At 46.9% G+C, this 144,179-nt stretch overlaps 1 long non-coding RNA gene across 1 annotated transcript; it reads left to right on the top strand.

Annotated features, from left to right (window-relative positions):
- Positions 1-66,601: 66,601 nt before the first annotated feature.
- On the top strand, positions 66,602-135,722 carry LOC146811749 (uncharacterized). Its single transcript, XR_014965832.1, has 3 exons — positions 66,602-67,282; positions 114,648-114,776; positions 132,529-135,722. It is a non-coding gene; the product is annotated as an uncharacterized LOC146811749 (long non-coding RNA).
- Positions 135,723-144,179: the final 8,457 nt, after the last annotated feature.

Genomic DNA, 144,179 nt, shown 5'->3' with positions numbered 1-144,179 from the left:
CATGGAAGGGGGCTTACGGAAAGTGCTGGTTCAAAATAAAGGGAGCAGAGAACGGTTCTATGAACTCATACTTATGGAAAGAGATGAACAAAAACAAAGACAATCCAGCTGTGGTCTATCTACAATCGGCAATAAACTATCTTGTCCTACAAGAGCTCTGGGAGATCAATGGTCCACAGAAAGCCTTTAACCCCTTCGGTGCTCATGACGGAATGGTTCCGTCATGACCCACGGTTGAGCTGTGCTCATGACGGAACCATTCCGTCATGACCACGCCCGCGCAAGATTCCGTCAGCACAGCGGCGGAATCTGCGCAGCATCGAAGGGGTTAAACAATTAGTAAACAAAACAGTGAAGTTATTGCCTTTGGAAGAAGACAAATCTACCCTATCCAAAAGAGCACACGGGTGGTTCGTCATTCAGAATTATACAAGGGCCGCGCCGCAAATCTACTTGGGAACAGGATTCTCAAAGATTGCGAAGGAATCATATCTGAAACTGAGGATGGGTGTTTTACCAGTCAACCAGCACCTCCCCCCTTGGCAAAGGTCAGACACAACTACAAACTGTAATATCTGCGGCGAACCCAAAAACGATATCCTCCATTTGTTGTGCAGCTGCAGAGGCTTAGACAAAGAGCGCAAACTGCTACTAAAACCGGTCTGGAACGTGAGAGGGATCCGAACCCGCAGGCAAGGTTTAAAAGCCTGCTTTGATGGAAGAGACATCCAATTAGCATGTAGATTGGTGAAATTTGTTAAGATTGCAAAAGCTATGTCAAATGCGACTGTAATATAACAGATCAAACACAGAGATCTGGTTTTAAAAGGCAGTAGTTGCAATTCTCAAACTGCAGCTCTAACTGGAAATCATAATTAGATACCAACGGAGCACAAGGCAGGACACTGCACTACGGACATAGACAATAATTATAATAGTTAAATCAGGAGTTTTTTTATCTGCTTTTACCCCAGCCAATTGTTCGATAAAATTTGTGATTTATAACTGACTGTTCTTACTGTAATGTATTTTGAAGTTCTTTTAACATATGTATTGGTATATGTGACCTAATTTAAATGTATTATTTTGCAAAGATTTTAATTAATCATGCAATAAAGATTTTTACCTACCTTTAATCGAGCTGTAGGCAATCAGAGATTATGTGTGGGTTTAAAAGGGTTTTTTGCTTGCGCCAAAAAGAATGTCATAGCATAAGAGAGGTTATCTTAATGGAGTCCCCTAAATATAGCAATCCCATCTCCATATGACAGGCATAAGTGGGCACACTGGTAGATTCAAAAACATATTCTTGCTAGCATGCAAATGCACAGCACTGCAGAATCTCCATACACCTGCACCATAGGTCATAACAGAGCGGCAGTGTGCTTTGCAAATGTTAACCACCACATCTAGGGGTTTGGAGCCTAATTTTTCTGCCAACCTAAAAATTGTTGTTTGCTCAAACTGAGCTTTCCTAACCTTCGATAGATGTACCCAGGTGCATTTACTATCGAAAGGTACACCCAAGTACATGAAAGTTGGGACCCAGAAGTGTATTGCTGTTAATAAAATGTGATTTCAGATACTTTGAAGAATGCCCATTGACCATGGTGTGTGACTTAGCTATATTGATCATTAATTCTAGGTCACTCATAAACAGAAAAAATCTATCCAGTAGCCTCTGGAGACCCACACCAGTTCTTGATAATAGGGTACAGTCATCGCATATAACAATGCAGGGACATTTTGTGTTCCTATCCTGGGTGCATGCGCCTCCCCTAGTGTTAAATATGTATCAAGGTCATTAATATATAGACAGAAAAGAAAGGGAGCCAGCACAGATCCTTGTATCACACCACACTTGTTCTTAATCGGGGTAGTGCATTAACCATTGGAGCCATATCTACAGCACCCAGTCACGTCTTCATATAATTGGGCTAGAAAATGCACTAATTGGGCCTCCACTCCTGTTTTCAACATCTTCCCTCATAGCTTTTCTCTGTTGACACAGTCGAATGCTGAGCTAAGGTCCATAACACCAAATACAGGCAGCCCTTTTTTGCCTGTGTATATTTATTGATGATGAGATGTAGGGTCTGGCATTCATCAACAGTCCCCAGGCCCTACCTGAACCCATACTGGACGGTGGAAAAGGTACCCTTTTCTGCGACCCAATCCTCCAATCGGTCAATTAAAATCCTACTCAGAATCTTTGCTGTTGAATCAATTAAGGAGATAACAGTACCATTGAGGGTCAGCTCTATTACCCTTCTTATACAGTGGAACAGTAGTGAAATTTGGCCAGCACTAGGATGGGCCTATAGAAACTGCACTCCTTAATCCGTTGACAATTACAAGAGCCCATAAGCTTATATTATCTATAAAAAGAGCAATTGGAACCCTGTCGGCCCACGGGCCTTGCTCTTTGCACTCCATTCAATCGCAGATCTAATATTCTCTAAGGTAATGGGTGCCATCTCCAATCCACCCCGCGGGAAGCCAGACATTATAATGTCAGAATAGTCATTTAATTCAATGCTGCTGTCACACACCTTGGAAAAGTGCTCAATCCATGTATGTGGTAGAATAGGTGCATCCAGGACCGGATTATGACTCTCCCCCCCAGAAAGGGGTATTTACTGTTTTCCAGAAGAGACCACTATCATTTTTTACGCCAGCCTTGCTTAGGTGTTCCCTGGCTCCTTGCTTGATTGCTGACTTTCTATTAGTGATGGCCTGTTTATAATTCCATCTGCATAACTTCACTTCCTCCACATCCTACGGTATCCGCTTAAGGGCATGTATTAGACCTCTATGTGCTCTTTCGAACCACTTCTGGTTGTTCTTTGTGAGCCTTAACAACTCCTACACAGTATTACAGATTTCAGAATACTCCCTTGGTCTCCACGAGGGGTCCTTCTCAGCCTCCAACACATCATCATCTTCTCCTAATTTCTGTCTGCTTGTTAAGCTAGTAGGTGTCTGGACTCCACGGTTACCCCTCCCTTTTATTACATATAAGTCACCCCTAAGGTAGGCCCAAGGCAGCTCCATGGGCAGGGTGCACTGTATTTAAAAGGTAGGACATGTAGTGGTGTGCTTTTACATGTCCTAATAGTGAAATACTGTGCATTTCGTTTTTCACTATTGAAAGGCTATCGTTTCCATAGATTACTATGGGATCTGCCTTGAAACATCTTGCAAGTGCAGATTCCCATAGGAAGATGATCGAAGTTTGAGTTTGGAATCTCTGAACTCAGAATTTAAAAAGACATCTTTTAGTGAAGGTGACTTAAATAACATGTTTGAAAATGCCACTACGGTAGAACGTATTTGTAATTAAAATGCTTTAACATCTTTGTGCCAAGTGCGAGCAAATTATGAATAGTGCTGATTTAAAAAAAAAAAGTACCTATTATCTGAAGCGCACCGCACGCACAAAATTTAAAACTTTTCCTAAGCAAGGAAGCTTTAGAATAATGAGACACGCTCCCCTTTTTCTTCCAGAACAATACAAGTCATAAAAGGTCACAAAGAGGATCGTTCTACTCTTCTGCTGTTTCTTCAAATGAACCTTTAATGAACTAAGCCTCGCAAACTAGAAATTTGGGTTCTACCTTGAGGCAAAAGGATTTTTACTCTTCCCAAACTAAAGAAGCAGTGACCTTTCCAGCACAAAAATCTTTTCCTCGCTCTTCAAAGTAAAAATACAATTGAACAAATTATGAATTCCAGAGTGTATGGAGAGTGCTTTTTACAATTCGCTTCCTTCTTTTTTAAGTAAAACACAATTTTTTCCTATTACAGAAATTACACAGCGCTCGTCCTGAGGAGAACCTGTTAAGGAATTAGGATTTGAAACGCGTCGACTACGACTAATGGGGTATCCTTGCACAACTTAGATCAATATGGAGGACTAAAAATTAATTTTCAGTGAAAAAGAAAAACAATCCCAGCAAGTCCATATTAGATAGCTTGGTCCCCCATACTGTATACTAGGAGCGTCTGTTGTCAATTTATCGCTCTGGCTCCCCAAATGTAGGACTGGTTGAACATTGAATTTCACATGCTTTTTCTTGTTTTATTTGTTTATGCTTTAAGATTTGTTTGTTACAATGAACACACAGTTTCTTTAAAAATGTGTACATTTCATAATAGAAAGTTGGTATTTCTCAGTTGCTTGAAAAGCTATTGAAATTTAAAAAGTGATATGAGCATTTGTAAAAAATATCCAGAGGTCATTTTTATGGAGTAAAAATGATCTTCACAAAGATGTAAAATTGTTAAAATGACGCAGCCGCCTATTGTTTTTTTGTGTTTATATTTATAGAGGTCCAAGGTGGTTATTGTAAAGGGCTCAACCCTCCTATGTTGACACAGCTTTTAGAAAGTGGGTATTTTCCTGCTTAACCATTCTGCGCCTGTCTGTGGAATCCACGTCTTTGTAGCCACAGCTGGGGCCTCTTACATACACTCTAGACAGCCACACCAAGGGAGCTTAGGTGTGCCTCACATATCCTGATGACCCATCACCAGGCTGATGGGCCTTCCTGGGCTAAGAGTAGTGGGGGGTGTCACTCACACATGAATAGGGCTGTGTCTGTCCTCTTACAAAGAAGTTTATACCCCCTGGAGAGTGCGTGGGGCGGAGGAGGAAAGAGCAGGACAGAACTGGATTTTTGTGCACAACAAGGGCTTTCTTTGATGTTTGCCAACTTCAAAGGCTAGCACTAGTATAAGTATTTGGGCAAAAACCCCACATCTTCAGAACTCTTTGCGATTAAGGGACCTGCCAAGTAGAAGAGCTGGAAGATCTGCCAGGAGGGGCCCCTTTGCTGTGAGTTTCTTTGTTGGGCTGACCTGCAGTTGCTGTTGGAAGTCTTAGGAGCATCAAAAACTTCAGGTTCATCTGCAAACAGCACTGGGAACTGTGTGTTTTGTGCTGGAACAGAAGAAAAACCACTAGAACCTCGTCACTGAGCCGCTGCTTGCACCATGACCTGTGGCAGAGCACTTCACCTCGCTTAACATTGCCACTCCGGTATCACTGACGCCACCACACCAGTCTGACATCGATGCCGCTGCCTGCATTTTGGCCCGTGGACACCGCTCGTGAGGTACACAAAGCATCACCCTGTGCCACACCACAGCTCTGGTCCACCAACCTTGGTGCCATCGACTCCAGCTTTATCAACCGATGTCGCTGCTTACACTGTGACCTGTGGGCACTGCACGAAGCATTGCCCGGCTTCACATCACAACATTGGGTCTACCGACGACAGCACTTCAGCAACAACGATGATGCTGCCTGCACCTTGACCTGTGGACACCGCACGTCGCATCTCCCTGCTTTGCACTGCAGCCTTGGTCTCACCGACGCCGCTGGACAGCGCCACAGAGCTGCTGCCTGCAGCGTGATTTGTGGGCACTGCACGTTGCATTGTCCCACTTCGCATCGCAGCCCTGACGCCATTGATGCCAGTGCTTCTGACTTCAACCTCACAGAGTTCAATCTACAACACATGTGACTTCAGGGGCCCAACATCTCCTGCACCGACCTCTGGGACCGACGCCTCCTGGTGCTGCCTCTTTGGAGCTCATCGCAAGGTCCCCGACATCCTGCATTTCCAAGGTACTGTTTGCGGGTCTTTCCGACACCGCAGCTGGCCTGCGACCTCACGGTCAGCCTGAACTGTTGGATTTGTTGTCCCAACACCAGGATAGCCCTGGATGGAGCTAGCACCTTCAAGGAACTGTATTTTAAGTCTTGTTTTGCAATATTTGTGTTTTGATTACTGTATGTTGGATTTTTTTCGTTTTGGTCTTGTTTTACACAGATAAATATTGGCTGTTTTCAAAAACTGGTGTTGTGTCCTTTTGTAGTGTTTTCGCTGTATTTCTGTGTGTTATGTGAAAATGCTTTACACGTTGCCTACAAGATAAGCCTGACTGCTCGTGCCAATCTACTAAGGGAGTGAGCAGGGGTTATTTTAGAAGTATAACTCACTTTAAACTGACTAGAAGGAAGGGTCCCCACTTGGGCAGGGTACAAACCTGCCTACTAGAGACACGTATTTCTAACAGGTAGATTGTAGCGAAGTGGGATACATTGGAGTGGGATGCATTGGAGTGATGTAGGGTAGATTGGAGTGGAGTGGGGTAAAGGGTGTTAAGGGGTCTAAAGTGGAGTGGCATAGATTGGAATGGTGTGGAGTCGAGTGGCATGTCGCAGAGGGTCTTAGGGTGAAGGGGCATGGAGTGGAGTGCCGTGTCGTAAAATGGAGTGCCGTGTAGTGTGGAGTATGCATGGAGTAGTAGCACACTGTTATTACAGACAACACATTTTCAATTGAAATAACCATTACATTTGCACCAAAATATGGTTCCACTGCGCACAAACGATAGTGTGCAAATGTCATTACTTAGTGCATTGATGTGTTTTGATCATATTCAGATATTTGTTTCCCCCACACTTCAGAATTACAAAAAAATGTGCTTCATTTGTACTAATTCTGAAATATTCTGAAACATCAGCACAGTTTGTTGTGTGCTAGAAAAAAAACATACTACATCCTCTGCTCTTACATGGATACGTACCAGGATTGTCAGATAAATTCTCTCACTTTGAATTCAGAGAAAGAAAAATAAACACCAAGCTCCCTTGAAAGACAGAGCCTTACATATGACCTATGTCTATGAATGCACAGCAAATGTGACAAGAACAAGATTTAAAGGCCTGTTTACTGAATGCGAGTTTGTGGAAGTATACAGTAAACAAGGTTTGGGTAAGGGGGAGACAGTCTCAATATGGACAGCCTAAAGCAAATAAAGCCAGCAAATAGAAAGCTCGAAAATGTGAGTTACAAACCACAAAGCCAATGGTAAGCAACGGGCGGAATGCATTCCTAGGTCAACTTTCTGAAAGTCCCCAAGATGTCTTTCACAATCTAGACAGCTGGGCTGTCTGGTGGGCTTCAACCTAAAACACAGAGTAATAGAATGAAGACTACCGGAACCAGGAAAGTAAAGCAGTGACTCACACAGGGGGTCATAGTGAAAATGAAGCCGCTCCAATAGATGGTGCAGTAAAGGGATATTGATTAAAAGTGAAGCTCTCAGTTTAAAGAAACTGTATGTAAAAAAGATGGTGAAATATAACCAAAATCAGTGCTTTGAATGGGCTGGTACTCACAGGTACTGAGTACCGGCACTTCTTGTTTTTACCAAGTTGAGTACCGGCACTTCTCCAGTGCCAAGGAGAGTACCGGTACTCGGATTCATAAGGTGAGCACTGGGCCGATGCCTGAGGGCCAGCTGTGGCCCGTTTATGTGGCAGCATTTTGGCCATTTTCGCGTCTGTGACATTCAGCTGAACGGCCTGCTGCAGGGGCAAGGGGACTCTGCTCCTGGATGGAAGCTCTCATTGTCCTCCACCGCCCCCCCTGCCGGGCCTCCATGCTGGGTCCTTGGTGTAGTGCACATTGGCTGCCAGGGGCACAGTGATGTGTGCAGCCTGAATGGGTGGGAGGGAAGAGAGCCTGCATAAGTGACCATGACTTTTTCACCGCTTGGCCTCCCACTGAGACAGACAGAGATGGTAAAGACATCGAGACAGCTATGGAAAGAGTAAGAGAGGCAGGGAGATGGCAGATTAGAAATAGAAAGAGTGATAGTAGAGGATTATAGGATACCTTTGGGGTAAAGAGAGTGGGGCAATGAGAGAAATGGATACAAATGGGAGAGAAGTGAGTGGGGGAGGGATCGAGAGAGTAGAGATGTGAAGATTGACAGAGAGTATTTGACTGCTTGTTTGTGTGCGTTTGCCTGGTTGTGTGTATGTTTGTGAGTGAGGAAGAAACTAAATCAGAGAGGAAGAAAATCAGGACAGCCAGGAGGTATTTGAAAAGCAATGCGTCTAATGGTTGTTATTAATGATGCTTTGTCAGTCTCTCTCGTCCTGGTGCACATAGATTCTTAGCCTGAAAGGGCTAATAGTACTGTTGATGGCTTGGCTGCATTCAGGGTTTAGAAGCTCCTGGCACTGTTTCCAGAAGAACTTCACACCACCCCTCATTAGCATATGTACCTGTTCATCTGCACATATGGAAAGCTTGAGACAACTGTCAAGGGCAATACAAGGGCAAAATGAATACTCAATAGTGGTGTTTTCTATCATCATGTCTCACCCCGCCTCTAACCCCGCCCACTAGCCACGCCCCTAACTAAATTTAATGAGTACCTGCACTTATTTTTTTCCATTTAAAGTACTGACCAAAATACATACTGCTTAAAACATGGACCAACAGAATACAAAGGGATCAGGAAGGAAAAGAAGTGAACTGCGAGTAAGTAATGTGTCATATGAAACAGAAAAGTGTGCGTACAACTGGTGTTTGTTTCAGTTACGGAATGCCTGGGGTGCGTGGTAAGATCGAAAAAAGGAATTGGAGGAGAAGGGCGAAAAGGGGAAAAGAATAGTGCCTGAGTGGAGAATGAAAGCACAGTTTTCAAGTGGGAGAAAACAAAAAGCAGAAAAGTTAAAAACACGGAGGTCAAAACGGGGTTCATAAGGATTGTAAACATACAAGTCAAACACAGGGGTTGTGAGGGAGATCAAACTAAAGCAATGGATCGATGCATAACCTTGTGTTTAAGCAGGCAAAAACAATAACACAGCACACCAATGTGTGCACAATGAAACAGATTTAAAAAGGAAGTACCTAAGCGCAAGGGAATGTGTGTAAATAATACAGGAAATGTAGACAGCAACAAACAAGGCAAGAATATAGTCAAAGGAGCAAAAAGGAAGTAACGGTGCCCAACACAGGCGTGTGGGTGGGAAAAAAAGTAATGTTGCAAAACACTTTTCCAGTGCTCTACTGATTTGTAAATGCCATCTCAGTCATGACCCCCTTCCCCAACCTATTCTCACTGGCCCTAAACTCCTCCCCCCTTAAAATATCTGTACTTCCAGGACAGGCTCTGGGCCCTCGATAGATAACCTCCCGCTGACCCCAGGGCTCTCTGCAAATAGATGTACTTGACTCTGCACCTTTCTGCACCATGGTAACTTACCCATATCAGCATGACACTGCATGTCTGAATTTCCTCATCTCATCTTAGGCTGCTGTGCTTTAAGTAAAGTGACGCATAATGCATTCTTCTGTCCTGTCCCAGAGCCATGACTCTTCTGTCGTGACCCAGGGCCTGGAGTCATCATGGCACGGCACGCTTCTGTCGGCGCACACAGCTTGTCTTTTTCTGTCACACAAGAGAGTATGTTAAATTTTCCTTGACACGTGGCGCATCGCTCTGATGACACAGTAGTATGTCCCTTTTTAGGTCTCGCCTGACCCAGCACATGCGCTGATCTGGCGAGACTTTTAGTAGGTGAGTTTTCAAAGTGCTACTGGCTGGCCTAGCGCTTGTGTTCACGAGAGCGTGCACGCGCGCAGCCGCCATCTGTCTTTCACGGGTCATTAGCACCACGTGGCCGCACGTCTTGGTGCTCCTGCCATGTCTGCTTTTGACTCTCGCGCGCACCACTCGGCCGCACGTCTTGTGGCCCCTGCCATGTCTGCTTTTGACCCTCGCGAGCGCGAACCACTCAGCAGCACGTCTTGTTATACTTTTCTTGTGCTAAAGTCTAGTAGTCCTCTAGTTTTATACATGTGTTGCAGAGCATCAAATTGACAGCACCTTATGTAAATGATATGCAAGACCCCTGCATGAGCGCTTCAAGCAGTACGTTTATTAAGTTTAATATACACTCTTTCACTATGCTGTTCTTTTCAAACTAAACCTTTCACAATACAAAAGTTAAGAGCCATAGCATTTCAAGATACGTTGTAACAGGGCATTAAGTGGAATACAAAATCTAGGGGGTCTCTCAAAGGGGCGTAGACAATGTAATTAAGGCCGTGGCTTAAAAATACACCAGCTAAAAATCTGTGCTTACCATAGTGTGCTGCCCGCCTGGATTTTGCTGCTTCTGTCATTGCATCCAGCTATATAATACAACAAGTAACATTACACCCACAAGTCAGGGCTGTTGGCTTTGCCAATGCTTGTTAGTTGTGTAAGATTAAGCAACAACTATGGCTTTTTTGCACAGAATATTTTAAATTCTTTGATTCTGAAATGAGAGTCTTTGAAGTTACCTCAAAGGCAGTGAAAGGTAGTCTTGCATCAGGTTTCAGATTTTTTTTTACCAGAGGGAAAAAATGCAGAGCCCTATAGAGACCCATCTCAGCACCTGCTTTTTACAGGATCCGGCCCACTTAAAGCCCGGCGTTGTAAAGTATGTGAAATGTAATACTTGTTATATCTTATAAGCTTTTCTAAGGTTAGTGGTCGCATGACCTTTTAATGTTTCCAGGAACATAACATTGTTAATAATGTTTTACAAATCTGTGTCAATCCATTTTAACATTGACTGGTGTCAGTATGGCATAGTAAGTCACTTTTCTTTTTGTAAAATAGTAGTAACCCTCTTTCCTTAGAAACCCTGTTACTGCATCCTAGTTACATACAAGTACAGCGCACTCATGGTATCCAACCTGCAGTCATCTACGAATCCCACGAAGGGAATGTGCATGCTTTCAAGACTGATTTTTGACACACTCGTTGAGCGATCAGTAAATACATGTGAGACCTAGGAAGCACTTGAAACATGGTGTATTACAAGGGATGCGGCATACAGCAGCGTTACCTCTTTCTGCTTTTAGGATGGCGACACTGGGAGCTTTCTCATTTGAAGGGGATGTGGGGCGAGCGCTTGTATTGATATGATGGAAAAATCATGCACGTGTTTACATGCAGTTGGAGAGCAGGAGCTGAGAGGATGAACTGTGCATATATACGGCTCATTAGCATGTATTCAGACTGGTCAAGGTTTGCAGGCAGGCGGTGATTTTCTTCCTATGTGTGCTATACATTGGAGCATTTATTGTAGCCCCTGGGAAGACGAAAGAGAACAATTGCTTTTTTTTGGAATATTCTTCTTATCTGGAATGAGTTCTGGCTTCTTTTATGAAATAGCGTATCCCTGCTGCTAGCTGGATTATTGCAATACACATTTTCTTTTGGTTTGCTGTAAGCACTACTTCTCCTTCCCCAGTGATATAGCGTCCGTCAAGCTCAACTGTCTACAAAATGTGGAGTGAACTAAAGGGTGTCTGTTGTGCCCAGGACCCTAACAAGAATGAGGACATGGGCTATCGCAGCCATTTGACAAGCGTCTTTAAAAACCAAGAACTAGTGTCCACGTGCACCTGGCAAACATCTTTTTCATAAGGTGCCGCTGGGCATAATTTCAGCCCTGAATTTTAACATCTTTTCTGAAAATAAGATCACCTGTTAAATTAATGGAATGCACACTCCCACCAACTTACCTCTCTAAATTGCATACTTTTCTCACTTAGTGTTGTACATTAAACATACTAAAAGAAACTAAACATCTGAGGGCAATGTTTCAGTTTTAGAAAATTTTTGGCTTTCTCTCAGATGGTTCTTTGTCTCCAGGGTCTTATCTTCGTAGTGGATAGCAATGACCGAGAGCGAGTGCAAGAGTCATGTGAGGAGCTCCAGAAGATGGTAAGTACTTCATGCTGATTCTTTGGAAGGTACAGTTCTGCTTGGGTGTGAGAAAGTAATGCGCACATCCATTGATAACTGACATGCATGAGATGAGCAGACATCAGTTTCTGTAAAATTCTCAGCGTCTGTGATTAAAATTATCATCACTCAACACCACCACAGCATCACTCAGCACAACTACAGCAACACTCAGGGCCACCACAGCATCACTCAGGGCCACCAGAGCATCACTCAGCACCACCACAGCATCACTCAGCACCACCACAGCATCACTCAGCACCACCACAGCATCACTCAACACCACCACAACATCACTCAGCACAACTACAGCAACACTCAACACCACCACAACATCACTAAGCACAACTACAGCAACACTCAGCGCCACCACAGCATCACTCAGCACCACCACAACATCACTCAGCACCACCACAGCATCACTCAGGGCCACCACAGCATCACTCAGGGCCACCACAGCATCACTCAGGGCCACCACAGCATCACTCAGCACCACCGCAGCATCACTCATGGCCACTGCAGCATCACTCAGGGCCACCGCAGCATCACTCAGGGCCACCGCAGCATCACTCAGCGCCACCGCAGCATCACTCAGCACCACCGCAACATCACTCAGCACCACCACAGCATCACTCAGGGCCACCACAGCATCACTCAGGGCCACCGCAGCATCACTCAGCACCACCACAGCATCACACAGCACCACCACAGCATCACTCAGCACCACCACAGCATCACTCAGCACCACCACAGCATCACTCAACACAACCACAGCAACACTCAGCACCACCACAGCATCACTCCGCGCCACCACAGCATCACTCAGCGCCACCACAGCATCACTCAGGGCCACCACAGCATCACTCAGCACCACAACAGCAACACTCAACACAACTACAGCAACACTCAGCACCACCACAGCATCGCTCAGCGCCACCACAACATCACTCAGCACCGCCACAGCATCACTCAGCGCCACAACAGCATCACTCACGGCCACCACAGCATCACTCAGGGCCACCACAGCATCACTCAGCACCACCACAGCATCACTCAGGGCCACCACAGCATCACTCAGCACCACCACAACATCACTCAGCACCACCACAACATCACTCAGCAGCACCACAGCATCACTCAGCACCAGCACAGCATCACTCAGGGTCACCACAGCATCCCTCAGCACCACCACAACATCACTAAGCACCACCACAACATCACTCAGCACCACCACATCATCACTCAGCGCCACCACAACATCACTCAGCACCACCACAGCATCACTCAGGGTCACCACAGAATCACTCAGGGCCACCGCAGCATCACTCAGGGCCACCGCAGCATCACTCAGCGCCACCGCAGCATCACTCAGCACCACCGCAACATCACTCAGCACCACCACAGCATCACTCAGGGCCACCACAGCATCACTCAGGGCCACCGCAGCATCACTCAGCACCACCACAGCATCACACAGCACCACCACAGCATCACTCAGCACCACCACAGCATCACTCAGCACCACCACAGCATCACTCAGCACCACCACAGCATCACTCAACACAACCACAGCAACACTCAGCACCACCACAGCATCACTCCGCGCCACCACAGCATCACTCAGCGCCACCACAGCATCACTCAGGGCCACCACAGCATCACTCAGCACCACAACAGCAACACTCAACACAACTACAGCAACACTCAGCACCACCACAGCATCGCTCAGCGCCACCACAACATCACTCAGCACCGCCACAGCATCACTCAGCGCCACAACAGCATCACTCACGGCCACCACAGCATCACTCAGGGCCACCACAGCATCACTCAGCACCACCACAGCATCACTCAGGGCCACCACAGCATCACTCAGCACCACCACAACATCACTCAGCACCACCACAACATCACTCAGCAGCACCACAGCATCACTCAGCACCAGCACAGCATCACTCAGGGTCACCACAGCATCCCTCAGCACCACCACAACATCACTAAGCACCACCACAACATCACTCAGCACCACCACATCATCACTCAGCGCCACCACAACATCACTCAGCACCACCACAGCATCACTCAGGGTCACCACAGAATCACTCAGGGCCACCACAGCATCACTCAGCGCCACCACAGCATCACTCAGCGCCACCACAGCATCGCACTACACCACCACAGCAACACACTGCTTCACCACAGCATCACTCAGCAGCACCACAGCATCACTCAGCACCACCACAACATCACTCAGGGCCACCACAGCATCACTCAGGGCCACCACAGCATCACCCAGCGCCACCATAGCATCGCACTACGCCACCACAGCAACACGCTGCATCACCACAGCATCACTCAGCAGCACCACAGCATCACTCAGCACAACCACAGCATCACTCAGCGCCACCACAGCATCACTCAACGCCACCACAGCATCACTCAACGCCACCACAACATCACTCAGCACCACCACAGCATCACTCAGCAGCACCACAGCATCACTCAGCAGCACCACAGCATCACTCAGCACCACCACAGCATCACTCAGCACCACCACAGCATCACTCAGGGCCAGCACAGCATCACTCAGCAGCACCACAGCATCACTCAGCACCACCACAGCATCACTCAGCACCACCACAACATCACTCAGCGCCACCACAGCATCACTCAGCAACACCACAGCATCACTCAGCACCACCACAGCATCACTCGGGGCCAGCACAGCATCACTCAGGGCCACCACAGCAACACTCAGCACCACCACAGCATCGCTCAGCGCCACCACAACATCACTCAGCGCCACAACAGCATCACTCACGGCCACCACAGCATCACTCAGGGCCACCACAGCATCACTCAGCACCACCACAGCATCACTCAGGGCCACCACAGCATCACTCAGCACCACCACAACATCACTCAGCACCACCACAACATCACTCAGCACCACCACAGCATCACTCAGCACCAGCACAGCATCACTCAGGGCCACCACAGCATCCCTCAGCACCACCACAACATCACTAAGCACCACCACAACATCACTCAGCACCACCACATCATCACTCAGCGCCACCACAACATCACTCAGCACCACCACAGCATCACTCAGGGTCACCACAGAATCACTCAGGGCCACCACAACATCACTCAGCGCCACCACAGCATCACTCAGCGCCACCACAGCATCGCACTACACCACCACAGCAACACACTGCTTCACCACAGCATCACTCAGCAGCACCACAGCATCACTCAGCACCACCACAACATCACTCAGGGCCACCACAGCATCACTCAGGGCCACCACAGCATCACCCAGCGCCACCATAGCATCGCACTACGCCACCACAGCAACACGCTGCATCACCACAGCATCACTCAGCAGCACCACAGCATCACTCAGCACAACCACAGCATCACTCAGCGCCACCACAGCATCACTCAACGCCACCACATCACTCAGCACCAGCACAGCATCACTCAGCAGCACCACAGCATCACTCAGCAGCACCACAGCATCACTCAGCACCACCACAGCATCACTCAGCACCACCACAGCATCACTCAGGGCCAGCACAGCATCACTCAGGGCCAGCACAGCATCACTCAGCAGCACCACAGCATCACTCAGCACCACCACAGCATCACTCAGCACCACCACAACCTCACTCAGCGCCACCACAGCATCACTCAACAACACCACAGCATCACTCAGCACCACCACAGCATCACTCAGCAACACCACAGCATCACTCAGCACCACCACAGCATCACTCAGGGCCAGCAAAGCATCACTCCTGGCCAGCACAGCATCACTCAACGCCACCACAGCATCACTCAGTGCCACCACAACATCACTCAGGGCCAGCGCAGCATCACTCACGGCCAGCACAGCATCACTCAACATCACCACAGCATAACTCAGGACCAGCACAGCATCCCTCAACAACACCACAGCATCACTCAGTGCTTCTTACACTTTTTAATTACAACTTCTCAGCATGCTGCACAGCAGCCACACTTCTCTACAGCACAGCTTAGAAACATTGGCAAACTCAATAGCTCTATCGAAACACTTGTAAGGCCCCCCAATGCATAGCCAATATGTCTCGCCTTTGGGAATTATAAGTGTTTAGTTATCCAGCACAATATCCTTGATTAAACAACATCAAGTGCTGCATGGCTAAACACTTATAAGGTCCCAAAAGCGAGACCTATTGGCTATACCAATGCTTGTTCTATCACGACATACATACAGCGTGGCTTATTTTGTTTGCTACAGAATGCATGTCTATTTGTTCTTTCAGGACAAATCATGTCTCTCAGTAATGAGACAAAGCAAATCGCATTTTCTTTGCCCCTCGCCATGCAGTACGGCTCTTCTGTCGCGATACACAGCACATTCCCCTTCCAGTCACAACACACAGTGTGTGGCTCATTTTCTGTGACACGTTGTAGGTGACAAGTCTTGGTTTCCCCCTCCACCAGCTCTGAGGCAGGTCTAGCAACTTCATGCCACACTCTGGTTTTTCCTCGATAATTTGATGTATAGTCTACGGGGGAAAGTTAGACTAGGGCCTTCTTGGTCAAGTTAAATCTTGCACTTACTAATTAATCAATTTTAGGAGCAAATCTAATAGGGAACTATATATTGGGCAACCATCCAGCCCCCAGTGATCCAGCTACTGGAAGTGCAGCACAGAACCCGGCCACAGTCATTAAGGGGAGTCTTATGAAGACTGCCCTGGGCTGAAGAGCGAGTGCAGCTAGATTGGCCTGGAAAGGGCAGAGGATTCTTTTAGTGCCTCGTGAGCTAGCACTTTTGACACTGTAAACAACATTACATCCCAGATGTAAAAGCCAAACCTGCCTCACCTAACCCCTACAACATAGGAGAGGTGTTTTGATTAAGTGCCAGTATGTTATTTTATACTTGGATGATTCAAAGGCTGTAATTCGGATTAATGCACACTGGAGGGTAACTTCCGTGCAGCAGCACGCTGGCACTCGCATGTACAGTTGTTCACAGGGCCGGCTTTAGCGTTGGTGGCGCCTGGTGCGACAATCAATTTTGGCGCCCCCACACACCATGACGCCTCCTCGGATTCTCTCACTACCACTGGGCAAAAGAGTCCCTCATCTCTGCAATCATAGGCTATTGCTAAACATAGCGCCCCCCCTGAGGTCGGCGCCCCCTCCACAGGTCAGCGCCCAGTGCGGCCGCACCAGTCGCACTGCCCTAAAGCCGGCCCTGGTTGTTCACACCTGCATAAACACCAGCTGCAACTGCTGAATTTCTCCAATGAACTTTCCTAAAAGAGAAACACGTGTCAGGGAACTACTTTTGAATGTGCCAGAACTCTGGGCTTGAGACGGTGCAATGAAAAGGACACACCTGCCGCGCTTCAAGAGGCACACATGAAAAATTAGAGAAGTGGTTTGCTTGAGTGAAACTTCATTACTTTTTGCCTCATTGAAAAAAAAATGGGCAAGTAGTCAGCCGTGCTTGACTCCTTGATGAATTTCGAAATGTGTCAAAAAAGACTGCCCGGGATCTCGCTGCAGCAAGGGGGGTCTTTGTGGACCAGCAGTGTCAATTAAACAGTCCTTCGCCATAAAGTTTTTTTTGTTGCATATTTATATAGCGCGAACTCGACCCGAAGGTATTGGAGCGCTTTACATGAGCACCGGTTACGTTACACTAGGACACATTCAGGCACGGGGAGATTACGTGATTTGCCCAGAATCACAGGATGTGGACGCGACCTCGAGGCTCGAACCCTGGTTTCCTGCACCAAAGTCGTTAGTTTAACCGACGGACCACATGTTTTTCTACGTGATTCTTCGTTTACTCTACTTGTTTTATTGGAAACCACCCTAGGATCTTAAAAGCCCTCCCCAAAGAGCCCTGTTTTACTTCTATATGAAAAAGAGCCGAAAGCGGAGCTCGCAACCTGGGGTGTTTGATGGATCATCACAGCTGGATGCACGTACAATGCAACCATTTTCAGCGCTCCAGGCAAAAGAGCAGTTTGCGTTTGGAGCGCTCCCAGCCACCTAATAAAAAGACCATTCTTCTTGTCGTTGGGCAGAGCTACTTTCCTTTGCCTTATGGAACCTCCGTCCATGCAGAGCTAGGATTGTGGAGGAAACCAAATGCAAGGACGCAATTACAACAAGCATTTGCAATGCAATAGGTTTCGCATTTAAGAGAATTTGAGCTATTTGCATTGTAAATGACAATGCCTTATGTTTATATGTTGTTTTTAAAACTGATAAATAACAGGCATTGTCATTTACAATGCCAACAGCTTAAACTGTTGCAAATGTGAGACCTTTTGCATTGCAAATGCGTTCGGAGCCTGTGCTATATAAACTAAAAAAAAACGTTAGGAGAGAGGGTGTCGACAAAGCTATTTGAGAAAATAGTGCTTAGAGTTGTAATTAAAGCCTAACGAGTAACAACACACGTAATGGGGGTGTCGCCATTGGAGGTTACAAAATGAGACAAAGCGGTACTGAGGAGGGAATTCTAAGCCCATTGACCAATGAACAGCCACAGTTTACAGTGGACAATGACACAAGCCAATGTAAAATACGGGCGGAGAGTAGGCGGAGCTTCAAGTCCCTACCTGAATACAGCATGCCTCGCAGAGCAGCGCATGCGATGCCCAGGCTCGACTTAAAAATCCAGATACACGCTGCAGACTATCTTGGCAAAGAATTATCAGGAAAGGACCACTAAACAGACAAGAACAGACAGCTGAAGCGGTCTGTGAGGAGAACTGAAATGGGCAGCATTCTTAGAATGAACTGCTTCAGAGGCTCCCATCCTTTCTAGGGTGTCTCCTGCTTTTCCCTCCTAAAAGAGTTGATTGCTTTTCTGGCGTCATGCCACTTCCAGCTACCGGGCACACTGCAGAGCTAAAGCATGTCTCTAACTTAAAGCCCGGATGTCAAACATTGCTTTAAGCATGTTAAAAACAGCTGGTAAGTTATGAGCCTTCATATTGAATGATAACAATCCTTTCATGTCCAAAATTCTGTTTTGGAAACATTATATAGATGACGTCATCATGATCTGGAAGGACACTCCAGACAGTCTACAAGATTTCCACAAGTGGACCAACACCAGAGATGAATGTCTCAAATTCACCTACACTGCAGACAACCACAAGTCGGATTTCCTTGACATAACCATCTACATAGAGGACAACATCATCAACACCAAAACGTTCTATAAATCTACTTCCAAGAACAGCTTGCTCTCCTACAACAGTTTCCATCCTCGACCACTTAGAGACAACCTACCATACAGCCAGTGCTTACGCCTGAGGCAGAACTTCAGCAATCTAGGAGAGTACAAACTTCAAGCCAAAGACCTTTGCCAAAAACTTTTGAAGCAAGATTGCCCAATGAAAACAATACAAAGATGCCAAAAAAGAGCAAGGAACCAACCTAGAGAAAGCCTACTGGAGATCATGCCCAAAGAGCCATCAGAAGATGTACTCACCTGGGTCACTACATGTAGTATAGCCACGAACGCAGTGAAAAAATTGTGAACAAAAACTGGAGAATACTCACATCAGGCTCGCTACAATGGCCAAAACCAAGGTTTGCAAACAGGAGAACTAAGAACTTTAAAGATATCCTTGTACACACCCGACCAATACATAAGACCAAGAGAGAAACTATTACCACGTCTAGGAACATGACTCCCATAACTGGACACTACCCTTGTGGTTCATGCTCAGTGTGCAAACTGACTTCAGTTACCAAGGTCATCCAGTTAACACCAGACTTAACATGGACCATACGACATCACACTAACTGCAACTCAACCAAGCATTTGCAATGCAATAGGTCTCGCATTTACGCGAGTTTGAGCTATTGACATTGCAAAAGACAATGCCTTTTATTTTTGTTTTTAAAACATAAATAAAAGGCATTAAAAGGCAATAAAAGGCGGCACACTATCCTAAACAGATTTTTAGCTTACGTGTTTTAAGCCACTCCCCTAATTACATTGGACACGCCCCTATGAGAGACCCCCCCCCCCAGTTGTTTCATCCCACTTAAAGCCCTGGGTGCAACGTAGGGGTGGGGAGGGTGTTAAGTAGCTGAATAAAGATGTTTAGTGAGGCGTTATAGTTTTGTACAGCAAGATTGCCTGGGGAATGAATCCGTTAAAATGTAATGTACACCTGTTCATTGAAGTGCCCTTTCCCACACAATATCGGTTGTCATTGGTCGGTGCTGCTGGCCCTCTCGCTCAATTGGAAACAGAGGAGCTGGAACGGTGTATGTTTTATGCACTTTCTGCAGTGCCCTCTGTGAAAATCAGACTTGCTTAATAAATACCAATGGGGATTTCTAGATCTCTCTTTGGTATGCTAAAGGGCCCGCTTTGACTGTTTCTAGCACTGAAAGATATGTGGGCGCCTCGAGAAATGAAAAACAGAAGCCGTGATCAGTGCCCCATCGGGCGCTCACTCACACGCGAACCGCCATTATAGGACACGAGTGAAATGCGTACAATAATAGAGTCTAGCATTTTAGGGTTGCCTTGGAGAGTTTTTTAAATGTCAACACGATGCCCTTTCATATTTCGTTTGTTTCCATAACTCTGATAGAGCTGGCAGTCGGGTAACAATAGCACCTGTTGTTCACATGCCAAGAGGCAATTTGGCTCGTGGTGTCTACTCTCGGGATCACTTCGGATCGTAGGTGATCCGGGAGGGAGTCATGTGATCTATGTAGAAATTTGAATATCTATTAGACTCTTCTTGGCGGCGGTGCACACTTCTGTGGGAAAAAAAAGATTTCCTCAGCTTTATTTGGTTCGTTTCAGTCTTAATTTCTAAAAGTTTGTTTTAATAATTCCACTTGCATTACATTGCCTACGCGCTTCGAGTTGACATTATTCGTCAGGGAAAATAAATTTGTTTTCACAGGTATTTGATGAAACATAACTCCTAGTAAACGGGTTTATACTGCATCGGAAGCCCCTGATTGGTTGGTAGTGTTGGGTGTAGTTTGGGCTCAGCTGGAGGTGTTGATGGGGTGCAAGAGGTTCCAAGACGTGTTTCACACATGGTGTAGTGAACGTCACAGTGTATAAGCACAACGTATAGTTGAGAGTGTGAACACTAGGTACAGGTGATTCCTAACATGCCTTTTTAATGCGTTTGAAATTTTTGGATGCAAATATTTGCTATTTGCCCTCAAAGTTGGTTCAGCGCGCTCAAAAGCAGAAGAATGGCTCAACCCCCTTCAGAGCCTGGGCGGTCTCCGTACAGTCCACCCAGGGGCACAAAACGGAGCCCTGATTTCGGAGAAAACGCATGAACGCGCGGGTAAAACTAACAATGGTGTTGGACTTTGGGCCAAGCAGCGCCAAGCGGCGCCACTGGGTGCACATATCTGAAAAGTTTGTCTCCTCTCATTAACGACAGAGGGTCGGCGTGTGGGACTGCAGGGGGGGCTGGGGAAGCAGAGTCACTCATCCGAGGGGCACCTTCTGGAAAGCCAAGACGTGGCGGGCTGCAAGATGGCACCCGCAGGCAACGCGGAGCGAAAGTGACGTGGCCGCGAAAGTGATCGCGATTACGATCGCGTGCGTGCTACGAAGGAAAGACACATGGCGCTGCGCGCGTGCACGTTCACGTGCACTGTACCTTTAGGCCACGGCAGCACTTTGAAAAGCCTGTATACAAAATGTCTCGGCCAGATCAGCGCAAGCGCTGGATCAGGCGAGACCTAAACACGTGATCTAAATGATCACATGCCCATGCAGTTTAACCTATATCGGGATGACCTGCCGCAAGATAAAACAAAGAATCTATCTGCGAGCATAGAGCAATATAAAATGTAAGAGAGTGGCAACCAAGGTGAGCAACCATTACATTTAACTCAACCACACGGTTGAAGAACTGAACTGGGTAACCCTTGAGACCCTATCAATAAAGAACCAGGATGTGGAACGAGTCCTCTTTGAAAAGGAGAAAAGATGGGTACACCGCCTTAAGACAAACATCACAGGATTGAATGATAATATCCCATTGTTGAAAACTAAAACAGCGATCTGATTAAGCATTCACTAAAGACATGCATTCCCCTTTCTTAGAACAAGTTTCTCTTCTTATGTTGACTAATGTCTGGACTCCATTTTGTATTGTCGTGTCTCCACGTGCTCTGCACGAGAAGAGTCCTATCTTCGTGTTAGTTGCTCTTGTTATCTGCCTAGTAACAGTCTATAAATAGCTCCTTTGTCCGTCTGGCGCATGCCCAGACTTGACCACATCTGTTATCAGTTAGTCCTTGCTTGACCATGTTTTTGCGGGCTCAGGAAATTGCTTACTCCGCCCGCATATTGGTTCTGTATCGAAAATGTCCATAAAAGGTAATGCTCTTTGCTTCATGTTGTATCCACCCACTTATGAGCCCCTCTGTTGTGTATAAAAGGGGACCGTGTACGCAAGTTCTTTGTGCTACTCTATGCAATACTGAAGAGTGTTGTATGGGTTGTAGGACCACCCTTAAGGGTTAATAAACTTTGTCTTTGTATTTGCAGTTTCCGTGCCAACTTCCTTCTAGTTTTCGTTACAGGAGAGCGAACCCTTGTATTCTGCGGGCCTGGCTGGGGCCTGTACACATCAATTGGCGCCCGTCACGTGGGGCTCATCGGCGACTCGGATGCTCGAAGGATTGGTCGTGACAAAGGTGAGGAATTTGGCCGGGGATGTGATCACTGCTAGCGGCGGTTTTAGCCCTGGCATCCCGAGGTTTTCTTCCTTCCCTTCCGAACTGACCTTCTGGGTGGCGCCGGTCCTCGACTGAGACCTCTTCTGTCGGTTTGCCGCGACAGCCGTTTGGGCGAATTTTGGAACTTGGCAGTTGGAATCTGGATACTCTTGATTGGTAAGAACCGTTGTACGGTACTTGCTCCGAGTTTTGAAGCCTGGGTTGGCTATTTGAGTTTGATTTGTGATGACCGGTCATATTTTGTATTGATTATTGTGAGAATATATGCGTTGCAACACATATAGGCAGGTAATGTGGAGATATTTCTCCGGAGTTGTGTAAATCTGAACGGCGCAAAGTTTAAGTGCCATTTTTGATAATACTGCATATTTTGCATTATTTTTGAGCATGCCTGCTTTTAGCGCACTCCGTAAGTGGTGCTGCTGCTTTGGAAACCGGTTAAATCTCGAGGAATCTGCTCCAGCCCCCCCAGAGGGGACTCCTAATAGGGATATGTATGTGAAGCATGGTCTTTCCTCTATAATGTACAGCACAGTGTGGAGGAAATACACCAAAAAGGATCCTGAGTTACGATGGCCTTTGTATGGATCGTTTGATATGCGTAAGATTGAGTATGTGGAACAGTGTATGTGTAAACGGCGTGCTCGGCAAGACATGTTTGAATGTGTACGGTTATGGGTGAAGGAAGTGCGTGAGTGAGAGAAACGTGAGAAAGCGCTGTTTGATAAAGAGCAACGGAAAAATGATCATGTGAGAGCACAGGAAGCGAAGCGTCGGGAGGAAAGAGAACTGGCGGAGAGACAAGAGAAAGAGCGTAGGTTGCAAGTCTCGGGTCAATATGCTGTCCGCCAGCCGCTTTAGCCTGTCCTTACTAATCTTTTTTTTTTTTTTTTTTTTTAAAACCTTTATTTGACACAGCAGTTATGTACAGTCATGGGCCTACAACCTCCGAGGCCGGCCGCTAGTGTGCAAAAAGGAAAATCAGTACAATGAGCAAATGAGCAACCTGCACGGGGGGGCAGCTAATCTGCCCACAACTGGACTCCATACAACAAGAAGGTTTTGAATTAACATTTTATAAGAAAAAACAACCAAGCAAAACTAAAACCAGGCATGAAAACTATATAAGCAGGGCCTTGCTCTCCCAGGGGGCGGGGGGTGGGGGGGGGGGGCAGCCGCCTCTCAGCGGCACTATAAGGAAAAGCTAGTATTAGGCGAGGCGGGAGGGGGGACAGGGGAGCACACATGCACCGATTACAGGGAGGAACAGGAATATCCGAGCTAAGGGGACAGGGCCACATCGGAGGCGATCACCAGGGGGGGCGTGCATATATCACCACGGTAAGAGTTCCACGGACCCCACATCTTATTCCATTTTTTGGGTTTGCCTCTAGCAACATATACGGTTTTCTCCCGGAACATGCACCAGTCCATGTTTTTCCTCCACTTCGACACCGTAGGAGACCTACCCGAGCCCCACAGCTGCGCGATGTCTCTTTTGGCTATCATATTACCCAGAGTCACCCAGCGCTCCTGGGCTGCGTCACAATCAGTCGGTTCCCACACATTCAACACACAGCGCCGCGCCTCCGGGAGTAGGGCCACACCAGTGACCTCCTCCATTACTGCATGCACCCTAGTCCAGAACCGGACAATCACTGGGCATTCCCACAAAATATGCAGAAAAGTACCAAGCAGGCCACAGCCACGCCTACATAAACCATCACTCGAATATCCCAAGCGAAGCAAGCGGGGACCGGTAACATAGACCCTGTGTAGTATCTTTAACTGCACAAATCCGAGGCGAGCGGGTATGGCCACCTCTCTCGGCGAGGCTACAGCCGCGACCCAGTCCTCGTCATCCAGTTCTAGGCCATCAGCGACCCATGCGTCTCGCAGGTGGGTGAGGAGGTCAGCGCGAGTATTAATATTTTTTTTATAGATCAGGGAAATGGTGCTGTCCGGCAAGTAACCATCAAGTATGCGGTCTTCCAAAGGGGAGGCCTCAGGGATATCAGCCGGGTTTGGAAAGGCAGAAAGCAGGGCGTGGCGGATCTGCGCGTAACGAAAGAATTCCCTATCGCTCAGGCTATATTCGGCCCGAAGGACATGGAACGTTTTAAAAGCGCCCTTCGCCCACAGATCCCCAACGCGGCTAATACCAATCGTGTCCCACTTCTCAAATCCCTTAGTGCGCCACTGCCCGCCCAACTCTTCAGAAGCATACAGCGGAGTCGCCCGAGTCAGGCGACCCTTCCAGCCCATAGCAGCAGTGGCGCCATGCCACGCGCGTACAGCATTGTTCGTGGGGCCCGTGAGTTTAGCGCGTCCCTTCTTGGAATAAAGCATTCGATTGAAATCCCCACCCGGCAACAGTAGCTTATCCATCTCATACGCGGGGTTCAAGGCCGGGCCATACGTCCCATGGTTCACTGCCACCAGCTGGGACGCCCAGTAATACCGTCTGATATCAGGAAGAGCTATGCCACCATCGTACCATGGAAGAGTCAGCTTGGCAAGAGCGATGCGTGGTCTCCCATCCCACACCAGCTGTCGCTGCAGGCTTTCCACCTCCCGAAAATATCGTGCAGGCACCACATCCTGCGTATTCTGTAGGGCGTACAAAAAACGTGGCAGAGACATCATTTTAAATAAGGCCGCCCTGCCCAGCGGCGATAACGGAAGCCGCTGCCACCGGACCACGTCCGCCCGAAGCCGCTGAAGCGGCGGCAGCAGGTTCAGAGAGTAACGATCCGCTGAACTCAGGGAGACGTGGATGCCTAAATATTTGAATCCAGCCTGAGCGATTTGAATCGGACAGCCGCGAGGGAGAAGAGGGGGGTCGCCAACCAACACATATACACAGGACTTAGCCCAATTAATAACAAGCCCAGAATTGCGGCCGAAGGAGGTCAAAACGTCAAACATCACCAGCAATGATTTCCGCGGCGAGGTGAGGTAGAGTAAAATGTCATCAGCGTATAGTGACACACGGTCCTCAAACGTCGGAGTCCACCGGATACCCGCCATAGAGGGTTCCCACCTTAGCCATGCCGCCAGGTGTTCGAGCGCAAGAGCAAAAAGAAGCGGGGACAAGGGGCAACCCTGACGGGTGCCCCTCCCGAGCACAAAGGGGGCAGACACCCTACCATTCACCACCACCTGCGCCAGCGGCTCCACATACAACAGTTTCACCCATTTAATGAATCCGGGTCCAAAACCAAACTTAGCCAGTGCTGCCCAAAGATACGACCATTCCAGCGTATCGAACGCCATTGTGGCGTCCAAAGACGCCAAAACGGTGGGCTCCCGGATACAGTCAACTCTTGCGAGAACTCCATGTAAGCGCCGCAGGTTCAGCGCGGTGTTGCGATGTGGAATAAAACCAGACTGATCCGGATGAACCAGGTCGCCAATTACAGTAACCAGTCGATTTGCCAGGACCTTCGCAAGAATTTTGGGTTCAGCATTCAGGAGCGAGATAGGCCTATAAGACGCACAACCGTCTCGCGGCTTCCCCTCTTTGTGGAGAACCACAATCGTTGCAAGCCGTTGGTCCAGCGAAAGGGAGCCCACCTTAAGCGATGCATTAAACATCTCACGGAGATGAGGCGCCAGCGTATCAGGACGGAGCTTGTATAACTCGATCGGCAGACCATTCGGGCCCAAAGCCTTCCCGGAGCGGAGTGTGCGGATCGCCAGCGCTATCTCATCATTCGTCAATGCCGCGTCCATCAAATCTCTGTCGGAGACGGAGAGGCATGGCAACGTAATATCTCGTAACAATTGACGAGAGTCATCCTCCGGCCTATCCGAAACCGACGTATAGACGTCACGCAGATGATCTGCAAAACAAGTCACTATCTCTCCGGGATCCGTGATACTCACACCGTCAGAACGCACAATCACCGGAACCACTCGATTCACTCTTTCGCTCTTTTCCAGCCACGCAATCAATTTTCCAGCCTTGTCACCCACATCATACAAGCGCCCCTGCTGTTCCCGACTAGCAAGCTTCGCAGCATTCGTAACCAGCGCCCTATAGTCCGACTGCTTAAGGCTAAGGGCGTGAAGTTTCTCCCTCGTGACTCCCCGCCCAAGATCCCCTTCCATACTAGTTATGTCAGACACTAGGTGCACTACCTCTTCGTGTTTACGCTTTTTAGCAAGGGAGATCAGGGCAAGCCTGCCCACGGATCACCACCTTGAAGGCCTCCCACAATGTCAAAGCTGACGCGACGGAACCCTGGTTTTCCGCGAAAAAACGGTCCAGGGACTTCACCAGTTGGGCACGAACTGTGGGGTCACGGAGATACCAGGGGTTAATCGGTGCCACCCTCCCCCCAGCCCCCAAGGCAATATCCAAGTGTAGCAGCACCGGGGGATGATCCGAGATTCCACGAGCAAGATGTTTAACTTCCCCAATCATTGGGGCTTGGGCGGCCGGCATCAGTACATAATCCAATCTAGACAGGGAGCCGTGGGCCCCAGAGTGAAACGTAAACTGAGCCAGCCCCGGGTGCATCGTTCTCCAACAGTCAACCAGTCCCATAGTGTCAATAAAACCACCTAACCAAGAGTGCGCCCCAGGGAGGTCTCTGGGCGGGTGTCGATCCTCTCTACCAGACACAACAGAGTTAAAATCCCCACCAACCAGCAACAGGCCCTCAGGGAGCCCAAGCAATAGACCTCCCAGATCAGCGAAGGTGGTAGTCTGCAACCCAGGGGGGACGTAAACTGAAACCAAACATAAAGTTCTACCCTCCCACCGGCCAACCAGCCCTACGTAACGCCCCCGGTCATCGTGCTTCACCTCATCAATTTCCAGCGGGAGAGAGGCTCGGATCATGATGCCCACCCCTCTGGACCCAGTGGTAAAGCCGGAATGGGCCACCAAACGGTAGCCCCGTCTATTCAATGCCTGACAGGAGTTGCCCACCAAATGCGTCTCTTGCAAGAAGACGATGTCAGGAGAGAGACGCTTCAGATATTGTAGCACCACCCCTCGCTTCACACGATCCCCCAAGCTATTGACATTCCATGTTAAAATATGCAACCCCCTACCCCCCATCCCAACCACAGCAATCGTCCCACCCACTACGAGAGCAAAAAACAGAACATCGATCGCCTGGTGTAAAACTAACCTGAAACAACAACAACACCCCCACCACCACCCCCCCCAACTCCCATGACACACCCCCCCACCCTGCACCCCTGCACTAGAACATCTAGCCACCCCAACTTGCAGTGTGCCTGTCGCCCCGACATAAACCTAGTCTACGAAAAGAAAGAAAACTCCCCCGGAGGAGGAAGAGTCTCACCAGATACCCCGCAGCCCCCCAACACAAGGAAGGGCAATGCAGTCCCATGTGCTAGGTCACCCCTGACCAAAGTCTGAGTTCAACACGCGACTAGCCAGGAACAATAGTTCAGTAGTTCACGGGTGCTCCGCCGAGCCACCCCCGTCGTCCTCGGTCCGCTCATCACCCCCGCGCCGACGATGCAATGTATCAAGCCAGTCCTCCACCGCATCAGGCCGGTCGAAGAAGTGGGTTTGGTCCTCCAGTTCAACACGAAGCTTAGCCGGGAAAAGCATGGCGTACTTCAGGCCCATGTCTCTTAAACGCCGTTTCACAGTCAGAAACCCCATGCGCTGTTTTTGGACTGTCTGAGTAAAGTCAGGATAAAAGCTAACGTCCACATTCTCGTACTTCAGCGGGTCATTTACACGGGAGGTCTGTAGGATGGCATCGCGGTCCCTAAAGTTGAAGATCCTGGCAATGATGGGACGCGGTGGGGCCCCCGGCTTCGGTCGACCCCCCGGGACTCTGTGGGCCCGCTCCACCATGAAGTATTTGCTGAGGCTCTTCGGCACGAGGTGATTCAGGATCAATTCCTCCACAAAAAGATCCACCGACCCATCCTCGGACCTCTCTGGCACACCTACAATGCGCACGTTGTTTCGTCGTGCCCGGCCTTCAAAATCCTCCAACCGCTTGACCGAGAGGTCGGTGAGGGCCCTCAGACTGTGAAGCTCCGTCTGCAGGTCAGTAACATCTTTCGTGAGGCCCGAGGTCGTGAGAGCAAGTGAATTGACCCTGTCGCTGGTTTTCGAAAGGTCCGCTCTGAGTAGGTTAACATCAATTGACACGGTGTCCAGCTTGTGGGCCAGAGAGTCAAACCGCTGGCCAACCGATTCTTTCATGGCGTCGATGGCACCCATGACATCGTTAAGTGTCAGCTCCGCCGAGGATGACGGTCCCTCTCGAGCCCCCTCTGCAGGCCCACTCGGACCAGGAGACCCCTTCTGATGGGCATACCGATCCATATTATTCGTCTGCACATAACCACCTCTCCGGGTAGCCTTGGGCCTGAGCTTGTCCCCGTCTATTCGGGCCGCCATCACACGGCAGGGGAAGCCCAACCACCGGATGCCCGTGTGTTGCAGTGGGTCCCTGGGGGGGCACACCGCAATCAGTGGTAGACAGCTCCCGCTACCGATCTCGCCCGCCGGCCTCCGGGCTGCTCAGATGTGGAGCCTTCACAGGCACACGCTCTCCACGTCACTGAGGAGAGTCAAAAGCGAAAGTGAAACCCGGGGTGCACGGGCCAGCCTGACGCTCCGGATCCGTTGTTGTTCAATTGGGACACGGGGATGATGCCAACCCGAGCCCGGGGCAGCGCCGCGGAGCATGCCTCTTTCCCTAAGACCGAAGAAGTAAAGTTCCCAGAGTCCGATTTGAGTTTTGAGAACAGGGGTGTCCTCAGCGTAGGTTCACCCGTAGTATTCCTTCAAAAGATCAGGATGAAGTCCAGGATAATCGTGGGAGGCTGCGTGAGTCTCGGGAACCCTGTGCCTACGCGTCCATCATGGTTGCGCGCTAGGAGTCCTTACTAATCTTGAAGATGATTTTTATTTATTAGATCGTTCTCCGCCCCCTTATGTTGGCGCGTCTGCTCCGAGGTCACAGGATTCTGGATCGGTTTCGGATAAGGTAGACACGCGGTCCATGTTATCAACTGAGCGTATGGGTGAGCTTCGGAAAATTTCTCTTCGTGCGCTTAAGGACAAGCTACCTCTTTCTGAATTATTGGAATCTTTGGAACATTGGCGGGATAAAGAGCAGCTGTATTTTCTTGAAACTTTTTCTCATGACGTGATTGCTGCCTTTCGGAAATATTCAGATGTTTTCGAGCCTGATGCTGTAGTATCAGATGCTAAAGCATTACGTAACGGTGTTTTTTCTCCCTCTAAGGTACCCGATGCGGTCCGACGGCTGTTTGCATTGCGGGACGCGGCGTTTGAACTTAAAGAGAGAGCGCGCCTGCAGGCAGGGGAGAAGGAGCAATTGGATTCACATATCGGCGGCGACCAATCATCTACCTCCCATTCAGATAAGAGTGAACTAGTGCATGTTAAACCGATGCGAGAGGCGGCACCTTTGTATGTTCCTCCTAAAGGAGCGGGAAATAATTCAGATATCTCTTCCCCCGATGCTAAGGGATATTTTGTGTATAATTGGGTTTATACTCCCTGGCATAGGGCTGATGTTATGGCATTAAAGAATGCATTGCCTGACCCCCGCAAGAATCCAGCGGCCTTTTACGAAGAGGTCGAAGGGGCTTTGAATTCTTGCACTATGACTCTAGCAGATATAGATTTGTTCTTTGGGCTCATTTTACCACCGGATATGTGGAGATCTGTGAGGAAGGTGGATGATGTTCCCGCTTTTAAGGCTAGGTGGTCCGAGATTGAGGATGAGGATAGGGAGAGAAAACCCGCGCAAAAACCACCGCGGATTACTTTAGATCTTCCTGCTGCTATCTTGACTAAATTGAAAACAATCATTCCCCCTAAAAAGATTGACTGGAATATGTTAGCCTCATGTAAACAGAAGGTCGATGAATCAGTTTCGGATTTCTTTACACGCTTTGAGGAGACATTCCATGATTTCAGCGGTCAGTCGCTTACGGATGATACGGGTCGACATCTTTTTGTTGATAAATATGTGGCGAATTTATTACCGGGAATAGCAGCTCGATTGAAAGCGAGTGAAAGTTCTTGGACCACCTCGTCTCCGGCATCCCTCCAGACTATGGCTCAGTATTATGAGCGTCAGGAACAAGAAGCGAAGGGGAATGAGGAGAAGAGATCGAAAGATTTGAAAACCAAGGTGATGCTAGCACAAGTGTATGGTCCGCCTCGTCGGGGTGTAGAAAGAGGTAGAGGAGGATTCTATGGTCCCCCTTCGGGTCGGTCGGATGTTAATAGAAATCAATGTGCGTATTGTAAACAGTCGGGTCATTGGGCTAGAGATTGTCCAGTATTATATGCATCTCGTCAGGGACGTGGTCAGGGACCACCGAGAGGTAGAGGGGGTTTTTCGAATTTTAGAGGGAACTCTAATGATCGTGCTCGATTTGAGCCTAACGTACAGCAACGGGATAGACCTAATGTATTTGATCGGCAACATCAGTATCAAATGTCTGGGAACGACCGTTCTGGGTACTATGACTCACAGCATGCGTAGGATTGCGTTGGATGGGGGTTAGAATCAGTTGAAGTGCCGGTTGATCAGAAGGGTCCTTATGTTTCAGCAAATGTTTTGGGTTCTACTGATCGGTTCCTAGTTGATACAGGAGCTACTCGCAGTGCACTGTCCAAACGATTGGTTCCGAGGGCTCCCCCATCTGGCTTAATGGTTACATCGGTAGGGTTTGATGGTACACTCTCTCGAAGCCCTCTTTCCCGACCCCTTGCATTCCATGTTGACCACTTTTCTGCACCCTGTCCGTTTTTGCTTGCCCCGAACACGCCTGACAACATTATGGGTCTTGATATGCTTAAGCACTTCAGAGCTACGATCCGCTGCTCCCCTACTGGAGTACGTGTGATATTAAACGATAATCACCCCATGACAGAACGGATGTGTGTGGTTGCGGAGGATACTGTATTGGCTTCCCTCCCTCATTCTTTGTGGGCCACTTCGGATACTGATGTGGGACAGATGGTGATTCCACCAGTCCACATTAGTGTCCAGGAGGGTGCGGTGTTACCGCGCCTCCCTCAGTATCGTATTTCCCAGGAGGGGGAGGAGGCACTCATACAGATTGTGCAGGATTTGATTAAGGTGGGAGTAGTGGAGGAAGTTCCCTATAATGTCTGCAATAGTCCTATTTTACCCATTTTGAAGAAAGATACCGATACCAGGGTTTATCGTTTTATCATTGACTTAAGGGAAGTGAATAAGATAGTGATACCTCAGTATCCAGTGGTTTCTGATATCACGACGTTACTTACTCTGGTCCCGCCAACGGCGACCACGTTTTCAGTTATTGATTTGAAAAATGCTTTCTTTTCGATTCCTATTCACCCTGATAGCCGATACCTTTTCGGCTTCACTTTGAATAATAGGTCTTATAGATTTTGTAGAGTCCCTCAGGGTTATACAGAGAGCCCTAGTATTTACAGTCAAGCATTGAAAAGGCAATTGGATTCCTTTGTTCTGCCTGAGGGTGTTGCCCTTATACAATATGTCGATGACATCTTGTTGGCGGCTGACACTCCTGAACTGTGTGAGAAGTGTACGTTACCTTTGCTTTCCTTTTTGGCATCGCACAATCACAAAGTGTCGAGGAAGAAATTGCAATTTTGTAGACCAAAGGTGACTTATTTGGGTCACCTTTTGTCTAAGGAGGGGCGTGCACTCACACCAGATCGTATTCAAGCAATTTTGGACACGCCAGTGCCTGCCACACAGAAGGATGTGCGTGCATTTTTGGGTCTTGCTTCTTTCTGTAGGCAATGGATATTGGGGTTTTCACACATAGCTAAACCATTGTTAGCGCTTTTGACAAAAGACACACCGATTCCTCTTCCCTGGTCAAATGAGTGTGAAATTGCTTTCCAGCAATTACGACAAGCCCTTTGTTCAGCACCAGTGTTAGGTACCCCTGATTATACGAAGCCCTTTTCACTGTATGTGCATGAGAAAGATGGATGTGCATTATCAGTTTTAGTGCAGATGCATGGCGACAAGCAGCGTCCTTGTGCATATTTTTCGGCTGTACTTGATCCTGTTGCCCGAGCATTACCAGGTTGTTTTCGCTCGGTTGCGGCGACAGCTGTGTCAATACGCCAAAGTGAGGGAATTGTGTTATCTCACAAACTGTTGGTATTAGTCCCCCATGCTGTTGATGCCCTGCTTAATCAAACAAAGACGCAGCATTTGACCAGTGCTCGTTTAACGGGATATGAGTTGACGCTTTTGGCTCCTCATATTACGTTAAAGAGATGTGCAACGTTAAATCCAGCCACATTGTTGCCGTTCCCGGAAACTCAGTCTGAAGCACGGAAAGCACATGATTGTATTCTTGTGACTGAGGAACAGACAAAGGGTCGTATTGATCTCCAGGATACGCCCTTTACAGATGTAAAGTGGGTGGACGGATCATGCCTGAAGCTACCAGATGGTACGACTTCAGCAGCGTATGCAATTACCACATTACAAACAATAGTGGAGACTGCACGCATACCGCAGAAATCAGCTCAAGCAGCGGAACTGATAGCATTAACACGAGCATGTGAGCTCAGTACAGGATTGTGTGTGAATGTTTATACAGATAGCCGCTATGCCTTCGGAGTAGCGCACGATTTTGGCCTACTCTGGAAGGAGAGAGGGTTTCTAACGTCACATGGAACACAGATAATGTATGGGGAGTTAGTTCACAATCTTTTGACTGCATTAACATATCCAAAGAAGATTGCTATAGTTAAATGTAGTGCCCATAAAAAGGTGGTTGATAAAGTTGGAGAAGGGAATGCTTTAGCAGATCGGGTGGCACGAGAGACTGCGATGCAGCCTGGTGCTACTGCAATGTATGTTGTGAAGTCGCAGGCAGAAAGATGGCACGATGCTAGGAGAGAAGTGCTGGAAATACAGAGGACCGCTTCCGATAAGGAACAGGAGCAATGGTCCAATGATGGAGAATTAGATGATGAAGGGTGTTGGAGAAGTAAGCAGATGGATAAATGGAAGTTACCCACAGCCTTCGTACAACCTATGGTTCAGATGGCACATGGACTAGCGCATGTCGGAGCTTCCGCAATTGTCAAATTACTCACACGAGTTTGGGAGCATCCGGAGATCGCTAGTACGGCAAAGAGGGTAGTGCAGACCTGCATGATTTGCCTGAGGTACAACCCAGGAAAAGGTACACGAACTCCAGCAGGAGGATTTGCAACACCCACTGCACCCTTTGAGGTTTTGCAGATGGATTACATCCAGCTTGAGCGCTGTAACAATCTGAAGTATGTTCTAGTAGTGGTTTGCGCCTTCAGTAAATGGGTTGAGGCATACCCTACGAAAGACAATACTGCAATGACTACAGCCAAGATGCTATTGAAGGAGTTCTTCCCTCGATATGGTGTTTGTAGATTGTTGTGGAGTGATAACGGACCTCATTTTATAGCAGACGTTATCAAGTATGTCCTGAAAGGCCTGGGAATTACCCAAAAATTTCATGCAGTGTTTCACCCTCAGTCTGCGGGATTGGTTGAGAAATATAACGGTACTTTGAAGCTTAAGATCGCGAAGATCCAAGCTTCGACTTCTTTGACTTGGCCAGATGCTTTACCGCTGGCATTATTGTCAATTAGATCGATACCGCATTCTCGGACCGGTCTCACACCTTACGAGATTGTGTTCGGACGCCCAATGAATATTTGGGGTCCACCAAAACCAAAGTCAGTGTATGATGTACCTTGTGTAATGATGAATGATTATCTGGCACAGTTAACGGATAATTTGGTTTCTATTCATCAACATGTTCGAGAGGCGCTCCCTGATCGGTCCACCGGTGAAGGCCATAATCTCCGACCTGGCGATCAGGTTATGATAAAGGTGTTCGAAAGGACGAACAGTCTGGAGCCGAGATGGATTGGTCCTGAGCAAGTCTTGCTCGCAACGAGGACAGCTGTGCGAGTTTCCAATCGGAAGAACTGGATCCACTCTTTGCACTGTCGTAAAGTGCCGCCTGGATTGGTGGAGCCTGCTGTGTTGACCGACCATCGAGAGATCCTGACTGCGGAGAAAGGCCGTGCTGTGGAACCGAACGACACTGAGGAGCTCTTCCCGGACCAAGTGATTCCTGGAGGAAGAAGATATCACCTCAGACCGAGGAAGTGATTTTCTTTTTGTATCCAAACGTTGTCAGAACGGCCCTTAGGTTAGTGAAACGGAGAGCCAATGAGGCAAGGGGGGGGATCAGCCCTGCATTAGTGTAGTGACACCCGTCTTGGCCCGCTGGTGAAGAAATCAACGGCTGCCTAAGGGGAAGAGTTCTGACAACCTTTTAGTTTCAGGAAGATATTGACTTATTACTACAAGATGGAGAAGAAGAAGATTCTCTGTGCGACAAGTTTTATTATCATTGTGACTATTGTTGGTATAACCACATGGTTTGTTGAGGATGTGACTCCTGCCCGTGAGTTGCTTGTTTTGACCACTCCAGTGCCTGAGGAGCACTACTTTTATACCCTTCCGTATCAAGAATTGAAGCATCGTCAGTCTTATTTGAATAACACTTTCATCCAGATGTTGCATCATACCCATGTTGCCACAAATGCTACGAACTGTTGGATATGTGGTATGATGCCAGCTCATCAGAAGAAAGGAGGAACGCCATTCATACCTCTTCCTTTCTCTCATAATGGCTCTTGTAGAGCATGGTATACTTTGCTTTTTGCCACACGGAAACCTACAGTGGGACGATTACTTTTCAGACTTAATAGGGAATGTCATCAAGATAAAGATGGCTATCCACAAGCGAATGGGACAATATGGGAATGGGAAGAATATCGACCAGACAATGAATCGATCCCCTACATTTTCACGAATACTAGAGACACTGTAGGGAAGGAACAATTTGTGATCCAAGTGGCACAAGCTCAAGCGGACCTGTGTGTCCAGAGTGTGGGTTATATTCCTGTTGGTGTTAGCGATTGTATTATTGTTCTTTCTTAGCCTCCCATAACACATACTTCGTATGTGGGAATAAGGGCTATTATCGCTTACCAGCCGGCTGGTCCGGAGTAAGTTATGTAGCGTTCTTATTACCCCCTGTATTTTTAGCACCTGCATCTTATCATAAAGATTTGAAGTTGTTGAATAATGTGACTGTAAATAGGTATAAACGTACTCTATCCATTGATGATGTTGATGTAAATTTATAGGTATTTATATAGCGCCGATCACCACTACGGGTATCTCAGCGCTGTACTCATACCGCTGAAGGAACCCTTCCTGGCTTTCCATGTGAGGTGTCCACTCCTGGGCACCCCCATGGTGAGGCCAGGCATCCCAGCGCTGTTGGGGCCGTTGTGGAGATTAAGCAAGCTATTGCTCAGAGTTGCAGCGTGGGACCCATGATTAGAATAGGCACTGAGGTGAGAATATCCGGTCCGCGGAATTTATAGCCCAAGACCCTGCCGCGACGGGAATCGAACCCTGGTCCCGGACCAGTGCTCTGCATCAAGGTCTACCACTCTAACCATTGAGCCACACTTCTCCACAAGATCAAACTGATACTAGCCTACAGCAATATATTGATTTTAACTTAGGATTGTTTTTCTTTGTTGGAGCTGCCCTAAATAGTAGGAAGGTTCGAAGATTAACGAGAGTTGTAGAGGCTGTGACGAATCAAACCGCTGCTGCTCTTGGGAATCTTACAGAAGAATTACAAATTACTAGAATCGTTGCATTGCAGAATCGTATGGTATTAGATGTTATGTTAGCTGATAGAGGTGGAGCATGTAAAATTATCGGAAGTAGTTGTTGTGTGTTTATTCCTGACCATACGCCATCAGTTTATAACGCTATTAATAAATTGCATAAAATCGCAGCTGAGATTCATACAGAAAATGTCACTTGGACCTTTTCTGGATGGTTTTGGGCATTGATCACTGCATGGGGATGGAAGGTTTTAACTGGTCTCTGTATTATTGTGGCAGTTCTGTTTTCCTGCTGCATCTGTGTCCAGTGTGGTCCTTTACTCTGTTCTCTATGTGTGTCATTCTGTATTCCTGATAAAAAAGCTATTTCCAATGTCACCTATCAGAAACATTTAACCAAAGAGGTCTTACCTTGTTGTTGGCCATCATAAACTCTCGCCAGGATTCATGAGCAGCGCCCGTGTCAGCGCACAAGCAGCCCAGCAGCCCACCGCCACCGCCTGCACTATCCAACTACGCGGACGCCGGTGAGGGGACTTCAATCCCCAGGGTGCATAGCGCCAAAAGCGGAAGCAGCCGGGACCAGAAACGCGCCAGGACGCGCTACAAAAACCAGCAGAGCCCCGGTGGAGCGGGGGTCTTACCTTGTTGTTGGCCATCATAAACTCTCGCCAGGATTCATGAGCAGCGCCCGTGTCAGCGCACAAGCAGCCCAGCAGCCCACCGCCGCCGCCTGCACTATCCAACTATGCGGACGCCGGTGAGGGGACTTCAATCCCCAGGGTGCATAGCGCCAAAAGCGGAAGCAGCCGGGACCAGAAACGTGCCAGGATGCGCTACAAAAACCAGCAGAGCCCCGGTGGAGCGGGGGTCTTACCTCGTTGTTGGCCATCATAAACTCTCGCCAGGATTCATGAGCAGCGCCCGTGTCAGCGCACAAGCAGCCCAGCAGCCCACCGCAGCCGCCTGCACTATCCAACTACGCGGACGCCGGTGAGGGAACTTCAATCCCCAGGGTGCATAGCGCCAAAAGCGGAAGCAGCCGGGACCAGAAACGCGCCAGGACGCGCTACAAAAACCAGCAGAGCCCCGGTGGAGCGGGGGTCTTACCTTGTTGTTGGCCATCATAAACTCTCGCCAGGATTCATGAGCAGCGCCCGTGTCAGCGCACAAGCAGCCCAGCAGCCTACCGCCGCCGCCTGCACTATCCAACTACGCGGACGCCGGTGAGGGGACTTCAATCCCCAGGGTGCATAGCGCCAAAAGCGGAAGCAGCCGGGACCAGAAACGCGCCAGGACGCGCTACAAAAACCAGCAGAGCCCCGGTGGAGCGGGGGTCTTACCTTGTTGTTGGCCATCATAAACTCTCGCCAGGATTCATGAGCAGCGCCCGTGTCAGCGCACAAGCAGCCCACCGCCGCCGCCTGCACTATCCAACTACGCGGACGCCGGTGAGGGGACTTCAATCCCCAGGGTGCATAGCGCCAAAAGCGGAAGCCGCCGGGACCAGAAACGCGCCAGGACGCGCTACAAAAACCAGCAGAGCCCCCGCGTCGCGGGAAGCGCGCGGGTAGCGCCGGGAGAAGCCCGGGACAAGGGCGGGACCGTCTGTGGCCGTCAGGGGCAGACAGAGGCAGGGCTGGGCCACCCCCTTTGTCTGTAACGCACTGTAGCACCTGTGCTGGAGGTAAGAGCTGCTACTCATCAGAGTACATTTGTTTGTCACGCTTTTCCGCCATGGGCAAATATGACTCTATTCACCCCCGACCTAACACCAGACATAACAAAACATCCACCAACCCTCTCCCAAGTCTAACAGCAATTGACAGAATGCTGCAAAAGACTATAGGGGTAGTTGCTTCGGCTATAGAATCTACTGAAAGACGTCTTTCACTTCCAATTGGATCAGTCCTGCCTATTTTACCTGAGAATGCATCTACAACTTTGGGCAATTCTTATGACTCTATGTTAATGATTTCCTATGCTGGTTTACCTGAACTTCCAGGATCTAATACCAACCAGGAGTTAATTAACCCTAATCATTCTTTGACTTTGGATCACACCCCTCCAGCAAGCAGACTGTCCATCACTCCTGTACTTCAGAAGCAGGTTTCGAATGAGGAGGAGCTTTTGACCAACGATATTATTGATGTTGATGGTAACAGTGCCACTGGGAGACCTATTGTTACTGTACAATCCCCTGTTATTATTTCACCAGTCAAAACAAGAGGACAAAAGGCTAAAAATAAACAAAAACAAAATAATAAAGAGCAGAAGGCATCTAAACCCAAGGGTAAAGGTAATGGTCGCCATTCCAAAGCGGTACCAAATCTACCTGTAGTAGAGCCATGTGTAGATCAGTCTGATGTTACTAATGCCCAGCCAAATAGAATCAACAAAGAGGCCAGTTCTGATGGCTTTTGGGAAAGATTGGACGTACTTGTATCAACCTTTCTAGGGCCTATTAACGAGAATATCCGGGCCCTTGAAGCTAGGGTTAATTCTATTGATCAACATGTACAGTCAATCCTACACTCAATTAAGTCGATTTCAACCCAATTAGTTGTCCCTATACCTGACACTAACCAGAATAGGATCACGCCCTCACTTATCCCTGTCCCTGTCCCGTGTGTATCTGAGGGCACAAAGGCAAAGACAAAGGCAAGACCAAGGGGGGTTGATAAACAACTAAGTGCCCCAAGTACTTTACCTGTAAGTGCAGGTAACAGCAACAGTCGCCCTCCTGACACAGGGATTAGTGAAGGTAAAGATAAAGCTTCGACGGAAAAGGGTGTAACATCTAGGGAAGACACTGGGAAACATGGGTCTCAAATACCAGACCAATCGAAGAGTTCATTCCATCTTGTTGATTATAAAAGTGATAATGTACCATCAGTAATGAATCTACCCCCAGAATGCGGTCCTTTGTAATGTCCCCAGGCTACGGGAGGGGCAATTTGAGACCAATGAGACCCTGAAAAACAAAACTCTTCATTGGTTAACTAATAATTGTGGTTTACCAACCTTATATGCAGAACAGATCTTACTCACCCAGAGAGTAGGATGGATAGGCCCCACAACCAAGAACTTTAATGGGGACTGTATTATTATTAGTTTTAGATCACCATTCTGGGCACATAAAGTCCTACGCAGAGCCCCTCCCCCTTCTCACTGGGAATTTAATACTACTTTGTTGCCACTCACCTATTTTTATAGACATCCATTGGTTAACAATCATGTCATGAAACCCATTTCCCATTATGTGAGTAACAATTGGCCGCCAATGGATTCGGCAACTCATCAGTTATTACCACCACTACCATTATACAATAGGTTTCAATGTCTGACCTCAATGGAGGACACTGATTGACATACAAAATCTGTAGAGATTTTAGATGGGGGGGGGGGGAATGGGACACCAAACCTGACTCCTATACAAAGGGAGAATAGTGAAGGATTGTGTATGGATCCATTTTCGATAATTAAGTTATCGGGGGTAAATGGTGACAATGAGCCTGTTGCTCAAATAGTTGATACTTCTGTTAAGTCTATTTTGAGTACGGATGCGTCTATAATATTGACTAATGAGGAAGGTACATTAACTCAAAAGGGATACACATTGACTTCCTGGAATATTGCAGGTCTCAGAAATAAATTAGGGACGCCCTTTTGGCAAGACTTGATTACTTGTGGCACCGATGTCATGTGCTTACAAGAAACATGGAGTACAGAATCTATCTCAATAGAGGGTTATACCTCATACTGTGTAAATGCAACCCCCTCCTTAATGGGTAGAGCGAAGGGTGGCCTAATGTTGCTAATTTCTACAAAATTGATTGGTTGTAAAGTTTTAACTTATTTACCTATTGACAATTATAGTCAAGTTTTACGATTATCTTTTCCGCAAGGTAAAGACTTGGTGCTAATAAATTTTTACAATAATAATTTTCAGAATAATAGAGGAGCTTGTTTAGTGCCATTGGAAAAGGAGTTGGACAGGCTTCTAAACACTTTCAATAAATTGGCTACAGTCTTGTGGGCTGGTGATTTTAACATCCAAGCATGCTCCTCTACACTCACTAATTCTTGTGGTTATTTGAAAACCTATTCAACCACTGATGGGACTAAGGATGACATGTTGCATTTCCCCCATTGCGAATATGGTCTAACCCTCAATACTTTAATGGCTAAATTCGATCTTGAGCTGTTGGGTTGTACTATAAATGAGGCTAATCTTAAATGTCCCACATTCACTGGTAGGGAAGCTAGTAGCAACATAGATCATATCTTATTCTCTAAGAACTGCCCTTATATGAATCTTTGGATATCCGAACAGGTGGTTAGTGATCACAATAGTATTTCCATAGTTTTGTTAGCTTGGGGAAATAGAATTACTAGCACTACCCATACAATTAATGATATCCTCCCCGTTAGACCGAATGGTAGGAGATTAAAGTGGACTGGTCTGGACCCACAAAAGATTCAACGGGACGTGATTGGTAAATGCAGAGATAGCATTAATTACTGCCTCAGCGAGGAGGTTACCCCTCGAAAGCTTTGTATGGAATTCGCTAATATTAATAATGTGATAAGAAATATCTTAACCAGGAATACCATAGGTTCTAGACAGGATGGTAAGAAGTGGTTTGACTCTGAATGCGCCAAGATTTTATCTAACCTAAAACTAGCATTAAGGACTAAACCCCGCAATCAATCTCTTGTCTGTAAACTACGTAAAGATTACAAACAAGCTATTTTAGCACAAAAAAAGGCGTTGAGATTAGACGCCTGGGACAAACTAACCATGGCCAGTGAGTTGAACAATATTAAACTTTTTGGGGAAATTGTAAACAGCCCCTTCCTAAAGGAGGACTGTATCCCTGAGTTGATGTCTCATGTTAATTGCACTGAATGGACTGAGCACTTTTCAATTTTTTTTAATCCAGAACAGATTGTTTTAACTTCTCCTCTTTTAACAAATAATTTTACATGGCCTTTATTACCATTAACAATTAGCGTTGAGGAGGTGCGTGAGGGACTGTTAAATAGCAAAGGGGGAAAGGCTCCCGGCCCGGATGGTGTTCCGATCGATCTTTATAAGGATGAAATGGATCTCTGGGCACCAATCCTTGCAAGAATTTTTAATGCTGCTGCCACAGGAAATTTTCCATTATCATGGGCCGAATCTCTAATTGTTCCACTTTACAAAAAGGGTTCGCGCTCTGAAGCATGCAACTATCGCCCTATTTCACTGCTTGATTCTTCAATAAAAGTGCTAAGTAGGGTGCTTCTAAAAAGATTGGAAATATGGGCCGAAGAATCCAATGTATTGACTCCAGTCCAATACGGTTTTAGGAAAGGCATTGGGACTATTGAACAATGTGTTAATTTGGAATTACTTATCAATAAATATACAGTGGTAAAAGGGGGAAATTTGTTTCTATGTTTCGCTGACTTGAGCAGTGCGTTCGACTTAGTGGACCATTCGCTCCTCTGGTCAGTATTACTTGAATCTGGGGCTCCAAAGGAGATTGTGTTTTTCCTAGCCAGGATATATGAGAAACTGTCTTGTAGTGTACGTTATGGACCTAAGGGCGAGCGAACTCCCTTTTTTACTGTGCGAAGGGGCATTAGACAAGGGTGTGTATTGGCTCCCCTTTTATTTTCTCTTTTTATAAATCAAATGCCGAGATTTTAAATAATACTCCTGCTGATGCCCCCAAAATAGATAATACTGTTGTGCCCATTTTGTTATATGCGGACGATGCCGTCCTAATTTCACGCACCCCTCTGGGTTTACAACGTTTAATTGATACTTTTACTGGTTTTATTAATGACAGGAAATTGCTGATTAATAAATTAAAAACTTTTACCATGATTTGTGGGCGAAAACCTAAATCATCGCGGTCCTTTTTTCTTGAAGGCTCGAAGATACAAGCAGTTGACACCTTTTGTTATTTAGGCATCAGTTTTGAGGCTAATGGCAAATGGTCTAACGAGCAAGGAAATATTGTTCACAAAATGACTAGAAATTCTAATGGCATTTTCCGTTTTGCCTCAAAAATAGGGGAGTACAGAATAAAAGATATGATAACCATATATAACGCAAGATGCGTTTCTTCGGCTTTATATGGAGCAGGTTTATGGGGCCATTCTCCAATGGTCCAATTGCAAATTAACGAAAATACTTTCCTTAAACGTCTGTTATGTGTCCCAGTTGCAGCCTCATCTGATTTAATTCACCAAGAAACAGGCCTTAATTATTTATCAGATTTGGCCGCTTTACGCCCTTTATTATTATGGCGTTCAATATGGAACAAAAAGGAAACTGAGTTCACACAGTCCGTAATTAAGGACTGTCTTAAGTTGGACTTCCATCTCCGTATTCAATGGCTGAATTATATTATTTACTGGTATAATATCCTATTTGGAATTAAGATTTCTAAAGATTCTGTTTGTGATATATTACCCTCTAAGAAGGAAATTAAAGACACATTCCTCCTTTATAAAACAGAAGAAAGGAATAAGTTGATTATGACACACAAGACTTCTGTGTTTTAGAGGCAGCTTAATCTAAAAAAAGGCCTTCAGTCATATTTGGTGGAAGTGACCAGGAAATCACACCGATTTGTTCTTGTACGTTTAAGGTTGGGTATCGTACACCATCTTGTATCCTTCCCTGTGATTGGGGCTGGTTCTAGCGAAGAATGCCCGTGTGACAACATTTCCAAACAAAGTTGTTGCCATTTCCTGTTATTTTGTAAATTTTACATATTCTTGAGGAAATTTTATCTGAAACCGATTCTTTTAAAATATAACATCCGTTTAACAGCAGATGCCATGAACCTACTCTGTTCCCTTCAGAGCTGGGATATTTGTTTCCATGTAGCATTATACATTTTAGAATGTAGAGCTGCTAGGAAATCTATAACTATCTGTTAATGATAAATGTTAACTGTGCCTTGCTTTGATGTTATAGTTATGTATAAGTCATTTTATGGAAATAACTTATTTTATGCTTAAGTCACTTTATTATCATGAGTTGAACTCATTTTGTTATACTCAAGTCACTTTATGTTAGCCACCCATTTTCTCCACCTATATGGTGATAGCTACTGACAAAGATTTTAATGACTCAATATTACAATGTCTTATCTATTTTTAAATATGTATATATATGGATGTATTAATTATGTCTCCCCATTCAATGCAAGTTAAGTTAGGGCTTGTATAGGAATAACTATCTGTCCATGATGTTGTTGGATTATATGTCATGTTATTTTATTTTATGTATTTTTTTATTTGTTCAGCTTATATGGTTGTATTTATACAAACCGAATTAAAGCTTATTTGACTTGACTTGACTTCAAAGAGGTGGAAGAGATGATGAAAATTGATATATATGATGATTATCCCAATAAGCCGAATGTCTTCAGTAAATGCTGAAAGGGTCGTCTGTTGAAAACTAAAACAGCGATCTGATTAAGCATTCACTAAAGACATGAATTCCCCTTTCTTAGAACAAGTTTCTCTTCTTATGTTGACTAATGTCTGGACTCCATTTTGTATTGTCGTGTCTCCACGTGCTCTGCACGAGAAGAGTCCTATCTTCGTGTTAGTTGCTCTTGTAATCTGCCTAGTAACAGTCTATAAATAGCTCCTTTGTCCGTCTGGCGCATGCCCAGACTTGACCACATCTGTTATCAGTTAGTCCTTGCTTGACCATGTTTTCGCGGGCTCAGGAAATTGCTTACTCCGCCCACATATTGGTTCTGTATCGAAAATGTCCATAAAAGGTAATGCTCTTTGCTTCATGTTGTATCCACCCACTTATGAGCCCCTCTGTTGTGTATAAAAGGGGACCGTGTACGCAAGTTCTTTGTGCTACTCTATGCAATACTGAAGAGTGTTGTATGGGTTGTAGGACCACCCTTAAGGGTTAATAAACTTTGTCTTTGTATTTGCAGTTTCTGTGCCAACTTCCTTCTAGTTTTCGTTACAGGAGAGCGAACCCTTGTATTCTGCGGGCCTGGCTGGGGCCTGTACACATCACCATGGCATAGCCTGGCATAACACAAAATGAATACAAGATCTAACCGCCAAGAAAGACACCTTAGAATGTTCCGATTGCAAAACATTTACAGCACTTTTAAGGGTGACCAATATGAACAATAAAACATTCACCATCTCACCCCCTCCGCAATCACCAATGGCCAAAATGAAACTGCATGTGTAATAATTGTAAGGGATAACATCCCATAATAACATATGAACATTATTGATGTCATACATGAAAGATCGTTATAGAGAGGACAACTTCCTCCTCAAAAACCGGAACCAGCCCGTCACAAGATTCCATTTACCATCAATACCCTTAAAGATATGATTACGCAATGGACAGTATTACCAATAATTAATTAAAATTCTTAAGTGAAAGGCAAAAAAATTGTGGAAGAAACCCGTATTTTGATTTAAATTACCGCAACCACTCTGGAATTCATCTATAACCATTATTTGGCTTATTAGATTTCTCCGATAATAGAGAAGTCTTTTCACTATGGCCACCACGAAAAGACTAGATAACGGCCGCTCTGTACGTGCCCGCGTCACCTGGGGCACCGCTTCTAGAGCGAGCACCAGTTGCTGAAACCAGCACCGCCAGGTACCCACGAGCACGGAGCCGTATTGCAGACGAAGATACCATCTAAAGGTATTGTATTACCTTCTCTTTTCTTTTTTTCATCTACTTACTCCTAGCAGGTTACTATGCCCGCTGGCCCCCCGAGGAAGCTGGTATTTAAACTCACGCATGCATAGCGGTCACCAGCTCTAATGTGACCCTGCTCGCCACACTCCCTCTTTGTTCACTTGGGGCACTATTAAAAGCCGGTACGCTGTATGAGATCCAGAAGTAGGCTTTATTGTAGCAACCACCAACATTAACCAACTCCTCTTCCCAGCGTCTGTCAGTCTGAATGCCCATCTCACCACCCACCAGAACATTCTCATTCTATCACCCAGACAACAAGGATTCCACAACCCAACAATAAGTAAATTACAACACATCCCCTTTACAATACATCAAAAACAAAATGATAATAAATAAAGATAACAATTATTTGGTGCAAAATATGAAGATTAACATATGCTTAATACATAACATAATCTTTAAACTTGGCTGGTACATGCCTGAGCCTGGCGGAACCATTACAATTCCCATTCCCATTCACAGGAACAAAAAGCCAGTTGTTGTCTGAACGCAACTTTACATCAACAAACTTGACCAGCCTTGACATGCTCCAGGTACAGCCATTATCTAAAGTCACAACATTTTTCCTTATCGCCGTGATAACAAAAGGACCCAGAAAGTTAGACAGACCCTTATGACCATACCTGGTTCTCTTGACCCAAACACGATCACCAAGGTTCCACTTCCTTTCTTTCACAGACATCTTGTCATCATAGCGCTGTTTGTATCTCGACTGATAATCAGCCAATTTCCTCTTCCTCACATCCTCACTGACCTCATTCCCTTTCCACACAGGGAGCCACCCTGGATTCAGCTTAGACATTGCCAACCTTCCCCTCAAAGCTTCAAAAGGTGATTTCTGAGAAATAGCATTAAGAACAGTGCGGTGTGCCCACCATGTTTCCCTCAGCATACAGCTGAAAGAAACCCCAGTATCAAGTGCCCTTTGAGCACAACTTTTTACCACCCTATTCATTCTCTCAGTGAGACCATTAGCTTGTGGCGAGTATAGTGCAGTTTTCAAATGAATTATACCAACACTCTCTAGGAAATGTTGCATTTCTTGGGAGATAAACTGCACCCCATTATCTGTAACTAGATATTTTGGGACACCCTCAGAAGTAAAAACGTCCTTTAAGAATTCAATGATGGACCTGGAATTGACCACACCCATACACTTGGTAACCACCCACTTCGAGGTGTAATCCACCAAGAGAACAAACCTTTCCTGGGCAGGCATAAGTTCAAAAGGACCCATAATGTCCAACCCCAACTTGGTCCAAACCACATCCGGCACCTCCACAGGCGAAAGAGGAGCTGTCGTACTTTGCAATTTGGGACCGTGTAGGAGGCAGGGCCCTACCCCTGTCCATCCCGGTATTAGTGAACCGCGAATGGTCAATGCGGTGTGTACAAGTGCTTTGTATAACGTTTTAGCTATGAATGCACTGTGTATACGTTATTATACATCACTGCGTGGGTTCCATCTTGGAGCGGTGGCCATCTTATGGTTGCCCTCACATAGGGTACATATCATGAAGCAAATACGGGCCTTTTAGAGCACATGTGCCTTCCTTTGACTTCTCTGTGACCTGGGCAGCTGGCTCCGCTGCCCCAGGTCAGTCCGGTCTTACGAGCTCCCCGTCCTCTGGCCACCTGTGATTAGCATCAGGGCTTGACACACCATAAAACCTTTTCATCCTACACGAGCCTCCAGCTAATCTCTTTCACACCTGACTGTTCCTGCTTTATGGCTTGTTTTCCAAACAGGAGATGCTCATGTTTATTGGGGCCTATCGATATCTGATGTGGGATCTGAGCCTTGCTGGGTAAATAATTGCGGGCTGGCTTAACTGGAATGTGGGATGGTCATCATGACTCTGCCTTTTCGTTTGAAATGTATACATGTATATGGCCATATCGTAAAACCAAGGAATGTGTGCCTGAAGCATGATATTTTGTATTTAAGGAGAAGCCCGTTTCTGTAACTTTTAGCAGTCTCCTAAGAACATACACGCTGTTGTACTTCTTGGATACCTGTAATTGGTCTGCAGCCAATAAACTGATCTCTGACTTCACCCAGAAGACTCTGTGTTTCTGTAGGTCTGAAACAGGAAGAACCCGAAGTCATAGGGTGTGTTCCCCTGCACCGCTGGGCTTAAAATACCCAGTACTTCAGTTGGCACCCAACTCGGCGCGATTTCAGCGGTACCGGTCCAAGCCAGAGGTTCGTGAGGAGCTTCGTGTAGAAATTCTGGAGGAAGGCCGCCACTTCATCGACCCCTGCATGTCGACGTGGTCCGAAAGTCTTTTCTGCGAGGTTCTCCACGTCCCGACGGCTACGAAGGACTGCTGCCCTGATTAATCGCCCTGTTTTGGACCCTTGACGATTTTGGTAGAGCGAAACAACCGAGAGAGTCTTCTGGTGAGGCCATCGATCATCTATATTCAGTTAAGTATAAGTGGAGCGTCTCCCAGTTTGAATCTGGTATCCTTCGGGATTATTTTGATTTGAAGTTTGCAAACCCCAAAGCCAGAGGACTCGTGTATTCACGAGACTATCGTAATCGATAATCCTTTGAAGTTTGGAACTAGACTAGTGAGCAAAGATGCCTGGTGCTAGTGTATTTGGAAGATTGTTTTGTTTGAGTTGTGGAAGGGATTTCCAGTTAGAGGATTCATGTCCGGTTCCTCCAATTGGAACTCCAACTTATGAGCTTTATGTAAAACATGGCGTGGGCCCCATTGCATATAATGAAGTATGGATCCGATACACCAGAAAGGACGGTGTTTTAAAATGGCCCCAAAATGGTAGTTTCGATACAGATATCTTAGATAATTTGGAAGTGAAATTGTTTAAAAAGAGAGCCCGGCCGGCGATGTTTGATTCTTTCCGCCTATGGCGAAAGGAAGCCAAACAGAAGGAAATTAAGCTAGCGAAAAGAAATAAGAGAGAAAAAGGTATGTCAGTGATGCAAGCAGCTGTGCAATTTAAAGATAATGAGGAGGAACAAATGAATGAGCAATTGCACAGACAGCGCCAACTTGGGATTGATAAATGTTACCCTGTTTTGTCACCCCTTTTGCAAGATGAGACAAAAGAGAAAGAGAAAGATTCCCTAATGTCCCATTTGCTAAGTTCGCCACCCCCATATGCGCAAAATGCCACAGCACCTCCACAGCTTGTAAATGTTCAGCCTCCAGTAAATATGCCGCAAGCCTTCCCGCAGCCGCCAGCTCCTCCTCAGCTGGCTCCTATCCCTGCAGTGTAGCCCTCTCAAGGGCCGCCAGTTTTGCTACCTGTTGCCCCTGCGCTTCCTGCGACTTTGCCTGGCACGCCAGCGGCTTCCCCTGGCGCTCCTTCTTACACTACCCAGGTACCTGTATCTGAATCTGTTTTTCTTCCCTCTGTCTATCCCCCCGTTTTCGCCTCAACTTCTCCTTCAGCACGACAGCGACTAGCTAATGTAGTTACTAGTTTAATGTCACCTCTCTTTGGGTCATCCAGTGCGACTCCTGGCTTACAGCGTAAGCAATTACGCAGTCAGCTGCCTGGTCCCGACGAGAAAGAGGTGTTAGATCATCTGGTGCGTAGGTGGATTGGTTTCCCTTCACTCTATGATTTGGAATCAGTTGTTAACGTTTTTCACCAATGGGATGCCCCAAAGCAGAGGTATGTCTTTGATAAGATGTGTGAATTCCTCTGTGAGGAATTGGAGGATAATGGTGCAAACCCACAGGAATTGTGTCGAGTGCGATTTGATTTTGAAACAGGTATAATTGTGGGCCCCAATGTAGATAAAGCAGTTGCGACTTTAACTGTCCCTCAGAAATGGTGATTGCCAGCAATCATTGTTCGAACAGGAACTCAATGTGGGGAAAAAGGTAAAAGCGCGCCAATATCCGATGCGTGAGGTTCCCCCAGTTTGGAGACCTGCTGATCCAAATGCTAATCCACCTGTCTTAGCACATTTTCAGCGTGTTTGGGTGCATGTCCCTTGGAAGCGTTCTGAGGTCTTAGCGCTTAAACAGACATTGCCTGACCCCCGTAAAAACCCTACAGGTTATTATAAGGAGTTATCCCAAACTGCAGAATCATGTGTCATGAATTTGGCTGACATAGATATGTTATTCGGGAATGTTGTTCCACAGCCTTTATGGGGATCCATCCGTAATACGGATCATGCTGCAGAGCTAGGGGGTACATGGGCTAATATCGTTGCTGCAGCTGCTAGACAGGTTGGTGGCGCGAAACCTGACCCTTTAGTAGTAGAACTCCCTGGTAGAATTATCACATACATGAAAACTATAATGCCAGCGATGCGCGTAAATTGGGATAAACTATCCGCATGTAAGCAGAAGAAAGATGAGACAGTGTCTGATTTCTTTACCAGGTTTGAAGAAACGTTTATCGACCACAGTGGTCAAGATATGAGCACTGAAGGTGGCCAACGGTTATTTGTTGATAAATTTGTGCAGAATCTACTTCCCGAGTTGTGTAAAAAATTAAAAGACTCAGAAAGTTCCTGGGCTGTTTCCTCTTCAGCGCAAATACTGGCTACTGCACATTATTATGAGAATAGAGACAAAGATGAGAAGGATAGAACAGATAAGAAAACGAAAGAACTGAAGACAAAGGTCCTCTTACAACAGGCTTACCCGCCACGTGGAGGACAGAATAATTATAGGCAAACACAAGGTATCTATCAGCAGCCCCAACAATTTCAGAATAGTCAGCAAATTAATGGGTATTATCAACCACGAATCCCTGTAGGTCCCAACCAATGTTCATATTGCAAAGAGGAAGGTCATTTTAAATATAGTTGCCCTAAATTAATGCAGCGTAACAGTAATGCGCACGGCACAAGAGGTAGAGGTGGTCAGCAAGCTCCTAGAGGCAGAGGGCGTGGAAATGTTCCCCAGAACGCGCGTCCTCTTCCGCCTCAAAATACCATAAATAGCTTTGATCAGCAAGCCAACGCGACTGGTAATACAGCTCAGTACTACAATAATGATTATTATGCAGAAGATGACAATGTAGAAGATAATGATTACTAGGACAGCCATAGACAGAGAGAGGGAGTTGTTTCAGTGCCAGTGGATCAGAGTGGACCCTATGTTAAAGTAACTACAGCAAATGTAACGGAGCCCTTTTTGCTGGATACTGGTGCTGCAAAGAGTTCAATCATGCATTCAAAACTCCCTGGCGTGCCTTTGTCTGGCGAAATGAATGTCTCAGTAGGTTTTTCTGGCGCCCCAGTTAGGAACCCGATTTCTAATCCTATGTCACTTTCTGTTGGACCTTGTGAGCTAAAAGCACCCCTCATTCTAACAACAGGTTGTGGTGAAAATTTGCTAGGATTAGATTTGCTAAAAAGATTGCATGCAACACTATATTGTTCTCCCTCAGGAGTACAACTTACATTAGGCAAGAAAGTGATTTCCCCGATGTATTTGTCTAAAAATGCAATGCCACCTGAATTGTCATCCCTTCCGGATGTCCTTTGGGCTACTGGTCCCAATGATGTGGGTCTTTTGGAAATACCGCCATATGTGGTAACTTTAAAAGCCAATGTCAGATTGCCACGTATTCCCCAGTACAAGATCTCCAATGAAGGTCAGAAAGCATTGTTAGCAATTGTCAGTGATTTGATTAAAAAGGGTGTAATTGAAGAGACAAGAGGCAACGTTTGCAATAGTCCTGTTTTACCTGTCTTAAAACGAACGGACCCTTCACAGCCACCTGTTTACAGATTTGTGATTGATCTTAGAGAGGTTAATAAGATTGTTGTACCACAGTTTCCAGTTGTCCCTGATATAACTGCCTTGTTAACCATGATTCCAGCCTCTGCTGCATGGTTCTCAGTGATCGATTTAAAGAATGCCTTCTTTAGCATCCCAATTGCACAGAAGAGCAGAGACATTTTTGGCTTCAGTTTAGGAGGCCGAAGCTTCCGCTTTAAACGCGCTCCCCAGGGCTACTGTGAAAGTCCATCAATATACAGTCAAGCTTTAAAAGTGCAGCTTGATGCACTGGTTTTACCCAGTGGCGCTATTCTTATTCAGTACGTTGACGATTTACTAATCGCCGCGGATACTGAAAAGATTTGCAAAAACGCTACCTTGTCATTGTTGCGTCATTTGTCTGCCTTCCATCACAAAGTGTCTCTCTCAAAGCTGCAATATTGTCGACAAGAAGTGACCTACTTAGGTCATCTCTTATCGGAGGAGGGAAGGAAACTGACCCCAGAAAGAATTCAAGCCATTGCACAGTTGAGTGTGCCAAGAACACAGAGAGAAGTACGTGCTTTCTTGGGCATTACTTCATACTGTAGGCATTGGATTCCCAATTTTTCCTTGTTGGCAAAACCTTTGTTAGCATTAACATGCAAAGACACACCGAATCCTATTCCATGGTCTGAAGAGTGTCAGAAAAGTTTTGTGGAATTGCGTAATGCGTTATGTTCAGCTCCTGTGTTGGGTACCCCTGACTACAGCAAGCCTTTTACATTGTATGTTCATGAGAAAGATGGTTGCGCATTATCAGTGTTAACACAGCCTTTAGGCGACAGACCGCGTCCATGCGCGTATTTTTCGTCAACCTTGGACCCGGTAGCGAGGGCATTGCCAAGTTGTCTGAGAACCACAGCCGCTGCAGCTATGTCTATTCGACAGTCTGCTAGCCTAGTAATGGATAATACATTGATTGTTATAGTTCCACATGCTGTGGACACATTGTTAAACAGGACCAAGACACAGCACTTAACTAGTGCGCGATTATCCGGATATGAGCTGACACTGTTAGCAAACCATATACACATAAAGAGATGCAACACGTTGAATCCAGCTACACTATTACCAATCCCAGCAGACCTAGATGAGATTGAGCAACATGATTGTCTGTTCAGAACAGAAGAAGAGACGAAAGGGAGAGTAGATCTTAAAGATACTCCCTGACTGAGTGTGATGGTACTTTATGGGTGGATGGTTCGTGTTTTAAGCTTCCAAATGGTGATACGACTGCTGCATATGCTATCACGACTTTGCACACGATTGTGGAAACTGCGCGTGTACCACAAAATTCGGCTCAAGCAGCAGAATTGATTGCCCTTATGAGAGCATGCGTGTTGTCTGAAGGAATGAAAGTGAATATATATACGGATAGCCAGTACGCCTTTGGCGTGGCTCATAGTTTTGGGCGATTGTGGAAAGAGCGTGGGTTCCTGACTTTGCATGGAGCTAAGATTCAGAATGGCAAGTTGGTGAATGATCTCCTTGAGTCGCTGACCCTACCGTCACAAGTTGCGATTATGAAATGCAGTGCGCACAAGAAAATCACTGATGATGTTGGTCGTGGTAACGCGTTTGCTGATGAAGTCGCGAAAGAAACAGCAAAAGATGTGAAGACTCGAATGTATGTTGCAGGCCCTGCCAGATGGGTTGGTGATGTTGGAATGTGTGAAAACACAATAGAAAGTGTAAAATCCCTTCAAGCTGAAGCCACAGAGAAAGAGTTGAGCAAGTGGAGAGAAAGTATGGGTAAGTTGGATGAGAATGGGTGTTGGGTCGATTTGTCAGAACATAGGCGATGGTTGTTACCTGATGCATATGTGCTTCCAGTGGTTACTATGGCACATAGAATGGCACATATCAGTATGAAAGGAATCTGTAAGTTGTTGGCTCCAGTATGGCAGAATGCTGGAATTCCCAAGTGTGCAGAGAATGTGGTCAAGAATTGTATGGTATGCTTGAAGTACAACCCTGGTAGGGGAACCCCAACTCCAGCTGGTCATTTTGCGCCTCCATCATATCCATTTGAAGTTTTGCAGCTAGATTTTATCCATATGGAAAGATGCAACAACCTGAAATGTGTATTGGTGGTTGTTTGCGCTTTCTCAAAATGGATAGAGGCCTATCCCCTAAAAGACAACACTGCTCTATCCACAGCCAAAGCCCTTGTGAAGGAACTTTTCCCTAGGTTTGGAATGCCAAGAATGGTGTGGAGTGATAATGGGAGTGAATTTGTGGGTCAAGTGATGAAGAATGTGGGTGAGGGAGTAGGGATAAAGCAGAAATTCCACGCTGCAAATCACCCCCAATCAGCTGGATTAGTAGAGCGCTACAATGGCGCTCTAAAACTCAAGCTGGCCAAAATCCAAGCGAGCTCAGGTCTTAAATGGCCTGACGCTCTGCCTCTAGCACTCCTGTCCACCAGAATGACCGTACACTCACGAGTGGGACTTAGCCCATATGAGATTATTTTTGGCCGCCCGGCTAATGTATGGGGTGTACCAAGACCGACGAAATTCAGTGAAATCGAACATCCAGTACTGCTTGATTACTTGTATGAATTGGCGGCTAAATTGCGTGTTTTACACCAACAGGTGCACGATACTCTTTCCCAGGCCTCTGAGGCACCAGGACACCCTATCGACCCTGGCACGTGGGTTTTGGTAAAAAATTTCCAGCGCAAAAGCAACGATGAGCCTCGTTGGATCGGCCCTCATCTCGTACTTCTGTCTACAAGATCAGCTGTTCGAGTAAAGGGGAAGAAGAACTGGATCCACGGCGCCCACGTGAAAAGGATCCCTTTGCCTCTGCCGTATGACCAGTGGGTCCAGGAGGGTATCGCTGACTCTGAAACAGACACTGTACCTCGTTTTGTGCCGTTCAGTGATGCACGCATAAAAGGCACAACTTCAGCACAACAGAGTGACGATATTTTGCAAGAAGCTGTGCCACCGTCAATTCGATTGGACACCACAGAGCCTGAACTCTTGTTTCAAGATCAGACAGTACCTGGCCGTTTTCATTATAATCTAAGACCAAGGCCTATGGACAAATAAATATTTTTTTTCCTTACCCTTTTGTTTTTGATACCAGAGCTCTCCCATCTGAAGGACTTTCTTGATTTTTGTTTTTCGAACCACCATCCGGGTTCAGCCGCAGGGTCGCGGTGCCAAGACTTTGGGGTACAGGCCGAAGACGTTAGGTCAACGGTTCTGGTTGGTCTAGGGAGTTCCCTGGACTGACAGGCGTACTCCTCAGCAGAAGATACTCACCCGCCGCGAGCGGCACGATTAGAGGATGGAGTTTTTCAAGATGGAGAGACTCGCTGAGGAAATGAACTTTAAATCAGGAATATGTAAAATAATGAAGAGCAAACGTTTTGTATTTTTATGTTTCTTTATATTATGTAGTATGGTAGTGTTTACTGTAGGATTTGTATTCTTCTCCTCTCAAGAGCCCATTGCACCCACTGTACAGCCTATACCTCCTCCTACTGTCTCCTCACACTCTTTTCACCCTCTGCCTGAACACGAACAAGCTAGACGGTCTGAGTTTGTAAACAACTCGTTTATTCAGCTCCTGCACCAGCACCAACTAGTCATGAATACAACCAATTGCTGGGTGTGTGGTTTAATGCCACAAACCATTAATAAGGGTATTCCCTAACTAGTGCTGCCGTTTAGTTACAATGGATCGTCATGGGCATTCCAGACCATGTTTCTCTTTGCACTAGATACCTACTCCCCGCGACAACCGCGTTCCACCAGACCTAGCACCAATAATAAAGCTTTAATGAAAGGAGTTGCCGATATGAGGAGAGATATCGACGCATACTCATCTATACCCAAGGAAGAATTGAGAGCTTATGTAGGGTGGAACGCGATGGGGTATAGTATTAGTCTGGGTGAAAGACAGCGAAAAATCTCATCCCCAATCTGGGTTGTACCCCACATAGGTCGGTTCTGTTTGCAAGGTAATGGTCAGAATCCTAGAGCTCAACTGGGAAGAAGTGACTGTACTGAAAAGTACACTTTTCCGTCACAGTTTTCCCCTGCGTTTTTGGCTGCCAAGGGTACATATTTTATCTGCAATGACCGAGCATATACATGGTTGCCCCCTGACTTCTCGGGCACATGTTATATTGCAAATTTGCTACCGCCAACATTTACTGCCGCCTCTGACTATTACAAGACCAGAGTTGTGAGAGGCGTGATAAGTAAGGAGGATACTGCCGGTCAGGAAGCGGGAGACTTCTTTTTGGGTTTCCTGCCATTTTGGGGACCTATGGTCAATAGTAGGAACCTGAGACAACTGACTCGTGTGGTTGAATCCACTGTTAATGTAACGGCTGGTGCCCTTGGTAATTTGACAGCTGAGCTCCAAGCGGATCGCCTCATGACTTTGCAGAACCGCATGGTTCTAGACGTCATACTTGCAGACCGCGGTGGGGTATGTAAGGTTATCCAATCTAGTTATTGCATTTTCATACCAGACAACGCTCCAACAGTTTATCAAGCCATCTCCAAACTACATAAAATATCTGAGTCCATACACGTGGATAAAGGAGATTGGTCACTGGTGGGGTGGTTCTGGGAACTGATATCTGCCTGGGGTTGGAAAGTTCTGATGGTCATTGGAATGATCTTAGCCATCCTTTTCCTGTTCTGTCTGTGCATACAGTGTGCTCCTGCGATATGTGGCCTCTGTGCTACATTATGTGTAAGGAAACCTGTATCGAGGGACGAGCTAAGTAATAGGATGATGCTACAGCAACATCTCCATGACTTCGTGAATATTGACCTAGACTCGGATTGAAATAAGTATAGTTATTGCCTATGTAAGTGCAAAAGGAGGGTCTGTCGTACTTTGCAATTTGGGACCGCGTAGGAGGCAGGGCCCTACCCCTGTCCATCCCGGTATTAGTGAACCACGAATGGTCAATGCGGTATGTACAAGTGCTTTGTATAACGTTTTAGCTATGAATGCACTGTGTATACGTTATTATACATCACTACGTGGGTTCCATCTTGGAGCGGTGGCCATCTTATGGTTGCCCTCACATAGGCTACATATCATGAAGCAAATACGGGCCTTTTAGAGCACATGTGCCTTCCTTTGACTTCTCTGTGACCTGGGCAGCTGGCTCCGCTGCCCCAGGTCAGTCCGGTCTCACGAGCTCCCCGTCCTCTGGCCACCTGTGATTAGCATCAGGGCTTGACACACCATAAAACCTTTTCATCCTACATGAGCCTCCAGCTAATCTCTTTTACACCTGACTGTTCCTGCTTTATGGCTTGTTTTTCAAACAGGAGATGCTCATGTTTATTGGGGCCTATCGATATCTGATGTGGGATCTGAGCCTTGCTGGGTAAATAATTGCGGGCTGGCTTAACTGGAATGTGGGATGGTCATCATGACTCTGCCTTTTCGTTTGAAATGTATACATGTATATGGCCATATCGTAAAACCAAGGAATGTGTGCCTGAAGCATGATATTTTGTATTTAAGGAGAAGCCTGTTTCTGTAACTTTTAGCAGTCTCCTAAGAACATACACGCTGTTGTACTTCTTGGATACCTGTAATTGGTCTGCAGCCAATAAACTGATCTCTGACTTCACCCAGAAGACTCTGTGTTTCTGTAGGTCTGAAACAGGAAGAACCCGAAGTCATAGGGTGTGTTCCCCTGCACTGCTGGGCTTAAAATACCCAGTACTTCAGAGCATGACTAGTCACATGAGACTTATCATTGATGGCACACAGGTGACAATCTTTCACAACACTCTCCACCATCCGATCCATCCCGGGCCACCAGTACCTTTCTCTGACACGCGCTTTCGTAAGACTTCTACCAAGATGTCCTTCATGAGCCAAATTGACTACTTTCTCCTTGAGAACATCAGGTGGAATCAATCTTTCTCCTCTCATAAGCTTACCCCCACAAAAAGTTAATTCATCCTTTACACACCAAAATGACTTCACAGCCGGGTCAAGATCCTTGCAACTCATCCATCCTTTAGATATCAAATCCTTCAACACAACAAAAGTAGTATCCTTAACCGCACAAGATAACCACTCCTCTTCCAACAACGGGTTTTCCATTACCCAATTCACACACTCAATCTCATCACTCTCCTCCCCAGAACACGCTGGCAACCTAGACAAACAGTCAGCAGACTTATTATCCAACCCAGAAATGTAATGTACACGGAAGTTAAACTCTTGCAGACCCTCACTCCATCTTTTAAGCCTAGGAGTCATGCGCTCACTGTGACGATCTGAATAAATTTGCACAAGGGGGCGATGATCAGATTTTACCATAAAAGGAATTCCCCACAGGTAAAATTTAAAATGTTGTATCGCCCAATACACACTTAAGGCCTCCCTTTCAATGCAAGAATAATTAATTTCCGCATCCCTAAGGTCCCTAGAAGCAAAAGCTACTACCTTTTCTTCTCCATTAACAACCTGAGAAAGTACAGCCCCCAGACCCTTGAGACTGGCATCAGTTGTGAGAACAGTTTTTAATCTGGTGTCAAAATGACCTAGCGTTGGCATCCTCCCAATCTCAGACTTAACCAAATTAAAAGCCCTCTCACAATCTGGCGTCCAAACAAACCGTGATCCTTTTTTCAACAGCACTCTGATCGGCTCCACCACTCCAGCAAACCCTTTTACAAATTTGGAATAAAATTCGGCCATTCCTAGAAAAGACCTAACTTGTTCCTTGTCCTGAGGCGCTGGAGCATTAATTATACTCTCTGCAAGCTGCACCTTGGGCTGTATACCCTTCCCCGAAATGACATGTCCTAGATAGGTTACAGACTCCAATCCAATACGGCATTTGTCCTTTCTAAGAGTGAGACCTCTCTCCCTCAATTTACTCAGGACAGATCTTAAAACTGTCTCATGCTCACCCTCACCCTCACCCTTCCCATATACCAATATATCATCTTGAAAAAACAAGATATTGGGAAGATCCCCAAGCACCGTCTTCATAATCCTTTGGAAACAAGCTGCGGCCGAAGCCAATCCAAACGGCATCCTTAAAAATCGATACGCCCCCAAAGGAGTGACAAATGACGTCAAATGTCTGGAGTCCTTGTGAAATCTCACCTGATGATAAGCGGACGATAAGTCCAGAACACTAAATATTTTAGCCCCCTTCAATAAACTTATACATTCTGAAATATTAGGAAGAGGTTGGTGATCCACCCAAATCCATTCATTCAACCCACGCAAGTCAACACACATCCTCACCGCCAATCCTCCATCCTTGGGTGCTAAAACCACCGGAGACAACCACTCCGAAGCCTCTATCTCCTCAATCACTCCTAGTTTGAGCAACTTCTCAAGTTCATGCTTTAACGGTTCAACCATTAAATTTGGCACCCACCGCACCTTATGCACACACGGCTTGGCTGAATCCTTCAGGATAATCCGATGCTCAAACCCCTTAAGACAACCAAGAGAATCAGTAAATACCTCCGGATAATCTTCAATATACCTTTCCACACTCATCCCATCTACAGCTAATATCTTACCAGGTGAGCTCACACTTATCTCATCCATCAACATAACTTGGTCTTCTGGGTTGGTAGTACTAGGATTAAGAATTATGCCTAAATCACGCTGGTGTCTCCAACCCAGCAAATTATCTCCTCTCACAGCCACATAAACCTTTCCTATGGTCTCTTTCTGTTTAAACACAATTCTTGCCGTTATGTATCCCAGAATATCCACCCGGGCCTCTCCATAACTGAAAGGTGAAATGTCTGGAGATTGAAGCTTTACATTCTCCAATCCAACTACCTCATCCCATATCTTATTTCCAATCAACGTGAAAGGAGAACCAGAGTCAGCCAAAACGGTAAATTCGTCACTATTCACCATAATGTTACAAAATGGCATGGTAATCTTGTCTGAATCCACCTTATTTCCTTCTTCAGAAATGCTTGAAATGACCACTGTATGAATATTGTCCGAGGAATTTCCCATGTTGCGATCCTTTTTTGCCGACTTGCAAACCCTAGCATAATGTCCCTTTACTCCACAATTCATACACACACATTCCCTTGCATAACAATTTGGAAAATTTGATGAATGAGAGAAACTTCCACATCTGTAGCATCTCATTTTCTGTTTGTCACTGTTATTTTTTTCACGGTCAAAAGAACGTTGTTGTCGAGGATCTCGTTCACTAGATTGTTGAGCATCTTTGTTAAAAACCATACGAGATTGAGTGTTCTTTGCAACAGCTTTAACTCTTGACCCTGAGGACACTTTGGCAATACTTTCAGATAATTCATCCTCAACATCACGCTCCAACATGGAATGGACGCTTTCTTGGTTTTTCTTTATACCTTCACCATTCCCTTGATCACCATCTTCGCGATTCTTCCTTATCTCTTTCACCCATGAAGAGGTATTTTCGACACCCTCAACAATCGCAATAGCCTCTGTTAACGATGGATTCTTGGACAATAGTTTCCCTTGTACCCTTGAACTATTCGTACATCTGACTAATTGGTCCCTCACAAGAGAGTCAGACAACTCCCCAAATTCGCACGTACGTGCTAATGTTTTCAGTGAAGCAATATAAGTTCTAACACGTTCTGTTTGACCTTGAACTCTGGTGAAAAACCTGTGACGTTCTAAAACAACATTAATCCGTGGACCAAAATAACGCTCAAGCATGGTCATGGACATCTGTAGGTTCACCATCACCACTACCAATGGTGATGGGGTCCATGCTATCGTAAGTGTTCCTGCCTTCAACTCCTAAATTGTGTAACAATATAGCTTGTTTCCTTGTTGCGGAAAACTTCTCGCCCCCAATAGCTACCAAATAGGAATCAAACAAATTCCTCCACCTCTTCCAAGGAAGGATAGGTTCTCCTTTTTCTGACAGAAAAGCAGGAGGTTGTGACATACTGGAAGCAGTTGCCATGATGTTAAAATTATCAATGTCTCAAGGCAGTCTTAAATGCAATGTTGAGAAAAAAAAAAAACAACTTTGTTCCCCCTTCTTTTTTTAAAACGAGAGAGAAAACAAAAAAATAAAATAAGGATTCCTCACCATGAACCAGTAGTTAAAGTCTTCAAAACCAAGAGTCACGCGTCGCTATCACCGAAAGATCAACAGCAAGGTAAATGGCTCAAAACTGAAACACGAGTGCTCGTTCTCGTATCCCAAAGCAAAATGGCCGCCGCGTAGGATGACGCGATGCGTGTGACACGCTGCGTGTGATGTCACAAGCAGTCGCACAGCTTCCAAGAAACCCAGGATTCGGCTCTTCGCGAGGACAGCAGAGCGTGCAGGGTCCCGTTTAAAAGTAAGCGTAACCGTTACTCCTTCACCTTACTTTGTCCGCGACACGACAAAAGAGTTTATTTTTGTCACCACTGTATATCCGGGTGTCCGGGAATCCCAAAATCCAAGTCCAATTCTGCTAGATTTTCACAATCTCAGAGCCGTAGTTCCATTAGTAAAATCCATCCAATCATGCGGGTTCGCAGGGGAATTGATGGTTGCCGCTTGTCCCCAATCAAGCACAACTCGTCCCCAGTATTAAAAGCCGGTACGCTGTATGAGATCCAGAAGTAGGCTTTATTGTAGCAACCACCAACATTAACCAACTCCTCTTCCCAGCGTCTCTCAGTCCGAATGCCCATCTCACCACCCACCAGAACATTCTCATTCTATCACCCAGACAACAAGGATTCCACAACCCAACAATAAGTAAATTACAACAGGCACATTACGAGAGAATATGCTTACCATTGAAGTGTACCACCACATGTAATCTATGTTATAAAAAAACACACCCCTGTGTCTCTTATACACCATCAAGCCATACATTAAGGCTAACTTCCCACTATGCACATTGATAAAAGGGCGTTTTCTCCATAACATCCCACGCAGTGCACAAGTATCAATGGGGTTAGAGATTTGTCATTTTTGACATTGCTTATTGATCGGGCAGAAAATCAGCATCTCATTGCACATGGTGCACATTGTTCTGCTATAAATTCTGTGTAGCTATGATGTATTCATTTAAAAAATTCTTTCTTTGTATAGCACATAAGTAATGATTATTTTTAACTTCACTTTTTTAATACTACGGCAGGCATCATTACGAGAGCTGTCATCACATGAGTATCACTAGATGCATTAATCAAATGTACCACAACGACTTCTCTCTGTTCTCTCTCAACAGTTATAGGTACTATATGACCCATAACGAATAAACAAGTCAATGACATATCTACTTATGCTGTTAAATTAAGCAAGCCCACACAACCATAGGCCCCATAGGCCCTGAAGAAAGCCCCCCGACCCGGCTCGGCACATATATGGGGCTGAAACATGTAACCACTCACATGGACAAATGAGTGCGTTAGATTGGTAACTTGTCTTTCTACACACCACACTGTTTTTACTTTCCTACATTCCGAACTGAATAAAAAAAATTACGTTTGGCAATGCAGATAATTTTAACTCACCTCACTTGAGCACCACTGATCACTGATCACTACTGTATTACCAGTGGGTCTACCTCAAGGTGCAGGATAGCATACCAAAAACAAAAACAATGATGATGCTGTCACGCTTATAATTAGGCGGACAATCAAGATATACCGCCGATCACCTTTGTACGTGAATGAGGGTTTTTAAGACGGCCAGAATACTTGACCCTGGTTACACAGGTACAAGTGATCCATTCTCAATTGATAATTAAGTTATGAGCATTGCCAGGGGCCACTGTCGAGCATATTTTTCGTTTTTTGCGACATAGCCAGCCGAAACATTGCTTCGGTCAGATATTAATGTTAAACCCCTCCCCCCCTCCCCCGGTCTTACCCCTCCAGCAACCAAAAACTACCAAAGCCATCTCCAATCATATCTGTGGATGTGGGCATTTATAAAAATATGTATAAATGGCTGCCTTTTTCTGCAGAACTCGCCACTGATGCTGATGTAGCATGAAAACTGGGGCGGCTGAATACTGAGATGGCCTAGTGTTGATTCCACCTCATGCCTCTTTCTTCCCCCCTACACTTCCTGTCTCTTTATCTCACTCCTGCTGGCTCTTTCATTCCTGCTTTCACCCTTTACCTCTGTTTTCCTAGCTTTATCTCCATCCCTCATTCTTCCAATCTGCATTTTGCTCAGGGTAATTTGAAACACATTTAATCTTTATTCTATCTGTGTGGCCAAGAGCTCCACATGCGGACAGCTAAGAATGCACAATATATTCCCGCTAATTCACTTTTAACATTTTAGTGAGCTTACTGGCGCACATGTTTGTTTCAGTTATTTTAACAGTTAGCATCCCTGCCCAAAAGGACAATTGGCTAACTTTCAACCTCTTAGACTCATAGGGAGGGTAGTAAATCACACTCTACATTCTTTCCCCCTTGTTTTATCACTTGATCAAAATGTGTGATCCAAGGCAAATCATTTTGACTTTGTATATCCCATCTGCCAAAAAACTGGGTGTATCTAGAGAAGAGTCGGTGCACACTGTGTGCTATACAGTCAATTATTCTATAGAATATATATGACTGGGCTTCTATTCTTCTAACATTTCTCTACAACTTCTATAGAATAACACTGAACCACCTGATCTTGCTTATAATCTAATCCTGATCCCATTGAAAGGATGCTCACCCCACATTCCTCAGGCCAGTGCCTCTGAAAGGTGGGTAGTAACTTTATTAGCCTTACTCACCGGCCACTGGCAACTTGTTTTGGTTTTCCTTGTTGATGGCTACCCATGCCTAGTTTAATATTTCTGCTCAGGCTGGTGCCTTTAGAAGGACTGAGCTCACAACTAACTGTTCAGAAGCACAGGCCTCTGGGAATATTCCTTGCTTTCCTTCCATTCATTCCTCATTTATCCTGCCGAAGTCTCTCTTTCACAGGGCGCATCAGGGCGCGTCTCTAAAAAACTGGTACAGGAACCAGCACTAGAGTTTGCACTGCCCTAAAAAATGCCCTGTCACGCCTCCATTTTTTTGTTGTTGCAGTTTTATGTAGCGCAAACTCCAACCAAACACTTTACATGAGCACCAGTTACATTATACAACGTCACATTTATTTTTCAGGCCATGGGAGATGAAGTGATCTGCCCAGAATCACAGGATGTTGAGCCACGCCAGGACTCAAACCAGGTTTCCCAGTTCCAGTGAGGGCCGCTCTGGTCATCACGTTGTTTAGCCAAAATATCCACTTACAAAATATAGTGTGGAAAAAATATTGTGTCAAGAATATTGAAGAAACAAATATTGTGAAGGTAAGTTTCTATAGGAAAGCAGAGTTTTACTATACTTAACACCACATATGTGTACCTTGACGATATATATCATCATGGTACGTAAATGTGGAGTCCGTGGTTTCCTAGGCTCAGCACCGGCACTTAATCATCAACACTGGTGCATAAGCACCACTTAAGGACACGTTCATTTTTGTAATGCACATTAAGTGATTCGCCCAGAATCACAGGATGTTGAGCTGATACCAAGGGGCATATGTATCATCATCTCCATTTGCGATTCTCAAATAGCGATTTTTTGAGAATCGCTATTTGAGAATTGCAAAACGGGATGTATTTAAAAAATCACACAAATTTTGCGATTTCTTAAAGTTCCTTAATTGCGATTAGCAAATTGCGAAATCGCAATTAAGGAATACCTTCCCATTCATTCCTATGGGCCAGGAGGCCCATAGCAATGAATGGGAAGTCCTTCTCAATTTGCGATTCGCTATTTGCTAATTGCAAATTGAGAATATTTTCAAAGGTGCAAGGATGTCATGATGACACCCTGATGCACCCCTGAAATCTGCATGTGTGCACATGTGGCGCACATACATGCCCTAAGGGCATGTATGTGCACCACATGGCACTTTGAAATATGCAAAAAAGTGCATATTTCAAAGAAATCGCAACTTACCACCAACTTGAAGTTGGTGGTAATTTGCGATTTCTTAAGGAGAAATCGCACAACTTGGGTGCGTGTTACACTGCATTTAAGAAATCGCTATTTGCGATTTCTTAAATGCTTACGCAAACTTAAGAAATCGCAAATTTAGCGATTCCTTAAGATTGCGAGGCTGAAATGCCTCATACATCTCCTTTTGCGATTTTGTATTCGCAAACGCTGTTTTTTTTGCGATTCGCAGCGTTTGCGAATACAAAATCCTTTGATACATATGCCCTCAAGTCTCGAACATGGTTCCACAGCTTTTTGCTGTGTTATATAGCCGAACTCGACACGGAGGTATTGGATCGCTTTACATAACACCAATTACACTTCACAAGGGCGCATTTGTGTTTTTTTTGGTAGGCACAAGGAGATTACATGATTTTCCTAGAATCACAGGATGTTGAGCAGAAGCCAAGACTCGAACCTAGTTCCCTGGTGGGCATCCTTCGCCTCCTGTTACTTGCTCTATGCATCAGCATCTTACCCAACTATTAGTCCTCACCTGCGATCAGCCTCTTTGCACTCCTGCAGTCCCAGCACCCAGTGCATGCCTCCTTACATCGTCTGCCTATCCCGGGGCTGCATTGCCACACCTGTTTATTGCTGCAACACAAAAAGATGATGGACGGAATGATGAACATTGTCAAACATTCACCCCCAGTCACAGATCTGGGTTTAATCCATTGTTATTTTCCTCGCCACACCATTCCGGGGGTGAGTGGTTGAAAAGTTTCAGCACTCTATCTATTATCTCCTTGTGTTTGCTTTGTTCGCCCTAAGTTTGCAGGGTATGCCCAGAGTGGGTCCCTTGCTCGCTGTGCAAATGGATTCAAGCCAGCCTGGCTGATGAGTGAAACCCTGAATCCGGTTCCAGGATGCTTGTTTCTGGTCCGGGGAGGACCTGGCTGGGCAGTTCGGGCTGGACTGTTCCCATGAGCAACAGGGTCAAGACCGATTTGCATATGGCTGGGTCCAAACTGGGGTAGAATCAGGCGTGCAACACCCATTGGACTCAAAGGGCTTCAGCCCCCCCCCCAGACAGCTTCCCGGGGACACACACACAGCCGCGCCCGAGCACTTCACAGGTCTTTAAAAAGACCATTTGCATGTTAATGAGGCCTCGCTGTTGTTTCACCCCTTCTAAGAGCCCCTGCAGCTCCACTCTGCCTAGATTCAGCCCCCCCAACCCACTCTGCTTACTGTTTAAAGATTCAGCCCCCCCCGAAATTTTTGCTTTGCCCCCCCCCCCCCCCCCCCGAAATTTGGCTCTAGTTGCGCCTCTGGGTAGAATGGTGAGCAAAAGAAAGATCTGTGTCTAGGGGTGAGTGGTTGAACAGTTTTAGCACTCCGTCTATCATCTTGTTGTGTTTGACCTGTTTATTGCTGCCCACGGCTCAAAGGCTTTGCCCGTATTCCCACATCTATCTGCGCAACGCCTTTCACGCAGTGCCACATATTATGTTAACCGTGATTTGCATAGCGCTGTATTGCCATTATTATGCCTCGCAGAGCTGTCAGAATCCTGTATCTTCTCTCCTTCGGCTCGAACATTCCGTTGGAGACCAGCGTCTGTTTTCTGTTTGAGTAAGACAATTAGTATTGTTTGTTAAGAAAATAGCAATATGCATTTTCAGGGGCATGTCAGAGGCTGTTGTTGAATGTGGATTCTCCGTGGTCACCAGGAGGGCAGCTCCTGGTGCACAATTCGCTGCTTATCATGTACATCAAATATTGGGCCTAGCTTCCTTCTCACGTAGAACTGCTGCCCTCTAGTGGCAAGAATGGGCGTGACTCCACCACAGATCTTTTCTCCAACTGTGACGGCAGGCTATGCCTGAAAGATACCTATGAGGCCCAAATATACAATGCTAAAAGCCCAACTTTAAAGTTAGCGTGTTTTTGAGCCGTCTTTTTAAAGTATTCCGGCGCCAGTGGCTGCTCCATCCCATCCAATTTACCTGACACTTTTCTGCAGTCAGAGTACGCTTTATGACGGCCAAGAAGATACTGCTCTAGAAAGGAGGCAATTATTGAACTATTCACAAATGACATAGCTGGAGCTCAACTTGTCAAAGCGCCATTCCAATATGATTTTGCAGCCAAGTGCATTGGGTTGCGTGCACGGCAGGAACTTGTACTATTAACTGGAAATGATACTAAAATCGTGTTTTTGGTCTTGCAACCCAAGGCTAGATAAGCGTTATCAGGCTGTTAACGAACATACATCATTTCCTGGTGTTAAAGAAGAAGTCGAGAGTCCCGCAAGAAGGCCATCGTCTTTGTGTTCAAAATAAGTATTTTTTAAAGTTCAAACCGTGCGAATAACAAAATAAGAAACAAGTAAAGAACTGGGCCGACATGCCTTTTGTTCCACTGGGCATTTCCCCGGTAGGATGGAGCAATTGAGGGTGGGTTTGAAAGCCTGGAGAGCTCTGGGTGCCTCGGACACTTTCCCAGAACTCCCCGAATTTAAATGGAGCAGGCGCTGAGAGATTTCACGAGAAGGAGGGAGGGGGAGTAGAGAGAAATCGATCAGGCAGGAGAAGAGAGAAAGGACAGCTACCGGACCTTTGGCGGTGTCTAACGCGGCGGGAGCAAGTTTTGTTTCATCGCCGGATTCTGACTGTGAGCTGTCGTGATTAGGCACCCGAGAGCCGCGATCAGTAAATGGCGAGCGGGCATCGACGGTGCTGAGAGCTAACGGCCGTGGGTCACAGGTGGAACTCTATCTGTTTGGTGTGGTCGTCTGTTGTGGCTGCGGCCTCCAGCGGCCTTCAGTGGGCTCCAGTGGCCTCTAGTGACTTGCCAGCGACTTGGCAGCAGTGCATTAAAAAAAAAAACAGCCTGAGCTGCAGAGAGCAGAGTGCCGAAAGAACGGGTGCTGGTTCCCCGGCTAGTGGACTAGTGGACTAGCGGACTTGGGTGTGAAGAGACTGGGAGCCCACAGGGAGATGTGATGTGGATCCAAGACTGGACATTGGGGACCCCCCTTGAAAGAATATATTGAACATATGAGAATACGGAGCACGGAATGCCAGAGTGAGTCGACTCAGTTCCGGGGGTATCAGAAAAGCTAGAGAGAGAGACCGAAACCTCAGCGGAGGAGCCCAGAGTACATCTCTGCCGCCCTATGGGAGGTGGACGCTGAGGGGTACTCCGATTGCCGCCGAGGCTGCTGAGCAGGAGACTTGCCGGTGTGCCCTCCGTCGCATTGCGGGAGGGACGTGGCAACAGGCAAGTCTCCTTTTTCACTCTCTTAGGGGAGACGCACCGAGTCATCTGTGGGGGCAGCGGAGCGCTGAGGACAGTGCACTACATGCCCCGGGAGCCTGAGGGGCTGCGCCAGCGGACACGCCCCCTGACACCGGGGCCTTAGACTCTACCTCCACGGGAGACGCACTGAGATATCTGTGGGGGCAGTGGAGCGCTGAGGACAGTGCACTACACGCCCAGGAGCCTGAGGGGCCCTTGACACCAAGTGCTTCATCGATAGGTGGGACGCAGGAGTGCGCCTGGCTAAGCCCGGGTAAAGGGCAGGCTGTCTGTGGCCGTCCGGGGACGGAGGAGGACGGATCGGGCCCGGTCACTAACTACTGTGGATTGGGAAACACCTGTAAACGCCATTGGACAAGCATTGGGTCAGTACATGGCATAATGTTCTTTATTTAAGTAAAGGGCGATCCTGTAAGCCACCACTGGGACTAGAGACGCTTTGGAGTGATAGTGAGCAGCTGAAATTGTTTGGACATCTAATTTAAGTCTAGTGTTTTCAACTCGGGGTAACCACTTAGTGGTATCACTTGGCGAATTGGATTAAGCATACAGACATGGCAAATGCAGTCCAAACTAGGTCGTCAAAACTCACTAAGTGTATAGCGCCGGATAAATTAAAAAGCAGTAAATTAAAAGGAATGCCCAATTTGAACCGTGAAAAACCAACCGCCATCGACAGAATGCTAGATAAAGTATTAGGGGAAGTAGCATCTGCGATTGAGCGCACGGAGAGACGACTCTCACTAACCCCCCAACCTGTTTCATCAAACCAGGAGCAAGACTTAGATGCCCAAATATTCGCATTGGCATCCCCTGACTGCGGGACATTTGATATCCCATGTGCTCAAGGGGGGACCTTACTGGCACAGGACATAACATCAAGGGGGGGATCACCACCAAAGGGTAAGATTAGAAATACTAACAGAAAAAAGTCTAGACGCAAGAGGGTTAACACAAACAAGGGCGTACTAGACACCTGCTCTACAGAAGCAAGGTCTCCTGGAGAGGACGATTTAAATACACAATCACGCCCAATGTGGGTATCCCAAATAATATCTAACCTACAGATCCATCTTGAGCAACTTGTTGCTAACCAAACCAAAGTGATCCTCAGTAGGTTGGATAAAATAATAACTCTGGTTAAGACAAAGGGGTCGGTTGGCAGTAGCAACCCCCCCTCCCTGGGTAATAATGCAATGGGGGAGGGTATTAGCAGTGGCATAGAAACATCAACCACAAATAGGACCCGAAATGATCAAACCAACACAACCACACATCCCTTGACCCCATCGAACACACAATCTGTAGGCTTGACACAGGCCCCCCGAGTTTGCCCATCATTAGCAGGGAAGCTCCCCAGGGAGTACCAAAAGGCATACACAGGGTGATGGTCCATAGAGAAGTTTCATCCCCCCCGCTAGTCGGGGACAATTAGAGAATTGCGTCACGAAGGGGGACTTAAACACGTCAGTAACTCTCAATCTACCCCTTGACGCAGCCCCATATGTGATTATACTTAAAGGAGTCCCAGTGCTGAGACGAGACCAGTTGGAGACCTATGATGAGCTCAAAAACAAAACTATGTTTTGGTTAAATAAGCATAGGCCCCTAGTAGGCATGGAACAAGGGGAAATATTAATTGTTAGAAGGGTGAATTGGGTGGGAACTAGGCCCAAGGATAACATCGGGGATTGTGTGGTTGTGAATTTTAGAAATATGCAGATTGTTGACCAGATATTAAGGTGGGGCCCAACCACGGATTCCAGTAACATTTGGTCCATGCCCCTTAGCTTTTTTTACCCGAAGGGGGCCTACAACGGGGGGCATGCTACGGATGGTCTAAGAGGCAGGGAGTGGAACCTGGTTGGGCACATTCGTAGACCTCTCTCTGTAGCCATGAGGAACCAGGATGGGATTAATCTTCAGAATAGATTTGAACCCCTGACGAATTTAGAAGAACAGGATTGACTAGGGACAGATATAAACCCCAGGCAGAACCAAGATAGGGACAAGAGTCCAGAACAGAATAAGGTACCCCCGATGGAAACATCGAGACATGATTTAAGTCAGAGAGGGGAAGATAAGGGGGTAACTATTGCAGAGAGATTACAACCATCCATTATAGTAGAGATCGAGATAATGGGGCCTGATAGTGGTGCTTTAGACACCCAATCAAAACACCTACATACTTAAGCCTACCAAAATGAAACTTTTATAATGGAGGGAAATGTGGGTACTCACCCCCCCATGGCTGGGGCAAGAAATCCTGTCAAGCAGGACGGATTAAAACTAGTATCCTGGAACGTAGCAGGACTTGCTGCCAAATATGAGGATCGGGAATGGAGGCAATACAACACCAGGTTTCATGTTATATGTCTTCAGGAGACCTGGTTGATTGATTGTAACCGTTTCTCCCTGGAGGGGTTCAAGTGCTTCTCAGTCCCCGCACAAAGGTCAGCTTCAGGGAGAGCCACGGGAGGGTTGATTATATATGTAGATCTTCTTATCGAAGGGGTTTGGTCTAACCTAAATTGGGCATCATACAACATGCAGGCTGTAGGTCTCCGCTCAAAAGTGGTAAACATTACCCTAGTTAACTGGTATAATGCGGTGGAAGCAAATGGGAAGGAAAGTATAACAAAAGAATTGGACTCTCGCCTAAATGCCCAGTTGTCGGTTGTGAAGTCGGGAGCAGTTCCATCTGTAGTTCTCGTAGGTGATTTCAATTGTCATCTGTGCGCGAACCTAAGACCACTTACGAAGGACAGGTCACGGTGCACAGTGGAGAAAGGGCCACACTTTTTGCATTCACCGGACGGGGCGCATTTAGATAAGGTGTTGAAAGGCCACAATCTGGTCCATACCATGGACCTGGTAGGAATGGGCAGAGGTGGGGAGCCTAATCCCAACTTTAAGGGTAGAGGATGTCGATCTTATATCGACTACATTATGGTTTCACCCATACTTAAAACCTGGGTCAGTAGGGCAGACATAGAAAGGAGCATTTTCAGTGAACACAACCCTCTGGTGTTAGAGCTAAAAGGACCAATCATTAAATAAGTATCACAAGGGGTAGGTGCCGTGGAGACGATATCAGACCAAGGGAGGAGGCTTAGATGGTCTAAAATAGACGGAGATAGCTTTTACAAAAGCTTAATAACCAGAGGGGAAGACGCATTTCATGTATGCCTCGACCCCAACATTGAGGGGGCCGCGGTAGTAACCACTTTCGAAAAGATGGCGCACCTCATTGATGGATTATTAAAGACCACCAAGACTAGGACATTAACTACCACACCCAGATGGTTTGATAGAGATTGCTCAAAAGCATATAAAGAGCTTAAGTCTAGCCTAAAACTTCTGCCCAGGGATAATTCGTACATAGCCCAATGTAGGCTGATATATAAAAAGGCACAAAAAAAACGTAAGACTAGTCTCCAAATGCAAGCCTGGGAGGACTTAAGGGAGGCGGCGGATAGAAGAGACTTGACTGAGTTCTGGAAAATTATAAACACACCATGTTTTCAGGACTCCAATGCCCCACAGATTTTAAATATTATTTTGCTGGAGCAGTGGCATTCCCAATTCAACAATCTATATAATCACACTGGTGAAATTAATAACGATGAGGGGCAGAGGTTAAAACTGACTGCAAGGCCTGATATCACCGTGGTAGAAGTGGAACGGGCCATCCTGGGCCTAACAAAAAATAAGGCGCCTGGCCCGGATGGGATTCCTCCAGACCTTTATCTCGGAAAAGTGGAGTTGTGGGCACCCATTCTCACGAGGGTCCTGAACGCGGCAGTGGCGGCAGGTCTGTCGCGTTCTTGGTCCTCGGCAACAATAGTTCCAATATTTTAAAAAGGAAATAGGGATGACCCACAATGTTATCGCCCGATATCCTTGATCGATGTTACGACGAAGGTGCTGGGTCGTGTTGTCCTAAATCGTCTAACGGATTGGACAGACACCCACCAGTTAATAACGGACACCCAATATGGGTTTAGAGAAGGAAGGTCAACCACGGACCAATGCCTGAACCTCTATTTGCTGGTCGCCAAGTACACTATAGCCAGTAAGGAGGCGGTTTATTTGGGGTTCATGGACCTTTCCGCGGCCTTTGATCACGTGAATAGGGAAAATCTATGGGCCCTGATGACAGGTCTTGGGGCGGACCAGGACCTAGTCAATATTCTCAAGGCACTGCACTGGAATACAACTGCGTCTGTTCGTTTTAATCAAGACGGAAGCAAGACTCCATCATTCCCATGCACTAGTGGAGTGCGGCAGGGCTGCATCCTAGCTCCCTTTGTGTTTTCACTTTACATAAATAACTTAGATAGAGAACTGTGTAAACTCGGAGTGGATTCTCCTCAGGTAGGCACTCGCCCAGTCCCTGTCCTGCTCTATGCGGACGACGCGGTGCTCCTAGCACGGACTCCGCGGGGATTACAGAGGCTGATTGATGGATTTGTAACTTTTATGTCCTCACTTGATCTATCAGCAAACCTAGATAAATCGTATATCATGCTTGCGGGGGCCAGACCAGACAACATTTTTTTTAATAAGATAGGAACTCACAAAATTGGTCGGGTCCAGTCCTTCTCCTACCTAGGAGTATTGTTTGACGGGCTTCTAAAGTTTAGACCTTTAGTGGACAAACACTGCTCAAAATTGGTGGCCTCATCTGGGGCTATAATGGGTTATGGGAGAAGGCTGGGAAGATGGTCCCCCGAGCAAGTGATGAATTTGTATAGATCAATATGCTGCGCTAAGGCAGTTTATGGGACTGAAGTTTGGGGCTTTGTGAATATACATCAGGTCCAGATAGAGGAAAATAAATTTTTTAGAAGGATACTGAAAGTCCCGCACAGTACATCAGCCTACATGATACATGAAGAACTGGAAGAACCGTATATTGAAGATCAAATCAAGGTCAGGCCGCTTCTGGCCTGGGTGAGGATTTGGTCTAACCCAGAGGCAGGCCTCAGTAGACAAATTATTATAGATTGTCTGAATCGAGACAAAGGGAGCTCTATCCCATGGCTAAACTATGTAAAGTGTACTTTGGAGGCCATTGGTTGTAAGAACCTCTTCACTGACCCTGAAGCCCTCATTGCCCAGAATAAAACGTTAGTTAAGAAAAAGTTTGGGGAATGGACAACTGCAAGCAGGGCGGCCACTGAGGAGTGTAAATCTACAGTTGTGGCCTATAGATTACTGAAATGGGAGAGTGGAAGGGAGCCTTATCTTTCACTGATTCATAATGCACAAGACAGATTTTATATGACCCGCTTTAGGTTCAACCTCTTGCATCATTTATTATCTGATCCTCTTGGTTTTACCTTAACGGTGGAGCAGAAGGGTACCTGCGGTTGCGACAATAAGTCTCCGCAGGATACCCTTCATTTTGTTTTGTTATGCTCATTTTATACATCACCTAGGCGTAAGTTCCTGGTGGGAATTTTGAAAAGAGCTACGTTTAGACATGCCAAGATTGCCTTATTGTTTTTGCAAAAGGCCAATGATGCATATACCTTGTCCTGTATTATGAGTTTTATTAAGATGGCGGTAAGGATAAGGAACTCGAGAGAGATGGGTTGATTGCAATGCCCTGTATATAGAGATCTGGGAAAATGAAAAGAAATGCCATGATTTGAACTGTCTTTTTAATGTTTTTTAATGCATTTTAACTGTTTTATGAACTTTTATGGTATCTTTATAAGTGCAGAATAAAGAAATATATTGATTGATTGATTGAGAGAAAGGACAGAAGGAGAGAGAGAGAAGGTATTGATGGAAAGAAAGATTGCTCCAGGACATTAGGGAAGTGGGACTGGTTTGAGCATTTTTAGTAGGGGTAATTTTGGCTCCTCAAGTCTGCTACTGGTGAAGTAAGATTCCATACAGAGGACGGTTTGTGTGACTGTCACTGTAGTAACGAGGCAAGACACACTGAGTCAAGCGACGTGTCTCAGTGCAGGATTATTTTTTAAGTTACAATGATCATAGAAAGAAGAAGGAGGCAGCAACCGTTATCCTAGCGCCACGTCCGTTTCTCCCGTCTTTAGAACCATGGAGGCCCGGCACTTCTCATTTAAACATGGAGTGACAGAGACATCTCATCACAGAAATACACCATTGCATAGATATAACACACCTCCCTTTCTTCAACAATAAAAATAATCATTACACAAATTTAAAAAAAAAAGAAATTACATAGGCAGAAAAAAATATCCCTAATATTTGTAAGCATATTTGAAAAATGCAATAAATTACAAAAACAGAAAACACATCCTAAATATCAGAAAGCATATAAGGAAAGAACCAATGTAGTAACACTTTCCTGTTATAACAAAAAGAACCATACCCATTAGTCCATGACAAAATCCTCACATTTTTTCAGAATCCTATGTAAGTGTTTAGCACATAGATTTTGTGCATCTGCCGTCATGACTGAAATTTTCTTGAATACTTTTGTCATTGAACAGATCATGTTCAACCCCATTATCATACCCAGGAAAACCAATGTCTTGATCACACTCAGAAACTTTCTGTACTTTCTCCTCTGAGAGGGACATTCCACCAGTCACCATTAAACAGTTTCACAGCACAACCATCCTCACTTCTTCAACCTGGTGAGGAATGCCAAATTTCACATTGCCTCTAATCACTTTGGAAATAGGTAATTTGACACAAACCCAATCTCTATTTACAATAAGTTGAAATTTAGATCCTTTAACCACAATAAACCTCCTTTAACTCTTCCTTTGACTCACATGAATATTGGACAAACTTTTTTCCATATCACAATTAACCTTATCACTGAGTTTGGGCAACCTACTTAACCACAAAGGCGTGAGAATGTCACGTGCTGTCCTTTCCATTAAAGCTACAAATGGCGTAACACCTGTCACACTATGTGGAGGATTATTATATGACCATAACATTGTTCAAACAGCATCTTCAGCATCCACACCCTCAATCACTGCACCCCTGATGAATTCAGATACCAACCTGTTTGCTCATTCCACCTGACCATTGTTCTGGGGCGATACAAATGGCACCTTTTGTGAGTTATGCCCGCACTCTGCAGAAATTCCCTCACCTTAGTGGACATAAACTGCACACCGTTATCCAAAACAATTTCAGAGGGGAAACACTCCCTAGCAAAAACATCTGTGAGAAAAGTGATAACTGCCTTGATGCTAGTCTCATGCACATACTTCACCTCCAACCAGTACAACAGGTGGTTAACTAGCACAATAACAACATTTGAAGAATGTGGAAAATCTAAAATATCCCCAAAAAATCAAGACTAACTTTGTCCCAAACCCTTTCTTGACTACCATCCTCAGTCATCTGTGGTGTAAGACGTTATAAATTCTTGTCAACTTGAGAACAAGTGGAACACCTCGCCACCACACTCTCCACATCTTTATCCCTACCTGGCTACCAATAAACTTTTCAAAGTCCCTTCTTGTTAAGAGTCATACCCAAATGGCCCTCATGACATATACACAATACATTATCTCGGACAGCAGTGGGAGGTTCTAATTAGTCAGTCTAAAACAACAACCCCGATTTACAGACAATTCTGTCTGAACCTTAGTATATGACTGCAAATCCACTGAAAAATGTCTGTCTTTAGGCCACCCATTCTTCATGTAATCCATCACCTTCCCTAAAACAACACCATCTACAAGTGCCTTCCTCCATGCCTGCTCACCAGCACACTTACCTTCATTCCAGACCACACTAGCAACTAAACAAACAACATCCTGTTTATCATCAAATATATCCCCTGTCCCACCGAACATGCTGGGAGCTGCCCTGGCACCCACTAACCACGCACGCAATCTTGGGTCCATCCTGGACTCCACGCTCTATATGACCCAGCAAGTCAACGCTGTTTCCTCCTCCTGCTTCAACACCCTCCGCATGCTCCGCAAGATCTACAGATGGATCCCCACCAAAACAAGGAGAACGGTTACCCAAGCACTCGTCAGCAGCAGGCTGGACTACGGCAACACCCTCTACGCAGGAACCACGGCTACACTCCAGAAGAGACTCCAGTGCATACAAAACGCCTCCGCACGCCTTATCCTTGGACCCCCTTGCCACAGCCACATCACCACCCGCCTTAGAGATCTGCACTGGCTCCCGGTCAACAAGAGGATCACCTTCAAACTTTTCACCCACACTCACAAAGCTCTCCACAAGGCCGGACCAGCATACCTCAATGAACGACTGTCCTTCTACACCGCGAACCGCCAGCTTTGCTACGCCGACCTTGCCCTCGCCACCGTCCCACGCATCCGCCGAACGACCACAGGTGGAAGATCATTCTCCTACCTCGCCGCAAAGACTTGGAACACCCTCCCCACCCACCTGCGTCAGACCCAGGACCTGCTGACCTTCAGGAGACTTCTCAAGACCTGGCTGTTCGACCGGTAGCTGCCACCCCCCTCCACCCCTCAGCGCCTTGAGTCCCTCACAGGTGAGTAGTGTGCTTTACAAATGCTTGATTGATTGACTGATTGATCATTTGAACAGGAAGGCAGAAAAATACAATCCGCCTTCCTATTCTTGACACCAGGTATGTACTCAACCAAAAATGATACTCCAAATGCTTTACACTTAACCTGACCAATCTAGTAGTAGCTTTTGTTGAATGAACATTAGAACCACTAATGATGGGCACTGATGGCTTGTGATCGGTATGAAACAAACATTTTGCTACCCAAGCATAAGCTCTGAAAAGTTCAACTGTCCATGTGCAAGCGAGAATTTCACGTTCAATTACTGAATAAAACCTCTCCTGAGGTCCCAAAAGTGTGCAAGGTAAATGCAAGAACATAATTAGACTCACCCTTACCTTGAATAAAGCAGCCCCAAGACCAACACTGTTTGCGTCAACTGTGATCACCAAAGGTTCACCCAGTTGGTAAGGGCTGAGAAGTGGGGCATTGGACAGTTCTTTCTTTGCTTCATGAAAAGCTGCATCTTGAATTCGACCCAGCACAAACTCAGCATTTTTGTTTAATAAGACTAGAAGGGGCTTAAGTTTGATAGCAATATTTTGAATACATTTGTAGTAGTACTCACACATACCCAAGAAGGCTTAGATTTGTTCTCTATTCCTTGGGTAGCTACATATTTGATTGCTTTAATTAAACCTAGACTTAGACCAGTGCCCTTCGCAGAGATGACATGCCAGAGATATTCCACTTCCTGTACACCAAATACACACGTATCTTTTCTCAGTCTCAAACTCTTCTTACTCAATCCATCCAGTAGAGCATTCAAGCACACCTTAATTTGAGTTTGACAGGCGCACAATGTTCCTTAAGTCCACATTTGATACAGTCCTTCCCAAGAGTAGGATATTGCTTGGATGAAGCAATGTGAAACTTATATCCACAACAATAACAATTGATTATGTCCGCCATTAAAGTTTCTTCTTTCAGCAGACATTGATTTACTTGGAGGGTTCTTGTTCCTTTTAAATACTAGAACATTTTCATCTACGCTCTTGTTCAGTTCTTTAGCAATAGTTTTGGAGTCATGAAAACTATTGGGGCTATCCAATGCTTCTTCAAGGGAAGGATTTTTGCAGGTCAGTAACCTTCCCTAATTTATAAGCTGGTCAGTAAACACTCCAAATTCACCTTTGGCAGCTAAGTCTCGCACTGAAGCAACATACATATTTATTGACTCTGTAGAAAATGGCTCCATTGAAAAAAAAATGGCTTCTCCTAACTACCAGGTTAGGTGGTTTACAGAATTGTATCTCTGACCTCTTGACTGCTTCAACACACTCATCAAGTTCTTCCCCTTCATCTTCAGGTACACATGGAGGTAAATGTGCAAACATCTCTTGGCCCTCCAGACCTAGTGAATGCTCTAACAATCTTTCTTTCTTTCAGGTGTGAGCCTTAAGCCATTGATAACTCCCAGAAAAACATTAAGGTGCGGTAAAAAATTTCCCCGTGCGACTCGTATCCGGTCTTTTTACCGTACGAATCGTACAAGTGCCGTACGAACTGGCAATCACAATTCGCATGGTAAAAAGTCCATACGAACCGCATTGGGAATCATTCCCCACACGTCCTCGGGTCGGAAAATGTGTCCGACACGTCCTCGTACGATTAACCGTACAAATGTGAAAGGTGAAGTCCGACCGAGGAATCACGATCCATCCCGTGCGTCCGAGGTTACAACCGGATGGAAAAAACACCGTCCGCACCGAACTCCCATAGCAACCATGGAGACGTGCCCGCATACGTGCCGACCCCCCCCCAGCCCCCGTACGTACGCGCCGACCCCCCCCCAGCCCCCGTACGTACGCGCCGACCCCCCCCAGCCCCCGTACGTACGCGCCGACCCCCCCCAGCCCCCGTACGTATGCGCCGACCCCCCCCCAGCCCCCGTACGTACGCGCCGACCCCCCCCAGCCCCCGTACATACGCGCCGACCCCCCCCAGCCCCCGTACGTACGCGCCGACCCCCCCAGCCCCCGTACGTACGCGCTGAACCCCCCTGTATGTACACCCGTGTACGTGTCGAACCCCCCCGTGTACGTTCGAGTCGAACCCCCCGTGTACGTTCGAGTCGAACCCCCACCCGTGTATGTACGGTGCGTACCCCCCGTGTACGTTCGAGTCGTACCCCCACCCGTGTATGTACGGTGCGTACCCCCCGTGTACGTTCGAGTCGAACCCCCCCCGTGTACGTTCGAGTCGAACCCCCCCGTGTACGTTCGAGTCGAACCCCCCGTGTACGTTCGAGTCGAACCCCCCCGTGTATGTTCGAGTCGTACCCCCACCCGTGTATGTACGGTGCGTACCCCCAGCGCGTAGCGCTGGGGGTACGCACCGTACATACACGGGTGGGGGTACGACTCGAACATACACGGGGGGTTCGACTCGAACGTACACGGGGGTTCGACTTGAACGTACATGGGGGTTCGACTCGAACGTACACGGGGGGGTTCGACTCGAACGTACACAGGGGGGTTCGACTCGAACGTACACGGGGGGGTTCGACTCGAACGTACACGGGGGGGTTCGACTCGAACGTACACGGGGGGTACGCACCGTACATACACGGGTGGGGGTACGACTCGAACGTACACGGGGGTACGCACCGTACATACACGGGTGGGGGTTCGACTCGAACGTACACGGGGGGGTTCAACTCGAACGGACACGGGGGGGTTCGACTCGAACGTACATGGGGGTACGCACCGTACATACACGGGTGGGGGTACGACTCGAACGGACACGGGGGGTACGCACCGTACATACACGGGTGGGGGTTCGACTCGAACGTACACGGGGGGTTCGACTCGAACGTACACGGGGGTTCGGCGCGTACGTACGGGGCTGGGGGGGGTCGGCGCGTATGTACGGGGGCTGGGGGGGGGTCGGCGCGTACGTACGGGGGCTGGGGGGGTACGGTGCGTACCGGGCCACCTACTCTGGTCGATTCGCGCCGTACTTCGCTTTTCCGGCACTTTTTGGGTGCCGTGAAAATATTGCCGTCCGGACTGCTGTCGGTTCGAATCGTAATTCCTGGGTCGTGAAACACTGCCTGAAAGCGTACCGACGTCACGTCGCAGCATTCCTGGATCACATTCGTATGTATATTTTCGTCGGTCGGTGTTTTTTACGATTCGTACGGAAATGGTGTTTCCGTGCGAATCGTAATTCCATGTTTGTAAAGTTTTACGACCGGGTACGAGTCGGACGGGGAAAACGCTCCGACCGACGGTTCGTACCCGGTTTTTACCGGATCGTAATCGGCACCTAAGTGCTCTGAGCTGCTCTTTCCAGGTGATTGATGGTTTACCCTGTGGCTGCAGAAATGAAGAATGAGGACTAATCACCTGCATGTTAAGATGAAAAATGACACACACATACTGCCAAATGAAAGGGATCTTAAGCCGAGCACTTTAAATTATCACAGTATTTAAATGCCCAGTGAAAAAGGAATTATAAAAGCAATGGGGTGACCCTGTGTCCCTCAGAACCTGGGTAGAATTATTACAAAAAACAATGGTTCTGTCGGGTATTAAATAAAACAATCGCTTTGTTATACAAATAAATCAAGAGATGACCACACAAACTAAGAGTACAAATCACACTGATGCTGGATTTGGAGGGTGTGATGTCGTTTTTTATATAAATTTCAGCATTTATATAGGAACCCCCATATTACTTGTAACGCAAGGTTACCAATGAAATAAACTTTAACGTGAAGTAGTGAATCAGTGACAAGGTGACAAGAGTGACAATTATGTGCACAATATTTACAAAATGCAAAAGAAACATTCTATGTACATCATATACGAAGGAAACATTCTATGTACATCATATACAGGAGGGCCAGTATTAGGGAAAACAATGACGCTGTTTCATGAGTGAATCAAATTGTATTCGAAAGACAGGTCTTGAACTGGTCCTAGCACTTTATCGTCGACGTTTCAACCCAGATTATGCGAAATTAAATCGTCATGCAGGGTCTTCATCAGGACATTAAGAAGGTCATGGCAACCTGCAAGTGCAAGTAAAGTATGCATCAATATCGTCAAATGCTAATGTTTGTTGTGTGGTCTAGAAGGGGATACCCGAGACTCACCTAGCAAATGGTGTAGGATGGCCTGGTAATCCGTTTAATGCGTTTCAAAAGGAAGAGTGCCTCATCTAATGTGGTCTCTGTGAATGAAAAGGGGGGACTTCACTGGTTTGAAGTAATGGCAACTCCGAGGTCATGGTTCAACAAAGCACAGGATGTGATAATCAATGATGATTGAACCCCATGAGAAGGAATCATAGTTCATATGAATACGACCCGGGCGTGTATTAACCCTATTAGTCAAAAGGAAAAAAGAAATTATGTAGACAAGAAGAGTTTGTTTAAGGAACTTAATTGCCCCTGTTGTGGAGGTGGGCTAGACAAACACGGTTGGTGAGGTGCCGAGATAGACGTTGGGAGCGTGCCTGTGCAGCATGCATGTACAATTGACTTCTAATGTGAAGAGTTCAAAAAGCCAATGTCGGCAAACATGCTTTGAAAGAAACTGTCAATGAAAGGGGGGAGGACGGCTCACCTAGGCGGGCGAACCGCGTCCGATTAGTGGGATACGTCTGGTATTCAAACAGAGTTCTGTAATGAAAACATTCGTTCAGGGCACAATCATAAACGGGTGCTTAATCCTCAGAGGCACAGTGAGGGGATTCGGTGCTTACTTGAAATAGAAGGCAAGCGATAATGACTCACGCTGCAGCAGCTCCTCTCACAGTCAGAGGAAGCCGCAACTGACAGGACGAGTGCTAAATGTCAGGAGTTCGAGGCCGTGCGGTCTGACGTCGACAGTGTTACGTGTCAAGACCGTTGCCTGGCAACCAAGGCGTTTCCGAGTGCCGAAGCAGCTGGGACCGAAACGGAATGGATCACATGGCGGGCTTACGTCGGAAGCTGTGTCAGAGTATGTGATTAGCTCATTGACAGGCGTGAAAACACTTTACAGTGGGAGAAAGGGTCTTGTGATTAATGCAGCGTGAAGCGTGAACACGCTCGCGCTGTGAAACTAGTTAATGTAGAGTCTAATTAGGTCCGTGAAAATAACTCATCTGGAAGATTTGTTATGTGTCGACAGTTAAATTACTTATAAGGCCAGACGCAGCAGGTAACATAGTTAATCAAAACCGGTGTAACATGAAAGAATAATGCAGGGATAAAAAGCATCAGTTTAACTGGCTTATACACCGCATGAATGAAAATCATGTAGAAACCGTTAATAGGAAAAACATGCGTCAATGTTCATAAAACAAGCAAACAAAGCACCAGCAAATTAAAGGCCAATTGAAGGCATACTGCCTGTCACAGATTCACAACAGAAGGTGTCATTTCCATAAACAATTATTCAGTAGAAGATATGATTGAGCGGGGCTCATGATGACAAGATCATATATACAGATTACAAATTAGAGAAGGAAAGTATCACAGTTGACCCATCTCTCTAGATGTTTCCTCAAGACTGTTGAGCCCTTGCTGGACAGTATTAAGAGAATGAATCCATCTGCATTCTTTTCTTTTTAGGTTCATGACCATTGACCCACCTCTAGGTGCCAGGTTCGCCTTCTCTAATACCCACCAATTCATATCTTCGGGCAGGTGGTGCGCTGCCAGAAAGTGATCTACCATTGGAGCTCCCTGAACCTTGCATCTAATGCGACTCATATGTTGTAATATCCTTGCTTTCACCTTCTGTGTGGTTTGTCCCACATATATGGATTCACAAGGGCATTTTATCGCATAAACGAGATTGGAGCTGTTGCAGTTCGTAAAAGTAGATAAGTTATATGTTCTGGTGTTATGGGTGAATGAAGAGCCCTCTATTGTCAAAGGGCAGGCTTTACATTGGCCACATTTGTGATGGCCAACGAGGGGAGGTAGGCCCAACTGCTCCCTGAGGCCCCGTGGTTTAGGTGGTTCAAGGTATGCCTTGACAACACTGTCTTTCACATTCTTGCCCCGCTTGAACGCGAAGATAGGTTCTTCAATATTCGGAAGCTCACTTGCCACCAAATTCCAGTATTTCTTAATGATTTTCTTCATGCCATTGCTCTTTGTGTTGAAGGATGTAACACATACGAGATTTTCTTTCTTTGGTCTGTCTCCCTTGACCTGCAAGAGTTCCTCTCTCGGGCAGTACCACGCGCGTTTGCGTGCTCTTTTTAATAGACCCAATGGATAGCCACGTTCTCTTAATCGGTTGGTCAGGATCTCCGTTTCTTCAAAGAAGTCAGCTCTGCGGGTACAATTCCTCCTAAGCCTGAGGTACTGACCAAACGGAAGGTTGTCTCTCAAGCTTCGTGGATGGTGAGAGTCATACTTAAGGAGGGTGTTCCGTTCCGTTGGCTTCCGAAAGAGGTCACAGACTAGTTGTCCATCATCGACCGCAAAGGTGAGATCCAGAAAGTCGATGGTACTATTATCCTCCGTCATAGTGAACTGGATATCTTTCGATCTCGCATTAAGCCAGCCGTGGAACAGATTGAGTTCGTTCCTTGTACCAGACCAGATCATGATGACATCGTCTATGTAGCGTTTCCAAACGGTAATATGGTCTAGGAAAGGATTTTGATGACTGTAGAGGTGTTCTTCTTCATACGCGTCCATGAAAATATTGGCCAAGCTCGGCGCATAGGTAGCCCCCATCGCCACGCCTTTACATTGGTAATAGAATTGCTTCATGAAGATAAAGAAATTATGTTGCATAGCAATTCTCAGTAGGCCCAGCAAGAAGTCAGTCGGTATCCAGTGAGGTCTTGGTCTTTTGTCCAGAGTTTCTTTGATCACTTCAAGCGCCTTTGTTTGGGGGATGGAAGTGTAAAGTGAGGATACATCAAGTGTCACCAGTAGCTGGGTTTGGGTGTCAAATGGTTGACCCTCCAAAAGTTGGATAATATGCATCGTATCACGGACATAAGATTTGGTCAATGGTATCAATGGTTGGAGGAAATGGTCTATGAATTGGTTAAGGGGTTCCAGTATCGATCCACAACCTGATACGATTGGCCTTCCTGGCGGCTTTTCCAGGCGCTTATGGATCTTCGGAAGGGTGTATATGGTGGGAATCCTAGCCTCACGTTTATTTAGGAAGTCAGATTCCGCCTGACTCAAGAAACCTCGTGTCACTCCATCCGTGGTGATATTTTCAATCAGTGTCTTTATTTCAGGTGTCGGGTCTCTTGGAATGGGGCAGTAACTGTCTTTGCATCCCAATTGTAATTCGATCTCTGCGACATAGTCCTGCGTGTTCTGCAGGACGACTGCTCCACCCTTATCTGCAGCTTTAATCACAATCGCCTCATTAGTTCCCAGGGTAGATAGAGCCAGTTTTTCTTGCTTACTGATGTTATATTTTATATATTCCTTCTTCTCTAGTAACTCCATGATTTCTTCAAGCACAATCTTTTCAAAGGCAAGTATTTTTTCGCTCATCATGTAAGTACTTGGTGTAAATGTTGAGGCAGGTCTGAAAGGTGTGGCTGTGGCCGTCGGGGTGTAGATGTTTTTAGAAAAATGATATTTCAGCCGGATTTTCCTGAAGAAACGTTGTAATTCCACCTTTACATTAAAGGAATCAGGAATGGATGTGGGCACAAATGATAGTCCTTTTGCTAGGACCTTCCTTTCTTCATCGGTTAATGTGTAGTCTGAAAGATTGATTATAGGATCCAGAGTGTCAGAGGGCAAAGGATCAGTAATTGCCTGGCTTACTCCAAAATTGACGTTAGCTTGATGGATTCTTATGGGATGGGAGGAATCATTACCAAGATCGTCAGTAGTAGTCTGCTCCAACTGTAAGGTTGCTGTCAATGTCTCCACATGATGTTCCAATATAGTCTCAGATGTTGGAATAACTCCGCCTTGCTGTGGGGGTAGTGGCATATTAGGAAGTCGCAGTGGATCTATCGGGTTTGCCTCCAGGTAGTGGGTATTTACCAGCGGTATGTTTGTCTGCGTGTCGAGATTTCCCCGTGGACTTCTGGCTGGTAAAAACGGACTCGTGAGTTGGTACGTCGATTGTTCCCTCCTCTGCGGTTGTTCCATCCTCTTTGGCGACCCCAGAAGGGGTCCTGTCCTCCACCCCTGTTCGGTTGCCGATGGCCTTCCCCTAAAAAAAGGGGACAGTTGGTTATCCTGGTTGCTGGTAGAGGGTCTATCCAGATCTGGATCTGAACCACTCCCAACTGTAGAGTCAGAGAAGGTCTTAAATCTTCTGGGGCCCTGTCTGCTCTTGTTAGAGAAGAAACCCTGGCTATCCTGTTGATAGTAGTCGTCCGCCAGGTATGGATATGTAGACTTTTTGTCGTAGTTTCTGATGTCCTTAGACAACTTATCCAATTTCTTATTCAACGTTGTTGTGTTGAACTCCAATAGAGTTTTCTCAGCCCTTTCCAGAGCCTCCTTGGCGTTTGTTAATGCACTATCCCCCAAGATTTCTCTCTTGAGGTCCAAAATCTCCTGTGTGAGTTTCTTCACGTATTCAATGGCAGTCTCTATTCCAAGCACCATCCAGTGCCTGGAACAATTATTCGCCACAAAACTGAAACCTTCCCTGAATTTGGGTACATCTATGAATATCGCAGGCTCATTTCGAACCTGTAGCCCCTTGGGAATTATATTTGATTCAAGGTACTTGGTCAGGACGTGGCCATGCAATCTTGACCGCACTAATTTCTTCTCTAAGCGCTCTAGTTTTGCCAATTTCTCATTAAGACCCACATCCAATGACAATCTGTCTGGGCCTAAGAGGAAGCCAGAGCTCCCCTGTTCTTTTATTAGGTTGGCTATATACTCTTCAGTATAAGTCAGTGTCTCTCTTTCAGACATAATACACTGAGAGATATTCTACAAGAACAGATATTAATATTGAAAAGATTTCAACAAATTTATAAAGGACAGAAAAATGAGAGAACAATACCCTCGCAGGTCAGCACCTGCACGAAATATATTATAAAAGCAATGGGGTGACCCTGTGTCCCTCAGAACCTGGGTAGAATTATTACAAAAAACAATGGTTCTGTCGGGTATTAAATAAAACAATCGCTTTGTTATACAAATAAATCAAGAGATGACCACACAAACTAAGAGTACAAATCACACTGATGCTGGATTTGGAGGGTGTGATGTCGTTTTTTATATAAATTTCAGCATTTATATAGGAACCCCCATATTACTTGTAACGCAAGGTTACCAATGAAATAAACTTTAACGTGAAGTAGTGAATCAGTGACAAGGTGACAAGAGTGACAATTATGTGCACAATATTTACAAAATGCAAAAGAAACATTCTATGTACATCATATACGAAGGAAACATTCTATGTACATCATATACAGGAGGGCCAGTATTAGGGAAAACAATGACGCTGTTTCATGAGTGAATCAAATTGTATTCGAAAGACAGGTCTTGAACTGGTCCTAGCACTTTATCGTCGACGTTTCAACCCAGATTATGCGAAATTAAATCGTCATGCAGGGTCTTCATCAGGACATTAAGAAGGTCATGGCAACCTGCAAGTGCAAGTAAAGTATGCATCAATATCGTCAAATGCTAATGTTTGTTGTGTGGTCTAGAAGGGGATACCCGAGACTCACCTAGCAAATGGTGTAGGATGGCCTGGTAATCCGTTTAATGCGTTTCAAAAGGAAGAGTGCCTCATCTAATGTGGTCTCTGTGAATGAAAAGGGGGGACTTCACTGGTTTGAAGTAATGGCAACTCCGAGGTCATGGTTCAACAAAGCACAGGATGTGATAATCAATGATGATTGAACCCCATGAGAAGGAATCATAGTTCATATGAATACGACCCGGGCGTGTATTAACCCTATTAGTCAAAAGGAAAAAAGAAATTATGTAGACAAGAAGAGTTTGTTTAAGGAACTTAATTGCCCCTGTTGTGGAGGTGGGCTAGACAAACACGGTTGGTGAGGTGCCGAGATAGACGTTGGGAGCGTGCCTGTGCAGCATGCATGTACAATTGACTTCTAATGTGAAGAGTTCAAAAAGCCAATGTCGGCAAACATGCTTTGAAAGAAACTGTCAATGAAAGGGGGGAGGACGGCTCACCTAGGCGGGCGAACCGCGTCCGATTAGTGGGATACGTCTGGTATTCAAACAGAGTTCTGTAATGAAAACATTCGTTCAGGGCACAATCATAAACGGGTGCTTAATCCTCAGAGGCACAGTGAGGGGATTCGGTGCTTACTTGAAATAGAAGGCAAGCGATAATGACTCACGCTGCAGCAGCTCCTCTCACAGTCAGAGGAAGCCGCAACTGACAGGACGAGTGCTAAATGTCAGGAGTTCGAGGCCGTACGGTCTGACGTCGACAGTGTTACGTGTCAAGACCGTTGCCTGGCAACCAAGGCGTTTCCGAGTGCCGAAGCAGCTGGGACCGAAACGGAATGGATCACATGGCGGGCTTACGTCGGAAGCTGTGTCAGAGTATGTGATTAGCTCATTGACAGGCGTGAAAACACTTTACAGTGGGAGAAAGGGTCTTGTGATTAATGCAGCGTGAAGCGTGAACACGCTCGCGCTGTGAAACTAGTTAATGTAGAGTCTAATTAGGTCCGTGAAAATAACTCATCTGGAAGATTTGTTATGTGTCGACAGTTAAATTACTTATAAGGCCAGACGCAGCAGGTAACATAGTTAATCAAAACCGGTGTAACATGAAAGAATAATGCAGGGATAAAAAGCATCAGTTTAACTGGCTTATACACCGCATGAATGAAAATCATGTAGAAACCGTTAATAGGAAAAACATGCGTCAATGTTCATAAAACAAGCAAACAAAGCACCAGCAAATTAAAGGCCAATTGAAGGCATACTGCCTGTCACAGATTCACAACAGAAGGTGTCATTTCCATAAACAATTATTCAGTAGAAGATATGATTGAGCGGGGCTCATGATGACAAGATCATATATACAGATTACAAATTAGAGAAGGAAAGTATCACAGTTGACCCATCTCTCTAGATGTTTCCTCAAGACTGTTGAGCCCTTGCTGGACAGTATTAAGAGAATGAATCCATCTGCATTCTTTTCTTTTTAGGTTCATGACCATTGACCCACCTCTAGGTGCCAGGTTCGCCTTCTCTAATACCCACCAATTCATATCTTCGGGCAGGTGGTGCGCTGCCAGAAAGTGATCTACCATTGGAGCTCCCTGAACCTTGCATCTAATGCGACTCATATGTTGTAATATCCTTGCTTTCACCTTCTGTGTGGTTTGTCCCACATATATGGATTCACAAGGGCATTTTATCGCATAAACGAGATTGGAGCTGTTGCAGTTCGTAAAAGTAGATAAGTTATATGTTCTGGTGTTATGGGTGAATGAAGAGCCCTCTATTGTCAAAGGGCAGGCTTTACATTGGCCACATTTGTGATGGCCAACGAGGGGAGGTAGGCCCAACTGCTCCCTGAGGCCCCGTGGTTTAGGTGGTTCAAGGTATGCCTTGACAACACTGTCTTTCACATTCTTGCCCCGCTTGAACGCGAAGATAGGTTCTTCAATATTCGGAAGCTCACTTGCCACCAAATTCCAGTATTTCTTAATGATTTTCTTCATGCCATTGCTCTTTGTGTTGAAGGATGTAACACATACGAGATTTTCTTTCTTTGGTCTGTCTCCCTTGACCTGCAAGAGTTCCTCTCTCGGGCAGTACCACGCGCGTTTGCGTGCTCTTTTTAATAGACCCAATGGATAGCCACGTTCTCTTAATCGGTTGGTCAGGATCTCCGTTTCTTCAAAGAAGTCAGCTCTGCGGGTACAATTCCTCCTAAGCCTGAGGTACTGACCAAACGGAAGGTTGTCTCTCAAGCTTCGTGGATGGTGAGAGTCATACTTAAGGAGGGTGTTCCGTTCCGTTGGCTTCCGAAAGAGGTCACAGACTAGTTGTCCATCATCGACCGCAAAGGTGAGATTCAGAAAGTCGATGGTACTATTATCCTCCGTCATAGTGAACTGGATATCTTTCGATCTCGCATTAAGCCAGCCGTGGAACAGATTGAGTTCGTTCCTTGTACCAGACCAGATCATGATGACATCGTCTATGTAGCGTTTCCAAACGGTAATATGGTCTAGGAAAGGATTTTGATGACTGTAGAGGTGTTCTTCTTCATACGCGTCCATGAAAATATTGGCCAAGCTCGGCGCATAGGTAGCCCCCATCGCCACGCCTTTACATTGGTAATAGAATTGCTTCATGAAGATAAAGAAATTATGTTGCATAGCAATTCTCAGTAGGCCCAGCAAGAAGTCAGTCGGTATCCAGTGAGGTCTTGGTCTTTTGTCCAGAGTTTCTTTGATCACTTCAAGCGCCTTTGTTTGGGGGATGGAAGTGTAAAGTGAGGATACATCAAGTGTCACCAGTAGCTGGGTTTGGGTGTCAAATGGTTGACCCTCCAAAAGTTGGATAATATGCATCGTATCACGGACATAAGATTTGGTCAATGGTATCAATGGTTGGAGGAAATGGTCTATGAATTGGTTAAGGGGTTCCAGTATCGATCCACAACCTGATACGATTGGCCTTCCTGGCGGCTTTTCCAGGCGCTTATGGATCTTCGGAAGGGTGTATATGGTGGGAATCCTAGCCTCACGTTTATTTAGGAAGTCAGATTCCGCCTGACTCAAGAAACCTCGTGTCACTCCATCCGTGGTGATATTTTCAATCAGTGTCTTTATTTCAGGTGTCGGGTCTCTTGGAATGGGGCAGTAACTGTCTTTGCATCCCAATTGTAATTCGATCTCTGCGACATAGTCCTGCGTGTTCTGCAGGACGACTGCTCCACCCTTATCTGCAGCTTTAATCACAATCGCCTCATTAGTTCCCAGGGTAGATAGAGCCAGTTTTTCTTGCTTACTGATGTTATATTTTATATATTCCTTCTTCTCTAGTAACTCCATGATTTCTTCAAGCACAATCTTTTCAAAGGCAAGTATTTTTTCGCTCATCATGTAAGTACTTGGTGTAAATGTTGAGGCAGGTCTGAAAGGTGTGGCTGTGGCCGTCGGGGTGTAGATGTTTTTAGAAAAATGATATTTCAGCCGGATTTTCCTGAAGAAACGTTGTAATTCCACCTTTACATTAAAGGAATCAGGAATGGATGTGGGCACAAATGATAGTCCTTTTGCTAGGACCTTCCTTTCTTCATCGGTTAATGTGTAGTCTGAAAGATTGATTATAGGATCCAGAGTGTCAGAGGGCAAAGGATCAGTAATTGCCTGGCTTACTCCAAAATTGACGTTAGCTTGATGGATTCTTATGGGATGGGAGGAATCATTACCAAGATTCACGCTGCATTAATCACAAGACCCTTTCTCCCACTGTAAAGTGTTTTCACGCCTGTCAATGAGCTAATCACATACTCTGACACAGCTTCCGACGTAAGCCCGCCATGTGATCCATTCCGTTTCGGTCCCAGCTGCTTCGGCACTCGGAAACGCCTTGGTTGCCAGGCAACGGTCTTGACACGTAACACTGTCGACGTCAGACCGTACGGCCTCGAACTCCTGACATTTAGCACTCGTCCTGTCAGTTGCGGCTTCCTCTGACTGTGAGAGGAGCTGCTGCAGCGTGAGTCATTATCGCTTGCCTTCTATTTCAAGTAAGCACCGAATCCCCTCACTGTGCCTCTGAGGATTAAGCACCCGTTTATGATTGTGCCCTGAACGAATGTTTTCATTACAGAACTCTGTTTGAATACCAGACGTATCCCACTAATCGGACGCGGTTCGCCCGCCTAGGTGAGCCGTCCTCCCCCCTTTCATTGACAGTTTCTTTCAAAGCATGTTTGCCGACATTGGCTTTTTGAACTCTTCACATTAGAAGTCAATTGTACATGCATGCTGCACAGGCACGCTCCCAACGTCTATCTCGGCACCTCACCAACCGTGTTTGTCTAGCCCACCTCCACAACAGGGGCAATTAAGTTCCTTAAACAAACTCTTCTTGTCTACATAATTTCTTTTTTCCTTTTGACTAATAGGGTTAATACACGCCCGGGTCGTATTCATATGAACTATGATTCCTTCTCATGGGGTTCAATCATCATTGATTATCACATCCTGTGCTTTGTTGAACCATGACCTCGGAGTTGCCATTACTTCAAACCAGTGAAGTCCCCCCTTTTCATTCACAGAGACCACATTAGATGAGGCACTCTTCCTTTTGAAACGCATTAAACGGATTACCAGGCCATCCTACACCATTTGCTAGGTGAGTCTCGGGTATCCCCTTCTAGACCACACAACAAACATTAGCATTTGACGATATTGATGCATACTTTACTTGCACTTGCAGGTTGCCATGACCTTCTTAATGTCCTGATGAAGACCCTGCATGACGATTTAATTTCGCATAATCTGGGTTGAAACGTCGACGATAAAGTGCTAGGACCAGTTCAAGACCTGTCTTTCGAATACAATTTGATTCACTCATGAAACAGCGTCATTGTTTTCCCTAATACTGGCCCTCCTGTATATGATGTACATAGAATGTTTCCTTCGTATATGATGTACATAGAATGTTTCTTTTGCATTTTGTAAATATTGTGCACATAATTGTCACTCTTGTCACCTTGTCACTGATTCACTACTTCACGTTAAAGTTTATTTCATTGGTAACCTTGCGTTACAAGTAATATGGGGGTTCCTATATAAATGCTGAAATTTATATAAAAAACGACATCACACCCTCCAAATCCAGCATCAGTGTGATTTGTACTCTTAGTTTGTGTGGTCATCTCTTGATTTATTTGTATAACAAAGCGATTGTTTTATTTAATACCCGACAGAACCATTGTTTTTTGTAACAGTGAAAAAGGAAGGCAAAAGAAGGCACCTATCCACACCCTGGTTGGGTGATACCATCAGGGCGGGCTCAACCAAAAGGATGGGAGTTCTTATATAATGCTTCTCTAGATTATACAGGGTCCAGATAGGAGAAAGAGAACTAAAAATACCTCACAGTAGGTTATCCAGAGGTGTCTAGGTGCTGTTACGATACAGAGAAATGCAAGCCCAACTAATTGTTAAAAAGCCATGTCTTCAGAACCTTTCTGAAGGAAAGAAGATCAGGCATAGATTTCCTAAGTTTCAATTCCTCTAATACAAAACTCCTACCACCCCACGAGGAGCGCTTGAATTTTGAGACGACGATGTTCTTGGCGGTCTTTGAGCGGATAAGCATGTCTGGGGAATACCACAAAAACATTGTTGCTCGGATATGAATTTACCTTAAATAAATGAAAATAGAAGAGGCGTTTGACAAAACAGGAACACGTTGATTTAATTAATCACTGCAGCTGGGAGAGCCTGGACAGAATGCATCTGCTCAGAATCTCTCAATTTACAAGGTTTTGGCCGTCAATTTATACAGTTCATGAGGTACAATAAAATGTTCTCTACATTCCAAAAGAGTATGTTAGTCATAAATCAATCACATGTGTGCATCTGATAAGGACACAGGTGGCTCTCGACCTCAGGTAAAGCTTAATGTGGGCCGGTGTGTATTTATCCAGATGTCCAGTGTGGGGGCCACTACGTGTGGTGTGCATGTTGTGTCCTGATTGGTTGACTGTACCTATCTACATGTGGTATCAAGCTTGTGGTATTTCTGAGGAACGCAAGCCTTTTGGCCAAACGAGTTTTATTGGGGACAATTATCTCAAGCTTGTTTGTGGTGGCACTGTATATCTGTGGAATCGATCAGGGTTTTCCCTGGGTGCATGTTTACTTGTTATTTATGGGGGACCCCACCTGTCACTTTGTTACTCAATAAGCGTGGGCCTTGGTCACAGGACCCACCTGACCACGTATCTCTGACTTTGGGTTGATGGGCAGGACACCATGGGTGAATCTGACAGTAATGATATGAGTTCATCGGAAAGCCTAAATATAATATGGCAGCCCCTGTTATCATTTTAATCAACATTATTAGCATCACGTTTATTGTGGTCATCTTGTGCATTGTTATAGTTCGTACTGGGCTTAACAAGATTACATTTGCTCTCATCTGAACATGCATTGACATTGGTCTTTTTAGCAACAACAATATTATCCTACGAGCATGGATTGTTGCACACATTGGTATCACTGTTGCTGATATCGGCGCTGCTGTGCGGGCACAAGTTACGGTATACATTTGCATTGACGGGCATAGTGCAGGCACGAGCTATGGCATGCGTTCACATTGCATTTACTGATATTGTCGTTATTGGGTCTGCACATATTATGACATTCACTGACATCATTTTCAACCATCCTAACATTCCTTCCCCTCTAGTTGAATCATCAACTATTCTGTCCTCTTCCTATGTTATAATAATTATGTTATTTGAAAGTGTGGGTGTGTGCGTGTAGTGTTGGTTGCTTTTTCCCTAACTAAGTGCATACTACCCATTTTGAGGACAGCTTTTTTACAGCAAGACACCCCCACTTGCAGGAAACCACATAACAGAAGTACAACAAGGAGAATAGGCATCACAGATGTCAATAACTTGTACACCTATAAGGGCATCCTCGATGAAACACTATGTAACCAGTCCTGCTCCGAGGCCTCTCCCTCCTTCTTCATATCGGCCAGTAGACTGTGCAGATCTTGGATGGCATGGACTAATGTCCCATTGTTCATATCATTTCCGGGGATAAAAGTACAACAGGGAGCACCAATCTTGGCACACACCCCACCCTCCATCGCAATCATCAAGTCCAAAACGTACCGATGTCGAAAGACCATAAGGCGGATGGCTCGCAGTTCTTCCTTGATAGCGTATACGATGAGCTCAGTATTATTAATCATTTGCATCAATTCCCACCTGGTTATCTGTAACCAGTGGTTGATTGCTTTTGTTTGTATGGTGAAAAAGGGAATTGTTCGTCCGGTGTTTACTTGAGTTTCTGTGAACAGTCTGAATTCTTCTGGAATGTCTTTGTACTGAGCCCAGCCAAAGTAATCAACAGTTCTTCTTCTTCGAACCTGATGCAACAGAGTTGTTTTCTTCTGTAATGGATGTTGAGACAACTCGGACAGATCTTCTCCAAGGATGACCAAGGTTGGGGAGTGTATGGTCACAAGGGCGCAGAGACCCGCCATCCAGGGATGAGCTGGGTATAGGCAAGGTCACAGCATTGCAGTAGATATCTATCAGCTTGGAGTTGCCCCATTGAAGGTCCAGAACGGGAAGTTTCTTGTCACAGTTTTTGTTGCTGCCCAATGGTATGGTTCCTTTGCCTCTGAAACATAAAGAGCACAACGTAAGTTTCCGTGCAATTAGGGGTTGCCCCTTCCCCTCCAACCAGTTGTACCTATTGTTCTTGCTATCACAGATTTCCTGGTATGGGTTCTATGCTGGTATCCGACCCCCTCCATGGGACTTATTTCCCACAGCGTGGTTTATATAGGTGGCCCTGCACTGGAATTCCATGTCCAGGGTCTATTGATGTCGGTCATCCGGGCCTGTCTTTGGCTGTTCACTGTCTGTGCTCTGGTGATGGGTTAGCTGTTGTCTATGCTTTGCTGTCTGATGTTTGTTGTCTGGGTGCCCAGGGGTGTTCGTCATCTTGATGCAGTCCCGAAAGAATGTCTCTTAAAAATGAAGTCACAAAATCAATTGATAGTGATGGTACTTGAGCAACTGGTCTTTTGAAATTCTTTTGAGAGTGCTGATTAAAGGAATGCCAAGTTACGGCACTGTTTGTGCACTTACAGTTCTTTCACGGACCTGTTGGGTAAGAGCTGTGGGTTGTAGGTTAACTGGGAAAAACACATTTGTGAGGCATTTATTGGAACATTGCTGTTTCATCTATTAAATGGTCCTGCTATACGATTTTACTGGGAGTGGATTTTTCTATCAGAATTGGACGGAGGTAATAGACTTTTCAACGGTATTGATGAGGTTTTATAACTAATTTACAAATTTTAGTGAGCGTTAAAATTTTAGGGACGTCTGGGGATTTTTAAACACATTTTTTTATACGTTTAGAATTTTGGGTTTCTCCCTCTTCTCCTCACAGTATTTTCTTTGCAGGCTATTCTCTTGAGAGTGCGATGTTTTAGAAAGTGCTGAGGTGCCCTTTTGCCCTATCTAGGCTGCGTGCAATTGTGAGAAGAGGCTGATGTTTACTTTTTAGGTTTTCATTTCCCATTGACATGTGCATGCCCCTTAGTTCTTTGCACGTGTCGTGGAATGAGGTGTCTTTAATTTGGCCAAATTTCTCGGTCCTGCCCTTCTTCTGAAAGGGTCGAGAACATTTGGGCTCTTTCGTATGGGTCCTGGTGGGCTGTTCTATATTCTTGGGCATTGCCACTTCTAACAAAGGATACTGGAAGTGGTTGGGGGATCGTGTGTGGACCACTTGTTGGTGACCTACAGTCTAAAAAATGGCTGTGAATATGTTTGCTTGCAGTGTCTTCTCTGCGTGAGTCAGGGGTCCCGCTGGGACTTAGGTGTCCGGCTTGATGGAGGTGGCATAAATGAACTTGATGGGGTCCGCAAGCTGGGCTTGTTTTTCGTGGCTGTGAGGATCTGTCGCTGGGACTCTGTTCTATGGACCAAGTGGCTGGAACGCGGCCATGGCTGGCATCAGGCCATCTACTTCTTTGGAAGATGCCTCTTGGGCCCCATTGAGTGTTAGTTTGCCCAGCTATGCAAGGTTGACGTGTCCATCTCCATACCATGGACAAGGGCTGAAAAGGTTATCTGTGGAGACCCTCTACCTCCCGCCGCTACCCTCTCCCCTGGATCCTGGATGTTCAGGATCTATTGCTTCAGGCAAGGTGTGATCCAATGAGTCAACTTCAGAAGGTTTTGGAAACGCTTTGGGGGAGAGGAGGTAGGAGCTGAATGCCCTGCCCCCAGCGGGGAGTCCGGTGTGCAGTTGGGGACTTATTGCGTGGTGAGTACGCAAACTGAAACGCCTGCTCACTGGCGGATTTATCTACTGACTCAGTGCTGGAGTAGGGTGAGACCCGTGGAGCTCTAGTTTTCTTTTCGAATCCCCTTCCCCAAACCGCCTGAAAGTTCTGACTTCCACCACCAGAGCATTCGCCCAGTTTTGGAACTATAGGTGGGCCTCCATTTGGAGGCGGTCTGAAAGACATTGGAGAGAGGGGTTCTTTTGAACTGTGGCACACACTACTGGTGTAGGCATGAAGATCTGGGTGCCTGCTTTCATGCACTGGTGGGAGCCGCCCTACTCCCTCGCCAGCCTGTCTTCTCCCTGGGGCACAGTCAGCTAACCCGCCTCAGGAGATCAACAGCAGAGAGGGCCCTGAGCCTCCTGTGGGCACTCAGATGGAGAAATCTAGTGGGAATTCCCCATCAACATAGCATGGTTGTCCTGAGGTTTTCCTGTGTGACTTTAAGCGTTTGAAATAAAGGTTTTGAGTTATTATTACTGTTGTGGTAAAGTAAAGGTTTTGAGTTATCCTTACTGTTGTGATGTTGCTTTTTTTTATTTGTGGTGAGTTTCCAGAAGCGAGTGTGTAATGGGCGTTGGTGCTGAGGCTCTGGATTCACTGCTTGTTTTGGGGGTTATGGGATTTGAACTGTATGTGGGGATTCTGCTGTAGTATCCCTGATGACAGTCTGTTCTGTTTGTGGTATACCTTGAGGCGGCAATGGGCAGCCTTGTGGTTTCTTCGGTGTCTTTAGTCGTGGCACTCTATGATGGTTTTAGGCCACCCACCTTTTGGCTTTCTGGTGCTAGCCCTCAGTTGTATTCCCCTGGGGTCCCCTGGCTGAGTTCTTTCCCTATCAGCCACACCTTTGGGAGTGCTTTCACCAGTTTCTTGGTCACTCCAGCACAACTACAGGGAGGGGAGTGTAGGAAATAGCCTGTCCCTTCCCGACCCAGGAATTTCTCCCATGTGACCGACAGGGATAATTCCCTGATGTTGTATGCTGATGGTCGGACATGTCGCCTTCCTTGTTATGGTTATTTGTTCCGGCCCAGCATCAGGAATCTCGGAGGGGGCTCTTAGTGCAGAAAATTCACCCCTTGGCTAGGTGTGGATTTGTCTGGGCTGCTTCCTCCTTTGAGGAGGCACCAGTGTGGTGGCAGAGGCTGAATTAGGTAGCCCTGAGCCAGCCTTCCCCTAGCCTCGGGGGATGCAATGGACCTGAACTTGTTGTGATCTGGGATCCCTGATTCCCTGCATTCCCTATATGCTACTGCTTTGGCAGATTCTACGAAGCAATGGTGTCTGGGGTTGCTCTGGCTAGTATCCCCAAGGAGTGGGCGGATGTTGTTGGTCCGCACTCTAGGGGGGAGAGTCCAGAGGAGGAGCAGGCTATATTTCTGTTCTGAGTGAACTAGATGGACATGCTCAATTTGGAAATAGGTCCCAACCTAATATATTGATCAGGGAGGACGGCTTATACAGCAACTGTTCCCTGATCCTACTTCCACCTATTTCCAGGTCGATGGGTTCAGTGAGATGGACTTTGACCATGAACCCTGAAATCCACTGTCTTGTGGCAGTAGTATTTGATAGAGGGGCGGCTCCTTCCCGTATGCATAACCTAGCCGCCCCGGTGTCCACCAGAAACTGGTACGGCTTTTTGCTTATGAGCACTGTGAATACAGGGCCCTCCACAAGGCTGTCTGGGGCTGCCTGGGGGTTGAGCATGTTCTTATGTGCCTGGGTGGTGTTTGGTGAGCGCTTCTTATCTACCTCCTGGCTGGGCAGGCCGCATTCTAGGCTTTCGCCCCCACTGTCGGACTCGGAGAAGCTGGAGCCGTCCTCTTCCCTGCTGCTAGCTCTGTGATAGTGTATGGTACATGTTGGGGCCGTCCCTCTGTCGGCCCACATCCTTAACAGGGTCATTTGTTGTTCTCTCTCTTGACCCTTGTGTCTGGTCTGAATGAAAGTTTTGGTTCATTCTATGGTATTGGTGTTGACTGTGACCCCCTTAGGCCATAGAAATGTGCGTGTCTTAGTATTGGCATGCCACTCATGGCAGTGTCTCTCTAGCCTCCAAGCCTTGCTCACATGTGGTCTAACAGCATCTCCATGAAGGATTGGGAAATTTGTCTGTTTTAAAGGTTTGCTAACTTTTGGTTATCTCGAGATTTGCTTTAAAATTAATGACCAATTATACTCTTGTTTGGGGTACCTGTGTACACAGGAGTGGTATTAGAAACTCAATCTACTACTTGTGAGCTCAAAAAACAACCTGATGCTTCAACAAAAAATTGGCTAACATAAAAATAGAGACATCAATGCATTGAAGTAATAACCTGTAACAAAAGAACAATTGTTAGTTCAGGGTAATGCGGATTGTTTTGGCAGCAGAAAACTGGCAATCATGAACTTCTGATTTGAGAAAGACAGTTATTATTACCTAAAAGCATACACTTATTAATAAAACATTTAAATATGTAGCATGAGTTTGCAAAATTTCAACATGTGTCATGCCATATTTGATATTTTGCTGACATGGTCGTATATTTTTCTAAAAAACAATTGTATTTGTTACCATTACACTGACACTATTTCATGTTGAATGTTAAACTGCCGCAAATGCCTTTCGACTCTTGTGGTCACGCCCGATACATCAATCTCGCCTGTTTTCCTCCCTATGTTCATTGTGCCATTCTCATTAAAATTGCTTTCTTCTAATTCGCATTTTTTCATAACCCGAAATCGGGGGCCTCGCTCATGTAATCCCAAATTTTAACTAATGAACGTGCCACCCTGATACATTTGATCCCTTTTCTCATCATGATCACTGCTATCTCCGATAACCAATATTTTCTCTTTTTAATATTGTTTATTTTCTATGCCTCTTTATTCAAATTTAACATTGTTGCTAATTTTGTTTTGAATGTGCATGCATTTGTTACATCTACTTGTATCTTTCAATCAATTATTTCCTACATTTGATTTGCTCGGATACGTAACCATATGATACAAATGTCATTTTCTCCACATGCTTCCTGCCACTCTCACCTGCTTCCACTGTCCTTCTATTCTTCTACTTCCCCGTTCCTTTTATTCCAAACTGACCTTGCATATCTCCACTCCTACCTGGGTGTTTTCCAATCCTGGTTCTACTATCCTTGTATATTTATATTCACCTATTCCGTCTATAAACTGAAATATTCTGGTTGATCACTCTTTCTTATTTTATGAGTAAACTACCCTACCTCACTGCCCATTAAATGATACGTCTCTCCCGTTGTGCTCTTCTCGCGTTCCTCCCCCTCTTTATTCTCGGCCCGCATCCCCATCTTTCTAACGCTCCAAAACTAACAAATTCCCTTTCCCCCTCTCTCTTTCTTTCTCCCTTCCCACTAATTGTGTTACCATCCCTTCCTCTTTTTTCATGGGGATAAACACCACTTCCCCCTTCTTGCAATTTTTTAATGTATGTACAGCCCTGAGGAAGCCCCAAGCCGGATGGCCATGTAAAGGGGTGAAACACGTGTTGGCTGTTCTTTCACTAACTATCACGGATTGAGTGACAACACCAATTTAAAAAAGCTACAAAATGAACAAATGTGTGATTGGAATTTTTCCATATAAAAATAGGAAACGTATCTTGCCCTGTTTGAACCTTATTTACATTAGGGGGTTAGGGGTTTCCCCCTGTCAAGGGCAAGCATCGAAGAAGGGACCTTTTTCTCAATATACGGCCAGTAAGGGATCGGGACCTTTTACCCCTTATCCTCAATAAGAGGACTAAAGGCACAAGCTCATCGCAGAAGTACATCATGGCATAGATATAACAGTAACAAGTGCCGACTTGCAGTAATATTGACGATCAATATTTATTTGCATAAGTATGATCCTTGGTATATACATAAGTTCAGAAAGAACATTAGTACAACTGTGAAGCTCTGCAAGTGTAGGAAGAATAGAGAAAAATGGGAGAACATGACTTTTTATTGCTATATTAATATTGCACACTGTATTATAACAGCACTGGAAAGACCAGGAAGCTCCTCAGCTAGAAATATGGATTAATAAAATGAAAAACATTAACAGAAAAGAACAAATGTGTTTTAAAAGAATGAGTTTGTAACATAGATAGGATACAGGGGCTCATAGGCTGTCAGTCAGGGTGTATATGTAGGTTAGTGGATGACCATCAGACTGTGCTTCGGGTTGTGGGCCTAGTCAGGGGAAGGCAGGTCACAAAAACAAAAAAAAAAATCAATGGGGAGGGAAGGAGAAGCTGTGGTCCATTCGGCTTCCATTCATAGATGCAAAGAATCAATAGAGAGTGGACCACTTGTCCTGTGTAGCCAGGGTCTATTTGCTCTTGGTTCCGTCAAAAAAGAACCCTCACAACTGTACACAGGCGCGAAGGCGGTATATACTGGGTCACCGCTAATGTGTACTAGTACAGCATCATCATAGGGTCTTTTTTAGTATGTATGCTGTCCTCCGCCAGGAGGAAGACCAACTGGTAAAACAGTAGCGTCCAGACATGAATATGAGGGAGGGAAGGTGTGAGAAGTGCTCTTGATAAAGTGAGATAAAATTCTCTTAATCACTTTTTCTAATAGGGCTTTATTGAGAGAATGTTGAAAAAGAGAAAAATAAAAAGGTGAAGTAAGGGTGTAGACCGAGTTACTGGTCTGCCGTACTTTCAAGTATCAAGGATCAGGGTCAACATGTTTCAGCCTTCTGTAAAAGTCTAAAGGCTTTCGTCAGGACCAATCAGAAGGAAGGCGCGTTGTGGCTCCTTGGGTAGTGAATATTATTCACTGATTACAAGTAAAAGGGGTCAGATCCATAGTATCTGTACCTAATAGAAAAAAGGAAAGGCAACAGCATTGGGTATTGCTAGGGATACAAAATAGAAATCGTATTGTATTACAATAGTTTTGTGGACAGCTACTGTCCTGTTAGGAAAGGAGAGGTTAGTGGCTAAGTGAACCATTAAAAGATTTCGGGCAAGTAGCGAGAAGGGCGGCTATTCAGAATAGTAAATAGGTTAAAATAACATCTTTTGGTTGTGGTGACGCGTGGTTGCCTGTAGAAGGCGCATCTATTAGAGTGCTAGATATTATGCTCTTATGAACTTCAAGTATGTTTGTAAGACAAGCGAGTTAAGCTGTGCGTGACGCGGTGCAGAAAGAAAGTAAATATTGAAGTCTGCGAATACGTTTAGCAGGCAGTGCCCCTCGTGTCTATACGCGTGTAATGGTCACGTACTGCTCAGAGTGTAACAGACATCATACACAAACATCCTAACCCACATTGTAACGATAATCTCAATATTACCTCATACGGGTGCAAATTGCACTTCTTGGTGGTACCCGAGAGGCATTCATGGAACTATCTTCTAAAATGAAAAAGAACGTGAAGGAAAGGGTTAGATGCGTCTTACTTTTTGTTGCGCGTTCAGGCATGTGTGGTGGCCATCCGTGCTTACCGATTCCATGAAGTCAAGGACTTGTTCTGCCTCTGTTCGCGGTATCCCCGGTGACGCGGGCCCGCTCAAAGTTCCGGTTTAAGTAGAGTAAAAGCATGGAGATGGGAAAAAGACTAATATGTATAATTCCCATAAGTCCATTGACGTTAAGACAAAAACAGAAATCGAATAAAGGTTTAAGTTACGTCGTAGTTAATACAAATAGTCGATGTGATTACACTATGAATCTATGGTCGTGTTTTAACTGGTGGGTGTAGAAAAAGCATTCATTTGGCTAATGTAGTGATCTTATGACGCCAGAACTTAGTGAATGATGGTCGTGGTCAGATCATGAAATTCATCGTCATGCCAGTGTGTACCACGGGATATTATCGTTCAGGCCCCGTTGGTCTGTGGCCAAGCGATCGATCCAACGTTGTTCTTTTTCAAAAAGGACACGTTCAGCATTGTTGCTTACAGTTCTTAAGCTTTCCAAAACCACCCATTTTAGCTCGTTGCTGGAGTGATTATTTTCTATGTAATGTCTGCTCATTTTGGTGGTCAGTCTTTTACAATTGACATTGCTTTTATGTTCAGTGATCCTTAATTTGACTTTTCGGCATGTCATGCCGATGTACCTCATGTCGCAAGAACAACGTTGGATCGATCGCTTGGCCACAGACCAACGGGGCCTGAACGATAATATCCCGTGGTACACACTGGCATGACGATGAATTTCATGATCTGACCACGACCATCATTCACTAAGTTCTGGCGTCATAAGATCACTACATTAGCCAAATGAATGCTTTTTCTACACCCACCAGTTAAAACACGACCATAGATTCATAGTGTAATCACATCGACTATTTGTATTAACTACGACGTAACTTAAACCTTTATTCGATTTCTGTTTTTGTCTTAACGTCAATGGACTTATGGGAATTATACATATTAGTCTTTTTCCCATCTCCATGCTTTTACTCTACTTAAACCGGAACTTTGAGCGGGCCCGCGTCACCGGGGATACCGCGAACAGAGGCAGAACAAGTCCTTGACTTCATGGAATCGGTAAGCACGGATGGCCACCACACATGCCTGAACGCGCAACAAAAAGTAAGACGCATCTAACCCTTTCCTTCACGTTCTTTTTCATTTTAGAAGATAGTTCCATGAATGCCTCTCGGGTACCACCAAGAAGTGCAATTTGCACCCGTATGAGGTAATATTGAGATTATCGTTACAATGTGGGTTAGGATGTTTGTGTATGATGTCTGTTACACTCTGAGCAGTACGTGACCATTACACGCGTATAGACACGAGGGGCACTGCCTGCTAAACGTATTCGCAGACTTCAATATTTACTTTCTTTCTGCACCGCGTCACGCACAGCTTAACTCGCTTGTCTTACAAACATACTTGAAGTTCATAAGAGCATAATATCTAGCACTCTAATAGATGCGCCTTCTACAGGCAACCACGCGTCACCACAACCAAAAGATGTTATTTTAACCTATTTACTATTCTGAATAGCCGCCCTTCTCGCTACTTGCCCGAAATCTTTTAATGGTTCACTTAGCCACTAACCTCTCCTTTCCTAACAGGACAGTAGCTGTCCACAAAACTATTGTAATACAATACGATTTCTATTTTGTATCCCTAGCAATACCCAATGCTGTTGCCTTTCCTTTTTTCTATTAGGTACAGATACTATGGATCTGACCCCTTTTACTTGTAATCAGTGAATAATATTCACTACCCAAGGAGCCACAACGCGCCTTCCTTCTGATTGGTCCTGACGAAAGCCTTTAGACTTTTACAGAAGGCTGAAACATGTTGACCCTGATCCTTGATACTTGAAAGTACGGCAGACCAGTAACTCGGTCTACACCCTTACTTCACCTTTTTATTTTTCTCTTTTTCAACATTCTCTCAATAAAGCCCTATTAGAAAAAGTGATTAAGAGAATTTTATCTCACTTTATCAAGAGCACTTCTCACACCTTCCCTCCCTCATATTCATGTCTGGACGCTACTGTTTTACCAGTTGGTCTTCCTCCTGGCGGAGGACAGCATACATACTAAAAAAGACCCTATGATGATGCTGTACTAGTACACATTAGCGGTGACCCAGTATATACCGCCTTCGCGCCTGTGTACAGTTGTGAGGGTTCTTTTTTGACGGAACCAAGAGCAAATAGACCCTGGCTACACAGGACAAGTGGTCCACTCTCTATTGATTCTTTAGGTCACAAAAACAACATGAACGTCCTAATGTAGCATAACAAAAGCAATAATAATTACTACATGTATATAGTGCACTCCTGCATCTGGCTGGTCTCTAGGCGCTAGGGTTGCCACCATTCCAGAGAAAAATACTAGCCATTAGTTCACGTTTTAGCATTCTGCAAAGGCCGGGACATGATTCTTAAGTAAACCTTTATATGAAATCATCTGTACTCATTTTTTTTTAACAGATTTTATTTGCCAAAATATCACATATGACGCAGATCTCTGAACCCCAGAAACACCTGCCGCATGCAAAATACAATTGAGTTTGACCATTTTTTATAAAGATGAGGAGAAAATGAAACGCAATGCAAATGAAATCAAGCCCTTAAAACAACAATCCCCCCACCCCCACACACTGCCATCCATTCCAGAGCAACATATCTCTTAACCAAACAGCCATTGTACAATATAAGACATCATCAGCCAGGAACAATTGTCCTGCCCAAGGGCCATAAAGGAATCCCAAATCAAAACAACACAATAAAAATCTGTACTCATTTTATTTTTAAATGTGTTTATTGAGCTGCAAATCATCTTCCAAAAACACATTTACAAGCTGGGATGGCGTCAACATTCAGCCAGCACAGAGCTTTTGCAACTTTTAACAACCCCAAAGCCCTCTTGGCCTCCCCCACCCTGTGCTCCCCCACCCCCCTAGCGTGCCTTCTAAATTTGCGGTGTGTCCTATAGAAAGCTTCTGTGTCACGCATGTCGATGGGGCTATGATTCCGGGGAATCTGTCAATCTAAGTAGCTTGAGACATCTAGGGCATGTGATCTTGGTCAATTCCTGTGAGAGAAGTGCTATGAATGGGCGCAATGCCCCTCAAAATGTGTCTCCCTTTGGGTCAAGTGACATCAACAGCCTCTCCATCCCCAGCAGGTCCCGTATATGGTGGAGCCAGGTTAGTCTGGTTGGAATCTTATCAGTACCCTATAATGCCAAGATCGCTTGATGTGCTGCTCGAAGGGCCATTGTGATATGTGTTTACCTTGTTTTGAGCCCAGCGGTACGTGAGTGGGTTAGGTAGTCCCATGATGGTGTAGGCGGGAAACCGTGGGTGCTGGGTGTCAAAATGAGTGTCAATTTCTGTTAGAATAGCAACCTAGAAACAAGACAGGCTGGGACATTCCCAAAGGACATGAACCAGGGTCCCAGGGGAATTTGACATCTCCAGCACTTATTCTCCCTCTTTGGGTTGAATCAGTGTAACCTTTCTGGAGTCCAGTAAGAGTATGTGGTGATCTTAACTGTGGTCTCCGTACTGGATGTGTTGGGGGTTGTGTGACAGGCCTTGTAGTAAATGTCGCGCCACTCATTGTGTGTGTGCTGTCGCCCCAGTTCTCCTTCCCATCTCTGTTGGGTGGGAGATGCTGGTGCAGGTTTAGGGCCCAGGAGGAATTTGTATAGGTCAAAAACAATTTATTAGTCTGTCTCCTTCCCGAAAAGCCATCTTTTGAACTTGGTCAGATGTCGTTGTGCCCCCTCCCGAATCCCGGGGCCGAGGACCCAGTGTCTGATTTGTGTATAACGGAACCTCTTCTTTTTGGGGATGTCAAGGTCTGATTTTAGTGTTTCAAATGCTACTGGCCCTTCCATGTCCACTAAATGTCCCACCGATCGGCACTCCAGGCTCTGCCAGGCTGCAAATGCTTTGCAGTCTAACCCTGGTTGGAAATCTCGGTTCTCTACTATTGGGGTCAGCGGTGAAGGGAAGGATGTGAGACCTTTTGCCGTTCCCACTTAGTCCCATGTCCTAAGCAGCGGCACTGTAACTGCTGAAGGTCTAAGATGGGAGGCCGGCCCACCTTTCTCATGAAGAGGATCTTCCATAGGGATGTTCCTGCCAAGGCCCTATCCATGAACAGCTACGTTTTTCCAGATTCTGCCCTGGACAATTCAACTATGTATCTTAGCTGAGCAGCCTGAAAGTAAGTTTGTAAGGAAGGGATGCCCAGTCCCCCTCCCCAGGGCAGTGCCAGCTCAAGTTTTGTTGCATCCATGGTTGACAATTTGCCCAGATGAAGCTCTGAAAAACTTTCTACATAGTTTGGACTGCTCCCTGGGGGGGCCAAAGAGGCAAAGTTAAAAACACGTACAAATTCCCTGGGAGAACTGTCATTTTCAGGGCGGCTACTCACCCCAGCCAGGATAGCGGGTAGTGCTGCCAACGGAGAAGGTCCGACCTGACTCTGTCTGCTAGTTTTTTGTCATTGAATGTGACCGTCTCTTGAATCGTAGGGAAAAGCTCGATGTCAAGGTAGTGGATGCTTGGGTTCCAATTGATGGAGAGGGTCACGTGAGAGGTGTTCCCTTGTGGCGCGAGGCACCATCAGACTCATAGCTTGCGATTTGGAGATGTTAATTCGGAGGCCTGATACTGCGCCAAAGCTCTCCACCTCTCGGGGGAAACTCGGAAGGGAAGAGAGGGAGTCGACCAAGGAGATGATCACATCATCTGTGTAGAGGGTTATCAAGTGTTCGTCCCCGCGGCGTATTGGGAAGATCTCCAAGTTCCAGGCATTGACACTTACCAACACCCAGGGCCTCTCATATCCACTAGATATGCAAGATTGATACCTCGTTCACGTCCCAAAACAAACCAAGACCTGCTTTAGATAGGACCAGTGTACCCCTTCAAATGCTTTCTCAGCATCTATGGAGACAAGCATAATCTCTGGCTGAGTCCGCGAGGCCTTATCTATAAGGTGGAGCCGTCGCTTAGTATTATGAGCACACTGTCTGGTGGGTATAAAGCCGCATTGGTTGGGCTCAATCAGCCCAGCCATCAATGGGTTCAGTCGCGTGACTAGTATCCCCGTAAATCATTTTGGGTTGACGTTTAATAGGTAGATTGGTCTATAGGACCCACATAGCTTCTTATCTTTGCCCGGCTTCACGATTACTGTGATAGAGGCCTCCATAAATGTGGGGGGGAGGGTCGAGGCATCTGTGATGGCATTGAACACCCTCATAAGAAGGGGGGCCAGCAGGTTTCAAAATGTTTTATAAAAGATAGCTGAAAAGCCATCGGGGCCCAGGGACTTATTGGTTTGAAGCCTGGCAATCGCCGAAATCACTTCTTCTGAGCTGATGGCCGCGTCTAACTCTGTTGCCTGCTCTGCTGAGAGTTTGGTGACGTTAGCCCCCTCCAGGTACTCCCAAATGGGCCCTGCCGGTAGGTCTTGTGCCTCATTTAGGGTCGTGTAGAATCTGCCAACTTGATCTGTCACCGCTCTGTCCCCACTATCTCCTCCCATTTCTAAAGTCAGCATCCCCACTGCGTTGGCCTGATGTTGCCCCTTTAGTTTATTGGCTAGCATATTCCCGCACTTGTTACCCCCAGTATAAAATGCGTGCTTGAGTCGTAGGAGTGCAAATTCTGCCCGGTCCAGGTCTAGGGCCGCCAATTGCTTTTGGGCTGCCTCTAACTGTCTCCATACCCTCGGGCCCCAGTGCGGTGGTGGATTCGCTCTAGTTCCTGCTCCTGCAGCTGTGCCCTGGCTGCGCCTCTGGTCTTATTCTCTGCCCCTGATATGGCGATCAACTCACCCCTAATAACTGCCTTCAAGGCGTCCCATACCATCGCAGGGGAGGATTCAGGGGTATTGTTTGTTGCCAGGTACTCCTTTATTTCTTTCTCTACTTGCTCCACTGCGTCAGGGCTGTGCAGCATGGTCGCCCTAAACCTCCAGGTTCTGAGCATTCGGGCCTGGGGTGGAAGCCTCAGGTCCATCACAACCGCGGAGTGGTCCGACAGGGCTTGAAGATCGCTCTCAACCAAGATCAGCGCCTCCTTTACCTCCCTGGAACCCAAGAAGCAGTCCAGCCGTGCGCATGGTTTGTGGGCGTGGGAGTATTATGTGTACCCCCTCAAAGTAGGGTGCCATTCTCTCCATAGGTCTTGCAGCCCCATGTCCCGTAACCCAGTCCTGCCCTCCCTCGCTAAGAGCTCCCTCTTCGCCATGGCGTTGGGAAGATCTGTCTAGGTCATTACGGAACACCATGTTTAAGTCCACGCCCACTATCACCCATCCGTCTGAATTTGCCATCATGTCCCTGATTGCCTTGTGAAGGAATTGCTCCTGTCTTTCATTTGGGGCCTTTTTTGGACCCTAGGACTATGGATTGTGAGCCCATGTGTATGTGATATCCTAGGAGACGGCCCTTAATCTCAGCGACCTTCATGCCCACTTTTCCCTGAAAGGTACGGGAGAACAGGATACCCACTGTAGGAAAGTGGCTTTATATATACTGTTCCCAAATAGGTACAGTGTGTATAGAGTCCACAGTCCCCAGAGGTTTGGCAGAGGCTAAAGTTAGATATGACCTTACTCTCTAAAGTGGTAGCTTGGTCGAGCAGTAAGGCAGTATCAGAGGACAGTGTGAAGCATTTGTTGTACACACTCAGTCAGCAAATGGTCTCACACGCTCAAGAACTGAACTCTAGGCCAATGGTTTGTATAAACAATATATGGTTGTTTTTATTTTAGATACAACAATAGGTATCAAAATATACTTTCTCAGAATGAGATGCTTTAGTTATATACTTTACAAAAGACAATTGACTTGGAATGCAATAGTTACAGTTTGTTGCAATAGGCAACACAATTTCAAACACAATAATAGATTGAGCTCAATGGGAATTTTAAGTTATATGCAATTGATTACTCTCAGGATTACTTTTCTAACTCCAGGACTGGATCCTAGATTCAGCCCTGGGCAGTTCTTGGAAACAAGTGAATAAATACTTTTCAGTTACTGTTGTGATTTTTAAGCAATATTTTGCTATTTTAAAAGTTGTCACTTGGATACTTTTTCTGATCAAATTACCAATGTTATCCTATGGAAGGAAATCCACTTAGCAGGGAAGTGGGGTTATGGTTACTTTTTCTAGGTCAGTGTTGGATCCTGGATCCAGCTCTAGTGTATCACCTGTAAGCAGTTGAGAAACTGCGTTTAAGTTATACAGGTGATTTTTAAGGAATATTTATAAGTTTGCAAAATCGACCGAAGAAATTTTACAGAAAAACAGTCAATGGTTTCCTATGGAAGAAAATTTGAGTTACGGGTAAAGTATGTTCTCGTTACTTTTGTAATCCATTGCTGGGCTCCTAGGCTCAGTACTGGGACATCTATCTAAAACAGGTAAGTAATTACGTTTTCACAGTTGGTACGATTTTTAAAGAATATTTGTAGTTTGCAAAAATCGACACTTAGAAGAAATTTCACAGAAAAACAGTCAATGGTTTTCTATGGGAGAAAATTGAGTTAGTGGTAAGTACGGTTGGGAGTACTTTTCAGGGTCAGTGCTGGGCACCAAGATCCAGCACTGGGATCTCTCCTAATAGTAGGTGAGTATTTCCGTTTTCGTTACTCGGTTGATTTTAGTTGAATATTTTAAAATTTAGAAACTCAACACTTAGAAGAAATTTCAGAAGCCAGTCAATGTTACCCTATGGAAGAAAAGTGAGTTATCAGCTTTTGGGTAAGTACTCGACTGGCAGAGTTAAGGTCCTGGGCACAGACTCAGGGGTCTCCCAGGGTCAGGTAAGTACAGTCGTTATACCCTCAGCGGCACAGGGGCAGCCGGGTGCAGAATGAGTTAGGCCCAATGTTATCCTATGGGAGGCAAGGGGGCCTTGGTTGGTGGCTGCTGACTAGCAGGCCACGCGGCTGTGGGAGCTGGGCTCCTGGTCACTTGCTCAGGGCAAATGGGTAAGTAGGTAGGAGTAGAAGTTGCACTGCCAGGGCCACTCGGGCGGCTGGGTGCAGGGTGCTTTTGAGCCTTCAGGCGCTCAATGGATTTCAATGGGAAAGCTCAAGGACGAACAAAGGCTGCTAGCTCGGAGACGGAGATTCTTGAGGTGTGCCCACCACTTCGAGAGGTAAGTTGGGTAGTTGGAGGATAAGTAGGTACCCAGGAGTCGGGCACAGGGGGCTGCAGGGTGCCGGGTGCAGGGGTATCTTTTGGTGTCGGAAAATCTTACCCTCTGTTGATCGCAGTAGGGGGGGTCCCTGGTTCTGAGGCTGCAGGCGTCATCAGGAGCGTCGAGGTGGGTCCTTTGGTGCCGGATTCGGGGTCACAGTCACCGGGGGGACGTCCTCGGGGTCTTTGTCCACTCCATCACAGGCCAGGCTTGGCGGGTGCAGTGTGTGCAGGGTTCGCGGTTCCGGGCTGGTGCAAGGGGTTAGATACTTGCTTTGAGCAGAGCCACTGCTCGTGGAAGACCCAGGTGCTCAGAGTCACAAGGTAGCCAGTTCCTCCGGGGTCTGTGAGGTTGCTGGCCACAGGAGGTGCCGGGTATTAGCAGGAGCAGGTTCGAGGGTCGACAGGCAGGTAGGGCTGGGGCCATAGCAGTTGGTGTCTTCTTCTTAGCAGCTGTACGGCAGGTCTTCTTTCTTGTTGATCTTCTTTGCTGTTTTAGAATCTGGAATCTGAGGAAGGAAGGTTCAGGGTGCCCCTAAATACTAAATTTAGGGGTGTTACAGGAAGGCAAAGGGCAGGGACCACTGGGTCCCTGTCCTGGGGTGGGTACACCCCCTATCCTGCCACTCTCCTGTGGGAGGGAGGCAGTGGCCTAGTCCTGATTGGGTAGGGCTCCCCATCTTCAAGATGGCGAGGGCCCGGAGATGTGCTTCACCTCGCCTCCCCCACCTGAGGGGAGGGGTTGGCAAGGCTGGCACATCCCCTGTCCTTACTTAGAGTTTCTGACCAGTCTTCCCACCAGAGTGGGGGTCAGAACCGGTGGGGGCCAGTTGCTGAGTACAGCAAGTGGCCTGGAGAAGCTCACATGTCTTTGAAGCTTCCCCCTGCCCATCCTGGGGGAGGAGACCTAGCACCTCGCCCAGGATGTGCATTGTTGCAGGCCCAGGAGAGCGTAGGCTCTCCACCCAGGGGTCCAGCAACATGTCCGCTGTGTGGCAGCCTAGGCAGCCTCTCAGACAAGACTTGGATTGTAGGTTAGGTTTCAAGGGGCATCTCTAGGATGCCCTCTGTAGTGCATTGTACATTAAATCCCACACTGGCATCAGTGCGGGTTTAATGTCCTGAGAAGTTTGATACCAAACTTCTCAGTCTTCAGTGTTGCCATCATGGTGCTGTGGAGTTCATGTTTGACGAGCTCCCAGCACCATATACTCTTAAATGGCAGCACTGCACTTACAGTACCCAGGAATGGACCTTGGTACTGTAGGGGCACAGGGCTCATGCTCCTGTACCCACACCACTGGCATGGCGGACCCTGCTAGAGGGGTGGCTGATGTATGCCAGGGCAGTGTAGATTGTGGGCATGGCACACAGGGATGTGTGCCATGTCGACTCTTGGTTTTGCCTTGTACCCAGACATTCACCTGCAAGGGCAGTGTGGTTGTGTTAGGGTACAGGGCCTCTAAGGGTGGCACAATAAGTGCTGCAGCCCTTAGAGGCCTTCCCTGGTCACAAGGCCATGGGTACCTAGGGTACCATTTACCAGGGGCTGACATGTAGCCAGGGTTTGCCAATTTGGGTTTTAGGTTTTAGGGAAGGAACATAGGCCCTGGGCACCTGATTGGCAGGAGTCCAGGGCACACTCAGTCAAAGTACATTCAGCAATTCAGCAAAAAATGGGGGCATACCTTGCAAGAAAGATGGCACTTTCTCACACCCACCACCGCCCTCTTGGTCATAGTGTATGAAAAGAATTGTTGCGGGAAGGATCGGGACCTTAGTCTATTCCAGTCCTTGCGTAGGAGGTGTCTCTCCTCTATTAAGCATACTTCTGCCTGCGTAGTCTCTAGGTAAGCTATTATTGCTTTCCTCTTGGCTGGGTTATTGAGACCCTTTAGGTTGAGGGTCACCACCCTCAGATTCCCGGGACCTGACATCAACCCCTAGGGCCCGTGCAGACTCTCAGTGCTCGGATCCCTTCTCATCCTCTCAGCCCCCCCTCGGGTCCCCATGGGTCACTATATGATCTAAGGATTCTAATAAAAAGTGAGTTGACAGTAGGCACTCTTGAAACCACCCGAACAATAACAAAGAAGAAAGAAAGTCCCTGGTAAGAAGATGTGGCAAAGTGCTCCATCTGTGTTCCCGTGGATGAAGTCTGATGTGGGGTTCGTGCCGCTACCAAGTTAGGTTGCGCTCCCTTGTTGTCCCGTGGTCATCGCCCCCCGCTGCCGCCGCCACTGCTACATGGACTGAGTCCTCATTCCAGTGGCCCGGTCGTACTGCCCTCCAATAGCCTATCTAGCACTGCTTTCCTTACCGCAGCCATGGCCTCTTTGCCTGGGGCCGATCCCCTGATTCAGTCTGGTGGCCTGTGTCCAGGGTCGCTGTGTCTCAGATTGTTCCAGCTGAAGTAATTCACAGGCCTCAGTGATAGAGCGAATATGCCGGAGTTGGCCCTGCCATCGGAACACTAGGCGAAAGGGGTGGTCCGAAGAGTAGGCCACCTTTTCGTCCCGCAGGAATGTGGTGACAGGCCTGAATTCTCAAATGTTTTGAAGCATGGTGGCCGCAAGGTCGTTGAACAGATGGATTGTCTGGCCTTGTAATTCTATGCCTTGTGTCTCCCGCAAATTCCTTTGTATAAGCTCTTTGAGTAGTAGTAGTAGTAGTAGTACGTTTATTGTACATCATTAATTAAAACCTTTACAATAATAAAACAATATTAAAATTCATTTAAGCAACTTCTTAAAAATTACACAGTTCAAATGATAATCATCAGTAGATAATAAAGTGCAAATGCATCAAGGTCAGACAGATAATTAGAAGTTGTTCTTAATCGAGTGGATTGCTAAGTACTTGTACTTCTAGATCGGTAAACAGTATTTGATTGACCTAGTCTGGGCAGCAGCTTTACAGAATCAGGGTGAAATTAACAGGCCTTCCTTAAGCATTGTATAAGATTACACTATTCGGTACCGAGATCGTCAATAGATCATAAAGTGCTGGTGTCTCATGACCCAAGAAGTTAGAAATAGTTCCTTAGGTGGACTAGTCTTTAAAGTGCTTGTGCTTCTCTATCTAAATCCTAGTCGTGGATGTCCTAAACCTCGCTCTTTCAAATTGTTTTCAATTGTACTAATCAGGTGAAGAATCTTAATGTTTTTGGGAGTCTTCCCAAGGTGGAGTTAGTGCTGATGTTGTTGGTCAAAAGGCAGGCTGTTCTTTTTCACATTATGCCATTATTACTTAGACGCCGGAAGTCCATATATGTGACTTCGGGTGTTTCAAGCTGCCCTCGGGCAATGCCCTGTTAGGTTATGTTTTGTTGATCCCCGCACTGCATGCTCTTGTGCCTTTTTGTTACTAAGTCGAAGAACTTTGTGAACCAGCAGTTTAGTTTTGTTTCGACTAGATTAAAGCACAGTTTAACTGCCTGTCTGCAGGTTCGAATACCGTACTGCATGAAAGATGGGCGTAACAGGCTATGCCTGATATCCTTTAGGTTAGGGCAAATGCAAACAACATGAAAAATGTCTTCCATGCCGATTTCACATAGACGGCAGAACTGCGGGCTGTCTTTCCTTTCCCAAGGTGGCAGATGAGGGGTGATCGCGATTACTCCGAGGCGTAGCTTTAAAAACTTTTCTTTCGTCTTTATTTTGACACCGGTTTTAAGGTAAGATTGTGTTTGCAAAATTCCGTAGTCGCTAAGCGTTATTCAGCCATGTGCTCTTTTGGCGAGTGCCTCCTTGTCCTCGATAGCGGATATAATTTGCGCTGATCTTTTCACAATTTTTTTAAAAGACGAAAGGTCGGTAGGGGTGCCACAAAGATCTGACAGTACCAATACTTTAAGCATGTTTAACAAGTAGTCCCTGGCTGAGGATTTTCTGTGGCGGAGTAGCTCTTCCCAGAGATTGGGGCTTAAGGATTCAACCTCCGTGCTGCGAATCTTGTGCCAGCTGGTTACGTACGCGTCCCTTCTTTCCAGCGTTTGTTTTAGAAGGCCAAATTCCAGCCATATTTGCACTGGGGAAACGTATTTTGGCAGGTTGAAAATTGCTCTGTACGAGTTGGCTATCACTGTGTCCAGTATTACAGCATCCTTTCCTTGAAGGGATTCACTCCCGTACGTAAGAGTCGACTGCAGCTTTGCACGCAGTACCTGTAGCAAGGGGTCAAGTGTTAAGTCAGGCAGTTTGTCCTTTATTGATTTTATCGCCAGATATGTTGCAGTTCCCTTCCCCTGCAGGGACTCCAATTGGGGTTTGAACGTGTTTTTGTGGTCCATAAGTATTCCCAAGTATTTATAGTTGATTACCAAGTCCAACCCTAGTCCGTTTAGATGCCAGTTGATCTTTTTCTTTTTTTAAGTAATTTACTGCCATGATCTTAGTTTCTTAAAATTTATTTGCAGGAAATTCCTTTCTGAGAAGGTAAAGTTTACGTTCAAAAGATGTTGAAGGCCGATAGGGGTCCGGCTTATCAATACCAAATCATCCGCGTACAGCAAGTTTGACAGCAGTATTTTCCCCAGTTTTGGTGCATGGGAGGGACATTTGTTGAGTTCTCCTGGCAGGTCAGCAAGGAAAAGATTGAATAAAAGCGGGGCTAGAACGCTGCCCTGCTTTAGCCCTTTTGTAGTCAGAATTTGTTTAGAAAGGTGCGTTCCAGCTCCTAGTTTGACCTTAATCCAGGTGTTTGTGTGCAGTGGTTTTATCTGGTCCAGAAGCAATTTCGGTATTCCCCACTTTTCCAATTTTCACCAGAGCTTGAGACGGTCAATGTGATCGAAGGAAGCAGTGTAATCGATGAAACAGAGGAATAGGGGGGATTTGGCCTCTTTTGCTGCATCCATTGATAATGTCAGTGCCATGATGATTGTTGTGGTCCCTTGGCCTCGGCAAAGCTTGTTTGGTTGATTGGGAGGATGGAGTTTTCGGAAGCCCATGATGTTAACTCCTCCAGTATGGTTCCTGCAAAATACTTTCCCCCACATCAATGAGGGCAATAAGCCGGTAGTTGTTTGGGTGTTTCCTGTTGCCCTGTTTGAAAATTGGGCTTATTATTGATCCTAACCAGGACTCCGGTAATAATGTAGTGTCCTTTATGTCTTTAAAGGCCAGTGTTAATGCTGCACTCTAAAATTCTGCAAGGCTTTATACAGCATTGGTGGAATGCCGTTTGGACCAGGGGAACCTGCTGGTCTGCCTCTGGCTATTTGCCTCTTATTATCAGTTGGTGTAGGGTGATGATGTTCAGATTTGGCAGGGGGAGAAGAATTTAAGCCTGGCACCAGTTCACCCTCCCTGGAGGGTATCGCAGTTCCGTCTGGGTCTGGGTCGTGCGGCATGGTTGTTGTGTAGCTGTTGCCTGTTTTTTCCCTGTTGGTGTCGCCGCTGCGCTCCGTCATGTTCCCTGTTTCCTTGATGATCTTATCTTTATCGGCAACTATACTATTAAAACGTCTGAAAAGGTATTCTGCCCATGCTTCCTGCGTTATATTGGAGTTTATACCAGGGTGGTTTGGATTCTTGATTCTTTTAATTATTTGCCAGAACCTGGCGCTGTTTTTTTGTTTAACTTCATGGAGCAGCTTGGCCCATAATTCATCGTTTTTTGATTTTTTCTTTTCCCATTTCTTCCTCTTTAACAGTGCCTTTGCTTTCCAGAGAGTGACTTGCAGGTCCTGATATATTGGATTTTTATGTATCTGTCTCAATGTTCGATTCATGGTTTGTTTTAGTTTTTTCGATTCAGGACTAGCTGGTAATCTTATCGATGCTCCCTCTAGTTGGCTCAGCCCTTCCAATAATTTGTCACCAACAGTCTCTCTGAAGCTTTGCCATGCATCAACTTGTTTTGTTTTAAGACCTGCCCCTTGGGTATATAGTGTTTTAGCCGCGAGGGATACTGCATTAATATTGCTAGGGTTGCACAGCTTAAGGATATTAACTCCTGCGTATGGCTCGATCTTGAGGAGTGAATTGGCTTTTATTATCACTTCTTGAGGCAAGTGGTCGCTGTGTACCTTAGTCCCTATCCTGAAGCTTTCTACTTTGCCAAGCATATTTAGCGATGTAAATGTAAAGTCAAGGTGGGAAGATTGCTTTGTTGAATGCAACGTTGCAGCAGGTGGATTGTCCTCCTGAAAGCTCCCGTTCAAAGCTCTTAAGTTAAGATGTTCAAGTTGCCATAGCAGGTATTTTGTAGGTTTTTTAATTTTTGGAGAGCACTGATTTGGTACTTCCAATGCAGCGCTAAGATCGTGGTCAAGGGCTTCGTCTAGTCCGGAGCCGATAAGATGCATATTAAAGTCGCCTGCAAGGATAATATAATCAGTATCCTCCTCATCCATTATCTTTTTGTTGCTTCTATCAATTCCTTGGCAGCTTTCATTTTTCGTTTGGGGTGAATGTAGGCATTAATTACTATAACTTCTTTGCATACATTATTGAGTTCAAGTGCTATCTTTGCCGCCTGTATAATGCTCGTAAATGCTATTTGAGCCTCTATTGGTATGATTTCTCCTATTGTTGTTATAGATGCCAAGATCATGAAGCCCCCCCAATCGATGGCCAAAGTCGGAGCCCTTTGTTGCTGGGACGCAGCGGGAAGTGTAACCTTGAAGCTCAAAGGCCTTATCCTCCCAGATCTCTTGGAGCAATATCAAGGTGAATGGTTTTAAATATTGCAGAAACTCTGGGTCCTCACTTTTGCTGGCTAGACCATTGATGTTCCAGATGCATGTACTGATTTCCCTGGTCTCAACCAGTGCAGATCGTGAGCTGCTCCCCCTTTGTCAGTTTGTTTGGTCCATGATGACTGTGCACTGAATTTGCCTGCAGTTCTACGACGTAACTGACGAGGCATGACGTGATACCCTTGGATCTAAGTTCGAGGGAGATGTATCTGAGGCTTGTGCTCTGGGGGTACTGCTCCTGGCTCCCTTTAATACTGAGATTGTGTTTTTCATGGAGCAATCCTACTGGAGAGTAGAAAAGGTGTCGGATAGGGAGGTTTGTATTCGACTTCCAGTTTTATCCCCCATTGTTTAAACGTGGTTTCTTCTATCATGATTTTCCTAACTACCTCACTAGAGTTCCAAGTTGCTTTAGTTGCTTCTGGGCATTGCGGGTTGTTAGTTGGTTGAAACTCCATTTGGAGATCAGTGGAGTTAATACTGTCGAGGCTTGTGATGGAATGTAGAAACCGCAGTATGTTTCCTCTATTCAGTATGTCATCTCTGCCCGAGATGCATATTTGGGGGTAAAAATAATGGTGGTCGAGCTTTTCCCATGTTGCGCCTCCATTTGCTTTGTAAGGGATCCCTCGTTTTCAAAGGGTCTGGGTTGAATAAGATGACTTGTGATGACCCCTGGATTGTCGCTTGTGGGGTGAGTTTGTTGTTTATCACTTTGCTGCCTTGCGTTCCCTAAGCCCCATGTTGTATTTATGATCCCTCCTACTAACTGTTGCGATGACTCCCGTGTTGTTAATCTGGGTGTCATCGCGGAGTCGTACACTTGGAGGTTGTTCCATTTTAATAATCTTTGTACAATCTGGTTTTGATGGGATTTGTCCTGTTCTTACTTGAGATAACCCCTGCTTATTATCCTTAAGGGTAGGCCCAAGTCCATTGGTGAGGCGGCGTTGGATCCCGTAAAGGAGCACTCGGGGTCATCGACCGGGAAAGAAATGGGAGACTGATTTGCGTTCGTAGAAACTGGTCCATGGGTGGTTACGGTTAGATGTGGCTGGAATTTTATCCGTAGACCTTCGACAATTAAATTCCTATTTCTTCCCTTCCTTTGTTTCTTCCTGCGAGCTTTCCGTGGTGTCTGGGCATTGACTACTATGCAATCGGCTGTTGTTACTGTTGCCTCACAGGCTTCTGGCGGGTGATGTCTGGTTTTGATTACTGCGCTCTCTGTTGGTGTTGTTAGTGCTTCCCTGCCTGCCTGGAGGGGGTTACTGGTTAGTGCCCGCTCTGCTTTTGGGTGCTCTAATGCCGTTGTTGGTGTTCCTGGCAATTCCCTACCCTGGAGGGGGTTCAATAAGACAGTTGTTTTTAAATCAGATATTAGGTCCCCTATCATAGATTGTAGTGTTTGTAGCTTATCTTACAATCGGTGCACAGGAGCATGCTAATGGCGGTGTTTGAAACACATGAGCCGCTTCCTGTCCTCCCTTTATGAGGCCGTTAAGCTCTGATATCTTCCAATCAATCCCTGAGATGGAATCAGCCATAGTTTGAAGAACCGCAAGCTGCAGATCCATTTTGTGGGATTGTAATTGTAATGCTGCAGCTGAGTTTTGCAGTGTGCTTAAAATTGTTATCCAGATGGATTCCGGGATCAAGCTTCCAGTGTTGTTACTTTTCTCCAGCCGTGGGAGGTTATTTACTTCTTTAGGTGAATGAGGATGGATGGGTTTTAGATTGTAGGAGGCGACTAATTCCTCCCACTCCTGTGTAGCTGTGAAAGTCATGTCAGCGTACGTCGAGTGGGAGTCATCATAAGGTAGCAGTGTACGACGCACTGGAGGTGTGTTTGCTATTGAGTTGTTGTACGCTGCTAGGTACTCCCAGGCATCTGCTTGAGTTGTTTGCGTTTGAATGGGAGAGCTGTTTTTTGGTTGAGGAGGTAAGTCTCGTGCTTTTTTGTCTTGTTGATCCTGTCCCATGGTTGCAGCTGGTGGATCTGTACGGACCCTAAGGTCTGCCAAGTCGCCCGTGTCTACTTGACTTGAATTTGTCACGGCACGACTGAATGAGTGGCAGTGTGTGTCCGGTTCAGGGGGTCTGCCCGCCTTCAGACGACCCGGCGACCTGTTTTTTGCACTACAGGGCGAGCCAGGTGATAATTTGTTGCCCGATCTACCAATTCTAGCCCCACTTAGGCTGTCAGCCCCACCGCTTGCCAGGTTGGCTGTGTCTCACGTTCACGTTGATGTTTTTTTCCCCCGAGAAGATGTTGGGGGCTGGTCCTTACACATGATGAAGACTCGGCTGGATTGATGTTATTCAAAGGCTGTGATCAAGTTTGCTTGGTAGAAGTGGTGTTTGCAGCCCCTTTATATTCTCAGTACTAGAGTAGATAGCTGTTCCAAAATCTTCTTTCAGAAAAGAAGATTTTGTATAGATCTTGGGCTGGTAGGTGCACAGCTTTTTTTTCTCTGGGCCATCCCTTCGATGTTTATAAGATCTTCTGGATCTTGATCCCTTGATGGTGCTGATAATGATGGGAGAGGGGGCAGTGGTCGTGTACAGTCAGCTGGAATTAGAATGATAGTTAACGCTGTGCTGTGGGCCTTATACGTTCGCTTCTCCGCAGATGAACTTTTGAGAACGCCCCTTCTAGGGAACATGAGATCATTTGAGTTATACTTGTACTTGTGCTTGCCTTGTCACGGTCATGGTCATGGTCATGATCTTTGTCATGGATCATCTCTAGTCGCAAGGCTACTTTAAGATCACTTTTCCTCTTTTTTGACAAGCTTTGGCTCTAAAAATGATTGCCTAACTCTGTCAGATCTCATAGTTCCCCCTTGTTGTTTTGATGTTGCCAATACTTAATCAGGGCCCCAGCAAGGGGACACAGTCAGTTCACAGTTGGCTCCTGGTTGGCTCCTGGCTCCTGGCTTGAACACTGTTGGATACTGCTGGTGCAGGTCCACTAAGGGCGCGCTTGGAAAAAGGCCCTCCGTGGGCCTTCAATGTCACTCAATATGCCTCAAGTGCCCTCAATATGCCCCTCGGTATTCTCAGCTTACACAGGAGCAATCCCACGGTTGGCAACGAGAAGCAGAAGCAGGGTAAGAGTGTAATGCTGATCCCCCAGTTAGCGAGTTGGCAAGCTAAAGTTGAAGTTTAAGTAATGAGAGGCAGATGAGGGGTGAATGAGATGATCGACAATGTAATCACTCAGTGGCCATACAAAGGGGTACTAATGAAAAAGGAGGACTCCGTCGTGCTAGTGTTTCTTTATTAGGGAGTTTTCACCTCAAATTGAAAGGAAATAAATACAGTCCGCAGACAAGGGAAGCAGTCTTCCTCTGTAAACGTTCTCTCTCTCAGGGCTAGGTTCCTTCTCCCTTCCTCCCAATGGGCTGTCGCGGGGGCTTGGTGATATGCTTTGATTTTCCCTCAATGAAAGCAAACAAAAAAAAACCCATAAGGTTAGGAGAAGGGCTAGGGGATTCCGGGTTAGACCTCCACCTAAACACCCAAGTGGCTGTGTGCTCTAAAGGTGCTTCAGGGCATGCAGTGCTCTGGTGCTGCTTTACAGCTCCCACCACTTCCCAGTTGCAAAATAACGGAGTGGTACTTGCCTCTGGCCACGGCCCTCCTGGGTCGTGGCAGAAGGAGTCCAGATGTCCTCCTCTCTCTCAAGATGGTTGGACCGGTAAGTGTTGCCACTGGGCTCACCCCTGCAGTCTGCCTCTTTTTCCTGGGTCTTTCTCGTGGGCTCCTCTCTCCTGGGCTCCTCTCTCCTGGGCTCTGCTCTCCTGGGATCCGCATCTGTCGTTCCTGTCCCCTCTGACAGCGCGTCTTCCTCCAACAGCGCGTCTCCCTCTGACAGTATGTCTCCCTCTCTTTCAGCGTTCTGCGCTCTCCGTGCTTTGATCGCAGCGTCGGTCACGTGATCAGCGTTCCGCGCTGCTGACACGAGAACTGGCTTGCCCTCCTGGTGCGTGATGGCAGCCATCTTGGGTGTCCCGGTCGCGGAAACACCAGACAGATGACAGATAGACAAATGAAGGAGCAGCCTCCGGTGAAAACAACAAAAACCGCACTTGCCGCACCGCACCAGTCCGGGTCTCGCCACGCTTCCCCCGCACAGGTCCTGCACAGTGTGACCTCTTACTGGCGGTAAGGGCGGCAGGGACAAAAATGCTGGCAGCAGGCTGCTGGTTTTAGACTTCTGGCCTCTGAATTGAGCCGGAGTGAGAGGCAAGCTGAACGTCCCGAGGCTCGCAAGCTCACAGTGGCCGGCCGTACGAATCTGCATGGGTTTGCAGGCTCCTCTCCATCGGCACCCACTGATCAAGCCAGTAGGAGATGCAAGAGAGCAGTGGCTGTGGCTGTGGTTTTCGCGGCTTCAAGAGGCCCCCCCCTTGGAGCATAGCGGAGGGAACCTGGCCACTATATAGTGCACGTGTAACGCCCTGAACGTCTCAGGATCGTTTAACAGACACGATAATGAGAACGCAACCACTTGTGAAGGTTTAGTTATTTTAATGAAGGCAAAAATAATACAAGGAATAAACAAAGGTTATAGTCACTGGAATCCTCCAGGCTAAGTACGTTACCAGCCCACAGCACGGATGGTCCTAACCGTCCTCTGCATATACGCCGATCCCGGCGTATGCCAACAGAGGGCAGAAATGAAATGGCCGACAATGCCAATCGGTAGGCTGTGAGGGGCACGAAGAGTGTTGGGGAGAATCGAGGAGTCAGGGAAACACCCAGCCGGGGTCTCTACCTGAAGGGAGCAGCCGCTCAACCTCTTCCTCAGACTGCACCGGGACGCGGAGTCACCTCCTGGTGATGCGTCACCGATACCCCAATCACAAGCAAAGAAGACTGAACCGAGAGCAGCCGCTCGATCGATCCTGTGGACTTCCGAGTCTGTAACGCGGCAAACACCTCCTGGTGTGCGTTACAGCTGGCAGTCCCTGTATCTCTGGTCGGGCTGGGAGTTACGACTCCAACCAGCAAAAGCGCCACTGCGCTTTGACTCAGCCGAGTCAAAAAGCGAAGCTCAATGGTTATCCGGTAGAGCTTCCGGGTCCTTCACAGGTGACGATGGGGCAAGACACGGCCCAGGGAGTAACGACTCGACCTACCTCCGTTCTTGCCTTACTGGAGCACCACTCCGGAACACTGCTCTTCACTAAGCAGGTACGTCGGTGTAAACACAATATCCGACAGCGTTGTACCTCCCGGTTCCTCCCTTTATAGGGCGTGTTTTCCTGGAGTTATGTAACAGCTCTCCTGTTTACATAAGGGCGTGTTTTCCTTGAGTTATGTAACAGCTCTCCTGTTTACATAAGGGCGTGTTTTCCTTGAGTTATGTAACAGCTCTCCTGTTTACATAAGGGCGTGTTTTCCTTGAGTTATGTAACAGCTCTCCTGTTTACATAACCTCTCAACCGCTAAGCATCCTGGGAGATGTAGTCCGTTTTCGCTGGTTACCGTTTTCCTCCCCTCGCATGACAGGAATTCTTGACAGTACGGAAGGAAAGAGAAAGATGTCGTGGTGGCAAGATGGAGTGCGAGAGCAGGGCACACTGGGTGCCGCAAGCCGCACCCAACCTAGTTGGGCCGCCTCCGTGGACGCACCTGGGCACAACACCCTGCGGCCGCCACTAATGGTGGACGCACTCTCGCGCTATACGCGCTCTAACTTGCTCCTGTTGTGCCGCTCTTTCCCTCTGGCTGCCTCTGGCTACTTCCTCGTAGACACCGTCAGGGTCCAATACCATCAGCAGTCCTCAGTCCGTGGCCCGCAATCCGCAGCCGGCAGTCTTGAGAGAGACTCCGGCCAACCGCCTGCTCTGCCCTCGCTCCTTGTTACGCCCTCCTCCTCCGTCTCACGTCTCGCATCTCGCATCTTCCCAGGTCAGAAATCAGCTCTTTGAGGGGGAAGCTATGAATGCAGGCTAAGATGTCCAATGGACGCGGCTTTCCAGGACACCATGTGCCCACTCTGTGGGTCCAGTCAAGGCAGATTTCTTCAGGTGCTGCCTCGCCCAGAATATGCTTAAACAGGTTCTGCATGTATGCTTCAATGTTAACTCTCTCTGCGTCCTGTGGGGGCGTGGTCTGCCGCACAGCGGAATGGCCGCTCCGTGAGTGAGCTCCGCCGGCTGGGACCCAATCTTTAATTAATCCGAACATATGGAGAGCTGTTGAGAAGGCTACTATAACCCACGACTGGCGGAACACTTGTGGACCCCGATGATGCCATTCCTGCGGCCCGAGAATACACTGCGGCTGAACTGAGAGGAGATTTGCGCAACCGTAGGCCGCTCGCAACGTTCCGGATGCTAGCTGGAGCAGTGGGCGGGCAGCCTGACAATCGAGCCTGTCGCTGCTTGGTGGTCAAGCGCCACGGACTAGGAGAGGCGAGAGAATTCATCTGCCGGTGGAGACCCAGGATCCTGGGGTATGTGCGAGGCTTGAGGCGGATTAAAGAACTGTGTACAATTTAACTGAGGCTGCAATCACTTACTGACGTGGATGCAGAGCAGTGGGACGACAGCCCTGGAACCCTGTGCCGCCATTTTGGAGCCGCGCTGAACTGCGGCCGCGATCTGCAGCGGAGGAGGGGGCCGAATACAGGGGCATGCAAGTCAGCCCAGGCTCACTAGTGTCACAGAGCCCACACCGGGAGTAATAGTAGCTCAAGCGTGGTTGTTTGCATTGGAGAGGAGAGCGCTTGCAGAGATGTAACGCTCGGGACAGACTGGCTGTCACTCACAGACCAGACCAGGTCTAAATAAGGAGGGATACCTGCAGGGAGATTTCGCTATCCAGGAGAAGCTAGGCTGTGTGCAGCAGTGGAGGTGTGCGAGGGAGCCCTGTGTATGAGCAGCTTGTCGGGCGTAGAGTGAATTGGAGGGCCTCAGGCTACGGATGTTGGTGGGTGTTAGCCTGGCTACCATATAGCAGACTACGAGTACCAGCGCTCAGCATTCTATCTGAACCCCTGGTGGCCATTGGTGGATGGTGCCCGGTTCACTTCTACAAGGCCGGTTGCACTGTTCTGTCTTTGTGGCACTGTCTGATGTGGAGTGGCCCTCTGACAGTAGGCTACTTCTGAGGTGCGATTCCATGACGGCCCCCTGTGGAGGTACAAAATACCCGCGCAACCACTGATAGGCCGCAACGACTTGGTGTGTGATTCGAGACATGTCATATCCTGTGAGGCACTGCGGGAGGAGAACAGTACAGACACAACTGGCGTCGCTCTTGCTGGAGTTTGCTGCTGACGGAACGTGTCAGGTGTACGTTGACCACTCTTGTGATATCCACCTCCCCCATACCTTTGAAACATGGGTAAGCAAGACGCTAAGCAACCAAAACTCACTTTTGAACACAAATGTGCCACGTGTCATGCTGAATCAGAATCAGACGCGCAGGCGGATGGCCAACAAGACACACGCGGAGGATCAGGGCGAAGACCTAGGCACCCTCATGTTGGAGATGCGCTCAAGTCTGCGCAATATAGACTCGAAGTTGGATACCCTGACTGTGCAGCTGGACTCAGTCAAGACCCAGGTGAACGTGCTTGAGACCCGCCTTGATGCTCTGGAGAACCGACACACCGAATTCCAGGAATTCCAAGTTGAAACTAAAGAACAGCTACTACATATGGACAAGCTACTTGGAATCATCCGGGCTAAGAATGGTGATTTGGAGGCGAGGTCGTGTAGAAACAACCTACGCATTACTGGTGTCCCGGAAACAACTGCCATATCCAAAATGGAGACCTTTGTAACGGATCTACTGCACAAACTTTTTGATCTCCACTTGTCCTCTGTTTTCGTGGTGGAGAGCGCACACAGGTCCCTGGGACTGAGGCCTCCCGTCGGGGCGACGCCTAGATCCATCCTGGCGAAGCTATTGAATTATCAAGACAGGGATCTTATTTTGCAGCTGGCTAGAGAGAAGGATCAGATATCACACAAAGGTAACAACATTTCTTTCTACCCGGACTTCACCCCAGATGAACGGGCGGCACGTCGAGAATTTCTCCCTGCCAAGCGTATCCTTTTACAGACACAGATTCCATACTCCATGTTATACCACGCCAAAATGAAGGTTTCATATGATGGGACTGCCCACTTCTTCACTGATGCGAAGTCTGCACTGAAATTTGCCAAAAATATCGGAGGGAAGAAAAGCAAAGAACTCCGGGGAGCCCGGATGTCCGAAACTGGCCACCTCAGTGACAATGACTGAAATGGGTATTGTATAGATTATTGGACTGGATGATTGTAATGCTGGGATACCGGATTGGGGGGATGCTGAATACTTTGTTGATGTGGGTTGCGGGATTCCGCGATATGTCGTTGGTTTGCAGGATTTATATTTTTTTTATATAGGGATACAACGCTCTCTGCAGTACTCCTGGCCACCCTGTGAGAACAGGGGAGTTTGCCGGTGCCGCTACACTCCCATGGGAAGGTTCCCTGTACCACTTTGTGGTTTTTTGAGACTGTGTTTGTTATGGGTGGGTATTCTACAACCTGATTGGGGGGTTGGAGTGGGAGGTGGGAGGAGGGTTGGGATTGGTTTATTGTTTGTTGCCAGTAGCATTATATAGCATGATCTGTGTTTGGAAGCTGTCACTCCTCCACTGTCCGCATCGCCCAAGTCCAGATACTATACACATAAGCACGCTACACCACTGAATATTCTTACGTGGAACATTAGAGGGCTGAATAACAGCAGGAAATCTAGACTCGTCCATGCTTATTTATCCAGACATAATATAGACATGTGTTTATTGCAGGAGACGCATTCAAATGTAACACCATCGCAAAGGCTATGGCATAACAGATGGGGAATGTATACTCCTCTATTTATTCTAACTACGCCCATGGGGTGGCTGTACTGATCAGGAAGGAGTGGACTGGCGAGAAGGTGGGGTACATGGAGAACCGGAGGGGAGATATATCCTTCTGCATGGTATGCTGGGAGGGGTTTCACTGGTCATTGTGGTAGTATATGGCCCAAATGTAGACTTCCCCACATTTTTTCTGGATATCTGGATGAAGATCAGAGCAACAGGTTGTGGAACAATAATGAGGGGAGGGGATTTTAATGCATTTCTAGATGATAGTATGGAGAGAAAGGGAGCGGCTCGTCCTCTACACCCGGCTGCCAGCGCCACCTTAAATGCTATAGTATCGGATGGGGAATTAATAGACATATGGCGTAGGAGACACCCCTTGGTTAGAGAAGGCACATGCATTTCAGATCATCACAGTGCTTGGTCCCGACTGGACTTTTGGTTAGTCTCCCGTGATATAGCTGCCTCGACCACTGACATTACACATCTGCCACGCACCCTGTCAGACCACTCCCCCTGCTTATTGAAATTATCACTCCCGGGATCGATCCCACGTGCTTTCTCCTGGCGCCTCCCGCCGAACGCACTGCTTGATGAGTCCTTCAAGGAGGAAATCCGGACGGATATCACTGATTATTTTACTCATAATGTAGGCTCAGTAGATATTGAGGCCTCACTTTGGGAGTCATTCAAGGTAGTCATCAGGGGACAGTGTATTGCCAGGCAGGGGGGAGTGTTAAAGGCTATTTGTGGCACGATTGCTTCACTGGAAACTCAAATAAGGGAACTTGAGGAACGATTCTATTCCACTAATGAGCCCCAAACCATGGTTCTCCTCAAATCCAAATTGTTTGACTTCGCCGAAGAGGCCCACCGCGAAGTTAAATTCTTGGGGAAATATGCTGAGGCGCGAGGGTATGGGGAAGGGGACAGCCCGTGCCACACGTTAGCTGGTATGATCCGACCCCCCTCGGTCCACGGCATTTATCCACGAAATACGAACCCCGCAAGGAGCCGTTGTCAGAGGCCAGGCAGAAGTTCTGGACATCTTCTCCTCGTTCTATTCCCAATTATACACTACTACACAGGAGGCATGTCCCGAGGGACTGCAAGAGTTCCTTGACTCACTGGCACTGGTCTGGTTTAACCATAACCATAGAGAGTATATGGATCTTCCGTTTACTGTAGAAGATGTAGCCCAGGATTTGAGTTAGACTCTTACCGACCACTATCGATGATAAATGTGGACATTAAAATCCTAGCAAAGCTGATTGCAAACCAATTGCAGCCCCTGCTCCCCATTGTTGCACTCCCTGGCCAATCGGGCTTCATCCCCAGGAGGTCAACCTCTCACAATTTACGAACTATATTTTCGGTGCTGCATTATTTGCATCCAGACGTACGAGCTGCGGCTGTAGTTTTAGATGCCACTAAGGCATTTGACTCGCTCGAATGGCCGTTTTTTTATTTGCAATTCTAGGTCGCACGGGGTTTAACCCGCTCTTTATCAACAGTATCAGGCTATTATACACCTTACACAGTGCTCGGATCAGGGTGAATGGTTTACTCTCAGAAACCTTTCCCATTTCGCGTGGCACAAGGCAGTGGTGCCCTCTTTCTCCTTTGCTCTTCGCGATTGCGATGGAGCCGTTGGCTGCCAGGATCAGGCAACATCACACTGCCCGAGGCATGGGGTTCAGTTCCCGGAGTTTACTCCTTTCCCTCTATGCAGACAATGTGACTCTTTACCTTGTCAACCCAGAGGAGAATCTAGACCCCATTTTGAGGGAGTTTATTAGATTTGAAGGTTTGGCTGGCATCTTCATTAACTGGGCCAAAACGGTGATATTTCCACTGACAGATGGCACGCCCCTGATGACATCTGAGTTCCCTTTGAAATGGGAGGCAGAGGCGGTTAAGTACTTGGGGATTTGGATAAGTTGGGACACGCAGGAGGTGTGGAATCTAAATTATGGGCGGGCCATTACGTGGTTAGAGGAGAAGGTTAAGATGTGGTCTAGGTTACCACTCTCTCTGGCCGGGAAGATAGCACCAGCAAAAATGGTCGTGTTACCGAAGTTTTTAGATTTATTTGTTAATATACCGATCCCTCTCACGCAGCAATTCTTTAATAACCTGAAGTCGCAGATGATTTATCTGGTGTGGGCAGGCGGACAGCCTAGAACATCCTGGGATTTGCTGACACTTCCGTTAAAGCAGGGAGGTCTGGGTGCCCCGGACATGCATCTTTATGCTTTATGCACCCAAGCTCAATTTTTACACTATTGGGTCCACCCGACGCACTTGTTGCCATTGCTCCTATCCCACTTAAGGTAGCAATTTGTCAACAAGTACGTCACCCACGCAGAGATATAGATACCGCTGGGACACTGTGTTGGGCTTGGGACGAGCTGCACGAGCGAATATTTGGTGCTGTATGCCCCCTCCATCCCCCTAGTGCAGAATCCAATGCTGCCTTGCATCCAGGATGGGGTCAGTAGAACACTGGAACGAAAGATGGCACTCCACACATTTGCTGATCTATATCCGGGGGATACATTTAGACCCCCCCAGAGGCGACGGAGGGGCAAGCGGTGTCATTTGCCGAGCTCTTCCTATATCATAAAATATGAGCGGCTTGCTGCGCCCTTTGGGACGAGTTCTCGTTGGCCCCTCCGCCGCTGCACGCACTGGAGAACCTGTTGAGATCCCCAGCTCCCCAAAAACTCATTACGCGACTGTACACAAACATGCAACACACTGCCCCGTTGGTGACACCTAAGTCCCTGCAGAACTGGAACATGCAACTTCCTATTGCATTGACTGAGGCCCAGTGGGAATTCCGCTGTGGGCAGCTTACAGAGCTCTCCCCGAACTACAAGCTTAGATTAATTCACTTTAAATATTTACATAGATTTTATAGAACACCTGTGAATCTGTATCACAAGGGCATAAAGTACGATGAGAGCTGCTGGCGCTGCAGATATACTCCAGCCTCATTTTTACATGTAGCACGGGACTGTCCCAAAATTGCTGAATTCTGGACACATGTTTTCACCTCAGTAAATCTAATTTTAGGCACGACAAACGCCCCGTCCCCCACACTAGCCCTGTTAGCGACCCTTGACCCTGCTTCCAGGCAGGTCGCTCCCCAAGCCGCGTAGCTCCACCTGACTGCGCCCGTGTTCCAGCCCAGCTGCTGCCGAGTTCGAGGCCCACCCCACCCCCAGGCTACCACCTGCGCCTCATCCCTGGTGGCCAGTTGTAGGCCTTAGGTTTGCTTTTTGCCGCTTTCACTGTGTTTGCTTTTGCGCTCTCTGCCCGTTTAGCACTGTTTTATTGTGCTTCTTTTTGTGCCCTTCTGTTTGTTTAGCATTGTAAGTATTGTGCTTGTTTCCTCGCTGTGTCCCCTTGTGCCTGTTTTGCCTTCTGTTACCTCGCCGGTCCCGCTTCCCGCCGCTGCGTCCCCTGTGACCCCGCCCCCCACGGTCCCATTCGTCTGATCCCCCCTCCCAGCTGCTCCTTCTTCCCACCTCCCCTTCTTATAGCGGCTGTGCAGCGGACGCGTGCAGGGGGCGCGCTCTAGGCGCACCTAAGGCAAGCCCGTCTGCGCCTGTCCATGCTTGGACCGCGCCCAGTGCCAGAACCCCTGGCCCCCGCGAACACCACGATGCCCAACTCCGCTATGATGCCAGCACCCTCCACGTGCTCAACTCCGGACAAAACACACCTGCTACCGGGCCACCCCGAAGTGCACCCAAGGAGCCTTCACCTGCCGTAACTGCAGCTTCACCAGCATCCGCCCCGCCAAACCTCCGCCCAGGAAAGTACCCAACTACCTCAGATGCATCCTCCTCAATACCCGCTCCGCCCGCAAACACGCCGTTGAACTTTGGGACCTTCTCGACTGAACCTCCCCAGACGTCGCCTTCCTGACGGGGACCTGACTGAACCCCGCCTCAGCAACCGACATCTCCATAGCCATCCCGGAAGGCTACAAGATCACCCACAGGGATCGCACTAACGGAGTAGGAGGAGGAATCGCCGTTGTCCACAAGAACACCCTCAGAGTTTCGACCAACACCGACGACACCCTCAGCACCGCAGAACACCTGCAGTTCCAGATCCACACCGACCCCAACACCACCCTCAGAGGAACCCTCGTCTACAGACCCCCCGGACCCCGACCACAGTTCAGCGACTCCATCGCCGATTTCATCAGCACACACGCCCTCGCCTCCACAGACTACATCCTCCTCGGGGACCTGAACTACAACCTCGAGAACAACAACGACACCAACTCCACCACCCTGATCGCCAACCTCGGACTCAGACAGCTCGTGACATCCCCCACCCACGCCGCTGGCCACACGCTTGACCCCATCTTCTCCGCAAGCCCCCACGTCTCCTTCAACCACACCACCGAACTCCACTGGACCGACCATCACTGCATCCACTTCACCTTCAGGAAGCCCACCACGCACCACTGCACCCAACAGATGCCTCATCGCTGCTGGAGCAAGGTCACTGAATACCAGCTAGCCACCACCCTCGCCCAGAGCCCACCCACTGACCCCGACACCGTTACCCGCGACTTCTGACAGTGGATCAACAACTGCGCCAACACCCTCGCCCCGCTCAAGAAACCCTCCAACAGCCACACCAGCAAGAAAGCCACCTGGTTCACCGAACACCTCCAGGCCTCCAAACGAACATGCCGAAAACTGAAGAAGAACTGGCTCCGCGAACGAACACCAGCCAGCTACGCAGCCCACAAGAACGCCACCCACAAACACCATCACCTCATCAGATCCGCCAAAAGGGCCTCATTCAAAGACCGCCTAGATAACAACACACACAACAGCAAAGAGCTCTTCAACATCGTGAAGGAACTCTCCAACCCCAGCTCCAACACCAACGACATTCCACCTTCGCAAGACCTGTGTGACTCGCTGGCCACCTTCTTCCACCGCAAGATCGCCGACATCCACGACAGCGTCAATGTCACGACCGCCCCAACAACCACTGAGACTTCCGCCCCCACGACCACCACCCGCACCAACCATCTGCTCTCTTGGACCAACATCAACGACGAGGACACCAGCAAAATCATTAACACCATCCACTCCGGATCACCGCTTGACCCTTGCCCACACCACATCTTCAAAAAAGCCAGCACAGCCATTGCACCCCATCTCTGGAAAGTAATCAACATCTCCTACAATACAGCAACCTTCCCGGAAAGCTGGAAGCACGCCGAGATCAACGCCTTACTCAAGAAACCCAAGGCGGACCCCAAGGACCACAAGAACTTCCGGCCCATCTCCCTGCTCCTGTTCCCGGCGAAGGTCATCGAGAAGGCTGTCAACAAACAACTGACCCGCTACCTTGAGGAGAACAGCATCCTGGACCCGTCTCAGTCCGAGTTCCGCAGCAACCACAGCACCGAAACTGCCCTCATCGCCGCCACCGACGACATCAGGACCCTGCTAGACAATGGAGAAACAGCGGCCCCCATCCTCCTGGACCTGTCAGCCGCCTTCGACACAGTCTGCCACCGCACACTACGAACACGCCTACACGACACCGGGATCCAAGAGAAGGCCATGGACTGGACCACATCCTTCCTGTCTGGCAGAACATAGAGCATCCGCCTCCCCCCTTCTGCTCCAATGCCCAGAGATCATCTGCGGCGTACCCCAGGGCTCATCCCTCAGCCCAACGCTGTTCAACATCTACATGGCACCTCTCGCCCACGTCGCCCGACAGCACGACCTCAACATCATCTCCTACGCCAACGACACACAGCTGATCCTCTCCCTCACCAAAGACCCTCACACCACCAAAATCAACCTCCACGAAGGAATGAAGGCCGTCGCCAAATGGTTGAGGAACAGCCGACTGAAGCTGAACTCGGACAAGACGGAGGTCCTCATCCTCGGATCCACCCCTTCGGCCTGGGACGACTCCTGGTGGCCGACCACACTGGGAACAGCTCCAACACCCACTGACCACGCACGCAACCTAGGGGTCATCCTCAACTCCACCCTCTCCATGACCAAGCAGGTCAACGCCGTCTCTTCCTCCTGCTTCAATACCCTCTGCATGCTCTGCAGGATCCACAAGTGGATCCCCACCGAAACGAGAAGAACGGTCACCCAGGCCCTCGTCAGCAGCAGGTTGGACTACGGTAACGCCCTCTACACAGGAACTTCGGCCAAACTCCTGAGACGGCTGCAACACATTCAGAACGCATCTGCACGTCTGATCCTCGACATCCCCCGCCGTAGCCACATCACACCCCACCTAAAACACCTGCACTGGCTCCCCGTCAACAAGAGGATAACCTTCAAGCTCCTCACCGACGCACACAAAGCACTACACCGGGCCAGCATACCTCAACAGATGACTCAGCTTCTACACCCGCACCCGCCAGCTCCACTCCACCGGCCTTGCCCTTGCCGCAGTCCCCCGCATCCAAAGAACGACTGGCGGCGGCAGATCTTTCTCCCACCTCACCGCCAAGACCTGGAATACCCTCCCCACCCACCTACGGCAGACCCAAGACCTGCTGACCTTCAGAAGACTCATCAAGATCTGGCTCTTCAAACAGTAGCAGCACTCCCCCGCCCCCAGCACCTTGAGACCCTCACGGGTAAGTAGTATGCTTTACAAGTGATATGATTGATTGATTGATTAGGTTATGTTAAGGACACACCGCCTAAGTTACGTAAACTGCAATCACTCCTTTTATTGTTCGCCAAAAGGCAAGTCGCGGTTCACTGGGGCAGGAGAAGGGTGCCCTCCATCAAGGGATGGCTTGCAGATGTTACATATGGTCACACGCAGCTAAACACATTCTGGGAGCTTATGCCCTCTACTTCAAGGCCTCGAAATATTTGGGGGCCATTCATGACCTAGGCACAGCAACAACACAAAGCTACTGAGGAGGCAAATGCGGACGAAACGCAGACTGAGGCACCACAGTGATGGGATATATTTTGTCATTTGCTTCTGAGCCTGTCCCCCTTCCTGAAAACTCTGAGAACGTGGAGCTATAAGACTGAGTTGGAGATATATTAGACCCTCTATGTGGTACTATGGACTGAGAGCTTAATCCGTTCCTTTATTTCTGCTGATGCTTACAGCTATGTGAATATACAATAAGAAGGTATTTTTACATTGGACGTGGACAAGCGAGGTGGGCGGAATTACAGATGTATTATGTAATGTGTAGACGGGTACTGGTTCAACCGTTGTACAGTTTTGCTACTATGCTGGCCTGTTGTATTGTAAAATGACCTTTTCTTGAAAATGTCAATAAAAAAATGAAAATCGTTCTCTTACAAAAAAAACAAAAACTCTCTCTGCGTCCCACAAGGCCCCTCGGATCCGAATGTTGTTCCTCCGGGAACAATTCTCCAGATCTTCTGTGTGGGCCTGTAGGTCCAATTGCTGCTCCGAAAGGCGGATGATCTCTTGCTGCAAAAGCTCCATCTCTTCATCTCTGGACCTGTCTCTGGCTTCCAATGCATCCACTCTTTCGCCAATGTCCCCTACGTCTTTCTGGATGGCCTGAATTTCTCCTGTTAAGTCCTTCTTGAGAGCAATGAGATCTTCTCTTAACCCCGAGAACAGGGCTCCTAGAAAGGGGCGTGTAACTGGAGCCTCTATATCGTCTGTGATGAGGGAGGCAGTCCTACTCGAGCCGCTCTTATTTTTCCCTTCCTGCTGTCCTTCAGTCCTGAGCAGCATCTCTTTAATGGAGCCCCTTTTTTTAACTCTAGTGGACGCCATTTGGTCCTGTGGCTGCTGTGTAGCTCTGAGCGTGGCAATTCCCTTCTGCAACTCAGCCGTCACTTTTGGTCTTGTGATATTTGTATACGTTTCCTGTCTGCTTGTAAATATCCTTGTCATTTTTTGATATTCTTGTATATATGTAACTACTTTCACTGTAAATAAACTGAAAAGAAGTTTTGAATGAAAAACTGTTTTTGAAATGTATAAAAAAGAATTGAGACAATGTCTTTAGTTGAATACCTGGCTTGTGTGTAGTAGATTGATGAACAGATGGGTGGTTGGTAAAAAAAATAGGAAATCTTGGGAAACTTTAATCTTAATGTGAATTAATTTTGAATCATGTCTGCACATTAATTGTACTTACAGAGGGAGAATGTTATAGCTCCTTTTGGACAAAATCACTGTGAATCCATGGTCTAGGAAGTACTCTTTTCCAGAAACTTATGAGTGCCAAGTTGGCAGTCGCACTTTAAGTGTGCTCTGGACCCCTCTGTCATCCGCTCGAATCCCATTGACCCTCCAGGAGCGGAATTGTCATTGGCAGATCCCGAGCAAAAGGGTGAACTGCTGAAAGTAAAACTGCGCCCGAAAAGCTGTCAGAGGCATAGCAGAGACACCCGCTACAGCTGGGTTCACTGATAGAATATCGATGTAACAAACATCGATGTTCTAAATATTGGAAAATAAATATCGACTGCAAAAATATCGACTCCAAAACCTTAACAGATAAGTACAAAAATATTTAGTTAAAAATCTAGATGTTAAAAAATATCGATTTAAAAATACATATAAAATAATATATACTAAATATATTAAATATTAATAATATTTTAAACAAAATAAATTACATTTAATTTATATTTTAACTAAATATAACAAATAAACGTAATTTAAAAAAATATAAACACACAAACATAAAAATGTATACATACACATATATTTATGTAAAAAAGATTTATTGACTTTTATCTTTATTTAGGTTTTTATACTTTAAAATGATATAAAAATAATATATATATATATATTTATTTTGTCGTTGCAGAACTTCAACCTCCAGAAGACACTTTGGTACACGCCCATTGGGGCGGGATGTTGGTATAAGTACTCTGCATTGCTGTTGCTGCTCCGTTTGTGATTTGCCTATGATTAAGAACGAGATGTTCAAAACGCGTCAGGCTCCCGAGGGAGGATTCCTGCTGTGAGTCCGTGTAACCTGCAAGTCCTCAATAAAGTGGTGAACTTACCGTGTGTGCGGTCCCATGCAGGGCAACCTTTTCTTCTCATAAATAGCGGCTCGCCTCAGCTGCGGGACTGCACTGCCGCGAGGAAATGCGGATTTGTGGCGACTTTGCAATGAGTTTGCCGACAGAGCGGTGAGGTCCCCTTATTGTTGGACTACATGGGCAGTGTACTTGAGACTGTCAGCTAAGGTTTTACTCATTGCTGGGGATTATTAACAACTTTGGATGTCAGCAACACCCACTGGGGTTTTATTTTGTCGTTGCAGAACTTCAACCTCCAGAAGACACTTTGGTACACGCCCATTGGGGCGGGATGTTGGTATAAGTACTCTGCATTGCTGTTGCTGCTCCATTTGTGATTTGCCTATGATTAAGAACGAGATGTTCGAAACGCGTCAGGCTCCCGAGGGAGGATTCCTGCTGTGAGTCCGTGTAACCTGCAAGTCCTCAATAAAGTGGTGAACTTACCGTGTGTGCGGTCTCATGCAGGGCAACCTTTTCTTCTCATATATATATATATACATAAATAATTTAAAATTAAAAAAACATTCTATACTAAATTTAAAAATGTAACTATTAAAAAACAATTAATCTTAGGATTCCCATTACAATAAGTGCAACAGTACAGAAAGTGTTGAATAGCGGAATAATTAGATTTACTATTCCAACTCCAGTGAGTGCAACAGTAGAGAAAATGTTGGATAACAGAGGGGTAAAAATTGCTATTCCCACTCCAGTTATGCAACAGTAGGGAAAGTGTTGGATAGTGGAGGGGAAAAAATTACTATTTCCACTCCAGTGTGTGCAACAGTAGGGAAAGTGTTGGCTAGTGGAGGGGCAAAAATTACTATTCCCACTCCAGTGGGTGCAAAAGTAGGCTAAATGTTGGATAGCGGAGGAATTAAATTTACTATTCCAACTCCTGTGAGTGCAACAGTAGGGAAAATGTTGAATAGCTGAGGGGTAAAAATTCCAATTCCCACCCCAATGGGTACAACAGTTGGGAAAGTGTTGGATAGCGAAGGGGCGAAAATTTTTACTTCCACTTCAAAAAGTGCAACAGTAGGAAAAGTGTTAGATTTAGATTTTAGATTTAGGGGATTTATAAAGCGCATGACTACCCTTGGGCATCTCAGCGCTGAGGTGATGCAGAATAGAAGCGGTAAGCACTTGGGTTTACCGGAAAAGCCATGTATTAAGTTTTTTTTTTAAGGAAGCTTCATTTTCAATGAGTCGGAGCTCTGGGTCCAAGCTGTTCCAGAGTGTTGGTACCAGATGGGTGAAAGATCTTCCACCCCATCTGGCTCTATTAAATGTGGTCACCTTCATCATGAATTTTGAGCTTGACCCAAGTTGTCGACGGGTAGAGTAGTGGGAAACCAGCTTTTGGATGAGGGCAGGGCCCCTCCCATACATGGCTCGGTGAGCCAAACTTAAGGACTTAAATTTGATTCTGACTTGAATTGGGAGCCAGTGCAACACTCTCAATGCTGGTCTGACTGAGTGTTGTCTGGGTATGTTCAGCAGCAGTCGGGCGGCTGCATTCTGCACAATTTGTAATCTGTTTATTACATATTTAGGAGAACCAAGATAGAGGGAGTTGCCATAATCCAGCCTTGATACCCCTAAGGCTTGGACTACAGTCTTCCTAGAGTCCTCTGGAAGTAGGGATATTATTTTTCTGATCAAGCGTAGTATTCCAAAGCAGGTGCCAGATATTTTTTTGGCCTGGACCTCCATTGTTAAGTTCTGGTCCAACCACATACCTAGATTTTTTATGGCTGCTTTGGGGGGAGGAGACGGCCCCCAGCTGGCGGGCCAAGAAATGTCCGAGCGAGGATTGAAGTTGCTGCCCAAAATCATTATTTCTGTTTTGTCCCCATTCAGGTTGAGTCTACAGTCCGCCATCCAAGCTCCTATTTTTTCCAGGCAAGGGACAAGTTGTCTGTGGTCTGAATTGAGAGAGTCTGAGATTGAGAACACTAATTGCGTGTCATCAGCATATGACACGATGGAGATGCCAAATTCCTGTCTTATATGTGCTAGAGGGCTTAGATAAATGTTAAAAAGTGTTGTGTGTAGATTTAGATTCCGTATATATATATTTCTCGATTTATGCCCTTATATAGGTACAGTTCACATTGCCCTTATTTGGACATAGAAATCCGGCCCTTATTTAGACATTGTCTGTACAAATCAAATACAGGCATGGCCACCTACATCCGTCCATCCATGTCACAAGAAAATTCTTGGAAAACCAGACCCTTAAGCCTTTAGGAATTTCCCTCAGCCTGAATATTGATTTCTCCAAGAATTCATTAAGTATGCATGAACATCTATTCCTTAGGGGTTCATTCATGACGTTCCTCTGCCCCACTTTTACATCAATACTGGCATTCCTAGGCACCTTCAAGGTATAAATATACCAGCACTTGCCCTGGCAAATTGTGGTTCCTGGAGGATTCGATCCAACCCAGACTACGTGGTTTGCCACGGCAAGTTCGCAAGGAGATCGAGTTCCAGCCTGATGCACTGACCTGACGCTGCCATCCTCCTCGCAGAGAATCCAGCTCCAGTGCTCTCTTACTTCCCTTGTGGGGGGTTAGACTATTGAGTCCAGAAAAGAGATTCCAACCTCTCTCATTCTCAGGGATGGAGCTGACTAGAACTTAGAGAAACTTTTGGCAACTCTTGGCTAAACTAAAATATAGCTAGCTATACTTTAGCAGTAGCACCTACATCAAACCTTGTACTGCACTTAGGTTAGGTACACTGGGGTAGAACAATTTAGAAGCATCAGATGAGTATCACATTTTAGCATTATGTTATTTATGTAAGGTATTTTGATTAATATATGTCATAGCTGCAAACCATGCTATTGCAGTATTATTTTATCCTCGTGCTAACCTCATACATATTGTACATCGCAGTCTGTCTTACGATTGTAGCAATTCATATCTCTTGCATGAGAAATAAAACTGTTCAATAAACCCTTTTATTGAAACGCCAGTCTCCCTATTTCTGTTCAACTCTGTAGAAACGAAGCATGCACGATTGATTGAGTGAAACTGTTATCTATTGTTTCCACGATTCTAAGACTGTTACGATTCTAAAGGGAAACAAAGTTGTCATGTTTATGCGGTTGTCAGAGACTAATCCCTTCTTGTATATTCAAGAAGTTTCTAGTGACCTCTGAGTTAGCTGGCACACACAAGTAATTAAGTTTAATATACTCGATAGAGGCATACTGACCTTAGTCCTATGTCAAATCTATAGTGTATGTTATTCCAATGCGCAGAGCCTATCAGGGATATTGGAACTACACTACAGAAGAGTCGGACTCAGGGAGGATCCCTGAGGGACTACCCATGGTGCTGAGAAAGAGTCTGACTTACAACCGGCCTCCATACAGTGGAAGGTTCTGTCACTCAAGAATGACGCAACCCATTGATTAGCTGTTCCTCTGATTCCAACATTCTCTAGTCTTTGAGTTAGCACTGTGTGGTCTACCATATCAAATGCAGCACTCAAATCCAAAAGTACTACAGCCGCGGTTCTCCCTTGGTCAAGGATGGATTTGAGTTTTTCGGTGACCACCAACAAGGTGGACTCAGTGCTATGTTTTGGTCTAAACCCCATCTGAGTCTGGTGGATGATATTATGATTTTCAAGAAAGGTAGAGATCGTGCTATTCACGTGTTTTTCTGCCATCTTTCCCAATATAGGCAGCGATATTGGGCGGTAGTTGGCTAGATCAGCGGGGTCCAATTGTGTTTTCTTTAACAGGGGTTTAATGATAGCGTGTTTCCACTCTCTGGGTACCTTGCCTTTTTCAAAGGAGAGATTGATTAAGTTACATAATTGATTGAGGATGTTTTTCCCACCTTGGGCGAGGATATAGGGTGGGGCCGGGTCTAGCGGGGATCCTGACTTGATTTTCTGTAATAGGGAGGATATCTAATCTACCTTCACCAACGGGATGGACTGGAGAACCGGTGCGGTGGAGTGTGCTGGTCCCTTGAGTTCACTCTTTATAAGGACGTGGCGTGCTATGTGGGCCTTGTGTAGTACCTGAGTTCGTCATAAGAGTAGGGTGGAGAGAATTGTAGATGTTTTACACTTTACTCTTCAAGTAAGTGGCCAACCCATTGCATCGTTCTTTGGAATAGTGGGGGCTGTTTATTCCTTGGTCTACAGTAGTAAGTGATTTCACAATTTTAAAAAGTTCCTTAGAGGAGTTAAAAGACTTTGCTATTTTTCCTTCAAATAAGGTAGCCTGAGCTTTTCTAATGCTCTTATGATGGAGCTGTATAGCTATTTTATATGCTCTTTTTAGCTCTGGGTCGTAGGACTTCCTCCAGTTACATTCAAGTCTTTTACAGTTCTTTTTTCTGTGCGACCAGCGTAGGACAGAACCAAGAAGATCTGTTAGATTTTTTATGTGTTAGAGGACCTGGCTTCCTAAAATTCCGGTCAATAGAGCTATTGATCCAGGTTAACTAATTGCCATGGGCCTCTTCAAGATTTTTTGTGTCTGGTGGCGTAGAGGACTCCAGATCGTTAATCCAGGCCTCAGGAGCTATCCAAGGCCATTTGCGTCCCACTGCCATTGTGTTCTTTTTTTGTTCACCTACAAAAGGTATCTGGAGGAGCAGTGGGATCATGGCATGATCAGTCCACGGCATCCACTTGTTTATTTATTTATTATTTATTCGAGAGTTTTATAGAGCGCGAACAAGATCCTTGCGGATATCAGAGCGCTTTACATTGATACAAATGTGAGTTAGCAAACAGGATAAAAGCAGGTAGCAGTCAAATAAACAGCATATCGTACAAATAGCAGCAGGGTAGAAACCGGGAAAGCATCCCCGATGTGAAAAGTCCAGGGCGAGGGGGATGATTGTCACATTAAAATAGAAGGGCATAAAACATCCAGGATCTGTGAAAGTCGGTGCGTATAGGATTGTGTTCATGTGAATTTAGCCATGAGAATAGCTTTGACTTCCTTTTTGAATGATACGGTAGAGGCATTCAGTCTGGTTTCGGGGGGGTAGAGTGTTCCAGATTCTGGGGGCCATCGCCGAGAAGGATCGTTTGTATGTTTTCCTCTTGTTGAACGTTTGAGGTTTCAATAATAGGTTAACAGCACTCCTTGAGGATCTTAGACCACCAGAGATCGTTAATTTCTGTGCGAGGTAACTGGGAGTATTATGATGTAAGGCATTGTGCGTCATGCATGCTATTTTTAGGTGGATCCTGGCTTCAAGCGGTAGCCAATTCAAGGCTTTTAAGTCAGGGGAGATGTGTGAACTTCTTTTCGAGCCAGTGATGAGTCTCGCTGCAGCGTTTATTGAGGCTCTTAGGGGCGCAGTTGTCGCTTTTGGGAGGCCACAAAGGGAGACACTACCGTAATCCACACGAGGGATGACTAGCGCTTGTACTGCCAACTTGAAGTCATCGACTGGAAGGAAGGGTTTCAGCTTCCTCAATGTGTTTATCTGGAAGTTTGCTCCCTTTGTAGCATTGCTAATGTGTTTTTGCATAGAGAGGTTGCTTTCAAGGGTAATACCCAGAGATTTCGCAGAGTCCACTATGGTTGGTTGCACGTTAAGCTGGCAGGTGGGGCTATAAGGAGGAATTCTGTTTTTAGAGCATTCAATTTGAGATGGTTGTCTGCAAGCCAGGACTGGGTATTCCTGAGAGTGGAGTTCAGCAAAGTGATGTCGTCTAGGGTGTTGATCTTGAGGTAGAGTTGTGTATCGTCTGCGTACATATGAAATTGTACGTTAGAAGCATGGAGCATTTTGGTGAGGGGTTCCATGAATACGTTAAACAGTGTCGGAGAAAGTGAGGACCCTTGCGGCACTCCCAACGTTACTGGTGAGGAATTGGAGAACGTGTTGTTGACCTTGAAAATTTGAGTACGGTTATGTAGGAAAGAGGAAAGCCAGTTTAACACTGAGCCTGATCGGGGGAGGAGCCTAGCGCTTGACCAAGATGGCCGCGTGAGCTCTGAGCTCCCGAGACCCTCGCGCCCTCCGTCGACTATCCTGTCTCTAATCCTGTCGGTATGCATGGCATCGTGTGGATGACCTGTCAGGGAGGCGATTGATGCTACCCGCGGTCGGATTGCCCACCGGGAACCGGACTTATGCCTGGCGGAAGATTGCGGCCTATCTCCGAGGGATGCCAGGGGCTAGAGTTGGCAGGATGCCCGACTTCTAGTTGAACAACAACGGCCAGGCGAGGTGTGAACTGTCGGACGGAGGTCCCCGTCCTTTCACTTTCGCTTTCTCTCCCTTTGTCGGCCCTGCCCCTGGAGAGCTCTTGGTGGCCTTATTCCCCTATGGACGCTCTGCAGGCTACTCTGGTGGCCCACTGCAGAACTGATCACTCCTGATTCCTTTCATTGAGAGGGACCCGTCTTATCTGAACCGACCTGCTTGGTATCAACCATGTCGGGCAAAGCAGAGGTGGATCGGCTGAAGGCTAAGTCTACCAGGCGGGGAGCCTATACCCAAGTCAATAGTATGGACCGCTATGCTCTGCAGAAGGGATCACCAAGTGGGTCGAGCCAGTCGCCGGATACCCAGAAGGCGGCCTCGCCTTTGGCCCCGGAGCTCTCACTACAGGATGTCATGGGCGCGCTCGAAGGGATGCAGACTTCGATTGGGAGACAGTTTGATGCCCTGGCGCATAAGGTGGATGCCATCTTGGTGGATGTTAACCTGATCCGTGCGGACTTGGGCAAAACGAATGAACGGGTTAGGACCCTGGACCTCAAGACCACGGGCCTCACCGATGATGTCACGGAACTGCAGATCGAGGTTCGTAAGCTGAGGACCGAGAGTGATCTCGCCGCCCGCCGGCTGGAGGACTTTGAGAGCCGGGCCAGGCGCAACAACGTGCGCGTCATCGGGGTCCCGGAGTCCTCGGACGAGGCTTCGGTTGACCTGCTTGTCGAGGACTTGGTGCTTAATCATCTGCAGCCTAAGGGTCTTGGAAAGTTCTTTGCGGTTGAAAGGGCCCATAGAGTGCCGGGTGGGAGGCCCAAGGTGGGTGCCCCACCGAGGCCGATCGTCGCTCGGCTCTTTCATTTTCGAGATCGGGACGCTATCCTGCAAGCATCGAGGGTGACGGGCCCGGTCCCCTTCCAGAACGCGTCGGTGAATTTCTATCCGGACTTCACCCAGCAGGTGCAGAGGCAGAGACAGGGCTTTCTGGGGGTGAAGAGGCGGCTTCGGGAGAGGGATCTGAAGTATGCCATGCTCTTCCCTGCCAGATTACGTGTGGTGCACGAAGATCGGACATTCTTCTTTGACTCTCCTGTTATGGCCGATGAATGGCTGGACGCTTTGCCCCAGCGACGGACGGGGGAGGACATTGCCGAGGATGGGGACAGTGGCCGGGATGGGCAGGGCTGATTTTTCGGAGCCGGTCTGACTCGGTTTGACTATATTTGAAGACTTGAATAGAGTGCAGTCAATGCGGAGGGCTGCGGGAGGACGAGGGGTGCTCTTTTCCTCCCTTAGGGTACTTTTTGTAGATTTTGGGTTTTGTAGGGCGACAGGCACACTGCAAGTTGGGGGGGCTTTGTAAGCTGCAGCAGGGGTGCAGGGTGGGGGGGGTTTCTGGGATTTTGGGTTTGTTGTTGGGGGGTTTATTTCTGCAAGGCATGGTGATTCTTTCCAGGACTGTTCCATGGTGGCTCTTCGGGTGTGGGGTGGGCCTCTTTACGTTTGAGGATGGGGGGTAGGGGTTTAAGTGTTATAAGCTGGAATGTTAATGGTTTGGGGGATCGCATTAAGCGTGGGATTGTTTTGCAATTCTTGAAACGGTCAATGCCGGATGTTGCCCTGCTGCAGGAGACGCATCTTATAGATAATACGTGCTATGCTCTGAATAGGAAGGGTTATAAATTCATAGCACATTCGGGATTCTCCTCTGGGTCCAGGGGTGTGGGCATCCTAGTCAGAGCCTCGCTACCATTTGAGGTGGACTCCACCATTGTTGATGATAGGGGGAGGTTTGTGGCGGTGGCGGGGCGGTGGGAAGGAAGAACTTTGGTTTTAGTTTCGGTTTATGTCCCGCCGGCCCTGCAGGCCTCCACGTTCACAGATCTGGGTAGGGCCCTGCTGGATCTCCCGGGGGGTATGCTTGTGGTGGGAGGTGATTTCAACGCTGTTGGCTCCGGCCTGCTGGATAGATACCCGCCCAGAGATACAGGGGGGGCTCAGAAGTGGCTTCCAGACTTCCTAGACACGCTTGGCCTGATAGACTGCTGGAGGCTCCGGCACCCCACACAGAGCCAATACACGTTCCACTCCGGGGCACATGGTAGTCTTTCCAGGATTGATTACCTACTCACTCTGGCTGCGCATGCCTCATTGGTCTCCGAGGCGAGGCACATGGCGCGTGGTATATCTGACCATTCGCCAGTGTGGATCCGGCTGGATCTAGGTCGGGAGGGAGGAGGAAGGGTGGCCCCTATCAACCTGTGGTATTTCCGAGACCCCAAGATGCGCAGCGCGCTGGTAAAGAAAGTAGATAATTTTTTCAAGGACAATCAGGGATCCGTGGACTCGGCAGTGTCGCTTTGGGAAGCATTTAAGACCGTGCTCCGAGGGGAAGCCCTCTCCCTAGTAGTAGCTGCCAAGCGGCGGAGAGATGGCGAGGTTCTGCAGGTTGAGGAGGAGATCGCGGCTCTGGAGGGAGCGCTGGAGGAGGAGGTTACAGAGTCCTCACTGCATGAGCTTTGCTTGAAGCAAGCTGAGTATAAGGACCTGGTGACGAACGCCGCTAAGACCCTCAGTAGGGAACAGCAGGGCCGTTTGTATGATGTTGGTGACAAGGCAGGGAAACTCCTGGCTTGGCTGGACAAAAAAGAACGGGTCAATAGAGTTGTGCCAGAGTTGACGGGAGAGAGGGGAGAGGCGATTGTGGAACCTGAGAGGATTGTAAAGTGTTTCTCGGACTATTTCTGTAGGGTTTATGCCTCAGTGTCGGATAGGCCGCCCGAGGACTCGTGCGACCTCCTCCGTGATATCGAGTTGCCCTGTCTCTCCGATATAGATAGGGACGATCTAGATGGTGACATAACGGTTGACGAGGTGGCGGGGGCTATCCGCGCGTTAAACTCGGGCAAGGCCTCGGGACCGAACGGCTTGCCGGTCGACCTGTACAAGCTATTTCCGGATAGGGTCGCCCCTCACCTGCGCGCCATGTTTGTGGAGACGCGGGGGAGTGGGACCCTCCCGTTGGACCAGCGACTGGCGACGATCGTGGTTATACACAAAGAGGGCAAACCCCGAGATAAGTGCGCCTCATATAGGCCTATCTCACTTCTTAACGCAGAGCCGAAAATTCTGGCTAAAATCCTGGCGACCCGATTGATTAGGGTACTCGGTGACTTGGTCCACCCGGATCAATCCGGCTTCATCCCGCACCGAAACACAGCGTTAAATCTTCGGCGCCTTCATGGTGTAATCGCCAGGGCGGGCACGCTGCGTGAACCAGCTATTGTGGCGTCTCTTGACGCCACGATGGCCTTTGACACGGTGGAATGGGCATATTTGTGGGCCGTGCTGACCAAGTTCGGCTTTGGCCACGGTTTTGTGAGCTGGGTGAGGTTGCTGTATGAGGGGCCACTTGCGAGTGTGGTGGTGAATGGTCGGGCGTCGACTCCGTTTCAGCTTGGGAGGGGTACTCGGCAGGGTTGTCCCCTGTCGCCTTTGTTGTTCGCCCTCGCCCTTGAGCCGCTGGCTGCGTGGATACGTTGGCACCCGGATATACGGGGCCTTAGATGGTCGCCTGAACACGAGGACCGTATTTCGCTCTATGCCGATGATATCCTGCTGTATCTTGCCTCACCCAAGAAATCACTTATAGTGGTCTGTGACGTACTCACATCTTTTGGTAGGAACTCGGGTCTTGTTATCAACTGGAGTAAATCGTATTTGTATGTTCTTAGTGGCGAGGTTCCACCGATCCCTAGAACATGTTCGATACAGGTCGCTCAGCAGGGCTTCGTGTATTTGGGGATTTTTATCTCCATGGACTCTGCTGTGCGATATGAGAAGAACCTGCTCCCCCCCCTGGCACGCCTGAGGCGGGATGTTGAAGGCTGGCGGAGGCTGCCGCTCTCCCTCGTTGGGCGTGCGGCCCTGTTCAAAATGATGTCGCTTCCCCGCTTCCTCTACGCACTGCAGAATACTTTGGACTGGGTTCCGGCCAAATACTTTCGGGAGGTCGAAGGCCTCCAACGAACGTTGCTTGGGATGGGCGGCCGCGAATAGCTATTGCAAAGTTGACGCTTCCATGGTACGACGGGGGCATTGCGCTCCCAGACATCCGACGGTACTATTGGGCCACCCAGCTGAGCGCGATTAATCATGGGTTTTATGGCCCTGCCCTCAGCCCTGGGTATGCCATGGACAGGTGGTTGCTGCGTGGTGGTAACTACTACAGGGCGTTGTACTCGCGGTCCCTAGACTCGTCCCTCACGGGGCCCACTGGTGTGGCAGTGCGTGTGTGGAAGATGGCAACTGACTCGCTGGGCTGGAAGGATAGGCTCACCCTCGCTACCCCGCTGTTTGAATCGGAGAGACTGGGAAGGCTTTGGCACACAAAAGGGTTTGATAAATGGGACCTGATCGGCATCTCCAGGGTGGGAGATGTGCTGAATAAGGGGAAGGTGAAGTCCTTTGAAGAGTTGCAGACGGAGTATGAGCTGGGGCCCTCCGAGTATTTCCGATATATTCAGGTGCGTCACGCCCTCCGATCAGTCCTCGTAGAGGGTGAGAAGGTGCCTGAGTCCTCTACTTTGGAGGACCGGGTCCTTGATGGCCATATGCCCGAGAGCACGATCTCGCTCATCTATAAGAAACTGATCAACGTCCGGGCGGACATGCTTCTGGGGCTGAGGGACCAGTGGACTAGGGATGGCCTCGAGTTGGATGATGAGGATTGGCAGTCGGCTGTTTCCTCTCCTAAGGAGGTCGCGATCCCGTCGCGTCTGAGGCTGGTGCAGCTTAAAATACTGCATCGAGTGTATGTGACGGGGCCAAGGCTGGTTCACATGGGATTCTCGGAGGACGGCCTATGCAGGAGGGGATGTGGTATGGTGGGTACTTTCCTGCATATCATTTGGGAATGTGGTGTCATTACGGAATTCTGGAGGAGAGTCCATGCAGTGATGGGGGAGGTGACGGGCATTCCTATGCAGCCGGAAGCGCGGTGTTGCCTCCTGAATGTCTGGGGGCCCACTGACCACGATGAGGCACAGACCCAATGGGTGACTCTGGGTAACATGGTCGCTAAGAGAGATATCGCGCGATTGTGGGGCTCCGCGGGGCCCCCCACATTGACCGCGTGGAAAGAAAATATGGACTGGAGTATGTTAAGGGAGAAGACGGTCTATTGCGCTAGAGGCCGCCCCCGGAAGTGGCACGCC

The sequence above is a fragment of the Triturus cristatus genome, chromosome 7 (assembly GCF_964204655.1).
Source record: "Triturus cristatus chromosome 7, aTriCri1.1, whole genome shotgun sequence".
NCBI classification, from domain to species: domain Eukaryota; kingdom Metazoa; phylum Chordata; class Amphibia; order Caudata; family Salamandridae; genus Triturus; species Triturus cristatus.
This window is presented reverse-complemented; position numbering and strand designations above follow the sequence as displayed.